The 134546-nt window shown below is 37.6% G+C and overlaps 1 protein-coding gene across 1 annotated transcript; it reads left to right on the plus strand.

Annotated features, from left to right (window-relative positions):
• Positions 1-54363: 54363 nt before the first annotated feature.
• LOC111143257 (bromodomain testis associated) lies at positions 54364-119001 on the plus strand. The gene is made up of 18 exons (XM_022496876.1): positions 54364-54505; positions 54666-54905; positions 56077-56214; positions 57592-57706; positions 65360-65532; positions 66061-66414; positions 70159-70287; positions 71604-71792; positions 72391-72560; positions 72639-72931; positions 73014-73127; positions 73259-73402; positions 81408-81466; positions 84814-84985; positions 91385-91485; positions 109123-109328; positions 109929-110103; positions 118590-119001. The coding sequence occupies exons 2-18, from the start codon at positions 54717-54719 to the stop codon at positions 118656-118658; spliced, it is 2790 nt and encodes a 929-aa protein (XP_022352584.1). The 5' UTR covers positions 54364-54505; positions 54666-54716; the 3' UTR covers positions 118659-119001.
• The last annotated feature ends 15545 nt before the right edge of the window (positions 119002-134546 follow it).

The following is a 134546-nucleotide window of genomic DNA, read 5'->3' on the forward strand; positions in this document are numbered from 1 at the left end:
CATTGGCTTTTATTCTATGAAAAATATATAACAACCCTTCATTAATCCAAATATTTGATTACCTGGAACACATTCAAGTGGTCTCCAAAGAAAAATAAGCAGTTTCCCAGTATAAAAGGAAATCACTGTAAGAACCAAAAATACAAATACTCAATTAAGGTAAACTACATTTAAAAATCCGAATGAAACAAGTGAGTCATTTTTGCAGTTGTTTGATCTCTCTTTTTTTTTTAAGATTTTATTTATTTGACAGAGAGAGACACAGTCAGGGAGGGAACGCAAGCAGGGGGAGTGGGAGAGGGAGAGGGAGAGGGAGAGGGAGAGCAGGCTTCCCCCCAAGCAGGAAGCCTGTTGCAGGGCTCAATCCCAGGACCCTGGGATCATGACCTGAGCCGAAGGCAGACGCTTAACGACTGAGCCACCCAGGTGCCCCTGTTTGATCTTTTATATGATTAAGATGACAAGGATTTGAATCTGCTTTTACTCAGCTATTTGTTTAAATAATAGCATGGTAGACATTTGAACATTACAAACACTATCGTACACTGTATTCTGTTTAAATGATATTAAGCAGAGATTTTCAACTGTTTTTGAAATTTTATGGAAATAACCAAATTAGAATGAATGATATGTGTTTTCCTGATATGCAAGAGATTTCTGGGAAGTTTTCCTATCAATATTAGGAGGGTCTATAAAAATAATACTAGTGCTTTGAAACTTACAAAGTACCAGCAAGCATGTTATTTTATTTAATCTTCCCATCATCCTCTTGGGCTAAATATAATTACTGAAAAACTGTGGTACAAATTATCTGTCCAAAAACATATATACTAAGTGGTTAGCTGAAACTCTCAGCCAAGCGAGCTCTCTCTAAATCCCTACCTCTTTTCACTCCTCCATTAGAAAACATGGTTCTATTTGGATTAGTTTAGTTTTGAAAATATTTTTTCACATCTTTTTGGGGCCACTAAATACACAGAATGCCTTTTTTACTTTTTTCAAGCAAGGGCCCAATTAATTACCTTTTGGACTTAGTCTCTGTGTGGGAAGTTAAAACAAACATGCAATGCCAATATAGCTCCTCCTTACGAAGAGTCGACACAAAAACAAGTTATTGCCAAACCTGCAGATGATGGGGTCAGCAGCGCACATCCACACGAGAGGCTTGGCTCATGGAAGAAGAAGGTTGTAGATGAGGACCAGGGCCTGGATCTCTCCACTCCCTTCCTGCCTACTATGCCTAGGATCTCCTTAGCTCAGCAGAGGTGCCTTCCAAGTCTTTCAGAATTACTGAGGGTTTGTGCATATTTAGAAAAAGCGGCGACCACAGGTTCTGCTAGCAGTCTGCTGGATTGATTATCTTAGTTGTTGTTGTTGGTGGCAATGTTTTTCTATGCCAGCCTAGGCCTCTTTCTCTCATAAGAGAAAGAATCTAAAATTTAAATATTACATAAATAAATAAATAAATAAATAAATTCAGATGTTGAGTTGCTGATGGCAAATCATGATTTAACTGTACAATTTTGAAATAAGACTCCCATGGTAGTTATAAATTCTTATACCTGGTTCATAGTAGATATAAAAAATATACATGTATGTATATACATCTATATTTATTTATAAGTTCGTGACAACATATAAATATCTGCTATAAAGTACACATATTATATATTATATAATTACATATAGATATAGATGTATCCCCTAGGAGCTAGGAATGTCTCCAAAATATGTTGAAAAACTTGAGAATTCTTATGAACTTTGGAAACATAAAATGAGAACAGTGGTTAAAAGCCCAGGCTTTGAAACCAGAATGATGTGGGCTTATATTTTTGTTCTACTATTTGCTAGCTGTATGAACTTGAGCATGCTGGTGAACCTAAGATGCCTTATCTGTAAGAGAGAAATAATAACATCTACCTTTTAGAATTCCTGTGAGAATTAAATATAGAATAATGACAGGCTTTACACACTTCCTGGCCGATAGAATGTGCAATACATTGTAACTATTATTAGCACAGAGCCTTGGGATCATTGCTCTTGGCATCAGTTCCTATAGGATAATCCTATTAATGTTGAAAATGGAGGTGATTAAGTTGAATCTATAATGACACTCTGACATAACTTGGGATTACATATTTGAATAATCCTTAGGATCAGTTAGTTTATTTAACACTTGTCTCTAGGGTACAGGAAAATGTTAGTTATTTGAGCTTTCTAAATTTAGTATTCCAAACCAACAGAAACTTACTACTTATCCAAAGGAAATTTTGGTAAGATTTCCTATTAGTCAGAATTGTTGGTGAGTTACTTTTGCTTGTACGGAGTTGATCATTCTCACCTCTAGATGGACAGCAATATCCAAAGCTCTTTCGGTTGAAAGTTATAGAAATGCAACTCAAATTAGCTTAAGAAACAGGGAATGCATTGGCTCCAGCAAGTGGAAAGTTTAAGGGTTGATTTAGCTTCAGATGGTGCTAAATGTTGCCAGAGCTCTGGATCCCTCCATGTGCTGGCCTCACTCTGCAGAGAGCCTCCTCTATGAAGCCTGGGGTGAGACCATAAGCTTAAGGCTTATGTGATTCTTTCAGCTTGACAGCACAAAGAAAAGGCGCTCCTCTCTCTCCTAGCAGCTATAAATTTTAGAGAAATAAATCTTAGAAAATCTGCTTATTAGTTCAGAGTAGGTGGGGCACTGTGGTCATCTTACTAGGACCACATGGCCTGGGGATAGATTTCCAAATGAAAATCAAGATCTGATTCCTTTTTTTTTTTTTTTTAAGATTTTTATTTATTTATTTGCTATGTAGAGAGACACAGAGAGAGAAGGAACACAAGCAGCGGAGAGGCAGAGGGAGAAGCAGGCTTCTTGCTGAGTAGGGAGCCTGATGTGGGGCCCCATCCCAGGACCCTGGGATCATGACCTGAGCCCAAGGCAGACGCTTAGTGGCTAAGCCCCCCAGGTGCCCCAAGATCTCTTTTCTGACAAAGAAGGATGGTCGAGTGAGTAGGTAAAGAACAGAGAGGCCCACAGCAGATAGTTTCAGTTGGATTGTCTGAAAACAAGGATCTCAACAAGGCCATCATGGCATTTATTAAAACATACACTATTTCATGGAACCACACAAAAATGTTTCAAAGGGCTTTGGGGTGGGATATTCTTGACTCACGCTTCTTCTTCATGCTAAGCTCCACATGTGGTAAACATCTGCACAAAAAAAAAAAAGAATTTGTTATCCTCATATGTTCTGCATCCTAAGCAATATAGTACATATGTAATTACATGAAAAAAAGAGGAAATTATTTTTCCATATTGCAAAAGCAAATAAGACTATTAATAAATAATAATCATGTACAATTACATGAAAAACAAAAGAAAAAATTTCCCCATATTAAAAAGTCACATTGGGCAAGTAATAAATAATAGTCTAAAATTTAGCCAACAAAATAGGAACAAAAGAGTTAACATTCTATAACCAATTTACATAATACCAAAAGTAAAACAAAAGGAAAACATTAGCATTACTTGCCTTAGCAAATGACTATTGAGTCCATTTTTCCAAGTGAAATGATTTTATTTGCAAGGGAAAATAAGTCATTCTGAACACACACACACAAAAATGCAAGAAGGAAAACTCTATTTTCCTTGTTTAGCCTCTATGGTGAAAATAACTTTTAAACTCCTGATTTCATTCTCCAAAATTTTGGTACACAAGTTCATAAAATACTGATGCCTCTCAAGTTAGAAGATTCTTGCTGAGACCTCACTTTGCTCTGCAAACGTGATCTCATCTTTCAGCTTGGTTATGTTCCAAATCCAGGAGTGAGGGCAAGTTTACGATCAGGGAGGAAGAAAAGGAAAATATTTACATAAGCCCCATAATACAACTTTTTTAAAAATCAGAAAGAGAGATCCACACTATATCTATAAAGTCTCTGATACATTCCAAATAGGGAATAGTCACAGAATATGGGGAAGAAGTTAGAAAAAAGCAGTCACCCTTTGCAATGGAAACATGAAAAAGAATGAGATGAGCCATCTAAAGATATCCACCCGAGAATGACATGCCCCAAATTTGACACCTTATTATCAATCTAATGTAGAGTGCCTTCTTAAACCATCAGGATAGCACATGAAAAAAATCTCATCTGGAAGGCATCATATTAAACATCAGCATATATAAAAACTGGTATGTTAGAAATGAAATATTGCAATGAGGAAAGTTTTTGCACTCATGATTTGAACATTAAGACTTTTTTTTGGTTATATCTCCAGAGCTCTTTTGAAGGAGAATGGACATTGTATGCCGTATCAAACATGGTAAGTAACTAGTTTCACTTTAAGAAAATCTAATTTTTCCTCTAATATTCTCAAAACATTTCCTAAGTTCTATCATGAGAGTTTCAGTACATTACCTGTACCATCCCAATTTACCAAAATATGGTATGATGTAACCTTACCAACCTTTAGTGATGATGTCTATACATCCAGATACGAAAATAAATAATACAGTAATAATACAATTAAGATAGATATTTATTTTACTGTGTATAATTTTATGTTAGATTTATGTTTAAATTGTGGAGTTTCTTCTCTTAACCTTCTAATTTCATTGTAAATTCCCTTTCATTTTTAATTTAGATTTTTTTTTTTTTTTTTTTTTTTGAGAGAGAGCGTGGGGGGAGTGCGCAGAGGGAGAGGAGTGAGAGAATTCCAAGCAGACTCCCTGCTGAGCACGAAGCCCAGTTGCTGGGCTCCATCTCACAACCCTGAGATCATGACCTGAGCAGAAATCATGAGTCTGAAGGTTAACCAACTGAGCCATCCAGGAGCCCCTATTTAAATTTTTAAATCTATTTAGATTTGGATTAAGATTCACTCTGTTGTAGCCTTCTCTTTTCACTTCCACTTTCCTGCAAAGTATGCCTTCGTGTCCCCTGCTTTGCCTAGCAGAGAGCCATTTATACACCAGATGTTCAGAAAGTATTCCTCAAATGAATGACTAAAAAGCCCTGAAAAGTGAAGATACAGTTCCCAACTAGTATTTTTAAACAGCATTTATGTGGCCAACTTCCATCTTGCTGAACTAGTGTGAGGAAACCATGCTTTTTTGTTCTTTCACTGGTGCATTTAGGAAATGCTCATGGCTCAGAGAACCACTGCTTTCTGTTTCCTTCTGGGAAAACCCACTGCAGACCCTCACCCCACCGCCCCAACTTACAACAGCGAGACTGCAGTTGACGTTTCCTTCTTTAGGTCCCCTTGAGTTAGATCAGTGAATCCAAGGGGCAAGAGAGGGGCAGCCCACTTCAGTGTGCATCCTACTGGGGACCTTGCTGGTAGGGAAAACATTGTCTTAGCACCTGTGATGTTGTCCTGGGTTAAACCATGCTCCCTCATTTGCCCTTCTCCCCCCACACCCCTTACCACTTCCTTTTGATGACATTTATTGAAGAAATGGGCTAGAAGTCTGGACTCTGGCACGCAACACTCTCAAGTTTGAATCCTGATCTACCAACTGTGACCATAAACCTTCGTGTCCTCAGCTGTGAGACAGGGTTAGTAATTGTTGCTGTGAACATTAAATGATACATTCCATGGAAAGTACCGAGCACGGTAAGTTCTTCATTAGTTATGTTACTTATCATTAGAACCTGTCAGACCCTAATTTAAATGTTGATTATTATCTATATTTTGGATTCAAAAGGCAATCTAAATGTAAAGTCAGTTCTTATTCTCTGATTCAGAACACATCACTGACAAGGTTCTAAGTTTAAGATAAAGGGACTAATGAGATCAAAAGGTAACAAATAAAATGTCAAAATCTATTAACAGTTCGGCCACTAACTAACTCGATGATCTTAAACTTTTGGCCCTCCTTTGTAAGACACAGATAAAAGCATAATTTTCTAAGGAGATGTATACAAATTTAATCACAGAGAAAGCAACCACTTATATATGGTAAATTCTGAGGTACCATGATGAACTTTCATACTTTTTTAAATCAAGAAAAATAATATATCATGATATATTTATTCCATAGGTGTTTGTATTTTTTTTTTAAGATCTATTTATTTATTTTGAGGACAGAGAGTGTATGAGTGGGAGAGGGATGGGTTAGAAGGAGAGGGAGAGAGAATCTCAAGCAGACTCCCCCTGAGCCGGAAGTCTGGCACAGGGCTCGTCGGTCCCACAACCCCGAGATCATGATTTGAGCCAAAACCAAGATTTGGACATTTAACCAACTGGCCCTCCAGTCGCCCTTCCACAGGTGTTCTTGAACTCAATCTATCATGAAGATCTAGAGAATATTTTGCCAGCATGTGATTTATTCTTGATTGAGATATGGTTAAATGTAAAGCATTTCACTCCCATCAACCAGAATAAAAAGCTCCCCGAGGCCATCTCTTTAGTTCACTCCTCAACACCGCGAGCAGTGCCTGGCACGTGAGAAGCCCAATCAGTGAACGAAAGGATGGTGGAACCTGGTTCGTCACTAATGCATCAGATTGCCTAATGTTTAAGAAGTTGTTGGTTTTTGGGTAACTTTCCATTTCTAAGCATTCTCTTCAATCCTTAGAGGGTTCATGTCTCTGTAATACCTAGTCATACTGGCAAGATCTTGTCAAGTCTTGGGGTTTTTTGCTTGTTCATTTCATACATGTATGTTACATACAGAGTATAGTGCAATTTTAACAATAACAAGAAAAAAATGAGGATTTCAGGTTTTTAACGCTATAAAGGTCAAAATCACTAATGAAAAAAAACTTTTGTTAAAATAAACCGTGTTGACGTTTCTTTTTACCAAGGTACCTTCTTGTTTGGGCAGTGCAGTACAATACCCATATGTAACAAGGCGGCTAACATCAGAATTCTCTTTTGTTTGAAATAAACTCTACTCACAGATTCATATCTAAGACAAGACATCTTGTTTTTCTGTTCAGGCAACTACTAATAAGCGGCCTGTTTTTTTTTTATGCTCCAAACACTTTAAATAGACCCCAAACAATGACCTCTGTGAAACTGGAATGAAGCTTTGAAAAATATGAATAATAAAGACCATTATGATAAAAGATTAGCTGTAGTAAGCATTCAATATTTTTTCTGCACACTTTTATGTTTTTATGAGCCTAGGTGACTCAGTCGGATGAGTGTCCGACTCTTGGTTTTGGCTTAGGTCGTGATCTCGGGATTGTGAGATCGAGCTCCCCGTGGGGCTCCCCCTCAGTGAGGAGTCCGCTTGGGGTTCTCTCTCTTTCCCTCTGCCCCTCCCCCGACTCGCACACACACGCTCTTTCTCTCAGTAAATGCATCCTTAATAAAATAAAACAAGATAAAAGAGAATGAAATAAAAGCCCTCTACTCAAGAGGCACCTGGGTGGCTCAGATGCGTAAGCGACCGACTGGATCTCAGCTCAGGTCTTGATCTCAGGGTCCGAAGTTCAATACCCATGTGAAAAAAATTAAATAAATAAAAATTAAAAATAAAAGTAGTCTATTCAAAACACTTTTTGTTAAGTTTGCCCACCCCAAATGTCAATTAAAACAAAAAAGTAAGGGGCGCCTCGGTGGCTCAGTGGGTTAAAGCCTCTGCCTTTGGCCCAGGTCATGATCCCAGGGTCCTGGGATCAAGCGCCGCGTCGGGCTGTCTGCTCCGCGGGGAGCCTGCTTCATCTTCTCTCTCTCTCTCTGCCTGCCTCTCTGCCTACTTGTGATCTCTGTCTGTCAAATAAATAAATAAAATCTTTAAAAAGAAAAAAGTAAGTACTTTCATTTATTTATATTTCTACATCTATAGGTACCTAGAAATACCTAGAAAATACAGCATCCATATACAGCATTAATTTTTAGAGGAAAGAAATATGTTCACAGTGGAATGTCTCTGATGTTTACATTAAATGAGTATAGATACTAATCTTTCAAAGTCTGAAGACTTCCTTTCTGTCCTAGATAAAGAAGAGTCCTCTGATTTAGTATTTAGTTTGTTCATTAATCATCATAGCTCTGCATTTAAAAAAAAAAGCCCAATTTATTTTATAACGTTAAATTGCTGAGTCCTATTTACTTAAAATATGGTAGAAGCATGAACGAATCATAGAAAATACATTTTAGTGATCAAAATACAAAAGATTAAAAACATATTCTGTCTACGTTAATAAAACGTTCAAAGGGATCGCAACCAATTCTGTCAGTCTCAGAAGTTCTTGTTTTGGCAGTTAAAAGAGAAGAACATGAAACATTTTGTGAAATTTTTTCTTTGTGGATAATTAAATACAAGCCATGAGAAAACAAATGTACAGATGTACACCATATTTTCATCACTCTGAAGACTACAGTCATGTATTGGTAACGCAATATTCAAAAGAAACAACATTTGAACTATGAGACATGTTACTGGCTCTTCTCCTAAATTAATGTTTTTTTGGTAATTTTATCAAGTTTAGCCCCTGTGTTCTCCTTTTTATTTGAAGTAACTGAGTTTGGTTATCATCTTTCTTCTTCTAGGGAAGCCACCTACCATCAAATAACCAAGCACATTATTAAGGTAGGAGTGTAGGGGTGAGGGTTGGCTCTGTATGGGGGCACGGACATCGCCCTTCCCTGGGCTTTCTCTTCATTCATAAATGACAGTCACAGAGAAATCAGTCCTGCTGGTTGCTATCACAAAAGCAACATCATTTCTCCTGGAGTCTGCAAGAATCTGTCTCCTTCTAGTGGATGTGGGAATTGATGTTCCTAAGTGGAAACTAATAGGTAACATTATACACACACACACACACACGCATATACATGTGTATATGCATACATATGTATATGTGTGTATATATATATATATATACACACACTGCAAATATATATGTAACAAATAAATATATAACAAATATATGTATATATCTTTTAAAACTATCATAAGGACTAGGCAGAAAAAGTATACAGTGCCATAAGGCTGAGAAAATAGGGAGACTTTGATATGGGGGAAGAGGGGATGTGAGGATAGCTTCCCTAATGAAGTGTATGTACTGGGGGTGGGGAGTGGGGCTGGGAAGATGGGGGGAGGGAAAGTATTCCAGACTCAGGGAGAAGAGGGGGTGGGTTGGGGAACTGGAGAAACCGAGTGAAGTCAGTGCAGCTGGATCTCAGCTGCGAAGCTGGTAGGGATGAAAGAGGAGATGAAGCCAGAAACATGGGCAATAGTTAGGTCAGGAAAAGCTTTATCGTTTTTTATCCAAGGAGCAGTGGGACTACACTGAAGGGTAGAGAAGCATGTTTGCACATGCTGAAATGCTCACTCTGGCAACAGGGCTAGCAGAAGGGTCTGGGGCAGGTGGAGGGATGCGAGGAGTCTGGCTAGGTGTCGGGGAACCTTGCAGTGTTTCTGTCGCAGGAGAGTCATAGTGGCGCTCGTGCTGAAATGAGGACAGGAGTGGAGGCAACAAGAGAAGGTAATATCCACAGGCCAGTGAAAGTCACCATCACCTGGGAGAAAGCGGAAACTTCAGAACAGCCCTTAAAATGCTGCAAATTCCATGCAATAGGTTTTCTCTCACAATAATGGAAAGCCAGCTGCTGTGTGTCACTAGTGTTTCCTCCCAGTTTCTTCTCATTCTGAGGAGTCTGTCAGCTCAGAGTCCATCAGCTGTACCCAGAGGGCGAGGGAAGGAAATCTGATGGGGAGAGAAGGCTACAGCAGAGAAGGGAGGAATCTGAGGGGCAATGGAGAGCCATAGACACATCTTTTGGGGGACTATCATTCAACCCCCACACCCTCCATTACCCTCCACAGCCAATTCATCCATAAATCCTGGAGAACATATCTTCAGTTTGAATCTCTCAGCCATCGATCTTCATGGCTATAAAGATGCTACGCTCCTCTGCTCTATTGCTATGACCCCAGTCAGGGCACTTTGTGCACTTTGTGCCTCTTCAGAATTTCTGCAATGGCTCCCTAGCAGCACTGGTCTCCTGCTTCTACTCTTGGCCCCTTCCTCCACAGTTCATTCCCTATGAAGTAGCTTTAAAAAAAAAAAAAAAATATATATATATATATATATATGTATATATATATATAAAATCAGACCGTAGGACTACTTGCTTAAAAACTTCCAATGCACTTAGAACTCCCTTTGCACTTAGTACAAAATCCAGCATTATCCAGTCCCTGCTCCCTTCCCCAGTCATTCCTCCATGTCCTTCTACTAACAGTGTTTCTAGCCATGCAGGCCTTTCTCTACTTGGTCAGAGAGGCTGTCGCTCCTGGCTGCCCCTTAACAGCACCCTGTCCATGACTTCCATAGCATTTCTCCATCTGCAATTCATTTACTGGTTTAGTAGCCATCTCTTCACACTAGACTGAACCTCAAGAGGGAAGAACCAAGCCCCTCTTATTCAGCACTATCTATCTAGAGATTGGCTAAGCACACGGTAGGTGCCCAATAAACAATTTGTTAAACAAATGATTGAGTTAGTTAATGGTTCCCACTGCTTATAGAATTAAGAATGAAACTTGGCTGGTATTTTCAGGTCCTTGGTCTCTAGTTCCCCCCCCCCCCATACCTCCAGTGCCTATTCTGCCTCATCTATCACTTCTTAGTGGGAAGTGTGGGAAGACAGAATTCCATCTTCTTACTGTCCCACTTTGATTCATGCTGTTTTCTCCTTCAGGAATATCTATTCCCTCCATCTGCTTACTACATCTTGCTTGTTTTTCTAGCCCAGTTGAAATCTCTCCTCCTCCAGGAAGCCCTCCTGACGTCACCTCTACCTACATTATTCTCTCCCATCTTTGTTCTCTTCTAACTGCTTTGTACCACAATTTCAGGGTTTCACGTGATTTTCACTTATGCCTCCAACTGGACTAAAAGAACAACCCTCTGTTTTACACTTCTTCAAACTGACATAGGAATTGAGACCATGCCATGCCAGAAGCCACCAGCTACTGGCTATTTCCTAGTCTCAGTTCTCTCCACAACTAGTCATGTGACCTGGGATACTTCACCTCACCTCTCAGTTTATTTTCTTCCTGTGTAAAATAAGGTGTTGGACCGTGTTATTTAAAGCCTACTTGGGGTGCCTGGTGGCTCAGTCGGTTAAGCGTCTGCCTGTGGATTGGGTCATGATCTCAGGGTCCTGGGATGGAATCCCATGTGGGCTCTATGCTCAGCGGGGTGTCTGCTTCCCCCTCTGCCGGCTGCTCCCCCTGCTTGTGCTTGATCTCTATCTCTCTGACAAATAAATAAATAAAATATTAAAAAAAAAATAAAGCCTCCTTTAGTTTTAAGATGCCAAGATTTTATTATTCCATTTTTAACAAATCCGCTTCAGAAGTAGATGTAGAAATTAAGTTAGTTATTACATAAGGAACGCAGAAATGTGCTGGACCCTGAGAAAGCCCTCAATACATGAGTTGCTGGTTCATTTTTTTTTCCCCAGCAGAAAAATGAAGGTCTGGCAATCTGAATAAAGTAACCCAAGTCAACAGCTAGTAATGACAAAGCCCACAACCTCCAATTTAAAAAAACAAACCCGGCTTTCCCCCTGCCTCTGGGATAATCACAATTACCCTACATATACCTTACATACAGGGATTTTAGTTTATAAACCTTTTCATAATCATCTCATTTCATCTGTGTACCAACCCCATGAGGCACGTATTATCACACTTAGTTTTCACACAGGACAGTGAAGTTCAGAGGAGACAAATCACTTGCCGAAGGTCACACAACCATCAAGTAGGTAAATGAGGACCACATCCCAGAATGGAGCCACCAAGCCCAAGTTGTCTCTAATATGCCACACTACACTGCAGCAAGGTAAAATTAACGAAGTGAACTTTGTTATATAATGTTCTTTTCTTTTTTTTTTTATTTTATTTTGAAATAGGCTCCATACTTGGTCTATAGCCCAATGCAGGGCTTGAACTTACAACCCTGAAATCAAGACCTGAGTTAAGATCAAGAGTCCTATGCTTAACTGACAGAGCCACCTGGCGCCCTGAAGATTTTATTTGATTTTTTAAAGCCATCTCTGCAACCAACATAGGGCTAGAACTCACAACCCCAAGACCAAGGGTCGCAGGCTCCACCAACTGAGCCAGCCAGGCGTCCGTGTTCAATTACGTTTCTGCCAATAAAATCCAAGCAAAAAATACACCAATAGGTTGTTTACAATAAACCTAGAAAACCTCAGAGCAATTATTTGATGGATTTAAGTGACGGTTTCTGCTTTTCCACCCCAGTGCTCTTCCAGATCCACCCAAGGCTCAGTGCACTTGCGGTTCTCATTAATACTAATGTGGATCGCACACGCCAGTGCTTCACATAAAACACACCTGAAAGCACTCAACCATTTAAGAGGCAGACACTTCCAAGAGTCCGGCACAAGTAGTCATGTGACCAGGCACCCTGATAGCCACTGAGACTGTCTGCTGATATAGTATGGAAGCTTTGTAACTCAAGCTGTTTCTCCCCCTAAACATCTTTTAAGTTTGGGAAGATCCATAAAAGATGCATTTCAGGATCTACCCCAAGTAAAAAGTGAAGGTAGGCAAGATTTTATGGCTTGTTTACTTTTTTAAAAAGTAAACAAAATACAAAAAGGATTTGCATTTTCAGACTGTTTCACCAGGGCAAGTTTAGAGTAAAGAGCAATTCCAGGAAGGTCACCTTCCCAGTTTGAGTGAAACTGTGAGAAGAGGCCTGGATTCCAAGACCCAGGACACAGGTTCTAGTTCAAGCTCTGCTGTTGACACCGACAGATCCCTTAAACTCAAGCACCAGTTTCCCTGCTCAAAAAAGAAAACAGATTGGGGCTGCCTGGGTGGCTCAGTGGGTTAAGCCTCTGCCTTCAGCTCAGGTCCTGATCTCAGGGTTCTGGGATCGAGTCCCACATCGGGCTCTCTACTAGGCAGGGAGCCTGCTTCCTCCTCTCTCTCTCTCTCTCTCTCTCTGCTTGTGATCTCTCTCTCTGTCAAATAAATAAAATCTTTAAAAAAAAAAAACCAGATTAAAAATAAACAGAAAATATACCTGTTGTCCCTACTTCACAGGGGCATCATGAGATATTGTTTGTGAAAGTATTTACCTCCGTAAGGGATTAATATTACTGCTCCCAAAAGGTGAACCTGAGAAAAATGCCTCCATTTGCAAAGTATGTGTGTATATTCTGCCACCTAGTGGCCAAATAAAGAAATTATTTTAATTTTGCTCCTAATACTAAGATTACATTAGTGGAATGAAACTTGTTTATATTTTTAGAAACTTTGAAACAATGTATCAAATTTTTCATCAACGTTTACTGATTCTATCAATTTTATATCACTGAGGCAGAAAAAAAAATAACTAATTTACTTGAACTAAAATTTATGACCTGTCCGACATTACATTTTTTCATGTCATATCTTCCCCCTCCCCCCAGCATATAGTCATTTACCGTGAGAATAGTTATCAGGTGCTACTTTGCTAGGGCTACAGAAGGCAACCAACCAAAGTTCCTGCTTGTAATGGTGTTTTTATCAGAGACAATCAGTGGATATGTATAAAATACTGTTAATTGATAATGAGTTCTGTGAAAAGAAATAAAGCAAAGTAGGGAGAATGGAGAGTGATGGGCAAGGCAGTACCTGTTCTACTTCAGATAGGGTTATCAGGAAAAGTCTCTCAATAAGAAACCTAAAGGAGGTGAAAGAGGAAACCATGCTGAAATTGGGGGGTGGGGGCAAGAGTCTTTCAGTCTGAAGGAACAGAAGGTGCAAAATCCTGAAGGTGGAATAAGTTTGATGTGATTGAAAAACAGCAAGGAGGCCAGTGGGGCAGAGAGCAAGGGGGTGGTAGGTGAAAGGCCAGAGAGGTGGTCCCCAAGTTGGTACAGGTCGTGGTTAGGAATTCACACTTGGCACTGGTATCCTTTGAGTTCGATGGGAAGGCACTGGAGGGTTTTGAGTAGTAGAATGACCTAACCATCCCGAGTAACTCTCTGACAAACAAAATAAAATACCAAATAACCTGACAGGCAAGTTTAATGGAATGCCTGGGGAGAAATGGTTCCCATAAGAACATAAATTTCTCAAAACGTTTATAAAAACAGCTTTTTTTTTTTTTTTTTAAACAGCTCTTTTAAGGGAACTCACAGGGGATAGGTTATAGAAGAAGAATGCATAGCATCCTCACACTGAAATGAGTCAGGAAAGCCAAAGCCATTTCTACTCAGGATTATCTTAAAAAAAAAAAAAAAAGCTTTGGTAACAATGGTGCATAAATTCTAAAGACTCTCTTCAATGCAGAAGATAAATATTTACTGACTATCCACTACTGGCAGGTCATCTGGCAAGTTCAGTTTGGATGATAATACAGGACTCTAACCTTAAAAGCACTTACAAAATATCTGAGGAGGTAAAACACATGCACATAAAAGACAACGCCAAGCAGCATATAAATGCCAAAGGGGAGTTTGTGCCAAGGCTACAGTTTATGGGAGAAAGGGACAAGTGTCACGCAGGAACTGAGGGAGGGAAAATAGGGCAGCGGCGGGATCTAGGAGAGGTGGCCTGGGGTTAGGACAAAATCTTAAGAAAGTCAAGAAGCTACACCTGGGATTAAAGTCTCACAGAATTTTAGAACTGGAAGAAATTCATCACAAGAAAAGAAAATTCCGTATCTATGTATGGTGATGGATGTTAACTAGACTTATTATGGGGATCATTTTGCAATATACAGACTTGGTCACCGACCTATGAGTGATGGTTCGATTATGATTTTTCAATGGTATAAAAGAGATATGTAGGAAACACACTTCGAAATTTGAATTGTGATCCTTTCCCAGGCTAGTGTTACATAGTACAATGGTCTCTCGTGATGCTGGGCAGGGTCACAGCTCTCAGTCAGCCACATGATCATGAGGGTTCACAACCAATACACCTACAACTATACTGTACCCATACAACCATCCTGGTCTTCACTTTCAGTACAGTAGTGAGTCAGTTACATAAGATATTTGACACTTACATTATAAAACAGGTTTTGTGTTAGATGATATTGCCCAACTATAGGCTGATGTAAGTGTTCTGAGCACATGTAAGGTGGGCTAAGTTAAGCTATGATGTTTACCAGGTTAGGTGTATTCAACACATTTTGACTTACAATATTTTCAACTTAGGATGGGTTTATTTGGGTATCATCCCGTCCTAAGGTGAAGAAGATCTATATGCAAATATTGAATCACTATATTATACACCTGAAACTAAAATAATGTTATGTCATATTATGCTATATTGAGGTGTCAATCACACCTCAATAAGAAAGACAAGAAAACTGGAAATAATTTAATCTATCACTGTTATTTTACAAAAGAGGAAAATCAGATCAAGACCCTACTGGTTAGGGGTGCCTGGGTGGCTCAGATGGTTGGGCATCTGCCTTTGGCTCAGGTTGTTATCTCCAGCTCCTGGGATCGAGCCCCACATCAAGCCCTGCATTGGACCCTACTGGTTAGTGACAGATCTGGACCTAGAACTAAGGCTGTTGAGGGTCAGTCCATTGCTTTTGCAGTCACCACCAAGAAAATGACAGCAAGCTTATGGAATTCTTAAAATTACAAACCAAGGTTGGAATGGAGCCTCATCGGACCACGGAGAACATGGCCAGTGTGGTGGTTAGAAGGATACAGACCTAGGAGCTAAGTGGTCAGCAAGGTGGAAAGAAGTAATTAGATGTAGCATAATGGAAAATATATATTGGTCCCTGCCACTGGTTCCTTGCACAGAGTCCCTGACACCCTTTTAATTTCCCAAGTGATAAGAGAACTAGGAGCATCTTTTGTTCTAATACCTGGTCTTTGACCCTGGTTCCTGGCACAGAGTCCCTGATACCCTTTTAATTTCCCAAGTGATAAGAGAACTAGGAGCATCTTTTGTTCTAATATCTGGTCTTTGACCCTGGTTCCTGACACAGGGCTCCTGAAAACCTTGTAATTTCCTGGGTGATAGGAGTGTCTTTTGTTCCAAGGAGGTGACTCTGGGTGTGCTCCTGGATGATAGCTGGACACTGGAAAGACAAGACATGATTAGAAGCTTGGAACTTTCAGCCTACCCTCCATTCTCTTAGAGAAGGGCCGAAAATGGAGTTAATGATCAGTCATGCCTATGGATGAAGACTCCATAAAAATCTCCAAAGTAGGGGTGCGTGGGTGGCTCAATTGGTTCAGCATCCAACTCTTAATCTCAACTCAGGTCTCAATCTCAGGGTTGTGAGTTCAATCCCTGTGTTGGGTTCCATGCTGGGCATGGAGCCTACATTAAAAATAAATAAAGAAAATAAATCCCCAAAGTATGGGGTTCAGGGAACTTCCAGACTGGTGAACACATGAGGTGCTGGGGGAGTAGCATGCCTGGACAGGGTACGGAAGCTCACCACCCCTTACCACACACCTTGCCCTGTGCATCTTTTCCATCTGTATCCTTTATCCCAATTCTTTTATAATAAACCAGGAAATATAAGTAAACTGTTTCCCTGAGTTCCGTGAGCCACTCTAGCAAATTAGTCACCCCCGAAGACGGGTTTGTGGGATCCTTTGATTTACTGCCGGTCTGTCGGAAGCACAGAAAACAACCTGAGCTTGTGACTAGCATCTGACGGAGGGGTCGTGCTGAGGGTTGGGGAGAGTCTTGTAGGACTGAGCCTGTAACCTGTGGAATCTGATGCTGTCACCAAGATAGACATCAGAATCAGAATTGAGTTAAAGTCTCAGACAGCTTGCTGGTCAGCTCCGCTAGGCCTCAGGGAATTACCAATCAGTGATTAGAGGCATTAGAAAGGTGGGCCTAACACTGGGCAGGGATGAGAAATCCTTACCCTGCAAATCTGAATAGGAGACTCACAGAGACTGATGTCGAGAATTTACACTCTTACAAGAGGTGGAGGGGAGCACAGGGCCATGTCCATGAGAAATCACAGGGGAGGGGAAGGGAAGGATATAAACTGATATGTTTTGGGCTGTTTCTTTCTCTTTAAAAGACACCCCAGTCTTGTTTTGGTCAGATACAACTCCTACCTGGATAGAGCTGGCAAATGAAAGATGGAACTACACTATCTGGGAATATGGAGATGGGTCATCTTCTTCTTACTTAATAAAGTATACCTGTCACTTTTGTTCTAGAAAGATTTTTTTTTAGTTTTATTGAGACGTAATTGACACACGACACTGTATAACTTTCAAGTGTACAACATAATGATCTGATATATATATTTTTTATAATATATTTTTAGATCTATATAGTTAAATATATGGCAAAATGATTACCACAGTAAATTTAATTAGCATCCATCACCTCACATAGTTATAATTTTTTTTTTTTCTGGTGGTGAAAACTTCTAAAATCCCCTCTTAGCAATTTTTAAACCAAAAGAAATTTTTTAAAAATATTTTATTTATTCATTTGACAGAGATCACAAGTAGGCAGAGAGGCAGGCGGAGAGAGAGAGGAGGAAGCAGGCTCCCTGCGGAGCAGAGAGCGGGGCTCGATCCCACAACCCCGGGATCATGACCTGAGTCGAAGGCAGAGGCTTTAACCCACTGAGCCACCCAGGTGCCTAACCAAAAGAAATTTTTAATGTAAGTTTCCAGTCAATCTTCCAATCCTACTAAGATTACTAGAGAGATCCAACTCTGAAAGAGAAGGGACTATGTGGCTTTTCCCATGGACCAAGAGAGAAGGCCACCTGGTCTGGCAAAGAAGGCAGGCTCCCATGAGCTAGTCATGCCTCTGTCTTCCCCATTGTGGAAGGAAGTCACACCCAAGAGAGGCAGGAGGGGAAGCTGAGCAGAGAGCCAAATCTTGTTTGTTTATCTGTTCATTTGTTAACTAATTTATTTTTAACTTTTTTCAGCGTTCCAAAATTCATTGTTTATGCACCACACCTAGTACGCCATGCAATACGTGCCCTCCATAATACTCACCACCCAACCCCCTACCCCTCTCCCCTCCAAAACCCTCAGTTTGTTTCTGAGTCCACAATGTCTCGTGGTTCATCTCCCCCTCCGATTTCCCCCAACTCACTTCTTCTCTCCTTCTCCCAATGTCCTCCATGTTATTTCTTATGCTCCACAAGTAAGTGAAACCATAGGATAATTGACTGTCTCTGCTTGACTTACTTCATTCAGCATAATCTCTTCCAGTCCTGTCCATGTTGATACAAAAGTTGGTATTCATCCTTTCTGATGGAGGCATAATACTCCATAGTGTATATGGACCACATCTTCCTTATCCATTCGTCTGTTGAAGGGCATCTTGGCTCTTTCCACACTTTGGCGACTGTGGCCATTGCTGCTATGAACCTTGGGATACAGATGGCTCTTCTTTTCACTACATCTGTATCTTTGGGGTAAATACCCAGCAGTGCAATTGCAGGGTCATAGGGTAGCTCTATTTTTAATTTCTTAAGGAATCTCCACACTGTCCTCCAAATTGGCTGCACGAACTTGCATTCCCACCAATAGTGTAAGAGGGTTCCCCTGTCTCCACATCCTCTCCAACACTTGTTAACTGTCTTGTTGATTTTGGCCATTCTAACTGGTGTAAGGTGGTATCTTAATGTGGTTTTGATTTGAATCTCCCTGAGCTAGTGATGATGAACATTTTTCATGTGTCTGTTAGCCATTTGTATGTCTTCTTTGGAGAAGTGTCTGTTCATGTCTTCTGCCCATTTTTTGACATGATTATCTGTTTCGTGTGTGTTGAGTTTGAGTTCTTTATAGATCTTGACTATCAGCCCTTTGTGTGTAGTGTCATTTGCGAATGCCTTCTCCCATTCTGTGGGTTGCAACTTTGTTTTGTTGACTGTTTGCTTTGCTGTGCAGAAGCTTTTGATCTTGATGAAGTCCCAAAAGTTCAGTTTCACTTTTGTTTCATTTGCCTTTGGAGACATATCTTGAAAGAAGTTGCTGTGGCCGATGTTGAAGAGGTTACTGCCAATGTTCTCCTCTAGGATTTTGATAGATTCCTGCCTCACGTTGAGGTCTTTTATCCATTCTGAGCTCATCTTTGTGTATGGTGTAAGAGAATGGTTGAGTTTCATTCTTCTACACATAGCTGTCCAATTTTCCCAGCAACATTTATTGAAGAGACTCTTTTTTCCACTGTATATTTTTTCCTGCTTTGTCAAAGATTATTTGACCATAGAGTTGAGGGTGCATATCTGGGCTTTCTGCTCTGTTCCACTGGTCTATGTGTCTGTTTTTGTTCCAGTACCATGCTGTCTTGGTGATCACAGCTTTGTAGTAAAACTTGAAATCAGGCAACATGATGCCTCCAGTTTTATTTTTCTTTTTCAACATTTCCTTAGCAATTCAGGGTCTCTTCTGGTTCCATACAAATTTTAGGATTGTTTGTTCCAGCTCTTTGAAAAATGCTGGTGGAATTTTGATCTGGATGGCATTGAAAGTATAGATTGCTCTAGGAAGTATAGACATTTTAACAATGTTTATTCTTCCAATCTGTGAGTATGGAATGCTCTTCCATCTTTTTGTGTCTTCTTCAATTTCTTTCATTTAACAGAGAGAGAGAATAAGCAGGGGGAGTGGGGGAACCAGGCACCCTGCTGAGCCTGACTTGGGTGGGGGTATGGACTCGGTCCCAGGACCCTGGAATCATGACCTGAGCTGAAGGCAGACACTTAAATGACTGAGCCATCCAGGCACCCCAGCAGAGAGCCAAATCTTATCCTTACCAGAAAAGAGAAAGAATCAAGGCCAATTATGTCCACTTCCTTTTCTTTTCACTTCTCTACTTTTCCATCATCTTCATTCGTTAAACAATACTGAACTCACACCAAGCAGACTGTTAGGTATTGCAGGAGATGCAAAAATGAATGAGACATAGGTCCTGCTCTGAGTCTGATGGGGGCAAGGGGAGACAATATTCATGGCAAATATCTTAAACATGAAGAGAGTAAGGACTTTGAGAGAGCACTAAATGTTTAATGCAGTAGTTGTTTAATGTGAATTCTATAAATGGGGGACATTCTGTCTTGTTTATGAGCTGCTCCCTGGTCCTTGAAAACATTAAATAAAAAAAAAAAATGAATGAGAAAACTGGAAAAGTAGATGAAATACTGAAGAGCCTTGGATAGCAAGATAAATTACACTTTCATTATTTTTGTTTATTTAGAGAATGTCAAGTGCAGAGACTCCTGGGTGGCTCAAATGGTTAAGCATCTGCCTTCGGCTCAGGTCATGATCCCAGGGTCCTGGGATGGAGCCCCGCATTGGGCTCCCTGCTCAGTGGGAAGCCTGCTTCTACCTCTGCCTGTGGCTCTCCCTGCTTGTGTTCTGACAAATAAATAAAAATCTTTAAAAAAAAAAAAAAAAAAGAGTTTTCTATAGAGTTCCGGAGGATGGGAATGAAAACCGCAGCCTCCCAGTCTCCGTCCCAGAGGAGCCGAGAGGTCAGGCCCCCAACTCCTTGGTGCACCCTTGGAGAAAAGCGCTTGATCGTACCTGTCTCCCTGGCCTCCGGCCACGCTCCGAGCTCACCTGACCTGTCACCAAGCATCTCTGTCTCTGGCACACAGCCCCGCCTAGAGTCTCCAGACCCAGCGGATCCCGCCACTCTTCCAGGGGGGTCTCCCTGGATCTGCCACTTGTGGGGTCCCTGCTCGGGGAGCGGTGGCCTAGCCATGCCATGGATCACAGCTTAAGGTGTTCGGAGTGGTTTGATAGACTGTCTAGCTGGGCTCCTGCTGCCTGATGTCATCTCAGCCTGCTACTCCTCTGCATCTTGACTCTTCCCCAGTCTTTCCCTTCTTGATGAAAATAATTCATACATAAAATTATAAATGACTGAATGAAAGTGGACCCTCCCCTCACATGAGACTCAAAATGAACGCCACATGGGTCACAGACCTAAATTTAAGAGCTAACACTACAAACCTCGGAGAAGAAAGCCCAAGAAGAAATCTTCCTGACCTTAGATTTAGCATCTATTTCTTAAAGATGATGCCAGAATCAGCAGGTGGAAGAACTGATACATGGGTAAATTTGTCACCAACACAACTGCCTTTCCTCTGGGCTCCCCACGAGCTCCCAGGCACCAGGGAGAGCCCCAGATATCCTCTCTCTGAAGATGTACCTTCTGTGCCCGGTTAGCTCCATCTTGTGGCAGAGAAGACAGGGATTACTACCATGACTTCTCCAACAGCTTCAGATCAAGTGGATGCCCCTTACCCAACATTGTGGGAGGAGAGGGATCTCTCTCTTCTTCTCACATGGTGTCTTTTTTTTTTTTTTTTAAAGATTTTATTTATTCATTTGACAGAGAGAGAGATCACAAGTAGGCAGGGAGGCAGGCAGAGAGAGAGGAGGAAGCAGGCCCTCCGCGGAGCAGAGAGCCCGATGCGGGGCTCGATCCCAGGACCCTGGGATCATGACCCGAGCCGAAGGCAGAGGCTTTAACCCACTGAGCCAGCCAGGCGCCCCTCACATGGTGTCTTGAGCTGGAAGCACAGCCTCCTCTCTCACACAAGCAGAATTTGAGGGATACCAAAGTTGGGGCAGGCAGGGGTACGGGGTCATGGCTAGAGGAGCCTGAGGGCTGTGGATGAACTATATCCAGTGCCAGAACCCTTGGTAGAGGCTCTCTCCAGCCTGCAGCTTCCATGAGGAGCCAATGTGTTTTGTAAGGGCCTCTCTTGTTCACACAGGTTCAAGTGGTTTTTGCTCTTGCCACTAAAACTACATCTGGATGAACACAAGTCTGTAACTCACTGACCTGCACTGTCCTTGGAGGTTCTTCCCTGAGAGGATGTGGTCCAGCCAGGATAGACAGGGAGCAACCTGATAGGAGTGGCCTTGTCTGCACTCCTCTGCTGACCTGGAGCGGGGCATCGTTGCTCAAGTTAGAACCTGAGTTATGGAGCACGAGGGGCTGGAGTGGCTGGAGCGTATCACCGGACAGGGTCTGGGTGATGTGTGTTCCAAGACACGGGGCAGGGATACTTGTGAGGGAGGGCACATGATGGGGGTGTGGAAAGCACTTCCCTGTTCTATGGTCACTCCCACTACTGATGGACTCACTGCTGGCTTGTCCTCCTCACGGTTTCAGGTCTCATCTATAGACTCCAGGTCCCTCCTTTCCCAAGGAAGCCTGCCGCTGAATAAAGAGAGCATAGAGAAGCCTGCAGCCTGTCCTCCAAAAATGTGGTTAAAGTGTGTTCCAGAAATGGTGCTTATAGGAATCAGACATAAAGAACAGAGATTTATAGCACATACATACCTATTTCTTTAATGAAGAGAGTCAATTGGAAATGGCTCAGTTGTTCAACAGATGGGGCTTTGAATGCTATCACTGAGAACGTCCAAGGGGACAGGAGTGACAGTGCCTATCCACTGTGGAGAGAGACATCAGGTAGAACAAGGGCCCAACCCTAAAACTCTCTCTGCCCCCCCACCTTACACACACACACACGTGTGTGTGCTTGTGAGCACACACTAAATCCAGAGGGAAAAGCATGGGAATGGGACACCATACATTATGGGCGATTATTTCATGCAAGAAGGAATGTGTCTTCTTTTCTTCATATTTAAATCATTATTTTACTACATAAATATAGTCTGCCTAAACCTAAAGAACTATTTACTTTATTACCGGACTTATTAGTAAAAAATGGGAAGATTTGAGATGTAATTTTAATATTTTTATATTATGCCCACTAGAATAGTTTAAATGTGGCCTATGCAGGAAAATGAAAGAATTTAAAGGTGTCTCATGGACCCAGACATTTCCCCGGTTTCTGCCTTTCAATGTATCCTTATGAAAGGGAACACAATTCCAGATAATGAAAGTAATTCGTTTTGGGGCTTCCCATGATCATTGTTGTTTCAGAAACATTCGTGTGTAATAAAATGTTTTTTTTAATTAAAAAAAAAAAGAATGTCAGGTGCATAGAATTAGATTGAGAGTTCTCTTTGTGTCACGACACACCCTCATCATCGATCATCTTTTATTATTTAGTTAGTTTTAATAAGGCAAACATCCATGAATGCAGCCCCACCACAAAACCTCCCACCTAACGTTGTTCTATCTGTGCATGCCTCCCTTCTTTCTCTCCCACCTCACCCCTCCAGGGGGAATCAGGCTCTTCAATCTTGTCTCCATAATTTCCTTACTTTTCTTTTTTATGTTTTTTAGCTTGTTTGTTGTTTTTACAGGTAGATGATAGATATTCCCTCAAAGTGCTTTTGAGTTATGATTTTTCTCAAAGAGTTTCGTGTTGTAAACTTTTGGGGTGGTTTTTTTTTTCACTTAATTTTATCTATTGTATTTTATTATGTATATTCCAGTTTATTCACTCATACTCCTGTCAGCAATTGAGTTATTCCCAGGTGTTTGCTATTGCTAACTGTGTGGTTATGAACATTCTCTACACATTTCTTGGTGCAGATGTGCTGCAATTTCTTTTGGGAATCTACCTAGGAGTGCAATGGCTGGGTTGTGAAGTATGTGAATTTTAAATTTCAGAAAATAATGCAAACTCTTTTCTAAACTGGGTTGTACCAATTTAGATTCCCTCTGGACTCATTTTAATTTAATCACCTCTTTAAAGGCCCTGTATCTAAGTATAGTCACATTCTGAGGTACTGAGGGTTAGGACATTAACATATGAATTTTGCAGGGTGGGGGTGTTACCCTATTCAGCTTATAACACCTTCTATTCCTTACTTACTAAGATTTGATATATGAATGGATGTTGGATTACATCAAATAGGGTGGGGCTTTTTGGGGCACCTATTGGTAAGACTGTGTTGTTTTCCTCTTTTAATCTGTTAATGTGATTATTATTTTCGTAAATGCTGATTTAATATATATTTAGTATATAAGTGAGTAGACTGTATTTAAACTTATTTAACACTCTTCTTTCAGGTTTATCCCTTTATCCTATGAACGGTAGCAGAATATGCCACCCCAAAATATGTTCCTTTATTATGGATTGTTTTGACTTGTATGCGCTTGAAAAACAGCAAATTGGAGGAGAGGTTTTCTCTGACCTTCCTATATCTACCCAAAGACAGATCCTCTAAAAGGAAAACAATGTCATAAATCCCCTCCCCAGGAGTTTCATCAACCAGGGAGAACTGGCTTTTATCACAGGAAAGGAGACCAGAAACCAACACCAAACCCTGACAAATTTTGTCACAAGCTATCATACTCACATCTATTCTTCCAAGGGCTCATTCATCTTTCCTAAAAATCAGTTATTCTTCCCTAAAGGGCCTACATTTCCCCCTCCCCTTTCCTTATTAAGATGATATTTACATCTAAATTTGAAGCCACTTCAGAGAGTTACTCATTTTCCCATGGGTGTCTTCCACGAATACATGAGGCATGCATGCTAATTAACTTCTGTTTGTTTTTATTTGTCAATCTTTTATTACAGGGGTCTCAGCTAAGAACCCAGAAAGGTAGAGAGAAAATTATCCCCCCCACTCATATAATCAGCGCAAAGCAAGAAAAAGATTTTCTAATTTGTGTAAAATAAAAGCCTACTCCTGAATTTGGTAATCTTTTAAATACTTTTTCACATAGTTTAAGTTTGCTATCTTGTAAAAAACTTTATTTTAAAAAGCAAAAATTGGGGCACCTGGGTGGCTCAGTGGGTTAAGCCTCTGCCTTTGGCTCAAGTCATGATCTCAAGGTCCTGGGATGGAGCCCCTCTTCAGACTCTCTGCTCAGCGAGGAGCCTGCTTCCCCACGCCCCCCCCGCCACCTGCTTCTCTGCCTACTTGTGATCTCTCCCTGTCAAATAAATACATTAGAAAAAAACTTTAAAAAGCAAAAATTTAAACCCATGGACATTTTCCCCTTTTCTAGGTTTTTGTTTTTGTTTTCTTTTTTTGCGTTTATTTTTAAGTAATCTCTATACCCATGTGAGGCTGGAACTTAAAACCCCAAGATCAAGAGTTGAATGCTCTACTGACTGAGCCAGTCAGGAACCCCTCCTTTCTACTTCCTGTTGGGTTTTAAAAATGGGTGCAGGGGTGCCTGGGTGGCTCAGTTAAATCTATGACTCAATTCCAGTTCAGATTGTGGTCTCAGGGTTTTAGGGTCAACCCTGGTGTTGGGCTCTGAGCGCAATGTAGAGTCTGCTTCTCTCTCTCTCTCTCTCTCTCTCTCAAATAAATAAATAAATATTTTAAAACAATGTGATGCAATGAGCAGAGGAAGCCCAAGAGTAGATCCATGAAAATATAATAATTTACTTATTGTAGTTATCTGTTGTATCCCCAAAATGTATGCTATATATATATATGTGTGTGTGTGTGTGTGTGTGTGTGTGTCTAGTTTTTCCAATCCTTTATTATGAAATTTTTCAAATACAAAGATGAAATAAATCTGAGTACCAGTATATCACTATCTACCATTCACATTAACATTTCTGTACACCTGTTTTATCACATACTTATCCACACCTCTATTGATCCATAAATCATCTAGTTTTCTGATGCATTTCCAAGTAAATTTGAGAAATCAGTACACTTTCTCCTAAACACTTCAATTTGTGTAGTTGACTAGTGTCAAATATTTTTTAGAGTTTTAATTTCTTTTGATGTAACATTTATATACAATAAAATGTTCATATCTTAAACAAACATTCATAGAGTTTTGACAAGTGATATGCCTGTGTCACGCTGCACTCCATCAAAATATAGAACATTAACATTACCCAAGGTTTCTTCATGCTCCTTCCTGCTCATTTCCCCCCCACCAAAAAGAAGCAAGTACTTTTCTGATTGTTTTTCATCTTTCTTCCTGTTCTAGAATTTCATTCATCATTCTGCTTTTATTTTATGCATGTATGTACTTATTTATTTTACCAGGAGACAAATGCAGAGATAATTTAATTTGATTGGACTTATGATGCTTTATTTGGATTCTCCAAGAGAAGTGGCAGTGGGTGTGTTAATCATCATCATTCTGCTCTTATTTATTTATTTACTTAAGATTTTACTTATTTTTTTGAGAGACAGAGAGACAAACAGAGAAGGAGTGGTGGGGGAGGGGGAGCAGGTGAGGGAGAAGCAGATTTCCTGATGAGCAGGGGAGCAGGGAGCTCCAGGTAGGGCTTGATCCCAGGACTCTGGGATCATGACCCAAGCCTAAGGCAGATGCTTAACTGACTGAGCCACCCAGGCACGCCATCATTCTGTGTGAATCAATAGGAAGGGAGACAGTCAAATCACATCTAAACTTTTTTATTACATAAGATGTGTTAACTTTCACATCTAACAGGAAGGATAAAATTTAGAGGAAAAACTTTCATTTACAAAACCATGGCAAATTTTCTATTTTATTTTTTAAAGATTTATTTATTTTAGAGAGACAAAAGAGAGAGAGTGAGGGTCAAAGTAAGGGGGAGGGAGAGAGAATCTACAAGCCAACTTATTGCTGAGCATGGAGCCCAACATGGGGCTCAATCCCACAACTCTGAGATCATGGACTGAGCTGAAACCAAGAGTTCAACTGACTGAGCCACCCAAGCGCCCCCAAATTTTGTATGTTTAAAATGAGATTGTGGTATAATAAAAATTAAATATTTGGCCTTTGTTCCACTTCCTGGTGTAGAGTTCCTAAAACCCTTGGAATCTCCAGAATGATAAGTAACTTCTCTGTGGTCGTGAGATGATTCAAAGTGGGGGCTCCTAGATAGCTCCAGGATGGGGGGTAGCCATCAGAAAACCCAACCAGGTAACCAAAGGGTTAGAAATTTTAGTCCCACCTCCCTGCTCTCCAGGGAGGGGAGAGAAGCCAGGAGATTGAATTTAATTACCGGTGGTCGATGATTTAATCAGTTAGGCCTAGGTAATGAAACCTAGATAAAAGCCCATAAATGCTGGATTCCAGGAGCTTCCAGGTTGGTAAACACAATGATGGGTTGGGAGGGGGGTATGCTCTGAGAGAGCATGCAAAGTCTGTGCACATGTATTCCCCTCTCCCACCAATATCTTACCCTATGCCTTTTGGGTGTTTCTGAGTTGTATCCTTTATAATAAACTGGTAAGCATCAATAAAGTGTTTTTTTCTGTGCTTTGTAAGTCATTCTAGGGAATTATACTGATGGGGTTGGGTTCCATGGAAACCCCCAAATTCTAGTTTGTTGGGCAGAAGTGTGGGTACCTAGGCTTCTACACTTGATCTTAGCCAAAAGGCTGAGAAGCGATGGTACCTAGGCTTCTTATAATTTTTTATATGTTCACTATTAACAATGGCTTAAATTTCTGCTTCTCAGTTATGTTGAAATAGGAATATGGCCCATGACCATTAACTATGCATTTGATGCTACCTTTGCTTTCTAAAATGTTAGTGTCAGAGCACTATATAAAATAAGTGTGGTCTAGGGGTGCCTGGGTGGCTCAGTACATTAAGCGTCTGCCTTGGACTCAGGTCATGATACCAGGGTTCTGGGATGGAGTCCTAAGCCGGGCTCCCTGGTCAGCCGGGAGCTTGCTTCTCCCTCTCCTCCCTGCTCATGCTCTCTCTCACTATTTCTCTGTCTCTGTCTCTCTCTCAAATAAGTAAATAAAGTCCAAAAATAAATAAATAAAATAAGTGAGGTCTAATGCTTAAACTCCTGTTGAGAGATTAAGAGATCATCAACATAGTATAAAAACAAAAGTTGAAGCGTTGATTGGGATCGTGCTTTTCTGTTACTCAGTCTGTTACGTAGGCCAACCCTGGTGACATTCTGGAACCAGGTAGAAGCAGCTCAGAAATGTAGAAGCTCTTCAGCTCAGACTGCTGTGGGACATTAGTGACATGTATCATCTTTCCTGAGACTCAAAACTGATTCTGGAATTATCTGAGGGATGTCTCTCAAGCCTTTGTTTTTTTGCTCCAATTGAAAATCTTCTGGGGCGCCTGGGTGGCTCAGTCGGTTAAGTGGCTGCCTTCAGCTCAAGTCTGGATCAGGCTCCTTGCTCGGTGGGGAGCCTGCTTCTCCCTCTCCCTCTGCTTGCTGCTCCCTCTGCTTGTGTTCTTTCTCTCTGTCAAATAAATAAATTAAATCTTAAAAAGAAAAGATTGTAACCTGCTGCTCATCAGGTTTTCAAATTACTGCTGCCATTTCCACTTTTTGATCACAGGCTTGTATTTTATTCTGCTTTGCTTCCAAGCCCTTTGTGTTGAGGTGTTTCAAGGATCCATCAAGGAAGCATTTGACTTAGTTCTAACATACCATGCCAGTCTAGAAATGCTGCTTTTTAACAGCACTATTATACTAGACATGCTGAAATGCTAGAAATGCTGCTTTTTAACAGCACTATTATACTAGACATGCTGAAATGCTAGAAATGCTGCTTTTTAACAGCACTATTATACAAGGATCATTTCTTTTGCTAGCTATTTGCAACCTCAACTTTTATTCTTGGTACTCGCTTATTCCAAGTGTCAACGTAAATGTTAGTTTCTCCAGCAACATACACACTCCTTAGTTTTCTTAGAGCAATTCCCTGATTTGCCCTTTTCCTTACACATTACTTGTGTGCATTATAGTTAATGTCTTCAACTTTATTAAGTTCTTAGTTTTCTTCTTAATACTTCCTCACTTCTCCTGACGTGTTTAGATCTATGGATTACCCAGTAAAAGATCCTGCTACATCATCATGATCTCTCAATATTTCTACAAGAGCTTTTAGCATCAGCAGGGACCTTCTTACTTGTTGCTTGCTCTAGCTCGTTCTGGCCTCAATCCCTGGTATCCCCATGCTGTGGCAGCTGGGGCTCCAAGGTGCCAGAGGGGCCCGTAGTCCCAACAGAGACACTCCACATGCCTGAAGAGCTTCTTCAGTGCTGGAGCTAGCTGGGCTTCCAGCCCCTGCTTCACATCTGTTTCTTTTTTTGTTTTGTTTTGTTTTATAAAGATTTTATTTATTTGTCAGAGAGAGAGGGAGAGAGAGCAAGCACAGGTAGACAGAATGGCAGGCAGAGGCAGAGGGAGAAGCAGGGTCCCTGCCGAGCAAGGAGCCCGATGTGGGACTCGATCCCAGGACGCTGGGATCATGACCTGAGCGGAAGTAGCTGCTTAACCAACTGAGCCACCCAGGCGTCCCTCACATCTGCTTCTTAATCAAGCAAAATAAGAAAGTAAACTATAATAATATTTAATATACGGGTACCTAGACTAAGGAATGTAGTAACATTTATCATATTCATGGATGCCTAGCATATTTGCATTAGCCTTTCCATATGGGTAGAAATTCCCACATTATGAGGCCATTTGACTTGCCCAAATCCATAGCAGGCGCAGTGGCTCTGCCAATTAGTGATACCATCAGACTTTGATTCGTTGATTCAGGAGTAAGGAAGGAAATGGGGCCCTGAAAGGAGTGTCTGTCCTTAACGGCACGGTTGATGGCAGAAGCATCCAACTTGGGGTGGGGGGCAGCAGGGACTTCAAGGTCAAGTTCCTGATGCAGACAAGTCATAGGGAAAGACAGCGGGAGCAGCTCCAGTAGGTTAGGGGGCAGCTAACAGCAGTAGTTTTCATTTCAGGCTAGTTCTGTAGCAGGTTTGGAGTATTCCTCAAGTTTAGCTTTGAGTCTGTTTCTTCAGACTTTTCAACAATTCTGCGATCTTCCTAGTATCCTGCTTTTCTCCTGCTTAAATTAGCTAGGATAGATTCCTTTCTTTGCAATTAGAAACTCTGGTACAGTGAGGTATCTTGAATGTAAGTGGGAGCCAATAGGATCCCCCTTAGTCAATTATTCATTTTAAGCACCGTGGTTGCAATTTTCATGGTCCTGGTTAAGAGCCATCTAGAGTATTATGTGGTACAAAATATATATAATTTAGTTTTTTTCTCCAATCCTGGCACAGAGTTCCTAAAACCCTTGGGATTTCCTGACAGAAGCAAGGAGTATCTTTTGTTATTCACAACAGACCCCTTTAACCACACCTGAGTTTATGCTAACAAGGTGGTTCAGGGGGAGGCCCCTAGGTAGCCTCAAAATGTAAGCTGATCACCAGAAAGACCAAAAACATTGATTAGAAGGGTGGAACTTCCAACCACATCCCGAACCTCCAGGAAGGGGAAGGGGACTAGAGATTAAATTCCATAACGCTTAAACAGGAAGGTATAGAGAACTCCCTTGTGGGTAAATACACCGAGGTGTTAGGAGGGTAGCTGCCAGTTTCCCCTACCCCCACCCTGTATCTTACTCTGCATCTCTTCCATTTGGCTGTCCTTGAATTGTATCCTTTATAATAAACCTCTAAATGTAAGAGAAATGTTTTTCTGAGTTCTGTGACGCATTCTAGCAAATTATACATCTGAGGGGGTCATGGGAACTCCATGGGCAGAACTATGGGTGGCCCAGGCACCCCATTTGTGAATGGCATGTCAAGTATAGGCATGCAACTGAGCCCTTAACCTGTTGGGTCTGTGCTAATTCCTGTTAGTGTCAGAACTGGATTAAATTACCAGAAACGCAATTGTTGTTGGAAACTTGGTCGGTGTCAGAAATATCAGACGTTATTTAGTTTGACTTTAAAAGTTCCCTGCAGGGGCGCCTGGGTGGCTCAGTGGGTTAAGCCGCTGCCTTCGGTTCAGGTCATGATCTCAGAGTCCTGGGATCGAGCCCCGCATCGGGCTCTCTGCTCGGCGGGGAGCCTGCTTCCTCTTCTCTCTCTGCCTGCCTCTCTGCCTGCTTGTGATCTCTCTGTCAAATAAATAAATAAAATCTTTAAAAAAAAAAAAAAGTTCCCTGCAAATAGGACACATGTTGAAAATAATATTAATACAAACAGAAAAAAAAAATGACAAAACTAACATATTATGAGTTTTCCAGGTAAAAACATTGTGGCAATTGGATTAGGTATTACAAGTAGTTAAAAAATGAAGAGGAAAACATCTGCCTTTTAAGAACACATGCTGTGAGAAAAACATTTTGAAAGTGGATGTGCAAAATTATTTCTACCGTTTGGTAATTTTGTTCCCCAAAATGATGGAACTGTTACCTCTAAAGTCTCATCTGCATTGTAAAAAGACTTGGAGATGTAATTTATGATTTGTTTAAAAATTTCAGTGGGTTTTGAACCTATTTGTTAAAGATATTAAAAATGCAAAATCACCCAGTTCACAAAAACATTGGCTGACATTAGGAAAGAAAGAATTTTCTTAGCCAGGTCTTAACAATAACTGAAAAATTGGTGTATTGAATAAAAAATGAGTATCAAGACCTACAAAGTGCAGACAACAGTGTACTTCCATTTGGATCTTTGTATCTCGGTGAGATATCTTTATATCTCGGTGAGGTATCTTTATCAGTTAGAATTGTCATTAAAACCAAATACCAAAATAAACTGAACTAGATCTTGAAACCTGAGTCCTGAAACTATAGAACTATAGAAAAAAACAAAGGCTGTAAGCTCTTTTGGACACCACCTTCACAAAGCTTTTCTAGATATGTCTCTTAAGGGAAACAAAAGCAAAAATAAGCTCCTGGAACTACACCCATATAAAAAGCTTTCACCCAGCCAAAGAAACCATCAATAAAACAAAAAGGCAACCTGCCTAAAGGTAGAAGATACCTGTAAATGATATATATGCTAAGGAGTTAATATTCAAAATATATGAAGACCTTAGGCACTTCAACACTAAAAAGCCAAATAATTCCATTAAAGAATCGGCAGGGGATCCAGACAGACATTTTTCCAAAGAAGATGTACAGATGGCCAACAAACACATGAAAAGATGCTCAACTTCACTAGTCATCAGGGAAATGCTAATTAAAACCACAATGGGATGTCAACTTCACTCCTACCAGAATTGCTAGTATCTAAAAGACAAGAAATAACAAGTGTTCGCCAGGATAGGACAAGAAGTCACTATGTGCACTGTTGCCGGGAATGCAAGCTGGTGCAGACGCTATGGGAAACAGTATGGAGGTTCCTCAAAAAATTAAAAAAAAGAATTACCCTATGATTCAGTAATCATACTACTGAGTATTTACCCAAAGAAAATGCAAATTTTAATCTGAAAAGATACATGCATCCCTCTATGTACTGCAGCATTACTTATAATAGCCAAGATATGGAAGTAAAAACAAGTGTCCACTGATAAATGAATAAAGAAGATGGGATACACACAAACGTACACACACAGAGTGGATTATCACTCCGCCACCCAAAAAAATGAGATCCAGAAGATGGCGGAGAAGTAGCAGGCTGAGACTACTTCAGGTAGCAGGAGATCAGCTAGATAGCTTATCTAAAGATTGCAAACACCTACAAATCCAACCGGAGATGGAAGAGAAGAAGAACAGCAATTTTAGAAACAGAAAATCAATCACTTTCTGAAAGAATATATTATATGTTTATAAAAAATAAAATAAAAAAAATACATTTGAAAAAAAAAAAAAAATAAAGCCAAAAAAAAAAAAAAAATGAGATCCAGCCATTTGCAACAACATGGATAGACATAGAGGGTATTACGCTAAGTAAAGTAAGTCAAACTGAAAAAGACCAGTAACATATGATTTTGCTTATACATGGAATCTAAGAAATGAAACAAACACAAAAGGAGGAATAGATCCATAAATACAGAGAACTGATGGTTGCCAGAGAAAAGACTAGACTTTATGCCATCAGCTACTTTCTTTAAGGGTTTTTGTCTATTTAGTGAACTAAAGGAAGAAACCAGAGACAGAGAAACCATGGATAGAAAGAAATAAATGAATACAGCTAGAAAGAGAGCAGAGATGGCCCTTCCTTCCTGAGAACACTTTTCCTCTCCATTTCTCCTCAACTCCAGAGACTTTAGTTTCTACTGCTTTTCATCCATTCACCTCCGACCTGGTCCTCACTCAAAACTGCATGACTTCCAGGGCCTCAAAGGGAGTTTTCTTTTCTGATCACATTGCTCTTTTTACCCTATTGCCTGAACTTGTTGACCTGCTTTCCCCTCTTGTAACTCTGGTCCTTTGCCCTTCTCTTTTTGACCTTCCCATTTGGGCTACCCCATTTCCAGTTTCCCTTTCCCTGATTTTTGTTGTTGTTGTTGTTGTTGTTGTTAGCCTAAAAAGGACCTAATATTGGATTACAAAGGTTATAAAACCCTATTCCAGCTGCTTTAGAACCCAGAGTGCTTCATGCTACTGACCTCATTTTTTTTGTGCAGAGTACCCTGTAGGGTCTGGTTAGAGGCTCCCTACATTCTTAGGACAGCCACTTTGGCGTGGGCATAGCCCAGGGACACAATTCAAAACCCTAAAGCTGAAACTTCTCATCCGGGATTCTAAGATTTAAAAAAAAAAACTGAACTAGTAAGTTCCTTGAATGCCATTCAAAAGTATAAGAAAGTACATACACCAATTAGATTCTATAATCACGTATTTGTTAAACAGATTATAGTGAAAAAATAAAACTGTTCCTTTTCAATAATGATTGTATTGGAGACTTACTTTTATAAAAGAGACTGCCCCAACATTGATTACAATAGACTGAAAGGCATATATGTTTTTCAAGTAAGTAGCATTAATTACCTCTCTGTACCTTATTGTATTTTCAAGAAATGATTTGTTTATTCTATTAGCCTAAGAGATGAGTTATAACACATTCTCTCATCACTTATAATTTTTAATTGCTTCACTCTCTGGCAAAACTTAGGATCAAGAAATACAAGCATTGATACTGCAGGAGTGTTGTGTGATGACAGATGATAGCTACACTTGTGGTGAAGACAGCATAAGGTATAGAGAGGAGTTGAATCATTATGTTGGACACCTGAAACTAATGTAACATTGTGTGTCAACTATACTCAAAAAAATTTTTTTAAGGGGCGCCTGGGTGGCTCAGTGGGTTAAGCCACTGCCTTCGGCTCAGGTCATGATCTCAGAGTCCTGGGATCGAGCCCCGCATCGGGCTCTCTGCTCTCTAGGGGAGCCTGCTTCCTCCTCTCTCTCTGCCTGCCTCTCTGCCTGCTTGTGATCTGTCAAATAAATAAATAAAATCTTTAAAAAAAAAAAATTTTTTTTTAAGAAATATACGTATTCTCGGGGTGCCTGGCTGGCTCAGTGGGTTAAGCCTCAGGCTTCAGCTCGGGTCATGATCTCAGGGTCCTGGGATGCCCACTCCCCCCAAGCAGGCTCTCTGCTTAGCAGGGAGCCTGTCCGGGGCGGGGTGGGGGGGGGTGTTTGCCTCTCTGCCTACTTGTGGTCTCTGTCTGTCAAATAAATAAAATCTTAAAAAAAAAAAAAAAAGAAATATAAGTATTCTTGGGGTGCTTGGCTGGCTTAGTCAGCAGAGCATGCAATACTTGATCTCTGGGTTGTGAGTCCAAGTCTCATGTTGAGCATAGAGATTACTTACAAATAAAAATCCTATTTAAATAAAAATAGCAGGGGCACCTGGGTGGCTCAGTGGGTTAAAGCCTCTGCCTTCGGCTCAGGCCATGGTCTCAGGGTCCTGGGATAGAGCCCCACATCAGGCTCTCTGCTCAGCGAGGAGCCTGCTTCCTCCTCTCTCTCTGCCTGCCTCTCTGACTACTTGTAATCTCTATCAAATAAATAAATAAAATCTTTAAAAAAATAAAAAATGAAAAAAAGAGCATAAGCATTATCGATTCTGACTTTACTGCAAACCTCAGCATTTCTAGGGAAATATAAATTTTTAAAATATATACAATTTTTAAAATCAAATGATTTTACCATTTTTAAAAGATTTTATTGATTTATTTATCAGAGAGAGAGAGGGAGGGAGAGCACAAGCAGCGGGATTGGCAGGCAGAGGGAGAAGGAGAAGCAGGGCCTCCGGCTGAGCAGGGAGCCCGATGTGAGGCTGGATCCCAGGACCCTGGGATCATGACCTGAGCCGAAGGCAGACATTTAACCTACTGAGCCACCCAGGTGCCCCTAATTTTACCATTTTAAACATAGTCAAAATCCTTTTTTTTAAACCACTAAAAACATGTAAAAATTTACTTATACATCAATAATCATCTCTCAAAGTACAGTAAAACAAATTCAAAGGAAAACAAACCAAAATGAGTGAGAATCTCTCCCTCTTTCATGATTTGTGTTCCAGTTTGTTTAAAAAATAAAATACTTCTGGGGCACCTGGGTGGCTCAGTGGGTTAAGGCCTCTGCCTTTGGCTCGGGTCATGGTCCGAGGGTCCTGGGATCGAGCCCCGAATCGGGCTCTCTGCTCGGCAGGGAGCCTGCTTCCTCCTCTCTCTCTGCCTGCCTCTCTGCCTACTTGTGATTTTTGTCTGTCAAATAAATAAATACAGTCTAAAAAATATATAAATAAAAAAATAAAATACTCCTGCTGCTTATTTGTTCCTGAGGAGCCTCTGTGCACACTGTAAAAATTACCTATGTGTCAATAAAAATTTAGGAAGTGGCTGAGTTACAATGTGGAATGCTCCAATAGGAATGCATCCTTAGAATATATTAGGTCAGGACAAGGGGTCAGAATTCACTAAAATTAACATAAAGCCTCCTTAGAAACAATGAATAAGCAAGGAATAGGCAACAAAAGAATTTTAGCAAACAGGTTTGTTTTCCTTTGAATTTGTTTTAAATTGCTCTAATTTTATTATTATTGCACTTTCTGTGATTCTGTCAGAGGGAATTTCCCCCTTTTAACCACTTATTTTAGTTCTGATCAAAGAATTCAGATGTGGGAACAATCTGCTGGATCACTGAAGGCATATTCAGTTTCCTGACATGGATTATAACTGTTAAAAGCAGCCAAAAGATGAGGTCATTGCACATATAGATTTTTCCTTTGGTCTCTTTGCTTCTCCAGTACAATAGAAAATATATGTGCCAATATCCACCAATTAATAGGGATTTAGATCCATAGAGTTTTTATAATTTCAATGATATTTGAGGGCTGGTAACCTACTTCAAATGCTAGACAACCCCAGCAAATATTTAGGAACTACCTGGGGCACCTGGGTGGCTCAGTGGGTTAATCCTCTGCCTTCAGCTCAGGTCCTGATCTCAGGATCCTGGGATCGAGGCCCAGGCTTTCTGCTTAGCAGGGAGCCTGCTTCCCCCTCTCTCTCTGCCTGCCTCTCTGCCTACTTGAGATCTCTCTCTCTCTCTCTGTCAAATAAATAAATAAAATCTTTAAAAAAAATTTAGGAACTCCTTAACCCCCTCCAGGACAAGAGAGCCTCCTGCCCTCAATAGAGAGCCACATCACTTCAGGCCTCTTTCAAGCATAATCCAGGGTGCCATCTTTTACTTTTTACTTTGGACAGTGGATTTTTCAACAGAGAAATATATATCCCTTTACATATTTGTCCCCTTTGGTGAAGTGGGTCTTTAGGCATAAGTCATTTATTCTTTATTAGACCAATGAAATGAACACCTGCGCTGTGCCAGATACTCAACTATGTAGTAAGGATAAGGCAGTGAAGAAAATAGACAAAAATCCCTTCTCTGATCTTCCACTCTAGGGAGAGATAGATTAAACAAGCAAACCATTCTATAATGTATTAGATGGTTATATGTGCTGTGGAGAGAACTGTAGCAGGGAAAATGGTTAGGGAGTATTGCGGGGGGATAGCAGTGCTAGTTGCTCTTTTATTTAAAGGACAACTTGACAACACAGTTGTGCCTCTTCCTTTAGTCACAATAAGCTACAGGGCAAAGGGTAGATGTAGACCTAATGGATTAAATTTAAAAGTTTAATAAGGATTTAATAAAAGTTGTAATATTGCCAAGCATGAAATAAGAAGGAAGAGGAGATAGAGGTGTTGAAGGTGATTGCAAGAAGGGATTGTCATGACTGACTGTAGTATGAAAGCTGGATAAGAAGGGAAGAGGGGACAGTAGGTAAGGGATAGTGAAAGGTGATAAAGGGTTAATGGGTTACTGATTCTGGTGGAGGTGAAGGATTGTGGGAATCCATAATTTCCTGATTCTCTTCTGGAAGGGAAATTGGAAGCCCCATTGGGATCTGATCCTCCATTTTTATTTTGGAGTGTGTGACTCATGAACAGCCCTCTTCAGCCCTTTAGTAATCTGGACTTGGGCAAATGGACTCTCCTTCATAATGGGTCTTCTTCTCATAAAGGGCCTGAAAATGCAGTTAAGGCCAAACAGACAGGCATCCACGTTACTCAAGAGGGGTAGGAACTTCTGAGGACTTCCAGATTAGGTTACAGCCCTTTCTCGGAAACTTCTGAAACTTCCTACTATACCTGATTTATATTTCTTATGCCAAAAGAAACTCTTTATGCCATATAGTTTCAGCATTCTAGATGCAAAATTAACTTTTCAGTGTTTTCCAGTGTTATTTCTTACAAAATCTTGATTGACAGGGTTAATGGGACAGAATCTTAAGTTGATAAATCTTGAGTTGATTAACTAAACTCAAGTTTTATGGCAGCACTATATAAAATGTATGCCTTTTTTCCTCACAGATAGAGCCCGTGTTTACACCCACTTCCCCCAAATTATTTGTAACCTTTATTTGAACTTATTATAGTAAGGTAATTCCTTATTTGCTATATGTATTCATTCACATCCAAATTTAAATCTTCTACACATTTAAGTTACATATGAAGAAAATATATTTAACTATATTTAATGTTATTTCTTAAATAAATAAATTTGATAAAGGAAATTATGAGCTTATACCTAGTGATAAACATTATACATTTTATTGTTAAAACAATTTAAGGGACGCCTGGGTGTCTCAGTCGTTAAGCATCTGCCTTGGGTTCAGGTTATGATCCCAGGGTCCTGGGATCAAGCCTGGCATCAGGCTCCCTGCTTAGCTAGAAGCCTGCTTCTCCCTCTCCCACTCCCCTTTCCTGTGTTCCCTCTCTTGCTGTCTGTCAATAAATAAAATCTTAAAAAAAAAAACAATTTAAAAACTCATTTTACTTTTTTAAAAAATGGCGAGTCTGCTAATAAAAATATTGATATCTAAGGCAAGTAAGTAAAAAGTCAAATTTTTCAACCATAAAATTGAATAGGGAGGAAGCAAGACTGGGACCATGAGTCATACTTCCCCTTGAAGTATGTTATTTCATCCAAAGCCTTCTTTCATGTTTTGTCAATGAATAGGTAGATGATATAGAGCCTTTAAGATCACTGAAGGACTTTGGTTTTCACTATGAGGGAAACAGGAAGCCACTGAAAAGTTCTGAGGACTGGAAGACATGAATTGATTACCAAGATCATTCAACTGCTGTGTTGAGGTTAGATTGAAGGAGGCCAAAGGGAGATGCAGAAGCACTGGAGATCAGCCTATTGCAACAAAGTCGATGAAACATATATATTGACTTGGACTAGTTCAGATTCTAGATAGGTTTTGAGACTGTACCCACAGAGATGCCTGGGTGGCTCAGTCAGTTAAGTGTCTGCTTTTGGCTTAGGTCATGATCTATGGGTCCTGGGAAAGAGCCCCAAGTTGGGCTCCCTGCTCACAGGGAGTTTGCTTCTCTCTCTCTCTCTCACCCACTGCCCCTCCTACCTGCTTGTTCTTTCTCTCTTTAATAAATAAAAATCTTAAAAAAAAAATGTAGCCACAAAGATTTGCTGATGAATCAAATTCTTTTACACTTGATTGGCTATAAACTGTGAAACAGGCAATGACTGAAATTTTTAGCCAGAGTAATTGTAAGAATGGAGTTGTTATTTACTGAGATGGGGAAGACTGTGGGCAGAGCAATTTGAAGGGCATTATCAGGAACTCAGGTTTGGACACTGACACCAAGTTTAAGATGCTCATTAGACTTTCAGATGGAGGTATCCAGTAGGCAGCTGGGTGTATGAATCTGAAGTTCAAGAAAAAGGCTTAGGATAGACATAAATTTGGGAGCCAAGAGCAGATAAGCCTTGAGACTATATGTGTTTCAAGGTCCAAGGACTGAGCATTGGAGAATTCCAACATTTAAGAAGTAGCAAGAGCTGACATTTGGATTTAGCAACATGAAGGTAACAAATATATATTTTTAAAAGATTTATTTATTTATTTATTTAATTTGCAAGAGTGTGTGCACCTGCATGAATGGGAGTGGGGGAGGGACAGAAGGAGAGAAGCAGGCTGCCCATTGAGCACTGAGGCTAATGCAGGGCTGGATCTCATGACCCTAAGACCACAATCTATGCTGAAATCGAGTCTGACGCTCAACAGACTGAGTCACCCAGGTGCCCCGTAAATATTTTTTAGTAATAAATTTTCCTCTATGTCTATATGTATTAATGCCTCCAAATTCCTATACAAAACCACTGATAAACTTAAATCTTTAACTGAGTTCTGGGGACACTTGCAAATTCATAGGAGACCAGAAAGTTAATCTTCCTCTTGTTGAATCTGATGCTAGAATGAAGGATGGAAACTTTAAAATGTCTTTCATCTACGTTCAGGTGATACATTGATTTAAACTGAAATGGAATTCTTTGATGCTTTTCTAAAAAAAACCCAAACAAACCATAATTACAACTATTGTTATGTGTCACAGAATAGCGTTTATGATATCCTAGTCTTACTGTACTGGTCTTCAGCCACTTTTCCCCCAATATTTTAGAAGCTACTTTTCTCTGTTGTCTCTCTGTCACAAACCCCTGGCAAATCTCAGCGCAGGGGAAAAGCAACTATCTTACTTCTTCACGAATACTTACCAATCTTAACTTTTTCAAATGTCTCATTAAGACATTTCCCCAGATTTTCCTCCTGTTCTCCGTAAGAATTATTTCAAACTAATTTCACTCTTCTAACTTCCTTCCTGCCCTCCTCTCCCATCTTCAGCTTAGACTGAATTTTGAGCTGTATAATAAACTCCCTATTCAAAATCACTATCCAGATATTTTAAAGGCACCCTGAATTCATTATGTTCAAAACTGAATTCATGATCTTCCCCCTCCCTCAAACTTGCTCCCTTCCAATTCCCTTTCCAGTAAATGGTGCCTTCCTCCAAATACTCAACCCAGAAACACCTTATCATCTTTACATCCAATCTAACAGCAAATCTTCAGGAGTCTACTTTCCAAATAAACTCATTCTCCATATTCTCCATTTTACAACCATTTCATTAAATTCTTTAAAAGCTCAAATCTATTTTTGTCACTCTCCCCCTCCCTACCCACCCATGCCCTTAATTCAAATTTGATTTGCCAGTCTTTAAAACCTGGCAGGATCAAAGGATAACGTACTCAAGACAATACACTTTAAAAAGGTTTTTGATACTTCCTTACCATTCATGGTTCTTATAGTGTAGTGGGGAAAATAGACATAAAATATGTGCCTGGCTATATAACTGCAGTTGTAATAGGTGTTATGTAATTATGTTGTAACGGGAGTGTAGGATAGGGAAGACCAATCTAGTGGAGGCCTCCTTGATGGAAAGACTTTGAAAAGGTGAGACCTTGTGTGTGAGAAGGGAGTATAGAGAAGAGGTGGTTATAGGAGCCCTGAAGGGCAGAGAGAGGAAGGAAGGGGAAGGGAGGGGTGGTATGACAGGGTAATCAAAAGAGGTAAAAGGTCAGTGTGGCAGGAGATGTGGGCACTATTGGAGGGGTGGTTGGAGCTGAATATAGATAATCCAAGTAGAACCTTGTAGCTCAACTTAAGGGGTTTGATCTTTATCTTAAGAACAACGGAAAGTAATTGAAAGGTTTTAAGGGTGTTAACATGATGAGATTTAGCTTTCTAAAAGATCACCAGAGCTTCTACGTGGAGTATGCACTTCTCCCTAACATTGGTTTTCAGGACAAGTAGAGCCAAAAAGTTGACAGCTGAACAAGATTTGCACTGAGTCATTCCTGGCTTTTATTTTCTTTGACTTCCCTTAAGCCTTTCACAGTGTGAGCGTCACACCCTTTGTCTGTAACTAGATCACACCCTAGTTCCTTTCTTTTTCCTGCCTAATAAGATTTTAAACAAAAACAGGAACACTAACATCAAATCTAACCAACCTGTACCCTATGGCATTGACTCTTCCATACAGTCCTTGATTATTTGGTTACCTGGAAGTAAAGGCCTTCTAGCCCTTCCTCTGACAAACTAAGCCATTTTCTGTGTTTTAAGTAAGGAGAGTCTTTCCAATGTAAACCTGCCTGCCGCTCCATTTATTTGTACGACCTGTAGCAGCACTGCTTTTTGGTGAGCAATCCGACTCTCACATAAAAGCGACAAATTAAGACATGCCAAACTGTTCATGGCCCTCAGATCTTTGCTTCAAGAAACTGGAGACAGATTGTTTGTTTGTTTGTTTGTTTTTTAAGATTTTATTCATTTATTTGATAGACAGAGATCACAAGTAGGCAGAGAGGCAGGCAGAGAGGGCGGGGGGAAGCAGGCTCCCCACTGAGGAGAGAGCCCGATGCGGGGCTCCATCCCAGGACCCTGGGATCATGACCTGAGCCGAAGGCACAGGCTTTATTTAACCCACTGAGCCACCTAAGCGCCCCGACAGATTGGTTTTTAATGGGTTTACCAGAGCAGTTCGTCAGCTGTTTTTGTCCCCTCCCCCACCTATTCTTCACCCATTCATCCATCTAGGAATGACTTTTTAGAAACATTGTTTGCAATTGGATCCAAAAGGCGACTTTAGTGCTAAATACATTCTTCTAATACACAACCACTAATAAGGAGGCAGTCGCCAAGACTCTCAAAAATCCTAAATCACTCTCCACGCAGCTGTGAAAATGCTGATAAGGGCCATTTTAAACCAAGTGGGGTCCAACCTCAGCTGCTATCTAACATTGAGCATTCACTACATCAAGAGATGGGAGCTTTGGGGTGAACTGGAGAAAACGATGAGAACGGTGCAAGCCCAAACTTACGAACCCCCCAAACAACATAAGGCTAATTCATTTCATCGTTTTAATGGTAAACGCCTTGTGGGTGGCGTTCCCACGGCTAAACCCCAAGCTCTCCGCACCGTACCTGGAGTTCTGCAAAGGCTCAACAACAGGGAACTCGCCCGGTGGAAGACCTTCCAGCCCGCCCAAACCTTGGCGGCGGAGCCGAGACCGCACGCCGCTCGCTGGTGGCCGGCTCTCGGCATGGCCACGTGACACGCTCAGGCCAATGGGCGGGCTGCCCGCCGCGGGTCTCCCATAAAGGCGCCTGTTGCTGCCCGCTAGCGGCTGCCGCCATTAGGACGAGAGCTGGCTGCGACGGTCGGTTAACAACTGCTGCCTCGCACACTTCATCTGGTGCAAGCTGGCGGGGATGATCAGATAAGGCCCTTTTCGCCCAACGCGACACAGCCTCTGCGTGGACTGCTGCTGTGGGATCCGGGCCCTCGGTGCGACGCTGAGCGGAAAGGAACCGTTTTTTCCCTCTTCTCCCCTCCCCCATCAACACCGTGCGACCGGCGAGGCAGTTGGGGAGGCCATCCCCGTGCGTGCCTTGCTGCCCAGGTGAGCTGCCCATTCCTTTTCCTTGGCTGAAAACTGCAAGCTTGTTTCCCCAGTGGACGCTTTTGAAATTTTTGCTCTTTTCTCTTAAATGCTTGGGGTTTTTTGCAAGGAGAGTGGGGTTGAACGTGAGGTGAGAACGTGAGGTTCCAGTGATACAACTGCCTACTCCCCATCTTGGAAAACGCTCCTGGTCTTTGTGGTTCTCTTGGTCCTAGGATTGGTGGATGTGTGTGTACAGTACGTTTGGGGAATGCAAGAGAAAGTACGGGGCTTTAGCTGTAGCTGGCATTTTTGTTTTTTTCTTGGTATCCTGATTTGGGACAGGGACATTCCCACCCTTGATTTCTTTCTTTCTTTCTTTAGCTAACATTATTAAGCTCTTGGAACATGCCTAACCTTCTGCTGGGTGCTGCAGAACCTGGGCCTGTACTCAAGCTAGTGGTTTACGTTAAGAATTCAGATGAAATTTTGGGGCGCCTGGGTGGCTTAGTGGGTTAAGGCCTCTGCCTTCTGCTTGGGTCATGATCCCGGGATCCTGGGATCGAGCCCCGCATAGGTTTCTCTGCCCGGCGGGGAGCCTGCTTCCTCTTCTCTCTCTCTGCCTGCCTCTCTGCCTACTCGCGATCTCTGTCAAATAGGTGAATAAAATCTTAAAAAAAAAAAAGAATTCAGATGGAGTTTCTACATGGTGCTTTGGGACCCATGGGAAGGACCTAGGTGGGTGGAAGAAAAAAGCAAGGGAAGAACCCTGAGAGATATTAATGGATTAGCAGAAGATGAGATTATGACGGCACTATCTTCTGGATTTCCAATCTGATTCTCTTCCCTTAGCACCCTGTTCCTATCTCTGTCAAAGCAGTAACTATATGCATCCTCTTGTAATTACCTATTAGTCTATATAAAGAGACTGTACCCCCCAATAATTCCTAGTTCAGTGCTTGGCACTATTGTATGTGCTTTATAAGTATGTAATAAATGAACAAATAGAATCTGGGGAAAAAAGCGGTATCCTGGAAACCAGAGAAGAGTTTCAAGAGAAGAGTCTTGATAGTCTAATGATAAATGTTGCTGAGAGGTCAAGTGAGATAAGACTCAAAAGAATCCATTTAACAGCTAAGTATGGTAAGTATTAGCCTTAGTGTAAGGGGACTTTCAGAGGAATGGCAGGGGAAAAGTTGAGTGTGAGGTGGGATGTAAAGACAATGTCATTTTTTGGCATGCTCTGGTGTGAGGTACAGAAGAGAGAAGATTGAGGCTACAAGGAGACAATAGGATCAAGAGAAATTTTAAGGAGCCTTGAGAAAGTGTATATGGAGGGTAAGCTAGTATGAAATGTTGACAATATAGGCAGGAGATATGAAGGACTTTTGTTATCTCCTTATCTAGAATACCTAGGAGAAGAGTTCTACACAGTGAGGGCGTCCCATTCTTAGACTGAAGGGAGGAGTAGATGAGAAGTTTGAATCACTGTGAAGAATATACATTTTCCAAAAATTATCTGTTTGACTTTAAGTGAGGCCTGATTTTATTTTGAAGAAACCATTTTCTCCCTTGAATTGGATGGAAATAGCTAATTTGATGATGCAGGACTTGCAGTCAGTATTTGAGCTCACATCCTGTGGATAGCTTTTTTGACTTTTCTGAGCACTAGAACTATTTTGTGTTCAGAATCCATACTTTAAAAAAAAAAAAAGATTTTATTTATTTATTGGTGGGGGGGTAGGGGCAAAGGGAAAAGCAGACTCCCTACTGAGCAGGGAGCTTGGAGGAAGGCTTGGTCCCAGGACCCTGAGATCATGACCTGAGCCAAAGTCAGAGCCTAAGTCAGATGCTTAACCAACTGAGCTGCGCAGGTGCCCCCAGAATCCAAACTCTTTGGATTCCCTGCATGTGTAATATCTACTTAAGTTAAGCTAGAGTGCCACCATAGCAGAATAACTTATTCTCTCCCATTTATTGAAATCATGGAAAATATTTTTAAACAATCTTCATTCGAAACCTCAAAATTCAACTCTATCTAAATTCACCTCTATCTAAAAGGGACTTCTAGGCTCTAGATATGTTAATTTACATTTTTGGTTCTTAATCAGCTCAAGTTTCCTTGAAACCTCAGAATATGGGGCAACACAATTTAATACTTGCACCAATGAATTAATAATAATTAAGGAATTATGTAAACTTTTTTTTTTTGCGTACTCAAGAAATTGGTTGGTCCTAGTGTTTTTGGAAGGGTGAAATTTTACCAAAGAGATCAGACTTCCTGATACGTCTTCATGTGCGTTGAATTAAAGATGCAACGTGTTTTTGCTTGTGTACATTTTAGGAAACCTTTGGTTTATAAGTATTTGTCAGGGATGACTGGAATATTCACAACCATTTCAAAGACTTTTTCTTTCTTAGAAGTTTAAATTTTTACTCTTGTACACTGTTGGTAGGGCTGTAAATTAGAATAACCTATGGACAGCAATTACACATGTAGTGACATTTAAAAGCATTGTCCCAGAAATTGTTAAGAAAAATATATCCAATAGGCCTGCTCCCCCATATATATATGTATGTATGTATATATATATATATATATATATATATATACATACACACATACACACACACACGTGCACGCATGTGCACTCAATAGGTATTGGCTGTATGCAATGATGTATTTATGAGGATAGTCTTAGCAACATTGTATTTAATATCTGTATGTCCAAATTCATATGATGACATGCTAGGCAGCCATTAAAAATAGAGGGGGCTGCCCTGGGACAATTTCTAATATGAATTAAGTGTAAAAAACACTAAAAGATACACAAGAAATTGCTAACAAAAAAGAGGGGTCCTAGTTGGCTAGGGGAAAAGAATGGGAAAGGAGGGGTGCCTGGGTGGCTCAGTCAGTTAAGCATTCCACTCTTGGTTTCAGCTCAGGTCGTGCTCTCAGGGCCATGGGATCCAGCCACATGTCAGGCTCCAAGCTGGGCATGGAGCCTGCTTAAGATTCTCTCTCTGTCTCCTTTTCCCTTGCATCTCTGTCTAAAAAATAAATAAAATCTTAAAAAAAATGAGAAAGGAAACTTTATTGTATACCATTCATACTACATGGATATTAAAATTCAAATATAATTTTTATCGTCTTTAAATAACGGTTCAACTTTTAAGAATTTGTCCAGAAATCAAAATATTATTTTATAATGAACTATTGAGTAGGCAAAACATGTTTGATTTTTAGTCAGTTTGCTCATGGAACCATAGAATGATGACATGGTGATGCTAATTATGTGATTATTTTATTCAAGGTAAACCAGAACTTTTCCTAATTTATGGTACATTGTCTTTGAGCAATTGTAAGTGGTGGTTGTTATATAATATTGAATCTTATAGACATTAGACTTATTTCATCTTCCCATGCTATTTTTCTTTTTTATTCTTTTTTTTTTTTAAAGATTTTATTTATTTATTTGACAGACAGACCACAAGCAGGCAGAGAGGCAGGCAGAGAGAGGAGGAAGCAGGCTCCCTGCTGAGCAGAGAGCCCCACTCGGGGCTCGATCCCAGGACCCTGAGATTATGACCTGAGCCGAAGGCAGAGGCTTAACCCACTGAGCCACCCAGGCGCCCCCCCCCCATGCTATTTTTCTTTGTAGAAATGTATCCACGGGCAAAAAGTATGTGAAAGCAAAAGTAGCAATAAAATGACAACTCACCATAAACACTGAAAACAACAGTGGACTTTCATAGAGACAGGATAGGCTACAAGTTATGTATATTTGTCTGTATACTTGGAACTCCATAGTTTAATCATGGAGTGTAAGTCAATGAAGTAACCACTCCACTTAAATAAATGACAAAGTCTGGCACCTTTCAGCTGATTATGACCCACCATCATGTCAAATAAGGTGAAAATCTTTTGAGGGGTGTGTTGCTGAACTACTATGCTGGCATTTTCAGTTTTCTATTATTAAAATTAAATCTAATTAAAATTAAAATCTAATAAATAAGAACAAGAGTTAAGATTAATGGAAGAAAGGCTTTAGAGAAAGTAAAATAGTGGCAACTAATGTAGAAATATGCCAAATATAAAAAGCCACATAAACTGCTTTTTAAAAAATTCTTTAAATAAGAAACAGAAAATTTCATTGAACCGGAAGACTGGGTTAATTACACAGAATATTTTATAAAGGGGACAATTCCTAGTCCTCTTGCTGAACTAGAGAGCTTCACCTTGCACTAGAAGCCAGGGCCTCTAGCCAAAGAATGCAGGGCATACTCCTGATATCATTACCAGATTATCAAATATTAACTTTTTTTTTTTTTTTTTGCCCAACGATAATTATCATTGTTGAAAAGTTAAAAAATTAACTTTTTCCATTTTTGCTCTTATTCATGGTTAAGTCTATCTACAGCTCTCAACAACGTGCCGTAAGTTTATTGCTTAAAATTCTTAATGTACAGAAAAAAATACAAGGAAGACCTATATATCTACCAACAGTTGTCAGTATTTTGCTATGTTTGCTTTTTTGTATATAGGTTTTTCTCCTAAACCATTTGAAACCTGTTTTATAGGTGTCGCTATTGACATCCAATTTTTTGAGCATCCATTTAAACATCTTTTTCTTGCATAACCACCATACTATTCTCAGACCTATCATAATGTATTCTTACACCTGTCAAGGTGAACAATTCCCTAAATTTCCCTGGTTGTCCAAAAATGTCTTTAATAGCTGATCTCAAACCAAGATTTGATCTAGGATGATAAATTGAGTTCAGTTATATCTTAATTCAGAGCAGTTATTCCACATTTTCTTTGACAATCTTTTTATAAAAGATAAACCATTTGTCTTGTTTTATCTTTTTTTTTTTTACTTGTTTTAGGTCATTTGTCTTCTAGGATATTATATATTCTACATTTGTCTGTTTTCTTATGCTTTTGTTTCATTTTTCCTAGCACTGTCCCATAGAACTTTTCTGCAGTGATGGCAGTGTCCCATACAATAGCCAGTAGACAGGTAATAGCTATTGAGCATCTGAAATATGGATGAGTTTTTGATTTTGGTAATTTTTGTTAGTTTAAACTTAAATAGTTCTGTGTGGCTATAGCTTGTCTTTTTGGACAGTGCAGCTCTAGCCCTTTAATTTTCTGTTATATGAAAGTTAAATCTAACCACTTGTTACGTATTTTTGGCCAAAAGCCTTTATGGGTTCTGTGTATATTGCATTTTGTTTAATCAGGAGACATATAGTCTTTCACCCCAATACATGCTATTTTATTTTATTTTTTTTTTCAAAGGTTTTATGTATTTGAGAGAACAAGAGAGTGAGAACGTGCATGCATGGGGTGGGAACAGGAGGAACAAGAACAAGCAGACTGTGCTGAGCACAGAGCCTGTCTAGGGCTTCAAGATCATGACCAGAGCCTAAATCAAGAATCAGATGCTGAACTGACTGAGCCACCCAGGCTCCCTTTTATTTATTTATTTTCTTAGATTTTTAAAATTTATTATTTGAGAGAAAGAAAGGGTGTGAGCATAAGCAGGGGGTGGGGCAGAGGGAGAGGCAGACTCTGCTAGGCAGAGAGCCTGATGCAGGGCCCGATCCCAGGACCCTGAGATCATGACCTGAGCCGAAGGCAGACCCTTAATGGACTGAGCTACCCAAGCACCCCTTTCTATTTTATTTTTAAATAATCTTGACCCAACTTGAGGCTTGAACTCACAACACCTGTCACTCCACTAACTGAGCCAACTAAGCACCTCTAATACGTACTTTTTAAAGTTTTTACTACTTAGTATTATCTTATAGGTACTACAAAAATCTAATTTTGGGATTTGACTAATTTTGTGCAGATGTTTGATCAAAGTACCAAAGCAAGAAAACGACGACAAGTGGGGTTGAAATATAAGGGGCATATGAGGAAGTTATATGAATAGCTAAGGATATATGGGGTATAAAGGAGGAGAACAATTTTAAGAGTTGTTAGCCATTTTAAATACTACAGAGAAGTCTGGGAAGATAATTGAGGAAGACAGTGAGGGCTTTGGAATATTTCAGTGTTCGTGATCTTTGGAAAAGCAGTTTCAGAAGGGAGTTAGAGAAACCAGATGGATGTATTTGACCTTTAAAAAAATTTTTTTGCACCCAGTGGTTGGTTGGTTGTTTTTTATGTTAATAAGCATGTAGCAGGAAAGGTGTTTTCTTTAAGTCTTTATCTATTTATTTATTTAAGGTGGGGTGTATAGTGGGGCAGAAGGAGGAAGAATCTTAAGCAGACCTCTGTGCTGAGCACAGAACCTGACACAGGGCTCTATCTTATGACCTGAGATCATGACCTGAGTGGAAACCAAGAGTCAGATGTCAACTACACCAGCCAGGCACTCCTAAGTACTTATTTTTTAGAGCAATTTTAGGTTCATTGCAAAATTGGGAGAAAGATACAGATTTCCCATATATCTACCGACTCCCATACATGCTACCTCTCCCCCATCATCAACAGCTCCCACCAGAGTGGTACATTTGTTACAGCAGATGAAGCTACAGTGATACCTCATTATCACCCAAAGACCTTAGTTTGCATTAGGGTTCATTCTTGGTGTTGTACATACTAAGGGTTTGGGCAAATATTAATGGTATGTATCCGTCATTATAATATAACACAATCTTTTCACTCCTCTAAAAATCCTCGGTGCTCCATCTTTTTATTCCCTCTCCCCACCTCTTGGCAACCATTGACCTTTTTACGGTCTCCTTATAGTTTTGCCTTTTCCAGAATGTCATATGGTTGGAATTGGACGGTATGTAGACTTTTCAGATTGGCTTCTTTTGCCTAGTATGCATTTAGGATTCCTCCATGTCTTTTCATGGCTTGATAGTTGATTTCTTTTTAGCGCTGAATAATATTCCATTGTCTCGATGTTGTTCCAGTTTATCCATCCCCCTACTGAAAGACATCTTGGTTGTTTCCAAGTGTTGGCCATGTTTGAATAAAGCTGCTATAAATATCTGTGTGCAGGTTTTTTTGTGGAAAGGTGTTTTTGTGTTTTTTTTTTGTTTTTTTTTTCACTTTTTAAATTTTTTTAAATTTAATTTAATTTTATTTTTTATAAACATATAATATATTTTTATCCCCAGGGGTACAGGTCTGTGAATCGCTAGGTTTACACACTTCACAGCACTCACCATAGCACATACCCTCCCCAATGTCCATAACCCCACCCCCCAACCCCCCTCCCCCCATCAACCCTCAGTTTGTTTTGTGAGATTAAGAGTCACTTATGGTTTGTCTCTCTCCCAATCCCATCTTGTTTCATTTACTCTTCTCCTACCTCCTTAACCCCCCATGTTGCATCTCCTCTCCCTCATATCAGGGAGATCATATGATAGTTGTCTTTCTCTGATTGATTTATTTCGCTAAGCATGACACCCTCTAGTTCCATCCACGTCGTCGCAAATGGCAAGATTTCATTTCTTTTGATGGCTGCATAGTATTCCATTGTATATATATACCACTTCTTCTTTATCCATTTGTCTGTTGATGGACATCTAGGTTCTTGTGGAAAGGTGTTTTTAAGGAAAAAACTTAAGACACTGACTAGAGCATATCTGTGGATAGAGATATCTGCATAAATTAATTACAAAAAAATTAAGTGTAGAAAATGTGGTCTTAAGAGCAGGAAATATAATTATGGATTGTATAATCTTTAGAGGAAAGCCTTCCTATACCTAATCAAGAAACCCACAATAATGGAAATAAAGGAATAACCAATAAAACAATAAGATTCTGGAAAAGGGGAAAGATCTTCATGAAAAAGAAAGGAGGCACTTAAATATAGAATAGGAAGTAAGCTAATGGAAGTTAATTTTTAAATGGTTTCTCTTGTAGACTGAGATCCTCTGCAAAAAGGGTATAGTGGAATTGAGGTTTTGATGAGGTTTGGAAATGCATTTTTTAAATTGATAGACATTAAGTCATTCATTCATTTCTTTTAAGGCAAATTTCTGAGCAATGGGACCTAATTTAAAAGTAAAAAATTCTTTTTTAAAAGATCTTATTTATTTGTCAGAGAAAGAGAGCACAAGCAGGCGGAACCATAGGCAGAATCAGAGGCAGGCTCCCTGCTGAGCAAGGAGCCTGATGTGTGACTCCATCCCAGGACCCTGGAATTATGACCTGAGCTGAAGGCAGACACTTAATCAACTGAGCCACCCAGGTGTCCCTACAAGTAAAATGTTCTTGATTTCTCTCCCTGTTTCTCCCTATATATAAAAAAAGTCACATCTGCTGGATCTCTAACATAAAACTGAATCTGAACACTTTAATTCAGCCTATGTAGGCTCTGTCCTAAGCATTAGTCAGACAAGACCTCAATCTGTTGTAGGTCAGTACCCACAAGGTCCCTGCTGACATTGAGTTTACATTCTGGGAACTGGGGGAGGGAGGGTTGGGAGACAGTAAATAAGTAGACAAACATGGTAGTGGTGAAGCAGAGTAATAGCAGATGGATTAGCATTGGGGAGGAGGGGAAAGAATGCTTACTTAAAAGGAGGTTGTAAAGGAAAAGCATGGAGAAGATAAAGGTTTTGTATTCAGACTATATGAAGAGCTAGAAATAAGGTAATAGCAGACAACACAATAGAAAAATGGGTAGGACCATTCAACAGGTGATTGGCAAAGAAGATATTCATGGGACCAATAGACATTAAAAGGTGTTTCATATCATGAATCCTCAGGGAAATACAAATAAAATCATGAGATCCCATTTTACATTCACCAGAATGGCTGAAATGGAACACACTGATAATACCAAATATTGACAAGGACGTGGAGTAAGTAGGATTCTCCAAGCTCTGTTGTGCGTATAAATTGATATATTTTGGAAAACTGGTATCTACTAAAGTTGAACACACATATAAGCTATGTGATCCAACAGTTTCACTTCTGGGTTTATATTCAACATAATGCATGCACATATTCACTACAAGCATGTTCATGGCAGCATTATTGGTCAAACACTGGAAATAACCCAAAAGTCCCAAGAGGAATGGATAGATTGTGATATAATTCAATCATAGAATAAAATACAGTAGTGAAGATGAACAAATAAAACATAGTTAAATCTCACAAACATAATACTGGTACAAGGCCAGATACAGTGTAATACATAGTAAAAAACAGTGTAATACGTAGTAAAAACCATTTATGTAAAGGTCAAAAACAGGCACAATTTAAAGGGGTAGAATTCATCATAGTGGTTATCTTTGTGAAGGAGGGAGGGTATAGTGATTAGGACACTCCAAAGATAGACTAAATAAATACAGAACAGAACCAGTTTTAGTTGCAACACTAGAGTATCTCCTTTGTTCTTAATGATGTTAAGAGTTCTAGTTCATGTTTGAATAACATGAGAAGAGGGTAAGGAAGTACAATAAATTATAAGATTGATAATCACCTCCACGTTAATTCATTTTAGTGTGGTTCTTAATCCTGGCTACACATCACAAGCACCAGGAGAATTTAAAAAGCAGATTTGTAAGCCTTATCACCAAGAATTAGGGCCTGGGCTTGGTATTTTTTAAATGACCCACGATACCTCACACCATTAGTGTGCTTGCTGCTAAACAACAACAAAAAAAGTGTTGTGAAGATGTGGTGAAACTGGAACACTGTTGGTGGGAATGTAAAATGTTCCAGGTGCTACGGCAAACAGTACTGGGATTCCTAAAAAAAAAAAAAAAAAATTACCGTATAATCCACCAGTTCCCAGTTCTGCACTTCTGGGGCATATCTATAAGAGTTGTAGATAGGGTCTTTTTTTTTTTTTTTTTTTTAAGATTTTTTATTTATTTATTTGACAGACAGAGATCACAAGTAGGCAGAGAGGCAGTCATAGAGAGAGAGGGGGAAGCAGGCTCCCCGCCGAGCAGAGAGCCCGACGCGGGGCTCGATCCCAGGACCCCGAGATCACGACCCGAGCCGAAGGCAGAGGCTTTAACCCACTGAGCCACCCAGGCGCCCCTGTAGATAGGGTCTTGAAGAGATATTTATACATCCATGTTTATAGCACTATTCACAATAGCGAGAGAGGTGGAAGTTAACCAAGTGTCCATTGATGAATGGATGGTTACACAAAGTATTGTATATATGTATAGTGAAATATTAAACCTTATAAAATGAAGGAAATTCTGACATATGCTACAATATAGATTAATCTTGAGGACATTATGCTATGATAAACCAGGCACAAAAAGACAACTGTATGATCCTACTATTATACCCAGAGTAGTTAAATTCATAGAAATAGGATAGAATGGTGGTTGCCAGGAGCTTGGGGGAGGCAAGAATGAGGAGGTGGTTTTTTGTTTTTTGTTTCTTTTAGGATTTTATTTATTTGACAGAGATCACAAGTAGGCAGTGGGGGGTGGGGGAGTAGGCTTCTTGCTGAGCAGAAAGACCAATGCGGGCCTCGATCCCAGGACCCTGAGATCATGACCTGAGCCAAAGGCAGAGGCTTAACCCACTGAGCCACCCAGGTGCCCCAAGACTGAGGAGTTATTTAACAGGTATAAAGTTTCAGTTTTGCAAGATGAAAAAGTCATAGATTAGTTGCTCAAAAATGATTATACTTAACACTATTGAACAACACACTTAAAAATGGCTAAGATGATAGGGGGACCTGGGTGGCTTGGCTGATTGTGTCTGACTCTATCTCAGCTCAGGTCTTGATCTCAGGCTTGTGAGTTCAAGTCTGGAGTTGGGCTCCATGTTGGGTATACAGCCTACTGAGGAAAAAAAAGGTTACGATGGTAAATTTTATGTATTTTGCCATAATTTAAAAAAAAAGATTTTATTTATTTGAGAGAGAGTAAGAGAGAGTATGAGGGAGTGGGAGAAGCAGACTCCCCACTGAGCAGAGATATCCCCACCCCCAATGTGGGGCTTGATCCCATGATCCTGAGATCATAACCAGAGCCAAGGTAGCCACTTAACTGACTGAGCCACCCATGTGCCCCTACCATAATTTTTAAAGAAAGATTCAAAACTGGCTAATATGCAGTTGAGAACTAATGCTGCTTTAATGGAAACAAAGATCACACTGGCTAAATATAACACTGTTCTAAAAAAATGGACAACTTAAAAAAAATGGACAATTTGGGGGCGCCTGGGTGGCTCAGTGGGTTAAAGCCTCTCTGCCTTTGGCTCGGTTCATGATCCTAGGGTCCTGGGATTGAGCCCCGCATTGGGCTCTCTGCTCAGCAGGGAGCCTGCTTCCTCCTCTCTCTCTGCCTGCCTCTTTGCCTACTTGTGATCTCTGTCAAATAAATAAATAAAATCTTTTTAAAAATGGACAATTTGTTTAATAATTGCCCTTTTCATTTTGCTGAGATACTTGGTAGTACCTTTGCTCTTTTGTCCTTTAATGCTCTTTAGGAATGTTAGATACCATCTTTCCAAAATACAAAGTTTTATTTTTTTTTATTTTAGATGTAGTAATATGTACTTAATAGTAACATTTTAATATGTGTCATGTTTCTGTATTAGGTTTTTTTTTTTTTTTAAGATTTTATTTATTTATTTGACAGACAGAGATCACAAGTAGGCAGAGAGGCAGGCAGAGAGAGAGGAGGAAGCAGGCTCCCCGCTGAGCAGAGAGCCTGATGCGGGGCTCCATCCCAGGACTCTGGGATCATGACCTGAGCCGAAGGCAGAGGCTTTAACCCACTGAGCCACCCAGGTGCCCCTCTGTATTAGGTTTTAAAGTAAATCACTTTAGGGATGCCTGGCTGGCTCAGTCAGTAGAGCATGTGACTCTCGATCTCAGGGTCGAGAGTTCAAGCCCTACATTTTGGGTAAAGCCTCCTTAAGTAAACAAATAAATCCCTTTATTTAAATTATCCAGAAAAATCCTCTATTTTGCATTTCTTCTTTCATTGAATTAATTTTAGGGTATATACATACATACCACGGTTATGTTTAACATTTCCTGTTATTTCTTTTTTACCAGAAACTTACAGACTTTTCCTGCTAAGACCTCAATTTGTATTTTAGAAAGCCAGAAGAAATACTATGAAAGTTTGAAATACCTTAAATCATCCAGAACTAAGGCATACATAATGAAACAACTCTTAGTACTTATACAGAAAGAGGTTCGTATTTGTTTACAAATGTATTTATCACTTGGCTTTTTTGTTGTCTTAATCATAATGTGATGTAAAACATAATATTACTCATTAACACTTTTTAGTTCCTATAGAAACAATTTTAAATGTTCTTTGAATGTAACTCAGTTTTACTTTTGTGTTTAAGGACATGTATTTATAGGCAACATTGTAATATCAGGATTTGATCCCATTGACAATGTCTCTGTCAAGTCGACAAACAGCTCTAGTTAACCCTCCACCACCAGAATATATAAATACTAAAAAAAATGGGCGATTGACAAATCAACTTCAGTATCTACAAAAAGTTGTCTTGAAGGCTTTATGGAAGCACAGTTTTTCCTGGCCTTTTCAGCAGCCTGTGGATGCTGTGAAACTAAAGTTGCCAGTAAGTATATCTTATGATTATGTTACTTATAAAAGAGAAAAACACTGTGAATCTCTGAAAGAAAGAAATAAACTAGTATTTTTTAAAAATTTATTTATTTATTTATTTATTTATTTGACAGAGAAAGAGATCACAAGTAGGCATAGAAGCAGGCAGAGAGAGAGGGGGAAGCAGGCTCCCTGCTGAGCAGAGAGCACGCTGCGGGGCTCGATCCCAGGACCCTGGGATCATGACCTGAGCTGAAGGCAGAGGTTTTAACCCACTGAGCCACCCAGGCGCCCCATAAACTAGTCTTTAATGTTATAAAATATATTTAATTTAATGAAGACCTCTAATTTATTCTGTACCACTGAAGAATTTTCTAGTGAGTAATTTTCCTAAACAACAAAGCTCATTTTTCTGAGCATTGAAATTCTTATTTTAACAGTTTGGTAAATTATAGTACGTGTTTTCTTGTTAGAGAATGTGTTACCTGACTTTTTTTTTTTTTTTAGTTTTATCTATTTACTTTAGAGAGAATGTGTATATGTGAGCAGGAGAAGAGGGTAAGACTCCAGCAGGCTCTGTCCTGAGCCTGGAGTCTGATATGGGGCTCCATCCTATGACCCCAAGGTCATGACCTGAGCCAAAACCAAGAGCTAGATGCCCAACCAACTGAACCATCCAGGCACCCTTCACTTGTCCTTTTGGTACAAGGTTGTCATGAATATCAGCTTCTTCATGAAGTTTTTCTTAACACTTACTTCTTGGTAGACTTAGGTGCATCATATACAGAATTCAACTTTTAAGCCTCTCTCTGGTATTTTCAGCCATCTGATAACAGAATAGTTAAGTAATTTGTTGCATAGTAAACCATGGCACTGGGATTATACTCTGGATCTGTCAGACTCCATAAAATTCTAGGTTTTTCTTCATGCCCTTCACTTTTTATTTTCCAGGATAGTTTTACTCTTACATTCTTGTTTTTGTGATACTTTGTTATTTTTTTCTCTGGAAAAAAAAAATGCCGTGGCAGTCAGCTTTCTCAGTATAAAATTTTCGGTTTCTAAATTATGGATTTTTAAAGATAATCTAGTTACAAGTGTATAACCTCTTAAATCTACTTGTGTACCAGTAGTTGTAGTGAATTTGTTCTTACTACTAACATTTAAAATTTCTTCTTAAAAACTAGGATTATTACACCATTATAAAGACCCCAATGGATTTAAATACAATTAAGAAGCGCTTAGAACATAAATATTATGTGAAGGCTTCAGAATGTATAGCAGACTTCAACATAATGTTCTCAAATTGTTATTTATACAACAAGGTATGTTGTATAAATTTATGTTATACTTGGTAATTCTTTGCTCTTATAAAAGATGTGTGTAGAATGTATGCTGATTTCAGATTTCAGGTCTTGATTTGGGTATTTTACAGACTTTTTAAGGATAATGTTTATTTTTTACTGGATTTCATAATTTTCATATATCTATTTATTTAGACTATTTCCCATAATTTTGCCTGAATAGCTGTAATGGTTTGTTATGTTTTAAAAAATAAAATACCAATGATAGTTTGTTTCTATAAGTATCATTTCAAAATGTTCTCTATCATACTTCTGCCATTTTAATTATAAATGGTAAACTTTATTATGTACTAATCTTGGTTAAATGTTCATGGTATGAATGCAGACAAATTATATATATCTAAACTTCATGACAAGTTAACTTAAAGATGAGACACATTCTCTGTTACATACCCAAGAGTAGTATTTGCATTTGTGTTAATGAATTGACTTTTCTGATAATATATGTGGGCATTTGACCTTAGTCTCCACTTTAGCTTTCATCCTATAAAACTGGATTTGTGTATTCATTTTTTTCTCCATAGAGTATTCCTGTTTTCCAGAGTACTGCATTCTTTTTAAGCTGTTCTGTATCTAAAAATTTTAAAACTGAAATCCCATTTATTCAAAATCACTGGTAATGCTACAATGTAATAGAAATTTTGGTTCCCAAACTCTCAGTGCCATCTTAAATTTAAGACTCTTAGCCAATATGATTTTTTAAAAAGTAACAATTCCAAGTGTCCTTTTACATTTAATATTTTAAAACAAAGTTCAGTTATTTTCCTTAAGTGCCTAACTTCAAAGTAAGTGTTCAAAGTAAGAACCTGCTTTAGGCTTTTGCTTTGTAATCTACTTAGTTTTTTTTTAATCAGTAGCAAATAAAGCAAGCCAAAGACTTCTATGCGGATAGTTAAGATTTAAAAATCGGAAAAAAAAAAGATTTAAAAACTGAATTAGCTCTGCAGTGTCATTTTATCACTTAGTTAATTGAAAACTGCATCACATCAAATCAAATCATGTACTTTCCACAGCCATGAACATGTTTTGTTTTAACTTATTTGTGAGGTAGAAATTTTAATTTCTAAAACCTTTTTGTATTAGTAGGATTTGTTGGATTGTAAAACCCTAGTACTCAGAAAGGCTACCTTGGTTATTTTTAGAAGTTAAAAGGGTAGAATGTTAGAATTTAAAATATGAGCTGATACACCATTTTCTGCACTTAATTTAGAAGCAATAAACAATGTTTAATAATATCTGAGAGTACTATGTCACTGCCTTCTCTAAGGTAGCCTAAATTGTTGAAATTTGGTACAGTGACCATATTGTGTAACCTTATTATGTTTAAAAATTTTCTAGCCTGGAGATGACATTGTTCTTATGGCACAAGCTCTAGAGAAGTTGTTTAGGCAGAAATTATCTCAGATGCCACAAGAAGAACAAATTGTGGGTGGCAAGGAAAGAATAAAGAAAGGTAAGACAGAAGAGGTTTATGTTTTCTTACTTTCTCTGTCTTTTGTATTATATATGAATGTGTGTGTGTGTGTGTGTGTGTGTGTGTGTGTGTGTAAATATAATGACTAGAACTAAATAATAAATCCCTCAAAGGGGATAGATGTTCAGAAGTCCTTCCATCTCCTGGGGCACCTGTGTGGCACAGTCAGTTAAGGATCTTATTCTTGGTTTGGGGTTAGGTGGTGATCTTTGGGTCATGGAAATGAGCCCTGCACCAGGCTCTGCATGGAATCTGCTTGGGACTGTCTTTCCCTCTCCTCTGCTCCCTGCCCTGTATGCATGTGTGCTTTCTCTCCTTCTCTCTCAAAATAAATGAATCTTTAAAAGAAAAAAAAAAAGAAGTCCTTCTAAATCCTATTGTATTGGTAAAATGTCTATTTAAACAGTAAGGCAGACTTTGAAAGCAAAGATGTATCATGCAAGATTAGGGAATATTGTATTGATTATGGCCTTGGAGCCCGAGATTTCCTGTAGTATAGTGCCATTCACATAGTAGGCATCCAGTAAATTTATTAGTATTTATAGTGGCTCTTGTATCTGTACTATGATATAAGATAGCCAAAATTGTCAATGTTTTCTTGTATGAAAAGATCCCATAGCTAAGAATGAAATGTTATGTTGGGTCTGAATATTCTCCTTTTTTCTAACTCTTAATTAAAAACAAAACAAAACAAAAAAAAACTTTAGAGAGGAACATTTTACAGCTAATAATTATAATATTTAAATACAGAGTTAAAAAACTAATCTTAAGTAATCAAATGGATTTATTGTAGAGGTTAACCAAGGTTGTCATAGATGAAATGTTGGTTTATTTTTGGATCGCTGATGGTGTACATTTTAGATAAGTTCCTTAATCATTCCATGTTAGTTTCCTCATGTATAATGTTAGGAAAATATTTCACTTTTGTGGCTGTAAATGTTTATAAAGTAAACATTGTTCACTTTATAAATTACTTTATAAAATTGTTAAGTGGTTGGAATATAAGAGACTTACACCACTACAAAGGTGGTGTGTATCGGTAATAATCTATGTTTTTTTTCCTTGTTGGTAGGTCTTTAAGATGGGTCATGACTTAAAGCTTTACTCAATCCTGCGAGATATTCATTGTCTTGTTAGAGTTCTTATTTTATTCTCACCTTTGCAAAAGCTTGATCTTAGGTCTGACAATATAAGGCCTAGGGTTCTGAAAGAAGATTAAAATAAGCCCTTACAAGGTAGATAATAAAAAGATCAGTTTGCTATTTAAATTGTTAAAGCAAAGATTATTGCTGACTTAAAATAGTATCTCTAGCAAGCTAAAAATTACCTTTAGAATGCTTCCCTTAAAAAAAGAAACACTTTAATATATTCTTAATGTTTAAGTTGTAGCTACTTGTTTCAGATGCTCAAATTACTGCTAAGAGCTTAAGTTTCCCTCAGACAAAAAATTCTTTGACTTTTCCTGCCAATATGTATTTGGATGTTTGTCATTTATAATGCATATATTATGGGGTTACAAAGATGTGTAACCACTCTCTCAAGTTCAATTTACATTTTAGTTAGAAATAAAACTGAAGGGGCTGCTGGGTGGCTCATTTGGTTGAGTGGCTGACTTTTAATTTGGGCTCGGGTCATGCTCTCAGAGTCCTGGGATTGAGCCCATGTCAGGTTTTGTGCTTGGCGGAGAGTCTGCCTCAGTTTTCCCTGTCTCCACCCCCTGCTTTCTTGCTCTATTTCTCTCTCTAAAATGAATGGATAGATCTTCAAAAAATAAATAAATGAAACTTTTTAAAAACAATAAGATAATGCATTATAATAAATGTCAGATGATATTACACATAGTACATGCTGTGGTTCAAGAAAGTAAGAAGTTGATTCATGCTGGTAAAGCTGGGTAAGGCTTTAGTGGTGATAGAACTTGAGTTTGGCCTTGAAGGATTGATAGGATTTAGCTTTGGAGTAAAGATCTAGGTTTCCAAATAACTTTCTGGGAATATTCTACTGCCAGTGTCATGGCATTTTTATGCACAGTGGTAGGGAAACTGTCATATGACAGTAGCTGGTCTAAATAATGGCAAAGAAAAACTTGAAATTTAGTACATTAAATTGAATTGGTGTTGATTTATTGATTGATGAAATTAGTTGAGTAGCTTTGAGTTGCTACAACACAGTTCTAGTTCTTGGGATATATCAATGAATGAAACAGAAACATTTGCCATCTTGGAGTTTACGTTCTAGTAGAGAAAGAGAGGCAAACAAACATGAGGGGTTCTGAGTGGGCCTCATTGAGAACTTAAGATTTGAACAAAGAAGAACCTTCCAGGCAGAGGGATCAGCTAGAGCAAAGGTCTATAACAGGATCCTTTACTCTTCTGTCACTTTGGGCCATGCCTTCAAGACTTGGATCTTTCCTCTTCATCTTGTCAAGGATTTTATTCCTTTGCTTTTCCTCTTTGTTTTGTACATCATTAATCTCTCCTTTGTGGAGTTAGTCTCATTACTCTATAAACATGCTCTAGTATCTTATTTTTAAAGTTCATCTTTTACTTGTCATTTTCCCACTACTGTCCCATTTTTTTGTTTTTCTCTTATATATTCATGAAATTCACTTCAGTGTAGGTTCTAGCCTCACTGAATCACCAAAAGATTCTTACCACACTGCTTAAAAAGTTCTTGTCAGTTGGGGTCTCTTACAGATCTTGATGTGGCAAAATTTAAGTAATATTTTTCTATTCTCACTTTACTTGACCTCTGTCAATATTTGCGTTAGGCTATTATCCCTTTTCTTTTTTTTCATTGATTAAAGAATATACACTTTATTATTCATAAATCCAAAAATAGAATATTTGTTACCTTATTACAGTTTGGAATTTTTTTCTCACCAAATCAAATTTCATTTGGTCAAGGCAGGCACTGGTAATAGATATTTATCATAATGGTTGTAATTACTATGTTTACCCTTTTAAAATTTAAATTCAATTAATCAGCATATGGTATATTATTAGTTTCAGAGGTAGAGTTCAGTGATTGATCAGTCTTATAGAATACCCGGTGCTCCATTACATCACATGTCCTCCCCAGTGTCCATCACACAGTTAACCCCACCCACCCCTACCCCTCTAGCAACCCTAAATTTGTTTCTTATGATTAGGAGTCTCATGGTTTGTCTCCCTCTCTGATTTTGTCTTGTTTAATTTTTTCCTCTCTTCCTCTATGATCCTCTGCATTCTCAAATTCCACATAGGAGTGGAGGTTATATGATAATTATCTTTCTCTGATTGACTTATTTTGCTTAGCATAATAGCCTCTAGTTCCAACCACACTGTTGCGCAAATTGCAAGATTTCATATTTTTTTTTGGATGGGTGAGTATATTCCATAGCATACGTATTCCACATCTTCTCTAGCCATTCATCTATTGATGGACATCTGGGCTCTTTCCATAGTTTGGCTATTGTGGACATTGCTGCTATCAACATTGGGGTGTAGGTGCCCCTTTGAATTACCACATTTGTATCTTTGGGGTAAATACCCAGTAGTGCAATTACTGATTGATAGGGTAGCTCTATTTTCAACTTTCTGAGGAACCTCCATTATGTTTTTCTAGAGTGGCTGTGCCAGCTTGCATTCCCACCAACAGTGTAGGAGGGTTCCCCTTTTTACATATCCTTGCCAACATCTGTCATTTCCTGACTTGTTAATTTTAGCCATTCTGCCTGGTGTGAGGTGGTATCTCATTGTGGTTTTAATTTCTATTTCCCTGATGCTGAGTGATGTTGACATTTTTTCATGTGTCTGTTAGTTATTTGTATATCTTCTGAGAAATGTCTGTTCATGTTTTCTGCCCATTTCTTGATTGGATTATTCTTTGGGTGTTATTTGGGTATAGATTTTTGGATACTAGTCCTTTCTCTGATATGTCATTTGTAAATATCTTCTCCCATTCTGTTGGTTGTCTTTGGTTTTGCCATCTCTTTCCTTTTCTGTGCCAAAGCTTTTATCCTGATGAAGTCCCAATAGTTCATTTTTGTTTGTTTCCCTTGCCTCTGGAGACATGTCTAGCAAGAAATTGCTACAGCTGCGATCGAAGAGGTTGCTGCCTCTGTTCTCGTCTAGGATTTTGATGGATTCCTATCTCACATTTAGGTCTTTCAGCCATTTTGAGTTTACTTTTGTGTATGGTGTAAGAAAGTGGTCCAGTTTCATTCTTCTGCATGTGGCTGTCCAATTTTCCCAACTCCATTGGTTGAAGAGACTCTTTTTTCCACTGGACATTCTTTCCTGCTTTGTCAAAGATTAGTTGACCATAGAGTCGAGGGCCATTTCTGGATTCTCAGTTCTGTTCATTGATCTGTGTTTTTGTGCCAGCATAATACCATCTTGATGATTACAGTTTGTAATAGAGCATGAAGTCTAGAATTGTGATGCCACCAGCTTTGGTTTTCTTTTTTACATTCCTTTGGCTATTCGGGGTCTTTTCTGGTTCCATACAAATTTTAGGATATTTGTTCCAGTGCTGTGAAAAAAGTTGGTAGTATTTTGGTACAGATTGCATTGAATATATAGATCGCTCTACATAGTGTAGACATTTTAACAATACTTGTTCTTCCAATCCATAAGCATGGAACGTTTTGCCCTTTCTTTGTGTCTCCCTCAATTTTCTTTGATGAGTGTTCTATAGTTTCTATAGTTCAGATCCTTTACCTCTTTTGCTTAGATTTATTCCTAGGTATCTTACGATTTTTGGTGCAATTGTAAATGGGATCGACTCCTTAATTTTTCTTCTTCTGTCTCATTGTTAGTGTATAGAAATGCAACTGATTTCTGTGTATTGATTTTATATCCTGCCACTTTGCTGAATGCCTGTGTGAGTTCTAACAATTTTGGGGTGGAGTCTTTTTGGTTTTCCACAGAGAGTATCATGTCATCTGTGAAGAGTGAGAGTTTGACTGCTTATTTGCTAATTTGGATGCCTTTTATTTTTGTTGGCTGATTGTTGAGGTTAGGACTTCTAGTACTGTGTTGAACAACAGTGGTGATAGTGGACATCCCTGCTGTGTTCCTGACCTTGGGTAAAGAGAACAATATTTGCCGTGGGCTCTTTATATATGACTTTTATGGTATTGAGGTATGTTCCCTCTATCCCCCCTCTATTCCTACACTGAGAATAGTTTTAATCGAGAAAGGATGTTGTACTTTGTCAAATGCTTTTTTTCACCTATTGAGAGGATTTTGTGTTTTTTGTTTTTGTTTTAGATTTTATTTATGTATTTGACAGAGAGATAGATAGCACAAGTAGGCAGAGCAGCAGACAGAGGGATTGGGAAAAGCAGGCTCTCCACTGAGCAGGGAGCCTGATGCGGGGCTTGATCCCAGGACCCTGGGATCATGACCTGAGCCAAAGACAGATGTTTAACTGACTGAGCCACCCAGGCACCCAGGATCATGTGGTTCTTATCTTTTCTTTTATTAATGTAGTTAGTGTATCCCATTGATTGATTGATTTGCAGATGTTGAACCACCCTTGCAGCCCAGGAATAAATCCCATTTGGTCAAGGTGAATAATCCTTGTAATGTACTCTTCCTTGAAATGCCTTTATTCTTGGTGCACACTCTAATTTTGTGAGTTTACTTCCCACTGTGTAGTCCTCTTAGCATTATCCTTTTCTATTAAACCTCTAAAATATTGGAGTTTTCTTTTCAGGGCTTGATATTAGATAATTCTTTTTCAAAATTCCATCTGTGTACTGTTAATCCCCAAATTATATCTCTAATACAGCCACTGAACAGTTGCACTTAGATGTCTTATACAGATGTTAACATTAACTGGCTCACAGTTAAACACTGATGTTCCTCAGATTATTCTGTGTAACAGAAAATGGTACTAATACACGGTTATTCAAGCTAGAATAGTAGAAGATGTCCTTCATTCCTTCCTTTCTCTCATTCTTTTTCACATTCTGTTCATTAATAAGTCATTTGTATTCAACCTTCAATTTGTTTTTGCAATTATCCTTGTTCTATGTGGTCTATTGTCTACACAATAACAAAGGTGGTATTTTAAAAATAAACTAGAATACATCATTAACCTGCATAAAGCCTCTCTTAAGTTTCTCATGTTAAAATGAAGTCTGAATTCCTACTGTGGCCCTTTGTGATCTGGTATTTGCCCAATTCTCCATTCTCATCTTGAGCAGCTTTCTCCTCAGTCACTGAAGTTTTCCCTACTGATTGTCTTGAAATACATTTTTACTGCCATCCCATTCTCTGACTGGCTACTTCTTAAATTCACAGTAAAATCTTAATTGGTACCTCTTCAGAGAGGCCTCCTGACTTATCTTCTTTATGTAGGTCTCTGTCTTAATTTAGTCAGCACCCCATTTATTTCCATTTTGGCGCTCAACATCACTTGTAATCAATTTGATTTTTTTTCTGTTTCTTACACTAGAGAATGTGCTTACCAAGTACAGAAACTGTGTCTATCTTGTTCACTGTTGTGCCCATCTTGTTCATTGTTGTGCCCTACCACCTAGAAAGGTGGCCTGATACATAGTGGCATGCAATATATATTCATGGGGTCCTTTTAAGTTCCAAGTACTGTATTACGCCCAAGATATATTGTAGAGATTGAAAAAAAGTTCCCTTCCCCTCACCGAGCTTTTTGTTCTAGTTCACAAATTTGGTAAAATTAAGTAAATGTAAGTATTCCTCATTATACTTAGCTATTTAGCTCCTGAGTTCTAAGAGCCACAGTTGGGATATCAAAAGATACGAGTTATCTCAGTTTATTTGGTTCCTAAGTTTTAATTTGTGGATAATGAGAACTCACAGATTGAGGAGTGCAAGTCCTGTCTTAAAATATATTCTAACCTTGGGGCGCCTGGGTGGCTCAGTGGGTTAAAGCCTCTGCCTTCGGCTCAGGTCATGATCTCAGGGTCCTGGGATCGAGCCCCGCATTGGGCTCTCTGCTCAGCAGGGAGCCTGCTTCCCTCTCTCTCTCTCTGCCTGCCTCTCTGCCTGCTTGTGATCTGTGTCTGTCAAATAAATAAATAAAATCTTAAAAAAATATATATATATATTCCAACCTTTTTGGGTCCTGAGTTTGTTAAGAATTCGAAGAGTCAGGGGTACCTATATGTTGTACATCAAATGTGATAATGGCAGGGAAAAAGTAAGAATAAGAGAACAAGAAAGTAGTGGGATTCAGAAGAGAGTTGTTTTACATAGGATGGCCTGAGAAGGTAACATTTCAGTAAAGACATAAAGGGAATTTGGAGTGAGCCATGAGGCTATCTCCTTCCAGGCAGAGAGAATAGTCTGTTTATGCTTACCAGATTTGAGGCTTGGTGGCAGACCAATAGGCTGAAGTGATAGGAAGTGAGGTTGAAAGGGGGGAGTGCACATAGGTAGAGAGAGCATGTGGGTCCTTACAAAGCATTGCAGGTTTGAGGTCTCCAATATTATATCTAAATGGCTCTGACAGGTGTTAGCAAGTGTGTGGGGGAGGGTTTCAAAGGGGAATTGGGAGTGTATTGTATTTATATTGCTAAAAAGCTGAACTACCTGAATTAGAATACAAAGAAAAATAGTTTATGTTTTACTCACATATTGACTCTTGTTCACACTTTACTAGGCATTCAACATAACATGACAGTTCCTTCTGTTAAAGAAAAACAATCCCCCACAGCACTAGAACAAGTATTTAAGCCACAAGTGATTCCCTCTGTATTTCCTGAGACATCAGTTTCTCCTTCAAACATGGCACAAGGTACTCCATTCAACTTGACCTCACAAACAGTGGCCCAAGTAAGTTCACCGTAGCTTTAAAATGTTTCCATGTAAGGAGTTGTGATGACGAAACCTTTTTTTAAGTTGATATGAAAATCTGTCTTCAGCTTACTGCAGTCAGTGTTTTTGTCTGTGTACATTTTGTAACGAGACCTAGGATGTGAACCAAATTTTAGAGATTTCTTGTAGAATTTGTACTGGTTTACTATATTTTTAGTGTTACTATCAGTTGCCCACCTATCCATTCTGTGTGTTATATAATTTCTTTTGGGTTGATAATTTAAAATTGTATACCATAGCTGATTTCAGGTATTCAGAAACTTGTTTTTGTATAACCATGACTTATTTTTCCATATGTCTTTCATTTAGGTTTACACAAGACAATTCTTTGAATATTGGGAAGAAAATACTTGAACTATTTATTTATAAAAGAGAAATTAAGCTTTACTAATATTTAACATAGGGAAGACTTGATGCTCTTAAGTTTGAAAACTTGCTCTGAATGCCCACTTAATTGTAATTTTTGTTGTTGTTGAACTGTTCCAGGTTACGAGGGGTGTGAAGAGGAAAGCAGATACCACAACTCCTACAGCTTCAGTAGTTAAAGCAAGTGGTGAATCTTCCCCAATGCTTGCAGAAAAGAAATCATTGAAAATGCCACCTATAAAAGAGAATGTGCTGAAGACTGTTTTGCCAGATTCTCAGCAACAGTGTAAAGTTGTGAAGAATGTTAAAGTGACCGAACAGTTAAGGCACTGTAGTGAGATTCTTAAAGAAATGCTTGCAAAGAAACACTTGTCCTATGCATGGCCCTTTTATAACCCTGTTGATGTTAATGCTTTGGGGCTCCATAACTACTATGATATTGTGAAAAATCCAATGGATCTTGGAACTATTAAGGTAAATGTTGTCTTAATAGAAGAAACTTCTTTTCTTGATCATAAAAGTACTCTTGTTCGTGTAAAAAATTGTTTTAATTCAGGAAAAGATAAAGAAGAAAATTAAAATCATTAGTAGGTTATATCACCTGGAATGAATCATGGGAAAATTTTTAAACATCTTTCTTTTTCTTCTGTTTTCTTCTATTGTTCTTTGCCACAATGTTTGAGTTGCAGTATGTAATATAACTCTGTACCCTGAATTTTCACATACTATGTTGTAGACATTTTCTCATTATATATTCAAGGTTATATTTTTAATAATTGCATGATTCTGATGTAATTTTGGGGAGGGGAATAAGGCATTGATATAGTTTCCAATCCCTCTCTACATTTTTGGGGGGGGATGTCTACTGCCTTCGTCAGGTTTTTTAAGTTACTGTTTTTTTTTTAATTTGATTTTTAAGTAAACTCTACCCCCAGCATGGGGCTCAAACTCATGACCCCAAGATGAAGAGTCACATGCTTTACCAACTGAATCAGCCAGGCACCCCTTAATTTTTAATTGAGGTATAGTTGACATACAATTTTATATGATTAAGGTGTACAGCACAATGATTTGACAGTTCTATACTTTATTTAGTACTCACCATGAAAGTGTAGTTACCATCCATCACCATAACAATGTTATTACAATATTGTTGATTATATTCCCTATTCTATACTATTCATCCCCATGGCTTATTTTGTGAGTAGAAGTTTGTACCTCTTAATCCCCTTTGCCTATTTCATTCATCCCCCTCTCTCCACCTTGCAATCATCAGTTTGTTCTCAGTACTTATGAGACTATTCCTGTACATATATATGTTTTGTTTTTTAGATTCCACATACAAGTGTGATGATAGTGGTATTTGTCTTCCTCTGTCTTATTTCACTTAGCATAAATACCCTCTGGGTCAATCCACGTTGTTGCAGATAACAAGATCTTACCATTTTTTATGGCTGAGTAATATTTTGTGTGTGTGTGTGTGTGTGTGTGTGTGTGATCCTCTTTATCCATTCGTCTATTGATGGACTCTGAGGTTCCTTCAATACCTTGGCTATTGTAAATAATACTGCAATAAACAGAGGTGCATATATATATTTTTTGAGTTAGTGTTTTTGTTTTCTTAAATGAATTATTTATATATCTTGGATATATATTATTTATATATCTTGGATATCAGATACATAATTCACATATCTCTTCTCCTATTCATTTGTTTGCCTTTTTGTTTTATGATATTCTTCACTGCGCAAAAGCTTTTTTGTCTGATAGACTTCATTTTTGCTTTTGTTTCCCTGGCCTGAGGGTAGACATCCAGAAAAATGTTACTAAAACTAAAAATGTTACCCATGTTCAAGAGATTACTACTTGTATTTTCTTGTAGTTTTGTGGTTTTTATGTTTTATTTAGGTCTTTAATCCATTTTGAATTTATTTTTATGTATAGTGTAGGAAGGTGGTTCAGTTTTCATTCTTCTGCACTTAACTCTAGTTTTTGCAGCAACATTTGAAGAGACTTGTCTGTTCTCCATTATATATTCTTGCCTCCTTTGTCAGAGGTTAATTGACCATATAAGTGTTGGTTTATTTCTTTCTGTCCTGTTCTGCTGATGTGTGGGTCTGGTTTTGTGCCAGTACCTCACTGTTTTGATTACTGTAGATTTGTAATATATCTTGAAATCTGGGATTGCAATACCTCTAGTTATGTTTTTTTTAAATTTTTTAATTTTTTAATAAACATATAATGTATTATTATCCCCAGGTCTAGTTATCTTCTTAAGGTTGCTTTGGCAATTCACGCTCTTTGTGGTTCCTTAAAACTTTTAGGATTATTTGTTCTAGGTCTGTGAGTACTTCTGTTGGCATTTTCATAGGGATTACATGAAATCTGTAGATTGCTTTGGGTGGTATGGACATTTTAACTATTCTTCCAGTTCATAAGCATGGTTTGTCTTTCCATTTATGTCTTCACTTTCTTTTATGAGTGTCTTATACTTTTCAGAGTACAGGTCTTGTACCTTTTGGTTAGATTCATTCCTAGGTTTGTGTTTTTGCTTTTTGATGCAATTATAAATGGGATTGTTTTTCTTAATTATTCTTTCTGCTACTTTCTTATTATGTAGATGCAGCATATTTCTGTATATTAATTTTGTATCCTGCAACTTTACTGAATTCATTTATTCTTATAGCTGTTTGGTAGAGTTTTTAGGTTTTTCTATATACAGTATCATCTCATCTATAAATAGTGACAGTTTTACTTTTCCCTACCACTTTGGGTGCCTTTTACTTATTTTTCTTGTATGATTGCTGCAGCTAGGATTTTTAGAACTATGTTGAATAAAAATGATGAGAGTGGCCATCCCTGGTCTTGGTCTTAGAAGAAAAGCTTTCAGTTTTTCACCATTGGATATTATATTAGCTGTGGTTTTTCATATATGGCCTTTATTATATTGAGGTATGTTTGATTTAAACCCACACTGTTGAGAGTTTTATTGTGAACAGATTTGAGTTTTGTGATATTTTGTCTACATTTATTGAGATAACCATATGGCTTTTACCCTTCATTTTATTCATGTATTATATCCCATTGATTGATTTGTAGGTATTGAATCATCCTTGCATTCCTGGGATAAATCCCACTTGTTTATAATGAAAGAATTTTGCTAATATTTTGTTGAGGATTTTTGTATCTGTGTTCATCAGGGGTATTGGCTTGTAATTTTTTTTTTTTTAGTAATGTCTTTATTGTTTTGTTATCAGGGTGATGCTGGCCTCATAGAAGGAATTTGGAACTTTTTATTCCATTTATATTTTTTTGAATAGTTTGAGGAAGTTAGGTGTTAATTCTTTAAATGTTTGGTAGGACTCCCTTGTGAAGCCATGTGGTCCCAACTTCTGTTTCTTGGGAGTTTTTGATTACTGATTCAATTCCATTATGAGTAATTGGTCTGTTCAGATTTTCTATTTCATCATGACTTAGTCTCGGAAGATTGTGTGTTTCCGAGAATTGATCCATTTCTTCTAGGTTATCTTAATTTGTTGTCCTTTTTTTTTTTTTTTTTTTTTTTGTAATAGTCTCTTATCCTTTGTATTTCTACGGATTGGTTGTTTCTTCTCTTTAATTTCTGAGTCCTCTTTTTTTGATGTGTCTGGGTAAAGGTTTATCAATTTTGTCTTATTTTTTCAAAGGATTGGCTCTTACTTTCATCTGTCTTTTTTGTTGTTTTTTTAGTCTCTTAATTTCCGCTCTGATGTTAGTATTTCTTTCCTTTTACCAATTTTGTTCATTTTTAAATGTCTTTTCATTTTGAGGAAATTTTTAATAAAATCTTTCATTTAAATGTTCAAGGTTGGTTTGAGGAATTTATCTTTTCATTGCTTTCCTAGGATCATATTTGTCTAAGATTTTCTGGAAATGCACTATTTTCCTGCTTTTGTGATTATGTTCCTCTTTTCTTTCTTTTTTTTTTATACTTGGAATATCAATCTTCCTTACCTCTTCTTGTCAAAATTCATTGGATATTCTCAAGGTCAAAAAATATAAAACAAATACAGCAGGATTTTAACATTTGTCAAATTTGGAAAGTGGGTGTCTGTTTTGGGTATTACCTGTGTTCTTCTGTACGTTTCAACTATTTCATAATATAAATAATTAATGTAAATGCTCAAATGATTATTGGACTGTGTTGTTTGTGAATCCTATAATTTTTCCTTAATTTAGGGGAAGATGGACAACCAAGAATATAAAGATGCATATGAATTTGCTGCAGATGTTAGATTAATGTTCATGAATTGCTACAGATACAATCCTCCAGATCATGAAGTAGTAACAATGGCAAGAATGCTCCAGGTAAGTTGATAGGTGTGCTCTGAAAGTGAGTTTTCTCTGAACATAGTTTGGAAATTTTATTTTATTTCTTTAAAAGATTTTATTTACTTGAGAGAGCATAAGTGAGAGAGATCACAGAAGGAGAGGGAGAAGCAGACCCACCACCGAGTAGAGAGCTTGATGCAGGGCTTGATCCCAGGACCCTGAGATCATGACCTGAGCTGAAGGCAGACACTTTAACTGACTGAGCCACCCAGGTGCCCCTAGTTTAGAAATTTTAGAGAACCATAAGTCAATAAAGAATGCCCCACTTCCCAAATATAAAGCACAATTTATTAAGTAAATTGACTCTTAAAATGGGGTTGTTTTTTAAGGTGTAGTACCCATTAGTAATAAATCTTTTAAGGAGGCTGCATTATACATAGAGGATATGGGGGAAATATTAGTGAAGAGGGGATGGTAGATAGCTTTAGATAGGATTGACTAGAACCCATGTTCCCCTGAAGGTAAAGCTCTAGGGCTTTTGAGTGGAATGCAGTGGAATTCGAGGTAGTGGAATGATGAATCAGCCATAGGACAGGAGTTCCTTGAAAGAAGGTCCTCTATACAGCTTAAGAGGTCTATCTTACATGGAAGAGAAGAGAAAAGTTTTAAGGTTGGCAGGCAAGGAAGCATGAGTCTTATGTTACTTCTTTGGTTGACTGCCCCCGCCCCACATTTTACAGAGATAAAATGGAAATATAACACTGTATACATTTAAAGTATATAATAGAATGATTTGATGTATATACTATGCAATGATTACTCAAAGGAAAAATAGAATTATCATCAAAATATGACATTTGCTGGGGCGCCTGGGTGGCTCAGTGGGTTAAAGCCTCTGCTTTAGGCTCAGGTCATGATCCCAGGGTCCTGGGATCGAGCCCCACATCGGGCTCTCTGCTCAGCAGGGAGCCTGCTTCCCCCTCTCTCTCTCTGCCTGCCTCTCTGACTGCCTCTCTGCCTACTTGTGATCTCTCTCTGTCAAATAAATAAATAAAATCTTAAAAAAAAAAATACGACATGGGCGCCTGGGTGGCTCAGTGGGTTAAGCCGCTGCCTTCGGCTCAGGTCATGATCTTGGAGTCCTGGGATCGAGCCCCGCATCGGGCTCTCTGCTCAGCAGGGAACCTGCTTCCTCCTCTCTCTCTGCCTGCCTCTCTGCCTGCTTGTGATCTCTCTGTCAAATAAATAAATAAAATCTTTAAAAAAAATATGACATTTGCTGAAGGGTGTTACTGCTGTATTAAGTTGGTAATACAGAAAATCTTTTTACATAGTCTAATTTTTTATTATAGGATGTTTTTGAAATGCATTTTGCAAAAATCCCAGATGAACCTGTGGAGAGTATGCCTGTCTGCTACACAAGAACAGACACCACAAAAATCCTTGGTAGAGAAAGCAGTAGTGAAGCTTCCTCTGAAGGTAACTCTTCTGGAGATTCTGAAGATGAACGAGTTCAGCGTCTTGCAAAGCTTCAGGAGCAGGTATTTGATTGTATTGATGAAAGTTTTTGTATTTTTGTGAGCTGTTGTTGCAGATCTATTATAAAATCTTTTTTGTAGATTAAAAGCTGTTACATTTAGATCACTTAGGAGCTATGACTTTATTTACTTCCTGCCACGTTTGTAATGTTTAGTAGTCTTACACAAAGATCTATGTATCTTAAAATTCTGTTACCTTTCTAACCACAAGGAATTTATACTCATTGAAATAATTTACATGACTTAATACAAGATATTTGATGGATGAGTTTTTGTTCAATATTGCTACCTTTTATGATACAATGTTAATCTACTCCTAGCTCAAGCCTGAAAGAAAACAAAGTTGAGATTACCTAGAAATGTTCATTTTCATGGTCTGTTTTTAGTTGAATATCTTAGTTTATGGATTGAGCATGGAATAGTATTTCTGATTTAATGTATGCCCTTCAAAATGATGAATTTGTGGAATGAAATTAGAACTTGAAGGAAATGTAATATGAAATGAATTTCAAAAGGATAGGGTTGACTTTTGAGTGCCTTCATTTTTTTTTCCTAATGTGTTTAGAGCCATGAATGTTGAAAGAATTTTTTTCTTTATTAGCTGAGAGCTGTTCATCAACAGCTACAGGTTCTCTCCCAAGTACCTTTCCGTAAGCTAAAGAAAAAGAGTAAGTCTAAAAGGGAAAAGAAGAAAGAAAAGGCTAATAACAGAGATGAAAATCTAAGAAAAAAGTTTAATCAAGTGAAATTAAAGGAGAAATCCAAAAGCAAGTAAGTATCTTTTATAATGCCTTATTCGTATAGTAGTATTATTTAACATAAATTTGACTAAATTTAATTTTTGTTTAGTCAGCCAAAGAAGAGGAAACAACAGGTGTTTGCTCTGAAACCTGAAGATGAGGATAATGCTAAGCCTATGAACTATGATGAGAAAAGGCAGTTAAGCTTGGATATAAACAAACTCCCTGGAGATAAACTCGGGCGAGTAGTTCATATAATACAATCAAGAGAGCCTTCTCTGAGAAATTCCAACCCTGATGAGATAGAGATAGACTTTGAAACACTGAAAGCATCAACACTGAGAGAACTGGAAAAGTACGTTGCGGCATGTCTAAGAAGAAAAAGACCGATAAAACCTCAGGGTATGTATTTCTATCAGTAGAAAGCAGTCTGGTATTTGTGTTAGTTTTTGATAAGACTTTTTTTCCCTCTTAAATCACATAGGTAAGAAAATAATGAAGTCCAAAGAAGAATTTCATTCACAGAAAAAACAGGAGTTGGAAAAGCGGTTACTAGATGTCAACAATCAGTTAAATTCAAGAAAATGTCAAGCAAAACGTAGGTGGCAGTTCTTTATGTATTTGTTTTTAAAAAAGGGAGCAGGTTTCTTTCTTTTTTTTTTTTTTTCCAAGTGTTTGTGTGGTTATTTGATTCTGCTGGCATTGTAATGTGTTTTCCCTGTTTTGTAGCTGAGAAAACCCAGTCATCCAAGGCTGTTGGAAGCGGTTCCCGATTGAGTGAAAGCAGCAGCAGCAGCACTAGCAGCTCATCGGAGACTGAAAGCAGCAGCAGTGATTCAAGCTCCTCGGGCAGCAGCAGTGATTCCGAATCAGGTTAGCTGTCCCCTTAAGTGTACCTCTGTTTGTGGGAACATTTGTTTCCTGTATTATTGAGACTTATATTTTAAAGAAATGTTTGTCATTTACCCAGAACCTATGGTTTGGATGCCACAGTTATTATTTAATTGCATGTTGACATTTTTCTATTTTCTTTAAAAGAGATACTGTGTAAAAAGGAAACTTCATATTATTTGTATAAGACTTACAGGTTTGTAATGTTGAAAAGAAATTTACTAAAGGTGGGAGATAGTTTCTTAATATATAATACCACATCTTAATTCGAGAAAATAACAAATAACAAAATTCCGATCTTCACTTCTTTTTATAAAATAAAGGCTTATTTGAGGACATCTTTCACTTTACTCTGCGTGATATATCAGACCACTCTAATGTTGCAAAGTATGTCCTGTTGTGACAGTATATTCTAAATTGAATAAGCACTTTGAATTGTCATCCCAGAAAACGTTTAAAGCAGAATTTTATTCACTTTTGCGTTTTCACTAATAGATACTCCATTTATAGAAAAATGTACTTCAAATTGAGATTTTCAGTTATACTAAAGTTTCATATTACCCTGGTAGTTTATCATCAACTGTATCAAGCTTAATTCAGTCATGTTTTCTTTGTGCTCTTTCATCGATGGTTGTGTAGTTGAGAAGTAATCACTGCCCCAAGGATACTGACTTGGCAGGGGCATGCCATTATTGTCCACCAAAAGATACATTCAGAATACAGGGCACTTTTGTGCCTAAAATTTTGCTTTATTTTAAATGAGTTTTTTTTGTTTTGTTTTGTATTGTTTTTTTTGTCATGAGATTTAGTTTGCTTTTAAAAAAATATCCTCCACACAATAGTGTCACATCAGGGATTCTTAAACACTTGTAAGAATGTCCCTCTTATTTCAGTCTGGTAGTAAGGGTCTGCTGGCTTGCAGTACATTTCTGTTTCATTTTTGGTTTGTTTTAGTTTGCATTTATGTGGTGCTGATTGCTGCGTTTTGTTTTTACATTTCTAAAGTATATAGTGGTAAACGTTTTTGTTAGAATAAAAAATTTTTACTTTTGTTGAAATTTGTCATAGTAAATTTTTAAATTATTTTTGGGTTCTGATTATACATTATTTCCTTATATTTGACTTTAAAGCATAAAACAATGCTGGAAAAGTTTGTAATTAGCATTTGTAATTTCATCTAATAAAGCATTTGTGGCCTAATAAGTTAGAGCACTTCGTCTTTCATTTGTAGGATAAAACTGAGTTATCCAATTATATATTGGCTACTGATCAATAAATGCCTTGAGCATTAGGGGAAAAGTACTATATACAGAGTGCTTCAGTAAAGGTATTCAAAAATACCTTAATTTTAATTTGAATTATCAATTTCTGATAGTCTTCTAATACATTGCTTAGAGGAAAGATGTTCATCATCCACTATGTGTGCTTAAAGTGGTGTAATATGTATGTTTTCCTAACTTTCTAGTGGAATATCTTGGCCTCAGAGTTACAGTTTTTTTTAACACCTTTGTGTTGAATTTTTATTTTATGACTGATGTTCTTTTTTAATGTAATCTTTTTCAATAATGGACTGTTTTTGAAAACACTGTGAAAATCAAAGGAACGCATTCTTAAATTTTAGCTTACATTTTGGATAATATATAGGTTTGTGACACTAAGGTCAGTTTGTCCTCTAAGAATGGTATGAGTTATCATTTTTCTTTGAAATTTTTGTTTTATAAATGTTGAACCTATGTACTTGATTTAAGAAACACTATATGTACAATGCGCAATTATAAATTGCAAACATGGTGCCTACCTTAAATGAGCATTCAATTCTGTTTTGGTTTTTTCTTTTGTTTGTTTATTTTGTTTAGCAAAGTAAATTAGTAAGTGAAGCTGTAGGACCTTTGTCCTAAGTATTAACTTAATTGTATGCATTAAAATACTGTAAGGCTCAAAAAAAAAAAAAATAAAATACTGTAAGGCTCTTAATTTTTAGTGTGTAATCTAAGAACTTTTTTTTTCTTTAAAGATTTTATTTATTTACTTGACAAACAGAGATCACAAGTAGGCAGAGAGGCAGGCAGAGAGAGAGGAGGAAGCAGGCTTCTTGCTGAGCAGAGAGCCCGATGTGGGGCTCCATCCCAGGACCCTGGGATCATGACCCGAGCTGAAGGCAGAGGCTTTAACCCACTAAGCCACCCAGGCGCCCCTTAAGAACATTTTTTATTTGAACAACAGAAACCCTAAATAAAAGGACTGTAAATTATGAGAAATAATTTGCAGACCATATCAATAGCAATACTGAAGTAAAAATAAGTAAAGCATCTACCGTTCTTAATTATGTACATGACAGTCTCAAGGAGCAGATGACAAATCCCAAGTATGTATAAGTCTCAGGTTGGAGGGAAATGGAATGACTTACTGAGAAAATACAATTTTTGAAAATTAGGAATATTAGCAAAAAGTCTGTCATGTAAGTAAAAATTATGTGTAAGACTCAGGGTGGAGGGAAATGGAATTACTGAGAAAATACAATTTGTGAAAATTAGGAATATTAGCAAAAAATCTGTTATATAAGTAAAAATTAACTGAAAATATGCAGAAGATTTTGTAGCTTTAGAGTTTATTATGATTTGCCCAGAACTGAAACTTGGAATATCTTTATTATCATAATTCTGGTTAATAAGGCTTTTGATTATTTAAGATAGGTGATAAGAATATAAGTTCATTTCTTCAAAATGTTAATAGAGGAAATTTTTCTGAAAGCTTTTGTGAGAAATTCTTTCCTGATAGAAGATTATTGATCTTTAGCAATTTTTTCTTAATCTGTTTTTTAATACCTGCCTTTTGGAATTTTTATAGCAGCTTGACTGTATGCAGTTTTCTTAACCAAGTCATAATCTTTTGTGATTTTGGTTATCAAGGACAGAGCTCTACATTAACTTTTCTTAATTCCCCAGTATTATTGACTCATTTTCTTCATTTATCCTCTATTATGAGTTGGTCTGTCTTTACTCCAGTAGCATTCTGTTCAGATGTGTGAAATGGGTGTGCAAAATGTTTGAAAGGTAACATCTGTGAAAAACATTTAAGTGTCATAAATTGTGTTACAGTTGTTTATTCTACATTATTTTTATTTATTTATTTATTTATTTTTTAAAAAGATTTTATTTATTTACTTACAGACGAGATCACAAGTAGGCAGAGAGGCAGGCAGAGAGAGAGAGGAGGAAGCAGGCTTGTTCAAGCAGAGAGCCCGATGCGGGACTTGATCCCAGGACTCTGAGATCATGACCCGAGCCAAAGGCTGAGGCTTAACCTACTGAGCCACCTAGGCGCCCTCTTCTACATTATTTAAATGGTTATCTTCTCTGTATTCTCAAACCTTATTTTGTATACTTTTGAAAAATATGGACTCAATTCTCCTTTATTAAATAGGATTAATTAAATGGCAGAGATTTGATTTCCAAGGAAAGTTTGATTTAAAAATTCTTTAACATTTCAAGCAAGATATTAAATCCATTCCAAGAATAGAGTTGGAATGAAATCCTCAAATCTTTGAAAAATATAAATGAGCTATCTGTGGGGTAGAAGCAGTACTTGATTGTAGATGTGTTGTAATTTGGTTTTATAATTTAAATTATTTTCTTGACTAGCAACAGTATATGGAAATTGTCATGTGCAGATTAGTCAAGAACATTTATTAAACATTGGTATAAACATAGAACCTTCCTAAATTATTTCTCATAACCATTAAAATATCAAATGTCAGATCAAAGATGTTAATGAGGTTTGATAATAAAATGGATTCCAGATGCTTATATCCTATGTTAGCTGGCCTCTGCTAGTGTGTACGCATAACCTGTTGAGAGTTTTCTAATGTTCAACAACTTCGGCTATCTTGAGTGTTATAATAGGGATGAATATAATAATTAATAGATTCAATCTTGTGGTGAATATTACTGAGAAACAAATGGGAACAGCTCATAGGTAGTAGTGCTTTTGATAGAAATCTTGTGGGAAATAACTTTAGGAACTAAGTGTAAGCTCAAATACTCAATTAGTATAGAATATTTTTCAGGAATATTTAAGATTTCAATTGTTTACTACTTACACACAAAGGAAACTCAGTGGTTACAGCATCAATTCTTTATCTTTTTAGACAAAGTGAATTTGTCACTTTGTTAGACTTTTTGCTTTCGTTGGCTTCAGGCATTTTTAGAGAATAAAATCTATGAAGTTCTCTAACAGTTTTTTTTTTTAAAGCTTAGTCATGGGTGAATTACAAACAGGAATAAAACAACTTCTCTTTTTAGTTCTCTACAACCTAGATTTTCTGTAGAAGTGACAAGGATATGATTTTTTTTTCATGCAATGGGAAAAGGACAAAAAGGACTTGCTTCAAGTCTGGATTTTGTTTTACCTCTTTAGGAGGGGGATGGTTTAGTGAATGTAGGAAGTGTGAAATGACAGTTTGGGAATAATCTTTGCCATTTAAGAAAAATGATCAGAGTTTATCATGAAATTTTTAAAACTTTATGACTTTTCTCATCAATTAAAGTGTTTTCAAATCAAAAGCACCAGAAAAATTCAAAGACCCAGGCTTGATTGAAAACTTAGATATATATTGAGGTCCATACTTGAGCCTTTGAGTCTTCCAAATTAGTGATGATACTTGTCTTGTGCATTTAAATATTTTCTGTTAAAAATGGATCTTCCTGAATAAGCAGTCTGTCTAGAATAGTGTTTTCTCAGTACATTAGAGTCACCTGTAAAACTTTTTTAAAAATAGTGTCCAAACCTGCAATGAATAGAGAATGGGGCCAGGTATATGTGATGTTAAAAGTATCTCAGGTGACTTAATGTGCTGCCACATTTGAAAACCAGAGGTCTATGGTTTTTTTGCTTTGTTTCCACTTCTTAACTCTAATTATAATGACTTTGGTACAAGGAACAGCAGTTTATAATTGGGTTGTTCTGGAGCACCTGGGTGGCTCACTCGTTTAAGTGTTGTGCCTTCGGTGCTGGTCATGATCCCAGGGTCCTGGAATCGAGCCCCACGGGGAGTGTGCTGCTCTCTCTCCCTCTACTCCCTTCTCCACCCCCCCCCCAACTCATGGTCTCTCTCTCTCTTCTCGCTCTCTCACTCTCTCTCAGATAAATAAAATCTTTAAAAAAATAATTGAGTAGTTCTTCTATATTAAAATAAGTACCAAACTCTTCAATGAAAATTGCCAAGCGGTCTTTAAAGGAATCAAAATTTTTTAGTTCAAAAACAAATTGCTTGATTTTTTTTTAAAGATTTTATTTATTTATTTGACAGAGAGAGATCACAAGTAGGCAGAGAGGCAGGCAGAGAGAGAGAGAGGAGGAAGCAGGCTCCCTGCCGAGCAGAGAGCCCGATGCGGGGCTCAATCCCAGGACCCTGAGATCATGACCTGAGCCAAAGGCAGAGGCTTAATCCACCGTGCCACCCAGGCGCCCCTTGATTTTTTTTTTTTTAATCAATAGAACACATCTTTGGTGATAAGTTTGGGCAAATCATTTAACGTCTCTGGACATTCTTTCTTATAAAACATGGTAGCGGAACCCAGGAGTGACTTCCAATTACCAATCTAAACCCTGTACTATGTAACAGAAGTGTGATTTATTTTTCTAATATAAAAATTTTCAGTAATTTTTTTCTGTTTATATTATATGGTATAACATTCTGGTTTTATACTATGGTATTACATTCATATTCAATGTATTAAATTTTTTAGCCCATACTATCTTGCTGATAATATTTGCTATCTCAAGCATTTATCTCAGTGCTTTGATAGGTAATGGGTATTAAACCAATTCTTGAAGCAAATGTTTGATTCCAGGTCTTTTTTTTTTTTAACTAAATGATTAAATTTTTTTTCCCTTAAGTTTAAACTGAAAACTTTCCAATCCAAGTTTTATATTGAGGTTTAAGGAAAGATGTGAAAATAGAACATATTACATAACATGCATAATATGTGTTCATTTAGTAGTTCACATTTATTATCTGATTCAGTCTTCTTAAGGTAGGTATGCATTTCATCACAGTTCCCTGGAGAATTAGTTGACAGTATATGTGTTACCACTATACTGCTCAATTTCATTAATATTTTCAAGACCTGGGGCTTCTTCACTAATTGAAATGATGTCTTAAGCTTGGTAGTGAAAATGTGTATGTTGTTCTTTTAATTGCAAAGTCCAGGAACTCATAAATAAACAGAAATAAACAGTTTTACTTTACTACATTCCTGAAAAGTCAAGTGTGTAAGAGTAGAATGAGAACCAAATTGCTGAGTTTTAGTCTGTCATTATTCATCTATCCATAGTCTATAAGACTTTTATGAAACGTACTATATTGGGTGGTTTTGACTTTTTTTATTGCAGTATAATTGACATACGATAGTCTATTAGCTTCAGGTGTTTAACGTAGTATTCAGCATTTGTATACATTACAAAATAATAACTACAATAAGTCTATAGTTACCATTCTGGTTTTTTCATTTAAAAATTCTTTGATGCCTTTTGCTAGTGTCTTCAGACTTGGAGATGCTAATTTTTAAAATTCTGAGCTTTATATATCAAAAAACTAAATAATGCCCTTGAATTTTTTAGTAGAACACTAATGTGGTATGTCATATTTTACTTTAAGTTTATACTTAAGAGTTTATGTAAATCATAGAATAATGTAGTTTAGCTGCATATTTGAATAGTTAAGATGTGTAGATGTGCATATAGTATATGACCATATTAATGAAGTCTGTTTTTTTTGTTTGAAGCCAAAGCCATAATTTATCCCCTAAATGTGAAAGCTCCTTGGATCTATAGCCTCAGTCTTTGCTCTCTGTATTCTTCCCTTCCACCTAACCCCCAACACTTAAATAATACTTAGAGGAGTGACATTAAGATGGTTCTCATCATTTCAAATACTCGAATTCTTTAAAATAAAGCACTTAATTGAGTGGCATTTAGCAGTTTTAACAATGTCCAGCATCAAACATTTTAGGAGAGGAAAGAACAGTAACACATCCAGTGGAAACTGATGGCATTTCAGGAGACAGAAGGTAATTATTAAAATTAGAATGTTTTAAGTTTGAATAAGATTTTATGTTAACCAGCTGTGGTGCCCTGGAGCCCAAGGCAAATAATGCTTAGGTGGCTCATGGATGCTTACCTGGAAAGGTGGGTCAAGGCATTAACTGCCGGTTTGGTGCTTTACCACATTGATCTAGGCTTATGATTGGGGAGGAAAGCACCAGAATCAATTGTAAGATAAAGAGGAACCTATGAGCACCGCTTCAGAGATCTCTTTTTGTATCTATCCTCCCACCAATGTCCCCTGTAAAGGTATTTCTAAAGGTAAAGAAGGTAGTATAAAAACCATTTGTTGCTACATAATTGAGGCTGCCAAATAGCTAGAGTAAATAAAGGATTATTTGGCGTCTTTCCTAGAGTGCTCTTAGCAGAGCAGATTTTGCCATGAAATCAAATAGCTTCACTTTTCATAAAAGACTCAGTCAGATCAGTGACATACCCTCCTCTTATAGTAAATTCTTAATTAATTAAGTCCCTTATGGCTATATTTATGGCTGCTTGATAAAAAGGTTTTACTATAATTCAACCTACTTGTTTAAAACCTTATCTGTGTTATAACTTGTTCCTTTTTAAACTATTTTTCAAACTCTTTACTATGCTGTTCTTTTTGCCTAAATAATCCAATTTGAAATTTGTGAGTGGATATTTATTCCATTATGTGGAAAAGAAAATATCCCTTTCAAAAAGCAAGTATTCCTTTAGAATTTTGACTGGTTCAAAGGTCAAAAACCTGGTTAACTGTAAGAATTTCTTGATTTACAAGGTTGCTATTAAAAGTATTTTCTTGAAATGACCATTTTATTTCTAATATGAAAATAATTTATAATTTAAATGGTAAGTTTTTAAGCTGGTAAATATTGAAATATTTCTTTATATACATTTGCAGAAATGTTTCCTAAATTTACTGGAGTAAAACAGAACGATTCTCCTAAAGAACAAGTAAAGGTAAGTTAATTCTTCCATTTTTTACCTTAGAATTTTAAAATGTATGCTGTGACTCACTGGTATAGTATTAAATTCTTTAAAATTTGTTTTGAATTTGGGCACCTGGGTGTTTTAGTTGGGTGGGCATCTGCCTTCATATCGGGTCATGATCCCAGAGTCCCAGGATCAAGCCCCTCTCCCCCTGCTCTTCAGGGAGTCTGCTTCTCCCTCTCCCTCTGCTTCTCACCCTGCTTGTGCTCTCTTGCTCACTCTCTCAAATGAATAAATAAAATCTTAAAAAAAATTTCATCCTGAAGAAAATACAATATAGGAACTAGTTGGCTACCTTTTTCTAATAAGGTATAACTGTTCTATAAATCAGACAGATTAGTAGAAAAAATTATAGAAGTTTAGAATTAATCTTGAGAGTCTAAATACAGAGGGAAGGCCTTGCTTTTCCTATATGTACACAGTAGGATATAGGGTGTGTACAGTAAGGTGGAATTTCTAAGGGTGGTAGGAAAATGGTAGTTAGGGTTTAAGATAAAGCTTTTAATTAGCAGCTATTAATTTTTATTACATCTGTGATTAGTAAATGACATGCTTTGAAAAGGATAGAAGTAATTTTATCTGTTACTAATTCAGGTTATCATTTTCATTAAATTTTTAATCTTTTGTACCCCTCTCAAGTATAGAATTACAGATATATATCTTTATTATATTATAAATTATTTAACCTCACATAACTAGGTTAGGAATATACAACATAAATACCTGTCTTGAGGGAGCTCTCAGATGTGAGAAGATATAAAATCACACGGTTAAGAGGTTGCATAATTAGTGCTATAATCTCTATTCATAATTTATTGAGAAAATGAAGAGGAACATACATACCGCCTGAAGGAGGGAGCGCTTACTATGGGTTTTAAACTACAGGGAAAAGGAAGAAATGGTTAATACGTTGACACAAATTAAGGACTTTTTTTTTCTTTTAATCTAGTTTTATTTAGCAAGTGCTTGAAGGGTGGATGGTATACTGTGTAAGAAACAATATCTGATAAATGTGCCAAGGTCATAGAGGTAGAACAAATGCTGTACTAATAAGAAAAAAAGGTTTGCTAAGAAGTGTCTCTCAGGAGCTGAGATTTATACCCAAGCTTTGTTTTGAGAAACAGGATGAACACACTAGGGTATACTTTCTGTCCATACAACACACACATGTGCATGCCTGTGTTCACACATGTGTTTATGTGTGTGTCCACATACTTTTGATATTTCTTAAAATCACTTAAAATTCTATACAAGTGTATAAAATGTTGGCCAATTAAATTCAACAGGGGATACACTTATGTATGTATTTATCAACATATACATATACATCTATTAACATCTGAACTCTAATAACTTTATGGTCACTAAATGTTAACATAATCAAAAGTAAAACCATTTTCTGATGGAGCCATAATATTCCATTATATATATGGACCATATCTTCTTTATCCATTCATCTGTTGAAGGTCATCTGGGCTCTTTACACAGTTTGGCGATTGTGGCCATTGCTGCTATGAACATTGGGGTACAGATGGCCCTTCTTTTCATGAGGACTTATTTTTTTTAAACAGAGGTAGTAGCATGAAGAGAGGCAAAAAAGCACAAGAGGTGTTCAGGGAAATATGGCAACATAGGGTATTTGTAAGAGATTAGTTGACTTGGGAAATATAACAGGGAAGGCTTTGAATACTTAGGTGAAGTGGTAACTAATATGGTAGGCAAGAGTGAGTTCTTGAAGGCTTTTGAGTAGGAACAAAATACAGATAGTCTATTGCCATAGGTATTAGAGGAATCAAAATTATATCAATGAATTTTGAAAGCATTCTCCATACGTAGCATATAGAATGCTGCATAATAATCTGTTTGTAGGCAGAATTTTTTCAGTGTCCCTCTTTGAGGAACAAAACACCCTTTGATAATAAAAGGATATTTTTTTAGAAATATGAATAAATGCATATATTTGTGCGTTTCAAAAGCTGTTTTTGTTTTGTTTTGTTTTGTTTTGCTGATTTAAACCTCAGCGTTTAAGTTTTGGGCTTGGGTCTGTATTATGGTTGGGATAAACATTCTTATGGCATTAGTTTTATTCAAGCTAGCATGGATAGGTATTCATATACTTGCCTTGTCTACTCATTCACTGTAACTCCTTTGCTAGACGGGGGAGAAAGATTCTTAGTCTCTGTATTATCTACAGCTTAAAGCGTGGTAGGTAAAGTACCTGGGCTTTGGTACTATAACTTAGCTTGCAACTGAACAGATGTAAGATTCTTGGTAAATTGCTTTTATTATATCTAAGTCCTATTGCAAACTGTAAATGGGGAGAATAGTTATGCCAAACTCATGAGATTATTGTGAGAATTGAAGAGCTATATAAAGGATTTAGCCTGTTGCCTCACATATTATAAGCATTTAAAAAATGTTAGCTGTTACACTACAATTTTTACCTAGTAAATTGATCAGAATTTGTTGATAGTCTTACAGGTCAACTATCATATGATTTTTACCCACCCTTCCCATTATGTCTATAATTCAGTAACAAAAAGGGGGTAAAAGAAAGTAGATTAGTCTCTAGATTTTTTTTTTAAAGATTTTATTTATTCATTTGACAGAGAGATCACAAGTAGGCAGAGAGAGAAAGGGAGGGAAGCAGGCTCCCTGCTGAGCAGAGAGCCTGACGTGGGGCTCGATCCAGGACCCTGAGATCATGACCGGAGCCGAAGGCAGAGGCTTAACCCACTGAGCCACCCAGGTGCCCCAGTCTCTAGATTTGGTTTAAAAGCTCAGTTTTTATTTTCCATAGCTCACAGGAAAACATTGGAAAATAAGCAGCACTATTTAATAAATGCTTAAGTTTATATATATTACTAAGATTATAAGCTTCAACTAACTCTGCTTAGAACTATAGGATGGCCAAGTCATTTAATCTTTCCACACCTTGGTTTTCTCATCTACAAGAATGGCATAATTAATACATTATAAGTTTGTATGAGGGGCGCCTGGGTGGCTCGGTGGGTTAGGGCCTCTGCCTTCAGCTTGGGTCTTGGTCCCAGGGTCCTGGGATCGAGCCCCACATCAGGCTCTCAGGGAGCCTGCTTCCCCCTCTCTCTCTGCCTGCCTCTCTGCCTACTTGTGATCTCTGTCTGCCAAATAAATAAATAAAATCTTTAAAAAAAAGTAAGTTTGTATGACTTAAGTAACACCATTTTTTGAAGCTAGAATTGTTTCTCCTCCAGTGTTTCTATTTTTTTTTTTTTTAGTTAAAACTCTTGTGTAGTTAAAACTCTGAAAGACAATTTTATTTATCTTTGTCTTAACAGATACCATCTTCTGTGCAAGATAAAGCATCTGCAAAAACTACGCTTGTTTGTCAGACTTCATACTCATGTGAAACACCACCGAATCACCACCAGTTAGCATTTAATCATCAAGAAGTAGAAAATTTACAGAGTGTGAAAAACATTTCACCTTTACAAAATCTGCCTCCCTCAGGTAAAAAACTACCTGGTAAATAACTAATAAATTCCAGGTTAGAAATAATCACTGAAGCACCTTGTTAGAAATTATCTGCTTTATACCTAAAGGTACTCAATACATTTGGTTTTTTTAAAAATTTTATTTAAATTCAATTGGCCAACATATCATTAGTTTGAGATAATTCATCAGTTGCATGTAACACCCAGTGCTCATTGCATCATGTGCCCTCCTTAATATCCATTATCCAATTACCCCATCCCTCCACCTACCTCCCCTCCAGCAACCCTGTTTGTTTCCTATAGTTAAGAGTCTCCCATGGTTTGTCACCCTCTCATTACTTCCCATCCATTACATTTGAGTAAGAAAATTTATATGTGCAGTTCACATTCAACTTATATTCAGGTAGGATATATAATTGGCATAGGCCATATTTGAAAAACTTTCACTGCCAGAGTCCATACTCCTAAGTTCTGAGCAGATTTCCATGCCTATTTGAGTTGGAAAGGTAGGATGGAATATGGAAAAGGTAGAGATTTTATAGGTAGAGAAATTAAGTTACATACATGAGAAATAGTTTACAGCTAATGAAACATGGGCTAGAAATACTTGCCTGGCAGTGGTTCCCATTTACCAAAACATCTTCCAAATCTGGCTAAATTTTTATATTGTTTGATTCATTTGACTAAATATCCTGTCTGTTAGTCTTGTCAGAAGTGAAGGTATTGCCTATCTCATCCTGATTCTCCTGCTGCTCTATGGCACAAAGGATAATTCTCTGATACTGATGAGCCAAGCCTAGGAGTACCTGAATCTTGCAGTACTATTCAGGTCTAGCCCAGAGACAGGTGTGAATATTCCTTATCCATTTCTCATTCCGTCTAGGCTGCTCACTGGTTTGTATTTGGCCTTCCAATGACAGGGGTTTCTCCAAAGCAGAAGAAATTTCTAAATTGTTTTACTATAGCACAGATTAGGAGGAACAGAGACATTTTGGTCCTCCTTTATTGCTTCCATTGATAATTCCGTACTGTTCTGTGTTAGAGTATTCCATATTGTATTTAACTCAAGTTTTAGCTCTTCCCAAAGTAACACTGGAGGGCATCCCAAGAATAAAAATAAATGAAGATCCAGAGTATGAAATATTTACATCTGTCCTTTTTGGAAAAAGGTTTTCAAATTATGCAGGAGGATAACTGAAGATGTCATAATTTTAGGTCAGTAATTACCTTGAATACAGGTGTTCCATTTGGGTTTTTATTTTGTATACAAGTAGCTTCAAACAGGAGCATAACAAAATTAGATTTTATATTAGGAAGTTATTACTGCTTAACTATGAAGGGGCAAATTAAGATGAAGATGCTCTGGTGTAGTTGGGATCAAGTAAGGAAGCTGAGTGCTGTAGTCTAGGAAGGAAATTATGAGGACCGTAAATAAGGCAGTAAGTATGGAAAGGATGTGGATAAATTAGAAAAATATTTTTGTGGTGCAGTTGATAGGCTTTGTTAGAATGAATGTCTTACCAAGGCATCTAGTAGTTGGACTGCCATTAAGTGGCAGTGCTCACTTTGGACATGTTTGAGGTACTAGAGTATCTAATTGGAAATATGCAACTATAAATAGATTTCTAGAACTAACGTGGTATAATGAGAACTGTAATTTAGGAATCCTGGTATATAGAAACTACTTGAACGGACAATGAATGAAAACACCTAGGAAGATGTATAGTGCAGGAAGAGAAAGGTCAAGGGCAAAATTCTAGGAAATAAAACTTCCACAGTAAAAATAGAAAAAGTTAAAAGATGATGTCATCAAATCACAAAGGTATAAAAGTACCACAAGAGTATATTGGAGTGCATTAAAGTAAGATGAAGAGTAAGGAGAGAGGTTCAAAATTAGCAGTGTGAGATTTTTTGTTTTTGCAAAAGGTTTTTTAGCGGTCATTGTGATTGGGGTAGAAGCCAGATTTTTGTAAGTTGAGAAGTAATGGAATCTGAATGTAAACGACTCTTTCAAGAAGTTTGTTGGTGGAGAAGATAGCTGTGGCTTTAACAGGAAGATAGTTTTTATTTTTGTTTTTGGGGTTTTGTTTTGTGGGTTTTTTTTGTGTGTGGGGATGGTGGGGGTTTTTTGGTAAGAGGGGGAGACTTTTTCATTATGTTTGAGTTTTTGAATCAGAGAGATTTGGACATTTTTAAAGGTTGATCAAAGAGACCCAGGGTAGAGAAAGGTGTTGTTTTCATTAGAGTATATTCGTAGAAGATTGGTAGGGGTAGCCCTGAAGAAGAACTAGACAGTAGAAAACAAAGAATGCGGTCAAGATGGTCTTTTGTTCCTATTTTAAGAAAACATCCTAGAACATCCTATCTGTGAAAAGTCAGGCTTTCAATATCTAAGTCTTCAGTTGGGGTAAGCTTATTGTATTACTTAAATTTTGATTTATGGGTGATTGTGAGTAAAAGGAATTTGTGTGAATATTGTATAAAAGGAATGCATGGATGATGCCAGAGTGGCTGTTCTGTTGCATTTACCAAATTTTTCAGAACTGAGTGGTTTGCATTTGCCAACTGTAGGTGGCACTATGCCCAAGGGAAACTGCAAATGTGTATAAGCTAACATGAATGTAGAAGCTGACTTTTCTGGAGTTTAATCTTTTGTTTGTTTGTTTGTTTGTTTGTTTTAAGACTTTATTTATTTATTTGACAGAGAGAGATCACAAGCAGGCAGAGAGGCAGGCAGAGAGACAGGAGGAAGCAGGCTCCCTGCTGAGCAGAGAGCCCGATGCGGGCGGGGCTCGATCCCAGGACCCTGAGATCATGACCTGAGCCGAAGGCAGTGGCTTAACCCACTGAGCCACCCAGGCACCCCTTCTGGAGTTTAATCTTGATGGAAATAAATTTTTAGTTAAATCTTTAAACAATAAAATTTTTTTCACTTACATTTTCTTAATAAAAAAGTTTGGCAAAATGTTAGTACATAAAAGTTTTAAGAAATTTAATCAAGTATTATCAGTTTTTTTCAAAACGATTGCCATCATCTCTTCATGAAATGGAAAATGCCCATATTTTTTTCCTTACAATAAGTTGAAGTTTTAAGTTACAGAGGATTACTAGCTTTATCCTTATAACTTACCCATTTCCCAAATTCATCTCCAGCTTATAAATCTTCCCTTAATGATATTAAGAATTCTTTGAAAACAAATATTTATGCTGTCATATGATTATGAATATATGGCAAATGAAAAGGTAAATCAAAGAGTTTGCCAGCTAGTAGGAGAAATATACAACTGGTATACAAAGTAAAAATAATGTTCCCTAAAAGAAATTAAAATTTAAAGAGGTGAGGAAGGCGAAATTACCTGATCTCTTTGGCAGATGTGTATTTTACAGATTAATTATCATTTGAGCTGGATATTGAAGGAAGAAGTAAGACTTATCTATGTATATCTAGGACTGAAAGGCATTTTGGATGGAGGAAACAACATGCATGAAGGTATTTAGGCAATCAATAATTGGATGTGATTAAAGCTTTGGTTGGATAAATAGGAATATGGGGGAATGAATTTGGAAAGGTAGACCAGGTTCAGATCATAAGGAACCTTGATATCTACAGACTTTGGACTTAATGGTAATGGTATAGTCATTGGGAAGCCAGTGAAGGGTTTTTTTTCTTTGTTTGTTTGTTTTGAGCAAAGGGTGTGCTTCAAGGTAATTAATCTGCCAATATTATATAGGCCAGTTAGAAGAATGGGCCATAAGGCCCAGAGAAAGAAGAGACCAGTTGGGTTTTTGCAGTAGTAGGGGAAAAAAAATGAAGTAATGGGAAGAAAGAAAAGTGAAAGTTTGAAAAAAATTACAAAGGTAGAATGAGCAGGTCTGCAAAAGATAAATATATGCTAGATTTTAATAACAAAGTATAAGCTTCAGTGGCTCAGAGAATATGGGCTAGATTCTGGTGAGGGTTGAAAAACTAAGTCTGAGGAAAGAGACGTTTTGTGGTGTTTTGCAGTACCAAAGGGTCATCCCCATAAGAATGTTTTTCAGAGAGTTGGACTCTTGACATACTTGGCAGGCTTCTGTGACACTATTTTCTTCATCATCCCATTTCTTTGAGTATTCCTTACAAGTATCCACCCGTTTTTAAATGCTGATAATACTCTGAGTTATATCATTAAGCCTTTATCTTATTTATTTCAGAGTATTCCAGCCATGTTCCAAAGCCTAGGTTTACTAAGCTCGTAGTGATCCGCTCAACTTATAGCAGTAGGCCTGGAACAGCCCTCCCATTTACCCAGGTCTGCCGTACATTGATTATTTTCTACTTACTATAACATGTAAAAGGTTGGGAGGCAGTGAGCTCTACATTCTGCCTGAGTGATCTTGGTGTCTGTGACTTCTAGTCTCATTTTTACAAATCAAGCATCCAGGCTTCATACATATTTATACAACTCTTATGAACCTCTTTTCTTAAACATCACATAGGCATGTCAAACATAGCATGCCAAAACTGAATTTCCCCACATTTTACTCTTTCCTCTTTTTTTTTTTTTTTTTTTTTTTTTGCTTTAGAATAAAACACTATTGCTTTCTTACCTACCAACAGGACTGGCCTGCATGCCACAGTGGACCCTGGGCTCAGGGTATGTGTAGGCTGTGAGAAGGAGATGATGACTAGGAGGCTGCTTTGAAGGAAAGGAGTGGTCTGGCAGCTAGGCTCAAGAGCCCCTCAGCTTCACTTCCACCAATGGGTAGACCTTGTAAAGGAATCATGGCAGGCTGTGGCTGTGCCACCAGTAAGATGAAGAAATTCCTGGAAATCTAGCTGCCCATCAAAGTTGAGGTCCAGTTTTTTCATCATGCAGTGACACCAGGATCCTTCTGGTTCTTTGTGAAGGCAGCCAGTTCTGTATTCATGAAGGTTAGCAACTCTGTCTTGGAGAGTGCAGTTTTTACCCTCCTATCCAGCACAATTCTGGAAAACAGTAATCAAAAAGACAATGCACTGCTCAGTCTCAGTAGGCCTGGACATTTTGCCATGTGTGCGTGGAGCAGGCACAGAGCCTGTGACCAGGTGGCAGCCATGCTATTCCTCTTTAACTCTTGGTAATAGCACTGCCACTACTTATCTCAGCCAACTGAGAGTCGGTTAGAATTTATTTCTGTTGACATACATGCTCTTTTTACTTCTTACAATAATCTTAAATAATATCTCGCCTTAAGCACAAAAGGTATGTAGTTGTAAACTTAAAGCTTAACTTCCTATTTTTTCCATTTCTTGTTGAGCTGAGAAAATATAGGCATATTGGGCTATGTAGGGACATACAAATTTAATCTTTGTTCTGTCATTCATGCCTCTATTGTAACTTTTTTCTCACCCTTCTGTGCTCACTCCCATCCCTTGATGTTCCTCTCTTCTTTAAGCCTCAACTTCAACTAGTAGGATTTGTCCAGAGAATCAGTCAAGGGATTGATGAGTAGTAGAAGCTTAAATGTAAGTTCCTACAGTATGTAAGTGCCTAGATTTCTGTGAACTTGAATCAGTTAACAAAGATAGCGGCATAGTTTTCATTTGTCTACTTTGTCCTTTGTCCTTTTGCTTCTTGTTAGGGCCTTTAGAAAAGTATTAGGGAGAACTAAAAGAGAAATGACCCAAGAAAGTTCATGCATCAGAATGTTCATGGTTGCATATGACAGAAAAGTCAGTAAAAGATGGCTTGAACAATAGAAGTTATTTTGTTAGCATTTACAATCACTAGTCCAAAAGTAGGTTATTTAGGCATGGTTTGAACAAGGCTTAAGCTCGTTTTCTATAGTTATCTTTACCAATAATAAATGAAATATTTGTATGAAAGTTTAACAGCTAATCGGATTTCATAGTTTGTTCTCTTCACCCGAATCAAGCCAACCTTTTGCATTTTATAATCTTCTCCTCACTAACTATTCTAGATATTTAGTGTCTTAGTTCTTCCATTCTTTGTGTTTTGTTTTTAATTTCACCAGGAAGTATCTTTCCCTGTGAGGCCTGCATTGGCTTAGGCCTGCTCTTTCCTAAATGACTCCTTGGTGTTGGGGTAACCTAATGAAAACCTGTCTCTGGAGCGGAGGTCAGCTTGCGCACTAGAGGACTGCTGTACCATGGGGACAGGTGGAACAGATTTTGGTGGGCGAGCCACAGTGTCAGTTATCCTTAATGTAGACAAAACAAGAGGACATAAATTTCAAGTGAAAAATGTTTATTTTACAGTATAGCAGTTTATCAACTAAGAATATTCCAAAGTTAAAACCATATAAAAAATTAATCATTTTGTTTTCATAGTTTCTGGCCTGGGGGTGGGGTCAGGAAGGGAGAGAAAGTCAAATTATGGACAAACAAAATGAAGTTTCTTGATTATACTGTTCTAAAAATGTGTGCATCTAGGTGATTCTGAACAGCATTTGAACGGCCTAATTGTGATGCATCAGTGTGGTGATAATGACACAGCGGTGTTAGAATCTGAATGTCAGGTATCCGTGCAGAAGGTAAGAGTGATGTTATTTTTTTCCCCACAGATCTTGAAGGGATTAAAAACTGAACATGGAGGTGGCACAAGGGGTATTTTCAGACTTGACTTGAATGAGATTTTGGATCTCTAGGCCTATTTAATAAAAAAAAAAAGTATTTTTTGGTGTATTTTTTTAAAAAGTTACTTGTGAACAACACCTTCCTTCTCCCTTCTACCATAAGTTCTCACGCTTGTGTTTAATGGAAGTTCTGTAATGCTGGTGTGTGCTAGCTATCCTAATGTTAAAGCATGTCATAAAGCTGTCTTTTAGAATCTGTTATGGGGGATTTCCTAATGGAATCTTTTGTGCACTTACTCTCAAACTACACATCAATCATTCTTTCAACAAATATTATAGACATTTGGGATGCTTTAGATATATCAGGTGTTCTTCTAGGCATTTGAGTCATTCTCAGGAACTTACTATGAAGGAAATGTGTATATATCCCCTTTCCCCCCCTCCCTTCCTCTCTTCCATTTTTCATCTCTTTCTTTCTTTCTTTCCTTTATTTTTTACTTGCAAGGACGTCAGAGGACAATTTTTATTATTTCTAAGTGTTTGCCCACACTTAGGAATATCTAACATTTCACCATATGGAGCATTCTGATTTAGTCCTTGTGTTTTCTTAGTATTTATAATTTTCTTAGATAATTTTGTGCTAATAATTATTATCATCAAAGATTATGTTGAATTTGGATGTTCTGTTAAATAAGAATCATTTTTAAAAGTGCCTTTCCTGGGGCACCTGGATGGCTCGGTTGGTTAAGTAAGCATCTGCCTTCAGCTCAGGTCATGATCCCGGGGTTGTGATATCGAGCCCCGCATTGGGCTCCCTGCTCAGCGAGGAGTCTGCTCCCTCTGCCTCTGCTTCCCCGCTGTGCTCTTGCGTGCACTGTTCTCTCTCTCTCTCTCAAATAAATCTATTTTTTTTAAAGTGCCTTTTCTGATATCCAAAGTTAATTTTTTGTTTTACTCGTCTTTGTTTTAATAACAGAAGTGTTGCCCATCCCCTTTACAATGGAAAGAATAGTGCCACAGAATTTCTTAAATATTTGGCTTAACTATAATCTTTGTTTCTAACTTAACACAACTGTTTATAATTTTGACTGACCCAAAATAAAGTTTGAAAACAATAAGGAAATTTCCAAAAGGGCAAAATAAGCAGCAAAGCATGTAATGTATGTCATACTGTTGCAGTTTGTGCCATAGGTAAAAGTGACATGTCTACTTTGTTTATTTCTAATGCCTAGCATGTAGCAGAAACTGAACTATTGAAATGAAAGCTTAAGAAGGAGTAGGATTATGTGGCTTGTTCTCTTCAGAGCAAACTTGTTTCCATTCTTGATATTCCCTACCATTGCTCCCTATCAGCAGTGTTAACCTCCTATTGAGGAGAGAGGTTATAGAGTTTATCAGTGCTAGAAGAGATTTTTGAGTATTAGTCTGTGTGCCTAAACTATAGCTCATGTGGTTCAAGCATCTTGGTCAAATAAGAGCTGGGACTAAAACAAATTTCAACAAACATTGAACCTCTGGTCTCTTTACTCAATCCCTGGCTTTGCCATTCTTCTCTTACTTCAGCCTCAGGAAAAGATCTCTCTTATTACCAGCACTAACTCATCTCTGTTCTTAATTCTCTTGTATTCAGCAGATTTATTATGGAGGTCTCCTGCCATCTCTGTGGTCTCTATTATTCCTTTTTTGTTGTATTTTCCTACTACCTGTTTACATTTTAAACCAGGGTTTCTCTCGTTTAACACGGTTAACATTTTGGGCTTGGATAAGTCTGTGTCAGCGGCAGGGCTGTGCATTGTAAAATGCTGGAACCTTAACTTCTCCCCCACTGGATGCTAGTAGCACCTTTTCCCCCACCCCCATGGGACAACCTAAAGCATGTACTTACACTGCCATGTGTCTCTCCTGGGCTGAGGGGAATCACCCCCAAGTGAGAACCAGTGCCTTAGTTTTGCCTAGCATCTAGCTGCTCTTCTGTCCCTGTTGTTTGCCCTATCAGAGGAACCAGTGACCTCTAAAATTGTTGCATCCTTCCCAAAGTCTTCATAGGGTAAGAAACCAGGATATTCTACTTCTTTATCTGATTGAACATCCACTACGGTGATTTCAGTTTTAGTGTCTCTGCAGATGACTCAAATATATATTTTTAGTCCTGACCTCCTATACTTTTTAAACATTTTTGATGACTTCTCAGTGTCCTGCAGACAAGAAGTTGCTATATTCTTTTGAGTTTCACTTCCAATATGTCTCCTTTTCTATTTCCACCTCACAAACTAGTATTTACCACCTTTAATCTGAGCTCTTTTTAACATTTATAACTGGTCTGACTTGAGACCCTCCTTATTCGAATCCATTCTACTTTAAGCATTATGTTCCTCTTGATGTGTTCCTCTGATTTTACTCATCTGTATGAAAACACCACTGGTTTCTAACTTTGACTACAGAATGAACATTAAACACCTTTGTGATACTGAGCTAGCTTTTCACTCCTACCTAGATGCCTTATAACTCATTGCAGCTGTACTATTCTTTTCTCCCCAGATACTCATTTTATATCTTTAATTATATGCATACTTTGGTGAGGAATACTTGCCATTCTCATCTCCACCTTTCTAGTCTTCTTGTTCTTTGTGATACCTGAAAAACTGTGCTGTACTCCAAACTCACATATGAAGTTTATTGCTTTAGTATCAGCCAAAACTTCATTGGAATTTAGTAAAAATTTTAGGCACAAAGCTAGAAACCAGTTTTCATCCTTCCTTTATTCCCTGTTTAATATAATGCCAGGTTTTACCATGGTTGCCTCAAACCTCTATCTGAAGATGAGATGCTTATTTTTTTTAAAGATTTTTATTTATTTATTTGACAGACAGAGATCACAAGTAGGCAGAGAGGCAGGCAGAGAGAGAGAGGGAAGCAGGCTCCCTGCTGAGCAGAGAGCCCAATGCGGGGCTTGGTCCCAGGACCCTGAGATCATGACCTGAGCTGAAGGCAGAGGCTTTAACCCACTGAGCCACCCAGGCGCCCCGAAGATGAGATGCTTTAAATGACCAAGTAGTCATAAGAATTCTGCAACTGGTATTTAGCCTGTTCTGTGAGTAAGAACAGAATAGATTTTATTGGCAGCATATGGCAAACACTTCCAAAGGACATCTAGGTGACCACTGGTGATGTCGGACTCCTTTTATTTCTTTGGGACAGAAGTTAAAGTCCCATGAGTATATCTAGTCACACATTTCCTTATGCTTTATCTGGGACCCTTGACAAATTTCTCCCTAGTATTTCATGGAAAAATATGAAAAGAGCAATTAAGCGTACTTACTATGGAGAAAATTATAAAAAAATAAATTTCAACAGAGGATGTTTTGGTATTATATAATCCTCTTCTTTCCTTACACAGTAGGCAGGTTAACTCTTTTTTTTAAATTGAGATATAATAAACATAAGTATTAGTTTTCAGATGTACAGCATAGTGATTCATTATTTGTGTATAATAATTCAATATTTGTAATGTGAAATGATCACCACAGTAAGTCTAGTGTCACACAGTTACAAATTGTTTTTCTTGCGATGCAGACTTTTAGGGTCTATTCTCTTAACAATTTTCAAATATAATCTAGTGTTATTAACTGTTAGTCACCATGCTATATATTACATCTACTGAACTTACTTATTTTATAGCTGGAAGTTTGTACTTTTTTTTTTTTAAGATTTTATTTATTTATTTGACAGAGAGAGATCACAAGTAGGCAGAGAGGCAGGCAGAGAGAGAGAGAGGAAACCTGCTCCCCGCCGAGCAGAGAGCCTAATGCGGGGCTCAATCCCAGGACCCTGAGATCATGATCTGAGCTGAGGGCAGAGGCCTAATCCACTGAGCCACCCAGGCATCCCAAAAGTTTGTACCTTTTGACTCCCTTCATTCAATTTCCCCACTCCTCACCACACTCCTCTGGCAGCCACGAATCTGTTCTGAGTTTGGTTTCATTTTTTTTGTTTAGATTCCACGTATAAGTGGAATCATACATTATTTATTTTTCTGTTTTATTTCACTTAGCATAATGCCCCCCAAATCAACCCATGTTGCTACAAATGGCAAGATTTCCTTTTTTATGGTTATTTTTAATTTAATTTTTTGAGGAACTTCTATACTGTTTTCATTAGTAGCCATACTGGTTTATATGCCCATCAACAGTATGCAAGGATTCCCTTTTCTTTACATTCTCACCAGTACTTGTTATCTCTTATATTCTTGATGATAGCCATTCTAACAGGTGTGAAATGATACCTCATTGTGGTTTTGATATGCCTTTTTCTGGTGGCTAGTGATGTTTAGCACCTTTTCATGGACCTGTTGTCCATTTGTATATTTTCTTTGGAAAAATGTTCAGATCTTCTGTCTGTTTTTTAAATGGATTGTTTGAGTATTTTGTTATTGAGTTGTATGAGTTCTTTATGTATTTTGGATATTAACCTATTGTCACATACACGATTTGCAAATATTTTCTCCAGTAGCTAATCTTTTTTGTTGGTTTCCTTTGCTGTACAGAGCATGGAACTGTCCAGTTTTCCCAGCACCATTTATTGAAGAGACTATCCTTTGCTCATTCTATACTCCTCACTCCTTTGCTGTATATTAATGGACCAAATTTGTGTGATTTTATTTCTGGGCTCTGTTCTGTTCAAGTGATCTGTGTATCTGTTTTTATATAAATACCATACTATTGTGATTACGATAGCTTTGTAATATAGTTTGAAATTAGGAAGCATGATGCTAATTTTGTTCTTTTTCAAGATTTCTTTGACCCTTCGAGGTCTTTTGTGGTTCCTTACAGATATTAATATGGTTCAGTTTCTGTGAAAAATGCCTTTGAAATTTTGATAGGACTTCATTGACTCTGTAGATTGCCTTGGGTATACTTTAACAATACTCTTTCTTTCAATCCATGTGCATGGAATATTTTCTCATTTATTTGTGTCTTCAATTTCTTTTACCAGTTTCTTTCACAAGTCTTAGAGTTTTCAGTATATAGGTCTTTCATGCCCTTAGTTTATTATTCCTAGGTATTTTGTCCTTTTTGATGTGGTTATAAATGTAATTGTATTTTTAATGTCTTTTTCTGAGAGTTTGTCATCAGTGTATGAAAACAGCATGAATTTTTGTAAAATGATTTTGTAACTAGCAAATCTACTGAATTTAATAATTCTAATAGGGTTTTATTCTTGTTGAGCCTATTGGGTTCTGTATACTATCACGTAATCTGCAAATACTGACAGTTTTACTTATGATTTGAGTGCCTTTTATATATTTTTCCTGCCAAATTGCTCTTGCTAGACTTATAATACCATGTTGAATAGAATTGGCAAGAGTGGGCATCCTTATTTTGTTCTTAATATTAGAGGAAAAGCTTTCTTCTTTTCACTGTTGAGTATGTTATTAGCTATGGTTCTTGTCATATATAGCTTTTATTGTGTGAGACACCTTACCTCTGTGCCCACTTTGTTGAGACTTTTTATCACCCCAACAGCTGTTGGTGCACCTGGGTGGCATAGTCGGTTAAGCATCTGACTCCTGGGTTTGGCTCAGGTTGTGATCTCAGGGTCATGGGATTGAGCCCCCACATTGGCCTCTGTGCTAGGCTTGGAGTCTGCTTGGGTTTCTCTCTCCCTCTGCCCCTCCCCCCCCTTTCAAATAAATAAATTTTGTCATATGCTTTTTCTGTATCAGTTGAAGTAATCATATGATTCTTCTTCATTTTGTTATTGTGGTATATCATACTGATTGATGGACGTTGAACCATCCTTGCATTGCTGGAATAAATCCTACTTGATTGTGGTATATGATCCCTTTAATGTATTGTTGAATTGGGTTTACTAATTTTTTTTGAGGACTTTTATATCTGTGTTCATCAAGGATATTGGTCTATATAATTTTCTTGTGTCCTTACTGGTTTTGGTATCAGGGTAATCCTGGCTTTAAAATGAATTTGGGGGGCGCCTGGGTGGCTCAGTGGGTTAAAGCCTCTGCCTTCGGCTCAGGTCATGATCTCAGGGTCCTGGGATCAAGCCCCACATCGGCTCCCTGCTCAGCAGTGAGCCTGCTTCCTCCTCTCTCTCTGCCTGCCTCTCTGCCTACCTGTGATCTCTGTCTGTCAAATAAATAAATACAATCTTTGAAAAAGAAGAAAAAATAATAAAATGAATTTGGAAGAGTCCCCCTCCTATTTTGGGGGAGAAGAGTTTGAGAAGGACTGGTATTCTTTAAATGTGAAGCCATCTGTTCTTGGATTTTTGTTTAGAGGCTTTTGATTGCTGACTTTTTGTCCTCACTAGAAATCAGTTTGTTAAAATTTTCTGTTTCATTACCATTAAGTCTTGAAAGATATGTATGTTTCTGGGAATTTATCCATTTCTTCCAGGTTCATTTCATTGACTTATAATGATTCATTTAGTCTCTTATGTTTCTATTTCTGTGGTATCAGTTATAATATTTTTCATTTGATTCTAATTATTTGAATCTTCTTTCTCTTGGTGAATCTAACTCAAGTTTTATCTATTTTTTTTGTCTTTTCAAAAAATCAGCTTTTAGTTTAATTAATCTTTTCTCTTGTGTTTTAAAACTATTTCTGCCCCGATCTTTGTTATTTCCTTCCTTTTACTAACTTTGGGCTTTGTTCTTCTATTTCTAGTTCCTTGAGGTACAAAGTTAGGTTATGTGAGATCTTTCTTGTTTCATGATTTTATCACTGTAAACTTCCCTATTGAATGGCTTTTGCTATATCCCATACATTTTGCTAGTAGTATTTCATTTTCATTTGTTTCAAGATATTTATTATTTTTTAAGTTTCTTCCTTGAGCCACTGGTTGTTCAGTAGTAGCATGTTGTTTAATCTCCATATTTGTGAATTTTCCAGTTTTATTCTTGTAATTGATTTCTAGTTTCATATTATTGTGGTCAGCAATAATGCTTGATATAATTTCAGTCTTCTTACATTTATTCAGACTTGTTTTGCGGTTTAACGCATGATCCGTACTGGAGAATGTGGCAGTTTAACTCTTAGAAGAGCCTTCTAGACTTGCATTGTATAGTGTCCAGTATGGTAGCCACTAACCACATATGGTTATTGAGCCCTTGAAATGTTGCTACTGCAACTGAGGAACTGAGATTTAAGCCTTATTTTTTAATTAATTTAAAATTTAAAACTGATAGTTCAGTTTTTGGAAAACATAAGTATGTTTGGAATAATAGTTTGATTGTGCATATCTACTTTTTCAACTATACATTTTATGAAATGGGATTGTAAATCTTTGTCAAAGATTAATCATTGGTTTCTTTTTCTGCTCTGTATTCTGTTCATTGATTGATGTGTCTGTTTTTGTGCCAGTACCATACTGGTTTGATTGCTGTAGCTTAACAGCATATCTTAAAACCTGGGATTGTGATACTCCCAGTTTGATTCTTCTTTTCCAAGATTGCTTTGGTTATTTGAGGTCTTTCTGGTTTCATACAGATTTTTTAAATAAAGATTTTATGCATTTATTTGAGAGGGAGAGAGAGAACATGAGTGGGGTGAGAGGTGGAGGGAGAAGCTGAATTCCTGCTGAGCAGGAAGCTCAATGTGGGACTTGATCCTGGGACTCCAGGATCATGACCTGAGCTGAAGTCAGATACTTAACTGACTGAGCCACCTAGGCACCCATGGTTCCATACAAATTTTAGGATTATTTGTTCTAGCTTTGTGAAAAATTATATTTATATTTTATATTGATTGCATTAAATCTATAGATTGTCTTGGGTAGTGTGGACATTTTAACAATATTTGTCCTTCCAATCCATGAGCATGAAATACCTTCTATTTGTTTGTGTCATCTTCAGTTTCTTTTATCAGTATTTTATACTTCTCAGAGTAGAGGTCTTTCACCTCCTTGGTTAAGTTTATTCCTAAGATGTCTACTATTTTTGGTGCAATTGTAAATGGGATTGTTTTCTTAGTTTCTCTTTCTGCTACTGCATTATTAGTGTATAGAAATGCGATGGAATTCTGTACATTGATTTTTTTTTTGGTATACTGATTTTATTGTACCCTGTGACTTTACTGAATTCATTTACCAGTTCTAGTAGTTTTTTTGGTGAAGTAATTGGGGTTTTCTAAATATAGTATCATGTCATCTGCAAATAGTGAAAGTTTTACTTCCTTACCAATGGCAATGCCTTTTATTTCTTTTTGTCTGGTTGTTTTTTTTGTTTGTTTGTTTGTTTTTTAAGATTTTATTTATTGGAGAGGGCACGGATTGCATGGAGCACTGGGTGTGATGCAAAAACAATGAATACTGTTACGCTGAAAATAAATTAAAAAAAAAGATTTTATTTATTTATTTGAAAGAGAAAATGAGAGAGAGAGATAGCATGAGAATGGGGAGGGTCAAAGGGTGAAGTAGACTTCCCTCTGAGCAGGAAGCCCAATGCAGGACTTGATCCTGGGACTCCAGGATCATGACCTGAGCTAAAGGCAGTTACTTAACCAACTGAGCCACCCAGACACCCTCTCTTGTCTGGTTGTTAAAACTAGGACTTTCCAACTATGTTGAATAAAAATGATGAGAATGGGCGGATATCCTTGTCTTTTTCCTGATCTTAGGGGAAAAGTTTCTATCTCACTTATTTCTGCTTCAATCTTTATCATTTCCTTCCTTCTGCTGACTTTAGGCTTTGTTTGTAGTTATCCTTCTAGCTTCTTTAGGTGTAAGGTTAGGTTGTCAATTTGAGGTTTCTCGTGCATCTTGAAGTAGGCCAGTATTGTTAAAAACTTCCCTCTTAGCATCCCAAAGATTTTGGACCATTGTGTTTTTATTTTCATTTGTCCCTACACATATTTTTGTTTCCTCTTGATCTCTTGGTTGAAAAATTCATTATTCAGTAGCATGATATTTAACCTCCATATATTTGTGTTCTTTCCAGATTTATTCTTGTGGTTGACTGCTAGTTTCATAATGTTGTGGTTGGGAAAGATGTGTGACATGACTTTGATCTTTTTGAATTTGTCAAGATTTATTCTGTGGCCTAACATGTGATCCATACTGGAGAGTGCTGTTTCCACTTGAAAAGAATGTGTATTCTGCTGGTTTAGGATAGCATGTTCTGACTGTATCTTTTGGCTCCATCTGATCCAGTGTGTCATTCAAAGCCACTGTTTCCTCTTGATTTTCCATCTTGATAATATATCATCAATGTAAGTCAGGTGTTAAAGTCCTCTACTATATTATATTGCTATTAATTGCTTCCTTGATGTTTGTTATTAGCTGCTTTATATATTCGGGTGCTCCTATCTTGGGTGCATAGATAGGCACAACTGTTAGATCTTCTTTTTATGTCTCTTATTTCAGTCTTTGTTTTAAGGTCTGTTTTATCCACCCATAACCAGGAAGGAAATTGAAGCAGTAATCAAAAATCTCCCAACAAACAAGATCCCAGGACCAGATGGCTTCCCAGGGGAAATCTACCAAACATTTAAAGTCGTGTTTCTGGGGCACCTGGGTGGCTCAGTGGGTTAAAGCCTCTGCCTTCAGCTCAGGTCATGATCCCAGGGTCCTGGAATTGAGCCCTGCATCGGGCTCTCTGCTCAGCAGAGATCCTGCTTCCTCCTCTCTCTCTACCTGCCTCTCTGCCTACTTGTGATCTCTGTCTGTCAAATAAATAAATAAATCTTAATATCATGTTTGTTTGTTTTTAAGATTTTATTTATTTATTTATTTGACAGAGAGCAAGAGAGACATTGAGAGAGGGGACACAAATAGGAGAAATGGGTGAGGGAGAAGCAGAATTCCCACAGAGTTGGGAGCCTGACATGGGGCTAATCCCAGGACCCTGGGATCATGACCCAACCTGAAGGCAGATGCTCAATGACTGAGCCACCCAGGCACCCCTCTACCAATACTTAAAGAAGAATTAATGCATATTCTTATGAAACTGTTCCAAAAAACAGAAATGGAAGGAAAACTTCCAGACTCATTCTCTGAGGCCAGCATTGTCTTGATTCCAAAACCAGACAAAGACCTCACCAAAAAGGAAAATTACAGACCAATATCCCTGATGAACATGGATGCCAAAATTCTTACCAAAATACTAGCCAGTAGGATCCAACAGCACATTAAAAGGATTATTCAGGGCATCTGGGTGGCTCAGTGGATTAAAGCCTCTGCCTTCGGCTTAGGTCATGATCTCAGGGTCCTGGGATAGAGCCCCTCATCGGGCTCTCTGCTTAGCAGGGAGCCTGCTTCCCTCTCTCTCTCTGCCTGCCTCTCTGCCTACTTGTGAACTCTGTCAAATAAATAAATAAAATCTTTAAAAAAATAAATAAAAGGATTATTCACCATGACCAAGTGGGATTTATTCCTGGGCTGCAAGGTTGGTTCAATAACTGTAAATCAATCAATGTGATAATACTACTTAATAAAAGAAAGGATAAGAGCTGTATGATACTCTCAGGAGATGGAGAAAAAACATTTGACAAAGTACAACACATCCTTTCTTGATTAAAACTCTTCTCATTGTAAGGATAGAGGGTACATACCTCAATATCATAATAGCCGTCTATGAAAAACTTCCAGCGAATATCATTGTCAGTGAGGAAGAACTGACAGCTTTTTCCCTAAGGTCAAGAACATGGCAGGGATCTCCACTATCACCACTGCTGTTCAACATAGTACTAATGATGAATAATATGTTGGCTAAATGAATATAAAACAAGATTATAATAAAAAATATTTCAAAAATCACACACACAAAAAATGTCTGTGCTACCTAGAGCAATATATTCATTCAAAACAATCACTGTCAAAATATCATTAACTTTCTTCATAGAACTGGGGCAAATAATCCTAAAATTTGTATGGAACCAGAAAAGATCCTGAATAGCTAAAGGAACATTGAAAAAAAAAAAAAAAAAAAACAACCAAAGCTGGTGGCATCACAATTCTAGACTTCAAGCTCTATTACAAAGCTGTAATCATTAAGACAGTATGGTACTGGCCCAAAACAGACACATTCATCAGTGGAACAGAATAGAGAACTCAGAAAAGGACCCTCAACTCCATAGTCAACTCCTCTTCGACAAAGCAGGAAAGAATATCCAATGGAAAAAAGACCGTCTCTTCAACAAATGGTGTTGGGAAAATTAGACAGCAACATGCATAAGAATGAAGCTGGACCATTTCCTGACACCATACACAAAAATAGACTCAAAATGGATGAAAGACCTCAGTGTGAGACAGGAATCCCAATCCTAGAGGAGAACACAGGCAGCAACCTCTTGGAATACAGCTATAGCAATTTCTTGCTAGACACATCTCCAAAGGCAAGGGAAGCAAAAACGAAAATGAACTATTGGGACTTCATCAAGATCAAAAGCTTCTGCACAGCAAAGGAAACAGTCAACAAAACCAAAAGACAACTGACAGAATGGGAGAAGATACTTGCAAATGACATATCAAATAAAGGGCTAGTATCAAAAATCTGTGAAGAACTTATCAAACTCAACACCCAAAGAACAAATAATCTAATCAAGAAATGGGCAGAGGACATGAACAGACATTTCTGCAAAGAAGACATCCAGATGGCCAACAGACACATTAAAAAGTGCTCCATATCACTTGGCATCAGGGAAATACAAATCAAAACCACAACGAGATACCACCTCACACCAGTCAGAATGGCTAAAATTAACCAGTCAAGAAATGACAGATGTTGGCAAGGATGCAGAGAAAGGGGAACCCTCCTACACTGTTGGTGGGAATGCAAGCTGGTGCAGTCACTCTGGAAAACAGTATGGAGGTTCCTCAAAATTTGAAAATAGAACTACCTGACAACCCAGCAATCACTCTACAGGATATTTACCCTAAAAATACAAATGTAGTGATCAAAAGGGGCAAATGGCCACGAATGTTTATAGCAGCAATGTCCACAATAGCCAAACTATGGACAGAAAATAGATCCATCAACAGAGAAATAGATGAAGAAGATGTGGTAAACACACACACACACAGAGGAATATTACATAGCCATCAAAAAATGAAATCTTACCATTTGCAACAACATGGTTGGAATTAGAGGGTATTATGCTAACTAAGCAAAATAATTCAATCAGAGAAAGACTGTTATCATAGGATATCACTGATGTTTGAAATTTGAGAAACAAGTCAGAGGAGCATAGGGGAAGAGAGGAGAAGAGAGGGAAAAATGAAATAAGACGAAACCAGAGAAGGAAACAAACCTGTAAGGATGCTTGGTCTCAGGAAACAAACTGAGGGCTACTGGAGTGGAGGGGGGTGGGAGGGTTGGGGTGGCTGAATGATGTATGTTGAGGGAGCAGTATCTGTTGGTGAGTGCTGTGTATTATGAAGGACTTAAGAATCAGAGATATGTAACCCTAAAACAAAGAATACATTGTACGTTAATTTAAAAAAAATTAAAAACTAAAAAAGAGGGCATAACAGGGTAGATATTTAATGAAATAATTGTAGCTTTAACAGGAATATTCTTTAGTATAATGGATTTTTTTCACACTGAAAATGTGGCAGTAAAGAACACAATGACTAATGACTATTTATATAGTTTGAGGCCACTAATTTCTATGTTTTCATGACCAATGGGTGTTTTTTTTTTTTAAGTTTTTATTTATTTATTTGACAGACAGAGATCACAAGTAGGCAGAGAGGCAGGCAGAGAGAGAGAGGAGGAAGCAGGCTCTCTCTGAAGAGCAGAGAGCCCAATGCGGGGCTTGGTCCCAGGACCCTGAGATCATGACCTGAGCCTAAAGCAGAGGCTTTAACCCACTGAGCCACCCAGGTGCCCCTGCCCAACAGTTTTACCAACCATTACTTTTGTACCGTGAGGGCAAATGTCAACACAAGGAAAATGGTGTGAATAATGTTTCAGTATTATTAGGGAAAGTGTTTTGATCTTGTGGACTCCCTACAAATATCTGAGGACCTTCAAAGATCCATGGATCACATTTTGAGAACCACTTCTGTATAGGAATCTATTGAAATAAATATACCACACTAAATTAAAAAAAATAAAAAGAATAAAGTCTGTTTTGTCCAATACAAATATTGCTCTCATGGTTTTCCTTTATTTTCCACTCACATGGTAAATGTTTTTCCATCCATTCACTTTGAATCTGCATGTGTTGTTAGTATGAAATGAGTCTCTTGGAGACAGCATATTGGTGAGCCTTGCTCCTTTATCCATTCCATCACCATTTGTCTTTTGATTGGAGTGTTTAGTCCATTTTCGTTCAAAGTAATTATTGATAGGTATGGACTTACTGCCATTTTGTTGATTGCTTTATGGTTATTTTTGTAGGTCTTCCCTGTTCCTGATTTTTTTTCTTGTTCTCTTCTCATACAGTTTGTTGGCTTTATTTAGTGATAGACTTGGATTCTCTTCTCTTCTCTTTTTTTTTTTTTTGGCATATCTATTACTGGTTTTTAGTTTTTGGTTACTGTTAGGTTTGTATGTAACATCTTATGCATATAGCAGTCTATATTAACTTGATGGTCCTTTAGGTTGGACCTATTCCTTACTACTGTCCACCTTACCCCCACTAAGTTTTAGATATGTGGTATCATACCTTACATTCTTTTATTTTGTAAATCCCTTGACTAATTTTTGTAACTATACTTAATTTTACTGCTTTTTTGTTTCCTATTTTTCTTACTCCTAATTACGGTCTTTCTTCCACTCAAAGAGTCCTCTTTATTATTTCTCACAGGGCTGGTTTAGTGGTAATGAATTCTTTTAACTTTGGGAAACTCTCTGTCTCCTTTTCTGAATGATAGGCTTTCTTGATAGAGTATTCTTGATTACAGATTCTTTTTTTTTCTTTCAGCATGTTGAATGTATCTTGCCACTTTTTCCTTGACTGTACAGTTGCTGCTGAAAAATTAGCTGATAGCCTTATGGGGCTTTCCCTTAAATGTTTTCTTTTCTTCTGAAGCTTTTAAAACTATAGTTTGCAATTTTAATGACTATGTGTCGGGGTGCCTGAATGGCTCAGTTGTTAAGCATCTGCCTTCAGCTCAGGTCATGATCCCAGGGTCCTGGGATCAAGCCTGGCATCAGGCTCCCTGCTCCATGGAAGCTTGCTTCTCCCTCTCCCATTCCCCCTGCTTGTGTTCCCTCTCTCACTCTGTCACACACACACTCTCTCTCTCTCAGTCTTGAAGAAAAAATAAATAATAAATAAAATCTTCTCAAAAATAAAATAATTACTATGTGTCTTGGTATGGACCTCCTTGGATCGATTTTGCTGGGGCTTCTCTGTGCCTCCTGGATCTGGATTTCTGGTTCTTTTCCCAGACTTGGGAAGTTTACAGTTATTACTTCTTCAAATAAATTTTCTCTCCCCTTTTCTGTCTCTCTTCTTTCTGGGATTCCTATAATGTGAATGTTATTATGCTTGATGGTGTTGCTGAGTTCCTTAAGTCTTGTTTCATCTTTTATTATTACTACTACTACTACTACTATTATTACTAGTTTCTCTCCTTTTCGGCTTGATTGTTTTCTATTACTGTACCCTCCACGTTGCTGATCTGTTCTTGTGCTTCCCCTAGCCTACTATTTATTCCATCTGGTTATTTTTTTTTTTAAGATTTTATTTATTTATTTGACAGAGAGAGATCACAAGTAGACGGAGAGGCAGGCAGAGAGAGAGAGGGGAGAGGGAAGCAGGCTTCTCGCTGAGCAGAGAGCCCGATGTGGGACTCGATCCCAGGACCCTGAGATCATGACCTGAGCCGAAGGCAGCAGCTTAACCCACTGAGCCACCCAGGCGCCCCCCATCTGGTTATTTTTAATTTCACTTACTGAGTTCCTGTTCTCTGGTTTGTTCCTGTGTGTGTGTGTGTGTGTGTGTGTGTGTGTGTGTGTGTGTGTGTGTGTGTGTGTGTTTTCTATCTCTTTTTTAATGGTTTCACTGAGGTCTTTCACTCTTGTCTGAAATCCAGTGAGTATCTTTATGACCAACAGTTAAAATTCTCTTCTAGTCATACTACTGATCTGTTTCATTTCAGGTCTCTGGCTATGACTTTGTCCTGTTCTTTCATTTGGAACATATTCCTCTTTTCATTTTGTCTAATTCTCTGTGTCTGTTTCTTTGTGTTACAAAAGTCAGCTACATCTACACTTGAAAGTAATCGACTTTTGAAAAAGAGGTCATGTAGTACCCTTCCTGCAGTGCAGTGTTCCCTGTTTAACAGAACCTGGCACTTCAGGCATGTCTTCTGTGTATGTCACGTGTGCCTTACTGTTGTCGCTAAGCCACTTTTGCCTTCAGCGTACTTATGTGCAATGGCTCATTGCCTGTTGTAGGCAAGATTTGGTTCCAGTTTTGTTAGTGAGCCAGTCTTCAGTTGCTTTGGGTTTAAGTTGAGTCAGACCAGGCATTTGCCACAGAGGCAGTAGCACAGAACTGCTGAGTGCTTTCCCTGTGTTTTGTCCTGACAAGCTTTCATTGGTGGTTGGGTCCTACAGCTAGACTAGATGTCTGGCCCCAACCCATGGCTGGGGCTGCAGTTGGACTGCTGTGTATGTTTATCTTCCCCTCTCCCCAGAGTAGTGGTCACTTTGGAGTGGTACTAGTCTCTGTCAGGGCTGCTTGCACACTGCCAGGCTTGTGGCATCACTTTGGATGGTCTTAAGGGCATATTGGATGGTGTAAGTACACAGGAGAATGCAGGGTAGGGCATGGTGCCAGCAAGAGCCACCTCAGTTCACTGGACTGGCATCAAAGCAAGCTGGGTTTTAGGGTCCAGGTTTGCAGAAGCATGGGGGCAGAGCAAGTGGTGTTAGCAAGTTATGTGGAGAGTGTTGTGATCATGCTGGTTCCAGGTGTCTAAGCTGGGGGTGAGGGGAGGGAAATGGTACCGACCAACTCCTTTGTTCCTGGAGAAGTCTATCATTGATTTCTGCCCCTATAACTCATGTCCACTGTACACTCTGAGATAAGTAAACAAATCTCCTTTTATATATATATATATGCACACACCCCAGAGGTTTTCATATTGGTGTTTCTATTGCTGTTCTCCACAGTGCTGTTTGTTGTGCTCTCTGTAAGGACTTAGACTCTACCCTCCCAGTTCTCCCACAGAGCCCTCTGAGTTTTAACGTTCCAAGTGTTAAAGACCTGCTGATTCTAAGAACTTAGGAGATTCTGCTTCTCTGGTTCGAAAGCCACATATTATGGTGGTTCATCTTTGTGGTGTGTCGGGCGTCTGTCTCATTCTCATGCCCATGCTCAGTATCCCTCCCTCCCATAGACAGACCCACAGAAAGTGCAGTGGGTCTCTAGCTTCCCACCACCTTTTGGCCCTTCCTACCCTGCCTCTTCTCTATATTTAGCTGTGTAGATTCTGTTCTGCCTGTCTTGGGTCATTTATACCTCTATGTGTGTTATCTATTTGTATCCATGGGGCAAGGTGAGTTTAGGATTCTCCTACTCTGCCTTCTTCCAGATATAATCCCTGTGCTGGAAAATTTCATTTTTTCTTAATTTTATTTTATTTTTTTAGATTTATCTATTTACTTGAGAGAGAGAGAGAGCAGTGTGCACATGAGCAGGGGGTGTGGGGCCCAGGGAGAGAGACTCCCTCAAGCAGACTCCCTGCTGAGCATGGAGCCCGGCTCAGGACTCAATCCCACAACCCTGAGATCATGACCTGAGCTGAAATCAAGAGCCGGACACTCAACCAACCAAGCCACCCAGGCACCCCTGTACTGGAAAATTTTAAACTACACTTCTCTTGGGTTGCATGGATCTAGAGCATGATAGAACTCATTTAAGAACAGTAGTCACAGTCAGATAATTTTTTAAGAAAGGAAAGAAAAAAGTATGTCAGAGGGTTCCCAGCAAATACCATGCCACTCTTATGGCATCATCTTTCTTTGCATCTTATTAATAATTTGTATATTTGGTTTATTTTTTGTATGGGACCATAAATATCTTTTTTTTACATGACTGACTTAGTGTTTACTTAGTTTTTTATTCCTTTTAGATTCTCGTTTGAACTGTTGGGTCCACTTATAATAAGCTAGCTTTTCCAATACAGTACAGTACTGTAAATGTATTTTCTCTTCACTACGATTTTCTCAGTAACATTTTCTCTTCTCTAGCTTAATTTATTGTAAGAATACAGTATATTAGTACTTACAATATAGAAAATATGTGTTAATTGACTGCTGATGTTATTGGTTAAGCCCTCCAGTCAACAGGAGGCTATTAGTAGTTTTTTCAGAGAGTCAGAAGTTATACACGGACTTTTGACTATGTAAGTGCCAGCAACCGCAAATCCCCATGTTGTTCAACAGTCAACTGTGTATGTACATTAAATTGAAATAATTGGTAAGCATGCTATTTTAATTTGGTCTTAGATTAATGAGTTTAGCTTATCTGATACATTTTCAGTATTTTTCATAATTTGATAAAATTACATGAAGGCCTTTGGAATCTTAATTTGACCTATTACTATATCAAAGAATACTGTTTTCCTTCCATAATTTGGTTGACATCTGTAGACGCAAACTAAATCAAATATTTGTTTTAGGATATAAAGATCAAGAATGCAGACTCTTGGAAAAGTTTAGGCAAACCAGTCAAAACATCCGGTGTACTGAAATCCTCAGATGAGCTCTTCAACCAGTTTAGAAAAGCAGCAATAGAAAAAGAAGTAAAAGCTCGAACACAGGAACTAATACGGAAACATCTGGAACAGAATACCAAGGAAACAAAAATACTTCAAGAAAATCAGAGGTCTGTAATTTACTGTATTAAAGGAGGCTCAGAGATAGTCTTTTTTTTTTTTCATTTATCTATTTCCTTTTATTTATTCAAATATTCGTTCATGTCTGCTTGCAGACATCCATTCATCCATCCCTTATGGTAGACATGTAATTTTAAATATATTTCTTTTTTGTCAAGTGATCATGATTTATCTGTTTAGTAGAACACAAAGCAAATTATAATTGCAGAAAGTACAATTTTATTGATTTTTTTAACTGACAAGTAGTATCTACTTTGAGGAGGATAGAAATTATCAAGTGATTAAGCTGTTTATAACAAGATACTAATATAGCTAAATCATAATGATACTACTTTCCAGAAATATCTTACTTCCATTCTGTGTGAAAGAACATAGTAGTACACCTTGGTTAGTTTCCATAACTTTCTCTTGCTAATACAGATTGCCTTTGCAAAATTTGACATCAAAAGTCAAACTTAAAAATGACATCATAACATATGAAAAGGGAATCTAAAACACTGCTTTATATTTATAATTTAATTAATATATCTTTTGTAATGAGAACTTTTAAGGAACTTGAAACCTACTTTGAGCTATACTTTTTCTTTAAGGGACCTTGGCTTCACTGAAGAATCCTTTTCAAATAAGACACAAAACCAGTACCTTGGGGAAGAACAGAAGGAACATCAGCAGTCTTCTGAAGCTCAAGATAAATACAGACTCTGGCTCCTCAAAGACCGTAATTTAGCAAGGGAGAAAGAGCAAGAGCGGAGGAGGAGAGAAGCAGTAAGTAAATATTAGTTTACTAAATCTAACTAAGGAACGATTTAACAGAGCAGTATCTTCTACAGATTCAAAGACAAATTCAGAGTGGTTTTCATAGACAGTGAATTTACATCTTTGGTGAGGATCAAGTTCTAAAATCAGAGCCTAAAATAAAAATTTTATAGTCAGAGAGAGTGTAATCATAGAGTATGGTCATGAAGCTACTAGACTATGTAGGTTCAGCTACTAGTTCTGCCATTTCCCAGACTTGTGGGCTTTGGCAATTTATTTAACCTCTCTGTGCCTCAATTTCCTTGTCTGTAAAGTGGGAATAATACCTGTTGTGAAGACAGAATGAATTTACATGTAGTAATAAACACATAGGAACATTTCCTGGTGTAGAGATAGAGTGGTTTATCACTTACTGTTATTAATTCTTGAAAAATCCATAAACTATTGATAAATTTTGGCCAAAAGTTACGCCATATATCCCAGGTCAGTGTTCTAGTTGAATGAACACTAGATGAAGAAGTTGACTTGCATTGTAAGTTAGTTATATCTCTCTCTTTTTAAGAATTTTATTTATTTAGTTCAGACAGAGAGAAAGAGTATGAGTTACGGAGAGGGGCAGAGAAAGAAGTAGTCTTCCAGCTGAGCAGGGAGCCCAATGTGGGGCTCGATCCCAGGACCCTGGGATCATGACCTGAGCCGAAGGCAGACACTTAACCAACTGAGCTACCCAGGTGCCCCTAAGTCCATTATACCTTAATAAAATTGGAAAGGAAAAAAAAAAACTGACATGTTTAAGAGTCTTAATATATAGAAAATAATGTTTACAAACTAGAATTAATTCCTTCTTTCATCCATGGATTATTTAGAAGTATATAGTTTCCGAATATTTGGGAATTTTCTGGCTAGTAATTTTTGTTAGTGATTTCAATTCCACTGTAGTCCGAGAATATGTAACATCTTAAATTCATTAATACTTTTTTAACGGTCCACATTATGGTCTACCTTGGTGAATATTTTCTCTGCACATGAGGAGAATGTGAATTCTGCTGTTGAGTAAAGTATTAAACAGACTAAATTGGTTGATAGTGTTGTTCAAGACTCCTGCCTATATTCTTGCTGATGTTCTGCCGGCTTATTCTACCAAGTACTGAAAGGGGGGCATTGCCATCTATGATTAAATAGTTGTAGAATTGTCTTTTTATCCTCGTAACTCTGTTTTATTTCATGTATTTTGAAGCTGTGTTGTTAGATACCTGAACATTTAGGATTTTTACATCCTCTTGATTAATTAATCCCCTTTTCATTACGAAATGATCTTGATTCTTGATGATACTATTTACTCAGAAATTTACTTGGAAACATATCTACTTCACCTTTTGTATGACTTATGTTGGTATGGTATAAAAAATGTTTTTGTCCTTTTACTTTTAACCTGTGTTTTAATATGTATATATGTTTAAAGATTTATTTATTTATTTATTTGACAGAGAGTGAGAGAATGAGAGAGAGAGACCACAAGTAGGCAAAGAGGCAGGCAGAGAGAGAGAGGGAGAAGCAGGCTCCCCGCTGAGCAGAGCGCCTGATGCAGGCTCGATCCCAGGATCTTGAGATCATGACCTGAGCCGAAGGTAGAGGCTTAACCCACAGAGCCACCCAGGCACCCCTATTTTAATATTTAAAGTGAATTTCAGGGGTACCTGGGTGGCTCCGTGGGTTAAAGCCTCTGCCTTCGGCTCAGGTCATGATGCCAGGGTTCTAGGATCAAGCCCCACATGGGGCTCTCTGCTCAGTGGGGAGCCTGCTTCTTCCTCTCTCTCTGCCTGCTTCTCTGCCTACTTGTGATCTCCATCTGTCAAATGAATAAATAAAATCTTTAAAAAAAAGTGAATTTCATATAGGCAACATGTAGTGAGGTCTTGCTTTTTTTTTTTTTATCCAACCTCTGCCTTTTATACAAGTGTTTAGATAGACCACATTCAATATGATTATTGATAAGGTTAAGTTTGAGTGCAATGTCTTGTTATTTCTTTTGTTTGTCTGTTCTTGTTAGCTCTTTTCCCCCCTACATTCTTCTAATCATGTTTTTATGGTTCTGTGTTATTTGCTTCCTTGGCTTATTATCAGCAACACTCTGTTATTTGATGTTGCTCTAGAGTCTTTAGTATATACTTTAGCTTAACACAGTGTTCCTATGAGTAATGCTATACCACTTCGCATTTGGTAGAATAACCTTACAGCGATGTACTTCCATTTCTCCTCTCCCAGATTATATGCTAATGTTTAAGTAGTCAAATTATCTTTTTTTTAACTTTATTTTTTCTGTGTTCCAAGATTCATTGTTTGTGCATCACACCCAGTGATCCATGCAATACATGCCCTCCTTAATACCCACCACCAGGCTCACCCAACCACCCATTCCCCTCCCCTCCAAAACCCTCAGTTTGTTTCTCAGAGTCCACAGTTTCTTATGGTTTGTCTCCCCCTCCGATTTCCCCCAACTCACTTCTCCTCTTCTTCTCCCAATGTCCTCCACGTTATTCCTTATGCTCCACAAGTAAGTGAAACCATATGATAATTGACCTTTTCTGCTTGACTTAGTTCAGTCAGTATAATCTCCTTCAGTCCCATCAATGTTTATACAGAAGTTGGGTATTCATCCTTTCTGATGGAGGCATAATACTCCATAGTATCCACATCTTCTTTATCCACTCGTCTGTTGAAGGGCATCTTGGCTGTTTCCACAGTTGGGCGACCATGGCCATTACTGCTATGAACATTGGGGTACAGATGGCCCTTCTTCTCACTACATCTGTATATTTGGGGTAAATACCCAGTAGTGCAATTTCAGGGTCATAGGGTAGCTCTATTTTTAATTTCTTAAGGAATCTCCACACTGTTTTCCAAAGTGGCTGCACCAACTTGCATTCCCACCAACAGTGTAAGAGGGTTCCCCTGTCTCCACATCCTCTCCAACACTTGTTAACGGTCTTGTTGATTTTGGCCATTCTGACTGGTGTAAGGTGGTATCTCAATGTGGTTTTGATTTGAATCTCCCTGATGGCTCGTGATGATGAACATTTTTTCATGTGTCTGTTAGCCATTTGTATGTCTTCTTTGGAGAAGTGTCTGTTCATGTTCATGCTAAGGAAATGTTAAAAAAGAAAAAAAAAAAACTGGGGGCATCACATTGCCTGATTTCAGGCTTTACTACAAAGCTGTGATCACCAAGACAGCATGGTGCTGGCACAAAAACATAGACCAGTGGAACAGAGTAGAGAGCCCAGATATGGACCCACAACTCTATGGTCAAATAATCTTTGACAAAGCAGGAAAAAAATATAGAGTGGTAAAAAGACAGTCTCTTCAATAAATGGTTCTGGGAAAATTGGACAGCTATGTATAGAAGAATGAAGCTTGACCATGCTCTTATACCATACACAAAGATAAACTTGAAATGGATAAAACACCTCAACGTGAGGCAGGAATCTATCAAAATCCTAGAGGGGAACATTGGCAGTATCTTCTACAACATCAGCCACAGCAACTTCTTTTCAAGAGATGTCTCCAAAGGCAAAAGAAACAAAAGCGAAAATGAACTCTTGGGACTTGATCAAGATCAAAAGCTTCTGCACAGCAAAGGAAACAGTCAACAAAACAAAGAAGCAACCCATGGAATGGGAGAAGATACTCGTAAATGACACTACAGACAATGGACAGATATCCAAGATCTATAAAGAACTCCTCAAATTCAACACTCAAAAAAACCAGATAATCACGTCATATTATCTTTTTAAAAAATTTTAGGGATGACTGGGTGGCTCAGTTGGTTAAGCATCTGACTTCAGATCATGATCACAGGGTCTTGGGTTTGAGCCCTGCATTAGGCACCCTACTCAGTGGGAAATCTGCTTTTCTCTCTTCCTCTGCCCTTCCCCCCTACTGTGCTCTCACGCCCCCAAATAAATAAGATCTTTTTAAAGAAGTTTTAAATAACTTAAAATTGTAGATTTACCTATGTAGTTGATCATTTCCAGTGCTCTTCATTCATTTAGATCCAGATTCCCAAACTGTATTAATTTTCCTTTCTCCTAAAGGACTTAACGTTTCTAGTAGTGTGGGTCAGTTGATGATAAATTCTTTCAAGTTTTATATATCTGAAAATACCTCTATTTGGCCCTTTTATATCAGTAATAAACTTTATCTTTTAGAACATTTTAGATTCAAAGCAAAATTGAGCCCAAAATACAGTTCCCACTTATTCCTCCCCTGCCCCCTATCTATCAACACATAACCTTCCACACTATCAGCAGCCCATGATCTGTGAACCAGTATTGCACTACATTGACACATCACTGTCAACCTTAGTTTCTATCAAGAAAAATCCATAGCTTACTTTAGGGTTCACTCTTTGTGTTGTGCTTTTTATGGGTTTGATAAATATGTAATGACATAGATCAATCATTACAGTACCATCAGAATAGTTACCCTTTTTAAAAAGTCCCCTGTATATCTCCTACTAATCCCTTCCAAACACTCATCTGTTTATTATCTCCATAATTTTGCCTTTTCCAGAATGTCATATAGTTAGAATCATACAATGTATAGCTGTTTCAGACTGGTTTCTTTCACTTTAGTAATACGCATTTAAGGTCCTCTGTGTCTTTTTGTAGTCTGATAGCTCATTTCTTTTTGGCTGAATAAATACTCCCAGTATGTGGCTGTATGACCGTTTATCCATTCACCTATTGATAGACATCTTGGTTGCTTATAGCTTACAGCAATTACAGTGAACTGCTATAAACACACATGTGCAGGCTTTTGTGTTTTAAACTTGCCTTTATTTTTTAAAATATTTTTTTGCTGAATATAGAATTCTAGATTGTTAATGTTTTTTCTTTCAGTACTTTCAGATGTTCCTTCACTAGCTTCTTGCTTGCTTTGTTTCCAGTGAGAAATTTGGTATCTTTGTATAACATGCCTTTCCTCTGGCTTCTTTTAACAGTTTTATTCATCACTGGGGTTTTTTTCTATTGCTTTTATACTTTGTTGGGCTTATTAGAAATGTTTGTTTATAGTGTCCGTCAAGCTTGGAAAATTTTGGCCATTATTTCTTCATATTTTTTTCTTTTTCCTCTATTCCTCCTTTGAGCACTTACTAGGCCACTTGAAGTTGTCCCACACTGATGCTCTTTTGATTTAGACCAGTTTTTTTCTTTCCCTCCAGGGTGCCTGGGTGACTCAGTCGGTTTGGTGTCCAGCTCATGATTTCGGCTCAGGTCATGATCTCACGGGTTGTAGGATTAAGCCCTGCAATGGGCAAGGAGTCTGCTTGGGATTCTCTCTCTCCTTCTCCCCTTCCCTCTTCTCACTCGTGCTTGCTTTCTCTCTCAAATAACTAAATAAAACAATAAAACAATTTTTTTCTGCATTTCATTTTGCTTTAGTTCACTAATCTTGAATGTCTATCTGCTGTTAATTCTATCCAGTGTATTTTTCATCTAAGACCTTGTAACTGTCATCTCTAAAAGTTGAATTTGAGTCTTTTAAAAATATTTTAAAAATATTTTTATTAAGCTTTTGAACAAATGAAATACAATTATCATAACCTATTTCAGTGGGCTTCTCTGATAATTTTGAGTGTCAGCTCCAGGTTGGTTTCAGTTGATTGATTGGTCTCTTTATGGAAATGTTTTTCTGCTTCTTTATATGGTAATCATTGATGCCAGATGTTGAATTTTAACTTGTTGGGTGCTGGATATTTTTGTGATCCTGGGAAAGACGCAGGTATTCATAGGACATTCAGGAACGTAGTTTGAGAAGAAAAAAGCCACTGACTTTGGCTGTATGTTGATTATCATACAAATGAATTTACTAAGGAATAATGTACAAAAGTTTTGTCAGCTTCTTATTTTATAATACTAAGGGAGAAATAAACTGTATTTGGCGGTGTTGTAACATGTGGTGTTTACAACAATGTGGTCTTCCAGAACTTTTCACTATGAAATATTCTTTATCTATGAAATCAAATATAATAGCAGCTAGCCACATATGGCTCTTGAGCACTTGAAATGTGGCCAATCCCACTTAAAAACTAAATTTTAAATTTTATTTAATTTAAATGAATTAAAGGTTTAAGTAACTTAACTTAAACATTTAACCTTTTCTTGTGGTTTTTTTTAGGAGCACATAATTTTTCATTAGTACTTAGCTAGGACTGTTTTCTCTAATGACTTATGAATTTTTCCTGTTGGTTCTCATGAGGGCCAAACTTCAGGTACCTATATGTGATTTCTCAGCAACTTACTTGCTACCTAACAACCCAGTGAGGTAACCTAATATAATTTCTAATATCCTAAGCACTTTTCTGGAACTTGTCTGGACCTGGAAGCCACCAAAATGTAACTAACACCACATCTGACAGAGTTGATAACTAACAACCAGATCTTGGATCTACCTACTATAATTTTTGACAACCCAAACTCTTATGTTGCTGTTAATTTACAGATATGTACTCAAAAAAAGATATAGTAACTTGACACCTAGCAGAGTTTCCATGAATTCACCTCATCCCAGTTCCCTTGACCAAGTATTTGATCTTAAATCTGAATGGTTGAGGTGTATATGTTAGGTTATAATGATAGCTGCAGAGTGTTAGTTAGGTAAATCATGGTATCAGAGGTTAGCTGGTGTAGAGAATAATAGTTCCATATCAATATTTCACACTGCAGATTTTAGTCAAGATGGAAGACAGTCTGAAATAAGGTACTTTTAAAGTAAAAACAAGTTTTCATTACATATTTTTATAATTTTGCAGTATGTCTGGATACTTAACAGGAATATCACATGATATTTAGATGAGGACAGTGTATCCAACTCTCATATTGGAGGGTTAAAATAGAACTTTGGGGAACTCTCTGGGACAGACATATGGCATCCTAGGCATTAGGCATCCTAGGCATTAGTTGGCATTAGGAAAGTAGCCTGGGTTATGATTTAATAGTTTATCCTTTTGTTTCTATGACATTTTAAAAGCAATATTTGTAGTTTATAAGAGTCACATGTAACTTTTTAATATCCTTTTGGTATATAAGCCATAATGTCAAATCATCTCCCACATAGCCAATAGGAATACTTCTCATCCAGGAAGTCAACCAGTTAGTTGCAGACTGACACATTTACCTACACTCTAGGCTGTTACTATTTACTGATGAAAAAGCAAAAGAACATTTTTTTTTAAGATTTTATTTATTTGAGAGAGAGTGAGAGCAAGAGAGATCAGAGAGGGAGAGGCAGACTCTCTGCTGAGCAGAGAGTCTGATACAGGGCTGGATCCTAAGACCCTGAGATCATGACCTGAGCCAAAAACAGAAGCTTAACTGACAGCCACCCAGGTTCCCCAAGAAAGAAACATTTTTTAAAAAAAAATTTACTTGCTTAATTGGGGGAGGGAGTGGGCAGAGAGGGAGATGGAGAGAGAATTCCAAGCCAACTCCACATTCAGCATGGAACCCAAAAGCAGGGCTCAGCCTCATAACCCTGAGATCATGACCTGAGGCTAAACCAAGAGTCAGATGCTTAACCAACTGTGCACCACTCAGGTGCCCCAAAAAACATTTTTAAAAATATAATAGTTGGTGTCATTTTGGATGCCATCACATGAACCTTTGAGAGAAGACTTGAGAATATAAGAAACATTTATTTCCTTTGCCTTATTTATTTTAGATTTTATTTATTTATCTGAGAGAATAAGAGAGAGTGAGCAGGGGAGCAAGAAGGGCAGAAAGGGAGAAGCAGACTCCTCACTGAGCAGGGTGCCTGACATGGGGCTCAGTCCCAGGACCCTGAGATCATGACCTGAGCCAAAGGCAGATGCTTAACCAACTGAACCACCCAGGCACCCCTATTTCCTTTGTCTTAGACTTTTATTACTTTAGCTTATTTTTAATGGCTTTTTAGCATTTAATGAACACCATTGTACTGTTATACATGCATTTTGGTTTGATTTTCATAAATATCTATATATAAAATAAACTTGGTTAAATAATTTGCTCTAGGTTACACAGTAAGTGGCAGAATCCAGGAAAGCCTGTTATTTTAATGTTACATATTATAGTTTCCTCAAATAGTTAGAGATACTGGTCCATTCAGAAAATAATTTTATATGTCTAGAGCTATGTTGGTTGTAGAGATAAATGAAACAATATAATCTCAGTTCATGTCCTTATTAATATTTTGTCAACACTGAGAGTTTTATCTCTTATATGGAGAAGTTAAACTTGTTCTTAGTGTTCTTGTAAGTTTTATTTATCACATGAACAAGAGTTTAACAAAAGTCAGTATTTGAACAGAAATAGAAAATTACATAAACTCATTATGTTAAATAGTGTTCATGTTGTATAATCTGTTCTAAATGTTGTGTAATCATTTTTATATAGTTCTAACAAAGGCATAAGTTTTTTTAAAGTAATAATGAATTTTCTTCCTTCTTTCTACAGATGGCTGGTACCATTGATATGACTCTTCAAAGTGACATTATGACAATGTTTGAAAACAACTTTGATTAAAATTTATTTAACCATCAACTTAAAATGAATGATATAAAAGATTAAAATGCATATGGTAAATGATTGATTTCAAACACCAAGATACCAATCTTATACTGTATTTTGACTGCTCTAAAATGATTAAACAGTTTTCACATATATTTTTAATAGCTATATGTTCATTTTCTAAATGGTATAATTTGCAGGGAATTATATTTTGGATCCCTAAAAATTGAATAAATTCCCAGATGTTATTCATTTTATAAATAATTGTCTTCTATGTATTATAGGCCCTTTGTAAGCAGTGAAGATCTAAAAGAGATAGCCCCTTCTTGTTTAAAAATGAAAAATATATAAGAGTGTAACAAAAACAGCCCCTGTTGAGTTTTTAACTTTTGAAACAAATGCCTCTCTGCCTTAAAATATTTAGGACCTCTAACAAATAATACTTGGTTTTTTTGACCATTAGGCTACGTAAAATTCTCTGCTGATCTGTATCCAAAAGTTATATTGAAATTTGGTTTAAAGAGAATGTTACCTATGGTTTGGATAATGTTAAATTTGAGCAAAATAATAGCAATATTATGATGTAAGTTTCTATAGGAACTTATACAATTCTTATATGCATATATGATATCAATGAATGTTTACATTTTTACTTAACTATGTAGTCTTTAAATGTGTAAATTATTTTTGTTTCATCATTCTCCAGTTGCAATTATGTATAAGTCATGTGTATCCACTTCATATATTTTAACGTTTTAGACTCTTGAAGTATAACATGATTCAGGCCCCATTATGAAACCATCTAAAGTAAAAATTCAGAATGAGTGTGTATTATAGAGAGAAAGAGAAAAAGTTCCCTTGACCTTATTTGTTTTTATAATCAGTATAATTTTTTGAAATATCTAAACTACAGCCATTTAAAAAATATCATCACTTGTGGCTAAAATGGTGGTGACACCTTCATGAAATATAGCTAGAATTAAAGTGGTAATCATACCCATTCAAGTATAGCTAATTGTTTTAAAAAGATTTTATTTATTTATTTGAGAGAGGGAGAGAGAACACAAGCCAGGGGGTGAGACAGAGGGAGAAGTAGGCTCCCACTGAGCAGGAAGCCCCATATGGGGCTCGATCCCAGGATCCTGGGAGCATGACCTGACCTGAAGGCAGATGATAATAGAATGATCCATCTAGGCACCCTTTGCCTGTAGATATTTTTAAGCAAGGAATTAGTATGCATATACTAAGTAGTTTGCATTGTTATTTTTCTAAAAGATCATCATAGATTAGATCTATCTCTGTATATTCTAGCATACATATATATATATATATATATATATATATATATATATATATATATATTTTTTTTTTTTTTTTTAGGATGATACATCAGATGTACATAGTGGTTAGCTCTAGGTGATGGAATTACAGGGTGTTTGTGTTTTTCATTTAAGACATTTCAGTGTTTTCTGGTTGTTTTTAATATTAGGTAATACTTTAAGATCTGTGGGAAATTTTGCATTTTGAAGAGAGAATAAAAATAGTAAGGATTTACTTCTGTCAATACACATTAAATCTTTCGATAGCTGCCTTTAAACAACTAATAAAACTGATGAATCAATGAGCTTTGGCTACATCTGAAAAAAGAAAATTCAGTTTTATTAACATCTTCTTATATTAAAGAATAACGGCTTACTTAAGGTTTACCTAGTAACATTGGAGGAGCCCTGATAGAGAGCTGTGTTATGGTTGTCGCTGTTTTGTTTAACCAGCTTAATGCTTTAACCTTCACTCGGTCAACAGACTTTTGATAGGTTGGTTGAAGTCAGTTTAGCAGAGAAAATATCTGTTTACATAACTCATCCTTCCTATAAATGCTTTTGTTCCTTATATCAAGGGTTGTGTTTTTTGTTTTGTTTTGTTTTTTGGCTTTTCAGAACTTCTTATGGAGTTTACTTCTGTTAATTTTATGCATGAAATACTGCACGTAACTTATTTGCCTTCAACTCAAGCCTGGTTTTGTGAGGACCCCTTTTCTGTCCACATCTCTCACTACTCTCCAACTTCTAAAACTTTTTCATGGTGTTTTCTTGGTTTCTTGATCAGTCATCAGAAACATTCCCTATATGACCAAACTTACTGTTTGTTTCCCCCCTCCCTTTTTTTTTTTTTTACTTGAGTTGTTCTGGTAGTGTGGTCCCTAGAGCAGCTTCCTCAGCATCCTCTGAGAATGTTTAGAAATGCAAATTCTCAAACTTCAGAATTACTTAATCAGAAACTCTGGTGTAGGGTTCAGCAGTCTTTTTAGTCGAATACTCCTTCCAGGTGATTCTAATACACACTAAAATTTGAGAACCACTACTCTGACGGAACCTGGGCTCTCTGCTGTAGGCTCTCATTTAGTGCCTGTTTCTTCTGACTAGTGTTTCTCTTAACCTTTGGGGTGCCACTTGCAGACTATCCTCTCCTCTACCCCCTACCTTCTTCCCTAAAAACCCCCAGCTTAGGGTTTTTCATGATCATAAGACCATACCACCCTTAGTCATTTACCATCCCTGGTTCACTCCTTATTCCCCAAAGATTTTAGTCTCTCAGTGTTTCTAATTGACACCTCAGTCCCTTGAACTCTCCTAATGATCTTAATAGCTAATCAACTTTAGCCATTCCTTTGTCATTCCAATAATTTAAATTTTTCTTTAGTCTCGATTTCAGGCAAGCTTTTACTACTACCTATCTTTTTCTAGCTTTCTCCAGATATGGCTTTGACTCCAACAGTCATTAGACTTCGCTGTGACCTTACAGTCCATCAATCCTAGTACTTTTCAGAGTACCTCTCCCCTTCATGGTTTTACTTCTTTCCTTACGCAGGTTTGTTGTGCGTTATTATTCATAACCATTCCCTTACATAGACCCTCAATCCCATTGTTCCTTTCTTTGTTGTATTCACTTGGCAAAACTCAAATCCTTATTAAATCTGCCTGCCTGCTCTGCACCCATGAAGCTGTTTGTGGTTACAGAAACACATGCAACCATGATAACCAGCCTCACTTCAAATTCACGAGCATAAACTCAAGTTAGCCATAATGTTGCCCAGAAAGCTTACCTACCAAGGTAGAGATAGTAGGAAAGAGTTTCTCTCCTTCCTATCCCAACTATTGAGATATCAAAACTTGTATAATTTTCAGTCTCCTTTTAAAAGGATTTTATTTACTTATTCATGAGAGACAGAGGGAGAAGCAGGCTCCCCGCTTAGCGTTGGAGCCTGACACAGGGCTCCATCCCAGGACCCTGGGATCATGACCTGAGCTGAAGGCAGACTCTTAACCAACTGAGCCACCCAGGTGCCCCTATTTTTCATCTTTTCATGTTCATCCAAATATTGACATGTCAGGACTTTGAGGGGGTTGTTTTTACAAAAACATGATCCTTTATACATGTTACTTGGCAATTGAGTTTTTCTTAATGCATCAGGAGCATCTGTCTAGGTCTTTAGATGGATATAGATGGATTCATTCATTTTTTTTTTTTTGCATTTTTTAAAATTTAAATTCAGTTAACTAATATATAGTGTATTATTGGTTTCGGAGGTAGAGGTCAGTGATTCATCAGTTTTATGTAATACCCAGTGCTCATTACATGATTCGTTCTTTTTTAAAAGGCTAAACAACATTCCTTAGAACAGACATATATCATGATTTATATAATCCCCTGTTGATTCAGTTAATTCTAGTCTTTCTCTACTGAACAATGCTGCAGTAAATATGCCGTGTATATAGCCTTACATAATTGTGCTATTTCTAAAGAGTAGAGCTCCTCAAATGGGGTTGCTGGGTTAGAAGTTACAGTCAAAAGGAGTCGTTTTTATTTTAATAGGAGGTACCAAATGACTTTTCAAAAAAACATTAGAGAAGGTCACATTCCTAGGAGTCTGAAAGCACCACTTTCCCATTATCCTCACCAGCATTGGCTATTACTGCCTTCATTTTCTTTGTTAATCTAAATGAAAAGATTATAATCAGTTTTTTTGCTTTTTATCTACTGGACTTCAAGTGGGGTTGATCTTTTATCTGTTAGCCATGTAACTTGCCTAATAACCAATATCCTTTAGAAATTCTTTTGGTTTATAAGTTTGTACAAAACCCCTTTTTTAGATGGTTTGGAAACATTTTTTCACAATCTACTGTTTGTCTTTTGAGATTTATTGCCTTTTTTCCATTAAAATTTTGAATTTTATGTAGTTGTATGTCTGGATTTTTCTTTATAGTATCTGGCTATTCTACCTTGTTTTGGATTACATCCCCCATGTCAAGATGATAAAACAGTCTTTATTTTGCACTTAAGATCCAGTGAATTAATTTTTACACTAAGATTCCAGATGGATTAAAGACATTTTTATATACAGTAAGAGATAAGGAACTGCTTTTTTAAATAAATGAACTCTTCAGTTATGCTGCTACAATTTACTTACTGCTCCTCTGAATTGCAGTAGTTGTCATTCTATGAGAAATTCATAATCACTTTATTCAATTTTTAAAAATTGGGTGAAATTAAACATTAGAATTTTGATTGGGATTAGATTAGAATTAAATTTAGAGACCTGTCAATTTTATTTCTAGTATTACAAGTAAAACCTGCATGGGACCCATTTTTTAAGGCATTGCCATGCTTGGAGGCAGAAGAAGCTCTCTTGGGAACATCTCTCCCATACCCCCTCCACACACATGCACACACATTAGTTGGGAGGAGAGCAGTAAGCAACAGATATTGGAGCTTTCTTGAGCTCAGATGCTAGGACCAGTGTTATGCTAATTGTGCCATGGACCAGTGTTGAAGAAGGTCTTCAAGAGGCTGAAGTGGCCCCAGGTTGGCTAGAGGCATACGCAGGATCACCACAAATTAAGGTCAAGAAATCAGCTATCAAAGATGAATGATAGGAAAAAAGCTGCAGTGAGGGAGATTAGCATAAACAATGAACAACACATAGAAATTACTCTTTTATCACCCTCTTCCCAGGACTGAAGTAGACTAGCTATTTGTAAAATGTTTAAATAAGACTTTTGGAGGAAAATGAGCAGATTTGGAAAAAGTGAGACTTCAGGAGGGAAAGTGTTACACTAAAAAACTCAATGGATTAAAAAAACACAAAGAGAAAATCAATGAGCTATATAACACTTACAAATAACTATCAGGACATTGCACAGACAAGGAGAAGGAAAAGAGATTGAGAGCAGGGATTTGCAGAATATACCCCAGAGGTCAAATCCAGCTTGCTTGTTTTTAAATTATTTATTGGAAGACAGATGTGTGTTCTTATATACTGTGTATGGCTGTTTAGGTGCTATAATGGCAGGGTTCAGTAGGTATAACAGTCTGTGTGGCCCTCAAAGCCTAAAATATCTACTCTGTGATCTCTTTACAAAGTGTGTCAATCCCTGACCTACCTGACCTAGGATGAAATGAAATCTAATCATAGTCCTTGGAAACAACAAAGAGGAGACCATGATTGTGGTTTTCTTAAAATTATGTAAAATGAATCCTTTTATCCTTAAGTACAACTTATTAAGTAAGATAAAAAGAAATCCATACCTAAGACATTTTTCAGTGGCCTGAACAATACCATAAGCAAAGAAGATTTTGTAGTCAGAGAAATGGAGTTATCACCAAATAAATTTAAAAAGAGTTAACCAGCAGCAGTGACCACCAGAAAGAGTGGAATTAAATCTTCAAAATTTTGACAGAAAAATAACTGTTGGCTTGAAATGTGGAGAAATTTTGGAGGGCTATGACTCATCCAGTATTAAACATGCATGTGTTAATTGTGAAGTTTATTTTCTTACTGTGTATGTATGTATATATAGCTTTTTTCTGCAGCATAATATCTCTTGATAATGCCCTTTTGGGCATAGTTGTCAATAACAATGTATGGCTGCTTTTTTTTTTTTAACAAAAAAATGTTCATAATGTTAGCATCTAGTTTTTTGTATTCTCTATGTCTGACTCATTTGTCATGGGAGAGCATGTGTTGATGAAATTCTAAATGTGGTTAAATTTTTCTTTTGCGAGGGAAGGAAAAGCTATACATTTCACTGCTGGTTGCAGATTTCTTTCAGATTACATTCATTGGCTTGTGTGTATACAATATGAAGAGTGATCTGAGGTAATTGTGCTGAACTTATGTTTATCCACTAGTCTTTGATTAAATAAAATTATCAGATTGGAATTCTGTACTCAGAATTATTAAATTATTATAAGACTAATTATTAATCAGTGTTAATAATTAAAATATATTATAAAATTATTAAAATGAAGATGAAATAAATGAAAGTTTACCACAAAATGTTCTCCCCTAAAGGAAATGTATAAGGGGTATTCCATTTGGTAATATGGTAATTTGAGAGACCCTATTCCTTCTAGTAATTATGCCACCTGGAACACAGTCTCTAAAACTGATGGAACACAGAAGATAGGATGACACTGGATGCTGTTAAGGGCCAGACTTGGGGCGAGACTTAAACTTCTCATACTCGTATCCCTCTGGCCAGAACCCACTTGGTCATATGCCTGACTGTGAGCACACCCTCCCCAGTCTGGAAAAATTCAGAGCAGCACATGAATATTGGTAATTCTCCGCCATACACAGGCATTTCACTTAAGAGGAAATTCATATAGCTAATAAATATAAAAAGATGCTCAACCTTGTGCAACAGATGAAAATATGAGGCCATAGAAAATACCAATTTTTACCCAACAAATTAGCACAAATGATGTTGCATTATCCATTATTGGAAAGGATCAATGGGAACTCATATCCTGCTATGGGGGAGTGTAAGTAGATACTACCAGTTTATAACTAATAATAGAATGCACTTTTTTTTTTAAGTACCTATGGAACATTCACCAAAATACCATATATCCTGGGTCATGAAACTAATTTAAAAGAATTGAGATTATATAGAGTATGTTTTTTAGTCATTAGTAGTATCAGATCACAAATAAATAATAGATAATAGGAAAGTCACTAAACAAAATTAATATACTTAATAATTGATGGATCAATAGGAAATCATATAAGAAAACTAAACACAGAAATGAATGACTTATCAACATACAACATACTGAGATGTGTGGAATGCTGCTAAAAGAGTACTGAAAGAGAAATTCAGAAGTGTCAAGTGCTTGCATTAGAAACAACAAAAAGTCAAATCAATAATCTTAGTTCCTACCTAAACAACCTAAAAAAGCACATCCGAAACAGGACAAGAGCAGAGATTAATCAAATTGAAAAAGAAAATTGATGAAACAAAAAGCTGGTGGTTGAGGGAGGAAACGTAGTCGTTGAGTTTTTTTCTTTTTTTGCTTTTAAGTTTTATTTATAAATTTAAATAATTTAAATTATAAATTGTAATTCAAGGGAGACAAACCATAAAAGACTCTTAATTTCAGGAAACAGGGTTGCTGGAAGGGGTGGGGGTGGGAGGGACGGGTGACCTGGTGATGGATACTGGGGAGGGTGTGCTTCGGTGAGCACTGTGAATTGTGTAAGACTGTTGAATCACAGACCTGTACCCCTGAAGCAAATAATAAATTATATGTTAAAAAATTATAATTCATAATTTAGAAGCTCCTAAAAAAGAAATCCAAGCCCATATGATTTCACTGGAGGATAATACCAAACATTCAAAGGATTAACACTAAGACAGTCTCTTCCAGAAAATCTATTCTGTCTTCCAGAAATTGGTCTATCCTGAAATTTTTGTCAACATTTTTTTTAAAAGATTTTATTTTCAAGTAATCTCTACACCCAATGTGGGCTTGAACTTGCAACCTCAAGATCAAGAGTTACAAGCTCTACTGACTGAGCTGGCCAGCCACCCTACAACAGGACAAATTTTATCAGTAGGAAGAAGGAACACTTCCCAACTCATTTTATAAGGCCAGTATTACCCTGATAACTAGAACCAAAGAAAACAAAACAAAAACAAAACAAAACTGCAGGCCAGTATCTTCTAATGAATTTAGACACAAAAATCTTCAACAAATAGTAGCAAACTAAATCCCACAATGTATGAAATTAATTATATACCATGACTAAGTGATTTATTCCAAGTATCCAAAGCTGTTTCAACATTGGAAAATTAATCAGTGTAATTCAAAATCCAACTCACATTCATGATAAAAAACAAAACACCTCAGTAAGTTTTTCAGGGAAATTACTTCAGTTTGATATGGAGCATCCTACATTTAGGAACATGGCAAGGATATCCACTCTCACCATTCTTACTCAACATAATACTAGAAGTTCCACCCAATGCCCCTGTGTGGCTCAGTGGGTTAAGTATCTGACTCTTGATTTTGAAACAGGTCATGATTTCAGGATTGTGAGATCAAGCCCTGCGTTGGGCTCTGTTCTGGGCACGGAGCCTGCTTTAGATTCTCTCCCCACTCTTTCCCCCACCTCTCTCTCTCTCCCTCTCTAAAAAAAAAATAATAAAATTGGGCGCCTGGGTGGCTCAGTCAGTTAAGCATCTGTCTTCCACTCAGATCATAATCCCACAGTCCTGGGATGGAGTCCTGCATGGGGCTCCCAGATCAACAAGGAAACTCTTTTCCCTCTCCCTCTGCCACTCACCCCATTTGTGCTCTCTTGCACGTGTTCTGTCAAATAAATTAATAAAATATTAAGTAAGTAAATGGCAACAGGATTTCACCATAAGCTATGGCCTTCTTTTTTAAACTAATTTTTAAGCAGTTTCTGAATCAATTTAGCTTTAAGGAATAGCTGCTGAATTTTTGCACATGATTTTCTACATAGAAAATCCCAAGAAATCTACAAAAAAAAAAAACCTTACAATTAATAAATGATTTAGGCAAGGTCACAGGATACAGTATCAACAAACAAAAATCAACCTGATCTCTATTCTGATCTCTATTACTAATGAGCATATGGCAACTTAGAAGATTACCTATATAATCATTTCAAAGAATATGAAATACTTAGGTATATGTTGAACATATGTTCATATATACAGGATCTATATGCTGAAAATTATAGAGGTAGAGAAGAAAGACTGACATAGACATATTGCATGCATAGATTGGAGGACTCAACATAGGAAAGATTCAGTTCTCCTCAAACTGATCTGGTTTAACGTACATCCTATCAAAATCCCAGCAAAAATTTTCACAAACATAGACAGGCTTATTCTAAAACTTAGACTGAATGGCAAAGGCATTAGAATAAACAATACTGACAAAAAACAAAGCAAGAAGAATCATTCTGTATGATAATAAGACTTATTATAAAGCTACAATAATCAAGAAAATGTATTCGTGAAGCAGTAGACCCCAGAATAAAGAACTCAGAAAAAGACCCCCACAAATAGCTGATGTGATTTTTGACAAAGGTGCAGTTCGGTGGAGAAAGGACAGCCTGTTTGACAAATGGTGCTGGAGCATCCATAAGCAAAAAAAAAAAAAAAAAAAAAAAATCTCAACTTAAATCTTACATCTTATCCAAAAATTAACTCAAAATGGGTCATGGGCTTATTTATTTATTTTTTTAAAGGGTCATGGGTTTAGAAGTAACATATAAAACTATAAAACTTCTGGAAAAGAAAAAGAGAAAAATCTTTAGGTTGTGTGATTAGGTAGAAAGGCTTTAGACTCAATACCAAAAGTTTGATCCAAAAATGAAAAGGCATAAGTTGGACCTCATCAAAATTAAGACTTTTGCTCTGTGAAAAGGTAAGCTACAGATTAGGAAAATACTTGCCAACCACATATCTGACAAGAAAGAGCATATGAGAATATATTAAAAACTCTCAAAACTCAACAAAGAAACAATTTAATTAGATGGGCAAAAATATGAACAAAATTTACCAAAGAGGATATACATATGGCAAACACACATATAGAAACATGTTCACCATTGCTAGTAGCCATCAGTAACATATAAATTTAAACCACAATGAGATATCAGTACACACCTATCAGGGAGGTTTAAAGTAAAAAATAGTGACTCCACAAAATGCTGGCAAGGGTGCAGAAAAACTGGATCATTCATACATTTCCGGTGAGAATGTGAAATGGTATTCAGCCACATAAGAAATCAGTTGTCACTTCTTATAAACAAAACGTACAAAGCCATATGACCCAGGTGTGCTTGGGTGGCTCAGTTGATTAAATGTCTGCCTTTGGCTTAGGTCATGATCCTGGGGTCCTGGGATCAAGCCTTGAATCGGGCTCCTTGCTTAGCAAGGAGTCTGCTTCTCCTTCTGCCTCTGCTACTCCCCCTCCACTCGTGCTCTCTCTCACTTGCTCTTGCTCTCTCTCAAATAAGCAAATATAATATTTTAAAAAATTAAAATTAAAAAAAAAAACGAAGCCATATGACCCAGTAATTGTACTATTGGACATTTATCCCAGATAAATGAAAACTTACAATTACACAAAAACCTGTACACAATTGTTCATAGCAACTTTATTTTTACTAGCCAAAAACTGGGAACAACCTAGATGTCATTCAATAGGTGAATGGTTAACAAATTGTAGTATATACATAATTTGAAATACTTATTTGAAATGAACCTTAGCAAAAATGAATGAACTGTTGATACTTGCAATAACTTGAATTTCTAGGGAATTATGTTGTGTGAAAAAAACTAGGTCCAAAACGTTACCTACTTTATGGTCTCACATAACATTTTTGAAGTGACAAAATTTTGGAAATGAAGAACAAATTAGTGGTACCAGGGGTGAGGGACAAGCTGAGACTATGGTTATAAAAGGACAACATAAGACATCCCTGTAGTTATGGAACTGTTCTGTATACTTGACTTTGGTGGTGAGTACACAAAGCTACATATATAACAAAATTATAAAGTGTGATGGACACTGTTTAAAGTATATACAGTTTCTCTATTTCTCATGCCTGCATATAAATTTCTGATCATCTCATTTAAAATTTCAATTTGAAAATGGGAATACTCAAAAAATTTTTTTAAATGCACAAAATTTATTTTGGTAATCATTCCACAATATATATACATATATCAAATCATTATGTCATACAGCTAAAACTAATACAATGATATATGTCAATTACATCCAGTTTTTATTTTTATTTATTTTTTATTATTTATTTTTTATTACTTAATTTGACAGAGAGACCACAAGTAAGGCAGAGAGGCAGGCAGAGAGAGAGGGGGAAGCAGGCTTCCCACTGAGCAGAGAGTCCGATGCGTGACTCGATCGCAGGACCCTGAGATCGTGACCCGAGTAGAAGGCAGAGGCTTAACCCATTGAGCCACTCAGGTGCCCTACATCCAGTTTTTAAAAATCAGGAAATTTGGGCTTCCACTTGGGATTTAGAAAGCTGGAAAAGCATTTCTCCCACCACTACAACAAACACAAAAGCCAGAAAGTCTTTAAATTCACAATATTTCTTAAATTAATCTGAAGGCTGAGATTGCAGGGTAACCAAAACCTGAAATTTAAGGTAAGACGAATGCATCAAAGGAGAGACAGGACATAAGTACTGGCTTACCTGAGGCAGATGTCTCCAAATGCTATATAATCCAGTAACAAAAACACAATCAAACAAAATTATCTAAAAGTAACAAATTCCTAAAGACTGGCTATGGGCTAGTTGAGAATATGGAACCCCTGACAGCACAAGAGCAATTTGTCGCAACATACAGATTCTTCTTCTCTGCAGAGCTCATTAGGACTTACAAGAAGATGAGGTTCTGAGAAAGCTAGCCTCCTGATGCAGGCCTAGAAGAGAATAGCACCAGATATAGGAAAAGCATAAAGGCTTCTCCAGATCCTTCTTCCCTGTCTTCCTTAAGGAATATAAGCCTGAAGCTTTCTGGTTGAGCAAGAGCAAACTCTGTCACCTATCTAGGGCACTGATGAAGACCTATTGCAGCTGGTGGGTGGAGGGGAGAGTGGGTGGGCAGAGGAAACAGAAATAAACCCTCTAATCTAGGACAGGGGCAGGAAATACATCATGGATCCAGACCATTAGAGAGTCCCTGTCACTGGGTACAGGAAAAGATCATTGGGAAGATCCCACCCTGATATCCAAGATACCCCAATATCCTGATATCCTTAATGCCTGTCTGCGAGGGTGAATCAGGACATCAGAGAATGCCCCTCTACCCCCTGCCCTTCCTACCTCCAGGGTAATAAGCATTCAGTAATGAAAGCAGTCTACTTCTATCAGAATAGCAAAAGCTTGGAGAGAGACCATCTCTGTATTACTTATCACTAAGCATAAATGAAGACTTAAAGATGAGCATGTAGGAAAACAAACAAAAGCTGGAAAGAATTTGTCAGCAGACCTATTCTAAAAGAAGCTTAAAGGAAGTTCTCTGGTAGAAGAAATATGACACCAGACAGAGATGTGTACCTATGTAATGAATGAAGAATGCTGAGAATGGCATAACTGGAGGTAATATCAAATTCATTTTATCTTATTTATAAATGCCTCAAAATATAACTGTCTAAAGCAAAAATAGCATTGATAGATCTGAAAGAAAGACAGACAAAGAAAAAGAAAGAGAAATCCATCATTACAGACAGATTTTAACATTCTTCTCTCAGCAGTTGATAGAACAAGTAGACAGAAAATCCATAAGGTTCCTAACAGTCCTGAACAGCATTGCCAACAAATTTATTAATTAACATTTATACTGCACTCCAGATAACAACTTTTCAAATGCAGTTGGAACATTCACCAAAATAGATCATACTCAGAGACATAGAGCAAATCTTGATAAATTTAAAAGAACAGGTAATTTTAAAGGTAAACTCTTGGAATATATCATATTTAAGCTAGAAATTAACAAGAAAATGTACCTGTAAAATTGTCCAAAATATTTGGAAATTAAGCCATAAATTCAAGGACTTAAATGAAATGCTTAAAATTCTTAAGAGACACAAACTGGCAAAAGATCACCTGGATAGTCCTATAACTTGTAAATAGATTGAATTATATTACATCTTATTTTTTTAGAGATTTTATTTGTTATTTGTCAGAGAGAGAAAGAGAGTATGCACAAGCAGGGGGAGAAGCAGGCAGAGGGAAAAGAGGCTTCCTGCTGAGCAAGGAGCCCAATACTGACTTGATCCCAGGACCATGGAATCATCACCTGAGCTAAAGGCAACCATGTAACCTGCTGAGCCACCCAGGTGTCCCTGATTGAATTATATTTTAAAACCTTAAAAAAAAAGAATTAAAAAAAACAACTTGAGATCTAAATGGCTCTTTTTTTTTTTTTTAAGAATTCTACCAAACATTTAAGGAAGAAATAATATCAATTTTATATAAATTCCTCCAAAATATATAAGAAGATAAGAAATACAGATGCAAAAATCATAAACCAAATATTAACAATTTGATTTCAGCAATATATAAAAAAATATAGTACTTCATGGGGCACCTGGGTGGCTTAGTGGGTTAAAGCTTCTGCCTTCAGCTCAGGTCATGATCTCAGGGTCCTGGGATCGAGCCCTGCATTGGGCTCTCTGCTCAGCAGGGAGCCTGCTTCCCCCTCTCTCTCTCTGCCTGCCTCTCTGCCTACTTGTGATCTCTCTCTCTGTCAAATAAATAAAATAAAATCTTTAAAAAAAAATATATAGTACTTCATGACCAAGTAGGGTTTAATCTGGGAATGGAATGTTGGTTCAACATCCAAAAAACTTTATATGTAGAGACTCTTAAATATAGGAAACAAATTGAAGGTTGCTGGAGGGGAGGTTGGTGGGGTGATGGGGTAACTGGGTGGTGGACATTAAGGAGGGCACTTGATGTAATAAGCACTGGGTATTATATGCAACTGATGAATCACTAAATTCTACCTCTAAATAATAATACACTGTATGTTAATTAAATTGAATTTAAATAAAAAATTTGAACAGTTTATATGTAATTAACTATATTAAAAGGTTAAAGAGGAAAAACTGATTATCTCAAGAAAAGCAAATGACCTTTGACAAAATTCAACCTCAATTTATGAAAAAAAAAATCTCAGAAACTAGAAATAGAAAAGAACTTCCTCAACATGATAAATGGCATCTTTAGCTAATATTATGCTTAATGTTGAAAGACTGAATGCCTTCCCCTGAAGATCAGGAATAAGGTAAAGATGTCCATTCTCACTACTCCTATTCATTGTTGTACTGGAGGTCCTAACCAGTGCAATACAGCAAGAAAAAGAAATAAAAGGAAAAGGTCGGAGTCAAGATGGCGGGGAAGTAGCAGGATGAGACGACATCAGGTAGCAGGAGATCAGCTAGATAGCTTATCAAACCACTGTGAACACCTACAAATCCAAGAGGATATTGAAGAGAAGAAGAGAAATAATTCTAGAAACAGAAAATTGACCACTTTCTGAAAGATAGGACCTGCAGAGAAGTGAATCCAAAGCGACAGGAGGATAGACCGCGGGGGGAGAGGCCGGCTCCCGGCAAGCGGCGGAACAATGGAGCACAAAATCAGGACTTTTAAAAGTCTGCTCCACTGAGGGACATCGCTCCAGAGGCTAAACTAGGGTGAAGCCCACGCGGGGTCAACGTGGCCCCAGGTCCTGCAGGGTCACAGAAGGATCGGGAGTGTCTGAGTGTCGTAGAGCTCACAGGTATTAGAGTGGGGAAGCCGGCTACAGAGACAGAGCTGAAGAGTGAGCTCTCAAACCGGGGTTATCTTGAACCTGTCACAGGCTGGGTGAGCTCGGAGTGCGGCAGGAGGCCAGGGAGACAGGAGTGAATGAGCGCTTTTCTCTGAGGGTGCACTGAGGAGTGGGGCCCTGAGCTCTTGGCTCCTCTGGGCTGGAGATTGGGAGGCCGCCATTTTCATTCCTGACCTCCGGAACTCCACGGAAAACATTCAGGGAACAAAAGCTCCCGAAAGCGAACCCGAGCGCATTACTGAGCCTGGCCCCTGGTAAGGGCGATGCAATTCCGCCTTGGGCAAAGACACTTGAGAATCACTACAACAGGCCCCTCCCCCAGATGATCAACAAGAAATCCAGCCAAGACCAAGTTCACTTACCAAGGAGAACAGCAGAATTCCAGAGCAGGAGAAAGCAAAGCATGGAATTCATGGCTTTCTCCCCATGATTCTTCAGTCTTGCAGTTAATTAATTATTTTTTATTTTATTTTTTCTTCTTCTGCTAATTTTTTTTAACTTTTACCCTTTCCTCTTTTAACATTTTTTTTACTAGTTTATCTTAACAATACCTTTCATTAAAAAAATAATCTTTTTTGAACCTTCATTATTATAGTCATATTTTATCCTTCATTGTATCTAACTTTATTTTTTGTATACACATAGGGTTTTTTCTTCTAAAAAATTTGGGGGTACAACTTCTTCTAATAGATCAAAATATACCCTAAATCTAGCTCCAGGCTTGTTCTAGTCTCCAGCCCGAGCAAATTCTCTCCACTTTCTTTCTCTTTATTCTCCCAACCAACTTACTTTATCAACTCCTTTTTTAGAAATTAAAAAAATTTTTTTTCATCTTTATAGGCATATTCCATCCCTTCATTGTGTTTACCCTTATATATGTTTTTTGTTATTTAAAATTTTGGGAGGTAGTTTCTTCTAAGAGACCAAAATACTCCCAAAATTAAGTGGGTGACCCTGTACTAGTCACCAGTCTAATATATATATTTTTTTTCTTTTTTATATTTTTTCTTTATTTGTTTTCCTTTAAAAAAATTTTTTTTTTCTGAACTTCTTTTTATCTCCTTTCTCCCCTCCATGATTTGGGGTCTTTTCTGATTTGGTTAAAGCACATTTTCCTGGGGTTGTTGCCACCCTTTTAGTATTTTATTTGCTCCTTCATATATTCTTATCTGGACAAAATGACAAGGCGGAAAATCTCACCACAAAAAAA

This window comes from Enhydra lutris, unplaced genomic scaffold (genome assembly GCF_002288905.1).
Source record: "Enhydra lutris kenyoni isolate GAN:26980312 unplaced genomic scaffold, ASM228890v2 scaffoldscaffold9, whole genome shotgun sequence".
In the NCBI taxonomy this organism is placed as follows: Eukaryota; Metazoa; Chordata; class Mammalia; order Carnivora; family Mustelidae; genus Enhydra; species Enhydra lutris.

Excerpts from the sequence above, each read along its gene's own strand:
- LOC111143257 (XM_022496876.1), top strand. The coding sequence starts at position 54,717 with ATGTCTCTGTCAAGTCGACAAACAGCTCTAGTTAACCCTCCACCACCA. Across the intron at positions 56,215-57,591 it reads ATTGTTATTTATACAACAAG|CCTGGAGATGACATTGTTCT; the intron begins GTATGTTGTATA and ends AAAATTTTCTAG. Across the intron at positions 84,986-91,384 it reads ACAAAATCTGCCTCCCTCAG|GTGATTCTGAACAGCATTTG; the intron begins GTAAAAAACTAC and ends GTGTGCATCTAG.